This window comes from Canis aureus, chromosome 8, assembly GCF_053574225.1.
Source record: "Canis aureus isolate CA01 chromosome 8, VMU_Caureus_v.1.0, whole genome shotgun sequence".
Classification (NCBI taxonomy): Eukaryota; Metazoa; Chordata; class Mammalia; order Carnivora; family Canidae; genus Canis; species Canis aureus.
The window spans coordinates 60,822,114-60,937,520 of record NC_135618.1 but is presented as its reverse complement, the minus strand read 5'-3'; the positions used below and the strand labels follow the sequence as shown (position 1 = coordinate 60,937,520).

Here is a 115,407-nt window from a genome sequence, read left to right as displayed (position 1 = left end):
GCAGTGTTCTCAGTGCTCTACAGCAGACACTCCATGAACCTCTAAACCAGTCTTTGAGTGCTACTAGTCAAAAAAATTCACAAAAATCAGCCCCTCTAGTTTTCTAGTCAGTGGTTTGGGGAAGTGTTTTCCTTGTGCAATCCCCTCTGGGGATATCTATCTATCTATCTATCTATCTATCTATCTATCTATCTCTATCTCTATCTCCATCTATGTCTCTCTCATCTCTCTTTGCAACCTAGACTCAACCCCTTCACAGTACCTACAATCCATTTCTCCCAAAAACCATGTCTCTGCACCTCCTACCTTCCACAATGTGGCCTCCAGTCTCCCTCTACTTGTGCAGTCTGTTCTGTTAATCCTCAGATCAATTTCCTTGGTATTCAGAATGATTTAATATTTATCTAGCTGTGTTGAAGGGGTGAAGGCAAGCCTCCTACTACTCTAACACCTCAGTCTCTCAACCCTCTAGTGTGTACGTTTGGTTTCAGTTATTGACTTCTTCATTTCTAATTAGTTCTTTTTCATATTTTCTATCTCTATCAATGGCTTCACTGATATTCTCCAGTGAGTATTTTTATGACCATTACTTTAAATTCTTTTTCGGATATATTGATTACCTTCATTTCATTTAGCTCCTTTGCTGTGGTTTTATCTTGTTCTTTCATTTGGGACATATTCCTCTGTCTCTTCATTTTGTCTAACTCTCTGTGTTTGTTATCTATGCATTAGAAAAGTCAGTTAGGGGTCCCTGGGTGGCTCAGCGGTTTAGCACCTGCCTTTGGCTCAGGGCACTATTCTGGAGTCCCGGGATGGAGTTCCACTCAGGTTCCCGGCATGGGGCCTGCTTCGCCCTCCTCCTCTCTCTCTCTCTCTCTCTCTCTCTCTCTCTCTCTCTCTCTCTCTCTCTCCCCCCCCTCCCCCTGTCTATCATAAATAAATAAATAAATCTTTTTAAAAAAAAAAGTCAGCTATATCTTCTGATCTTAAATGTAGTGACCTTATGAAGAAGAGATCCTGTGGTGCCCTGTTCATTAAATCCACAAGCTTCAGAGGTATCTCTTATGTGGATTGTGTGTTCCTAGTGTTGTGGATGAGCCTCATATGCCTCAGTCCACTTGGCTGCAATGGCCCACTTTGCCTGCTGTGGACTGAGTTTGGTCCCTGTGCTATTAAAGAGTTAGTCTAGGGTTGCCATAGACTTAGTTGGGTAGTATCAGCAGTCAGATCAGATGCCTGTCCACAATCCATTTGCTGGGGCTGCAGTGACCTGAACTGTAGGGCTCTTTCCCTGTCTTACCCTCTTGGAGGTTTTCATTGGTAGACAAGGTTAGTAGTCAGATCAGATGCCTTCCACCAGTCCATCTGCTGATATTGCAGATGCACTGATCATCAGGGCACTCTCTCTGGACTGCCAGTTCCAATGTTCAGCTGCTAGGGCTACAGTTGAAATGGTGCAGGTGGGTATCTTTCCTTCTTCCCAAGCCAGGAGACACTTCAGAGTGGCCACCAGTTCCTGACATGACTGATTGCGGAATGAGACATAGCAGGAGCCACTTTGAAGGACCTCCTGTCAACTGGGGTGGGTTGAATGAGACAGATCCAAAGAAGAATGTGGGGGCAGGGCATATGGTATTGTCAAGGTAAATGGAGAGTGTCTGTGCTCATTCCCACATGTGTCTGCCTATTTAGGCTTCAGAGGCAGGCAGAAAAATGGTAACCAGCAGCTTTTTTGTTCTTGGAGAAGTCTACTAAAGATCCCTGCTCCTCCAGCACACATTCAGAGATTAGGAAATAAATCTCCTTCCGTGTATCCCCAGGTACTTTTCAAACTTCTGCTTCTACACTGTATATCAGTGGAGTTGTTACATTGTCTCTTTAAGGACTGGCATTCTGGTTCTTATTTCCCTCTGATCTCCAGAGCCAAATCCACTGATTTTAAAGTACTCAGAAGTAAGCCCCACTGGTTGTTTCAAAAAGAAAGAAAGAAGAAAGAAGAAAAAGAAAGAAAAAAGAAAGAAAGAAAGAAAGAAAGAAAGAAAGAAAGAAAGAAAGAAAGAAAGAAAGAAAGAAAGAAAGAAAGAAAGAAAGAAAGAAAGAAAGAAACTTACAAACTTGAGCCCCACTGGTTTTCAAAGCCAAATGTTGTGGGGACTTGTCTTCCCAGTGAAAGTCCCCTGTGCCTGAGATGCCTGGTATATGGTCTGCTTCTCTCTTTACTGTGTTTGTGACATCCCTCCCATTTGTAATTGGTCTCACTGGGAATTTGTTCTCTGACCCTGTCTCCACCCCTCCCATGCTCTTTGATATAGCTTTCTCTCTATGATTAACTGTGGAAAGTCTGTTCTTCCAGTCTTTGGGTCATTTTCTGGTTTGATTGCCTTGAAGTGACTATTATCTAGGTGTGTCCATGGGATGAAGTAAGTTTAGGATCCTCATATGCCACCATCTTCCCAGAACTCATCAATGGTTATCCTTTAAGGAAGAAATAAACTCACTGGCTCCCAATTGGTGTTTACTGTCAGCATTGGTTTAATAATTCTAATCCTGAGGCAGAATTCATTGATAGAGGTTTGCACACTTTGACTTTATGAGATATTAATGTCCAATATGCTTTCTGATACTGAAGAGACTTTAAAACCTCATATTTTTGAGGGTGAAAATGTCCAATTTGTAGTCAAAGAGACCTTCCACTATGATGATCTGTCCTCTGTATCCATCAATAGTGCTGAGGGGAGGGGACAGAAAACTCCTGAAGGTTATCATGTATCAAAATACATTCAACTTGGGGAACTTTGGTGGTTCAGTGGTTGAGCATCTGCCTTTAGCTCAGGTCATAATCCCAGGGTCCTGGGATCAAGTTCTGCATCAGACTCCTCATAGGGAGCCTGCTTCTCCCTCTGCCTATGTCTCTGCCTCTCTCTCTCTCTCTCTTTCTCTCTCTCTCTCATGAATATACAAAATCTTTTTATTTATTTTTTTAAATAATAAATTTATTTTTTATTGGTGTTCAATTTGCCAACATACAGAATAACACCCAGTGCTCATCCCGTCAAGTGTCCCCCTCAGTGCCCATCACCCATTCACCCCCACTCCCCACCCTCCTCCCCTTCCACCACCCCTAGTTCATTTCCCAGAGTTAGGAGTCTTCATGTTCTGTCTCCCTTTCTGATATTTCCTACCCATTTCTTTTCCCTTCCCTTCTATTCCCTTTCACTATTATTTATATTCCCCAAATGAATGAATCTTTTAAAAAAATCTTTTTTAACATTCAACTTGAGTAGAGTAGAGCCATCATTTTTTGTTTATTTCTGGGGAACTATTGTAAACTCAACATGAGATCTCCAATTGCTTCCAATGGCTCTTACCTGCAGGGGGTCTTGATCTGCATCTATACCTAGAGAATAGGAGGGACTCACCCTAAATAGGATATTCCTGAGGCCTCTACTGGAGCAGGTGGGGCATCAAGGGTGGTAGCAGCAGGTGGGGCTGGTCTGAACTGGTGTTCAGGTTTTAAGGTACAGTATGAGGTAGCCAGTCTTTCTTTTCAGGTGGAGTCTAGCTGCAGTGAGGCCAAGCCACGATTGCTTCTGGGTTATTTTTATCAGAGGTTTGTGGTTATACTGGAACAGTTTTTCTGTTTTTTTAAGTTCCCTCTCTGTCTTAGATCTTTGCCATAGTCTGTACCGGTTGCCAGAGCTTGTGAGTTTCCCCCAGATCAGCAATAGATTGCCCAACATTGTCAAAATATCTTGTCTTATGATGAGGCTCAGCATGGATATCAGTGTCCCATACTAGGTGCTTAGGGTGGACTGACTAGCTTGGCTTTTATTCCTGCAGTGAATGTCACACAATTAGGGCTTTCAAAGACAGAGGCCTAAACAGCCTGTCTCATTCCTAACTCCCTAAGAGTTTGTTGTAACTCCTCCATAGACCTATAGATTTATAGGGTCCTGCATGCTGAGGGACATCCCCTTCATTGAGCCATGTCTCCCTGCAGGCTAGAATAATCCAATTTATAAGGGCATGAATAATTCTAACCCCGTGTATATCAGGCAAGAACTGCTGAAGGGCTGGGTGTGTGTTGATGTTGCTCATTTTCTCTTCCTCCTACCTGCTCAGGTAGAAATGTCAGAGAAATGTCATCACCCACCATATCCCATAGCCACACTAGCCATGCTAGGATACTGTCCCTGGCCTTTTGCTGGTCTTGGAAGCTATATCAATAAGCTCAGAGGGAGTATATTTTGAATGTTTTCTGAACTGGAGGCTCCCCCAATGGCTGGTATTGCTGTTGTTGTGTTTTTGCTTTCCCTCATATTAAGGGTCAAACAGCATAAAGTGTTTCATCATTTCACTGTCAACCACCACAACATAGTGCTCCTCACATTCCTCACTTTCTCGGATATTCCACCTCTTAGCATCCCGATCAGGATTTGTCATGAGCATACCAGCTTGTCCTTTCCTAGCTTTGCAAAGTAGCATGCTAGGATCTCCAACTAATTATCCTATTCTCCCACCTTGTCTGTCAGCCCCTGAGGCCAGCAGAGTAGTGGGCATCTGTCCATCTTTCTCTAACCTCAGTTGTTCTTCCCAACTTATAATGCAAGTTTCAGCCTCTAGTTGGGCACTAATACCCAGCCCACAATAGAAGCCATCCCAATACACAGCCATGTGTTTCCCTTTTCTGCTTCAGTGCACTCTGTGCATTTCCTCAAACAAGAGCATCAGACTGGTCACCATTTAGGGGACATCCTGTATTCATGCAGTGGTCCACAAGCATCCTACATATGGGTCACCCTTCTCCACATAAAGGTCATACCCAACTCCTAAAACCCATTTCTTCAGTTTCCTGGCTGACTAGTACATTGTTGGTTTGCAACCTCAGGAATTCCCAGGGTGAAATTTGAAATGGACCTCCATACAGAAGCCAGAGACTATAAAAAAAGGCAGACCACTCCAGACTGGTTGGTAGCTAATAAGCAATAAGCTTATTGGGTTAATAAGCAAGGGAAATTACATATGAAGCTTGTCTTAGGCAGCTACAAGAAAAGTAGATCTTTATAACTGCCATCCAGAATCTTAAGGTTATATAGAAGCCTTAACTAGGTTCAGGCATACGTGCCATCCAGAAACACTGAATAATATATAGCTCTCTCAAGGCTGTGTCCTTGAAAAAGGCTCTCATTATGGGAATGGTGGGCAGAGTATATATTCCGAGAACAGGGGTGGGGTGAGGAGCCTCTAGTTGCCCGGGTCAACCAATGGTCATGTCCTCTCAGTGACCTCCTCCAACACAGTGCTCTTTTTGCCTTTGGGCACTATTGTCTGAGGATAAAATACCTAGAGCTTTGGCAGCCATCTTGCAATGATGAGAGGACAGTCTAAGACAAAAGCATCACAAAGATGGCTGCATCTTAATGTTATTGTTCAGAGTCTGAATTAACCAACGACTATATCTGTACATCTTGTGTAAAGGCTTTTTATATGACTTTATGCATTTTGATTGTCCCCTGTTACCCGCAGCCAAAAGCAACCTTCCAGTATAGACATTAACCTCAATGATGGTTTTATAAGCTTCTTGGAAATTATATGACTTGCACATACTTTTGCTATAAGAGTAACTTTGATTTATGCCACTCTAGTCTTGTTGTCTTCTCTGTATTTAATGATAAAATGAATTTATTTGGGATGGGAAAGCAATATGTTACAGTCGTTCTAAGAAATTCTTGTTGCCTTATCTGAGAGGTCATTATGCCGTGTTTCAAAATGACACAAAATCTTTGATAGCTTCAAGCCATTATGTGATAAAGTTTCATAATGGATGACAGCCTTAGAAAACAGATATCTGACCAAATAAGATCCAATTTCAATGGTATGATATTTTCTAGATATATTTTATATTTTGGATCAGATTTTTTCTTTTTGTATTTTTTCATTGGAGTTCAATTTGCCAACTTACAGAATAACACCCAGTGCTCATCCCGTCAAGTGCCCCCCTCAGTGCCCGTCACCTGGTCACCCCATTCCCCACCTGCTATTTTGGATCAGATTCACTCATCCCAGCATTTATCCATCCTTACACTAATTGTGCACTGAAATCTCATTCAATATTGATTTTGATGACATTTTTCTAACTTATAACAGTTTACCTTTTTAATTGCAATTTTTATGCTTCAATCAAAACATTTTGAGCCATTGATCCATTTTTGTGATTTAGGTATGTAATACAACATAGTAGCAACTCTGAAAAATGCAAATAAAATGAATGCAAGCAATAATATGCAAAGGAAAAAATAAGTGAAAATAAACTTGTTGCTTTCATTTTACACAAGAGCCCACTGCTGTAGCCCTTGGAGTCCATGGACAACCTTAAGGAATACAACACTAAGGATGGAGCAGGATTTCTATGAAAGTTACCATTTCAAATGTGTGAGATGTATAGGTTTAAAACTTTCTTGCTGTTTTCTTCTCTAAAACTTAGCATTTAGGAGACCACCAGTGATTCATGGAACACATTTTAAGAAACAATATAAACCTAGATTCTCATAACGTCTAATCTGAAGCCCTACTCAAGGCTATTGCATATTTGGTCCTTCTGGAAACTCCAAGGGGGTTTTGAACCCTATGATGGTGAATGGAGGAGAAACTTTTGGGTGGGATTGAAGGGTCATTTTCCAGCTTCCCCTAAAATCACATAATCAACTGCCTCCCCTTTCTGTACTTCTAATTAGAACATCCACATGACCCAAATACCTTGAAGGTAGCAGCAGAAATGAGATCACTCCAGGGCAGGTAATACCCTGCTATGTGTTGACTCCCAGCTCAGTGCCAACCATCACTTTGAGCCTTACGCTAAGATAGGTGACATAATAATAAGAATGACCTTATTGGGGGCAGCAGATCTCTGATATAGGACTTCAAAGTGCCCTCCATCACTAACCATATGCAAACAATGTCACCTTCACTACATCCTAGGATTTGTAAGAAACACCTGTGTACTGGTTCACTCTAGTAACCTTCCAGCTGAGCCCCTTCTTCTTGCCCACCTCCACATCCCCATCAGCTTCCCATCAGTGACAGCTTGAGAATCCGGTGAGTAGATTAAGAAGTCAGATTACCCCAATATAAGGATGTTAACCTCCCCTCCATTTAACTTTCTAGTCATGGCTCCAGGCTTCAGGGCTAGCCAGCATCCACCATGATTAGGACACCATGAGCATCATTGTACAGGACTCACATCCCTAAAAGGCCTTAACATTAGACCTTTCATATATTCCCCACTAAAGGTACATACACATTGGTTTTGTGCAATTTGTTAATACAAACATTTAAAACACACACTTTTGATAATCATGTTTCATTTACTGTATTTGCAACCTCAAAAAATGGAAGTGTCTTGGGCCTTTTGATCTCTGAGAGATGCTAGAGCTAGATGAGCCAAAGTGACATTGGGGCAATACCCCTGCTGGGGTTCTATTCATCCCTCCTAAGCAGCAATGCTGACAAAGGCAGAAATCTAAGTTTACAAATTCCAATCTGTAGACATTTTATTCCCAGTTCAGTCTGGAAAATCTGGACTGAGATTCTTGAGACAAAGAGCTGATACTGCTAGTATTTTACCAGGAATGAGAGAGACAGGGAGATACATGTGTGTGCATTGAAGGCCACTTTCTGGAAATGGAACTGGATTCCTAACATCAAGCTGGAAAGTTCAGATGTTATCCTACAAATTATAGGCAAACACCAAAAATAGATGAGGATTGTGGCTCGTTTAGTACTACATTTTAGAAAGATCATCGGTGGCTAGTGAAGGAAGCGAGTCTAGAGCCTGAGGCTATTGTTCATTTATTTCTTTTTTTTTTAAGATTTTATTTATCTATTTTAGAGAGTGAGTAGGCAAGCAGGGAGGGACAGAGAGAGAGGGAGAGAAAATCCCATGCAGATTCCAAGCCCAGCACAGAGCCCAACATGGGGCTCAATCCCATGACCCTCAGCTGAAACCAAGAGTCAGATGCCTAACCAACTGTGCCACCCAGGTGCCCCTATTCATGTATTTGTAGCTAGAAATCCAAACTAAGTCCACCAAGGGTCATAGTGAGGATCTCATTCTGGGGTTTCAAGTTGCAGCCTTGACAAGACAAATGGCCCTTCCCAGGCAAGGCACTTTGTGTGAACACATTGCTTCCTTCCAGAGAGAGAAAGCAGCCTGACCCTAGCCTCCCTCACATGGAACATTTCTCCCCCTGCAGGCCTGACTTAGATGGGAGTAAGAGGGCCAGGAAACCTCTCAGAGGATAACAGGTCCAATGGACAATAGGGGGTAGATGCTCATTGGGCAACTTGAGGATCTGATGTCCCATTTTCTGGGGCAATCTGTCCGTTTGCTTCTGCCATCATTTCCTTATACTGACGTTTGAAGAAGCCAGCCTGTGGGGAGGAAGGAAAAGAGAATTAGGAAGCCCAGTGGAAGAAGGAAAAGTGGGGCCCTGAGTGGTTCAGTCTGTCAAGTGTCTGCCTTCAGCTCAGGTCATGATCTCAGAGTCCCGGGATCAAGCCCTGCATGGGGCTCCTTGCTCAGTGAGGGGTTTGCTTCTCCCTCACCCTCTGCCATTTCCCGTGCTTGTGCTCTCAGTCGCTATCACTATTTGTCTCTCTCAAATAAATAAATAACATCTTTTTTAAAAAAAGAAGAAGAAGGAAAAGAGAAGGCTGGGGATGGAGAGGGATCACCATTTCTAGAACTCCTACTATGTTCAGGCACTACACTAGAATCTTTAGACACACTGTGTCATTTAGACCTTAAAATGATCTGTGAGCTAGGGGGAATCACCTTCAGAATGAGAAATCAACACTCAGCATGGACTAGGCACTGCCTAGACTCATGGGAAAAATCAGCGGTGATATCAACACCAAATCCAGGCCACTGCTTTTATGTTACAATCTGCTGTGAAGGGAAACATGTCCTGAGGAAAACAAGAATATAGAAGACAGGAAGAAGAGGGTGGAAAAAACAGGGACAGCAATTAAAGGATGCAGGAGAATTAGACATAGAAGAAGGCATGGACGCAGGGGACAATGGGGGACCAGTGATGTCATAGGTGGAAGGGGACCTCTTATACGCAGAGATTTAGCACCTATATCCAAGTTGAGCTCTTTTTTACACTATAGAAAGAATAGTGGTATCAAATTGCTGTGGTGTCAAAAGCAGGATGAAAACATTCACCTTGTACAGGATGGCTGTGATGAGAGCCAACAGCAGCAGTCCTCCCACAGAGCTTCCGACAATAATGGGGATGGGGTTGTAGACCTCATACTTCTCCAGTACCGTCTCCACCTGGAGTGGAGGTGATCTCATCAGAAAGTTTTAGAATTCTTGCTGTCCCAGACTCTTCTTAGGTTCTCCAACCTTTAACTCCCTCCCCTCCTTCCCTTTCTCCAAAGTGTGAGATACAGAAACACTCAAAGGCTTGGGAAAACTCTCCTGCTGATGGACCTTCATCCTTCCTCCCTCCAGGCTTCTGAGCCTCCCACACAGCACCACAGATTTAGCATTAGGAACCCTCTTACCAGCCTGGCTGCTGCCTACCACATAGTCACTACCTGAGCTGTCAAGAATGCCTCTTGTCCTGGAATCTGGGAATACACAGATCTGTTGAATGTGATTTCAGCCACACTCACGACCAATACCTTCTTCTGCAATGTCTGCAAAACAGAGGGACGGAACTGGGGATGTAGCTCTGGGAAAAGGTCCAGAGTTCAATTAAAGTCCTGGTTTGAGAGTGGGCACAGACACATCTGGTCCTGGGGAGAGACTCTGCTGTTGGGCCTACACACCTGGCTGACCCAACCAAAGCTTAGGTTGCCCTTCAGAATGAAGTCAAGTTCCTCCTGGATGCCAAAGGAGGGGAAATCACAGTGGAACCTCATGCAGTCAGCAATGGAGCAGTTCTAGGGACAGAGAAGTAACATCAGGCTAGAGAAAGATGGTTTTAAAGGTAGAAGACATCACTGAGTGATGAGAAGAGCAGCCACACTTGAATTCAAGAAGGCTGTTCAGCAGATAGGCATCTGAATATAATACAGATTTTTTTGAATTAAATTCCTCTGATGTGTGACTTGAAGTGGAACTGACCCAGAGCCCTTCTTACCACCACAGAATTCTTCTGAATGTGGGTCAGGAAGTCAGACTCTGTGTGCACTGTTCTCTCTAAAGAGCACTGAATGGATGGGTTCTAGGAAGACACAGAAAGCAAACATTTCAATGGGGCCATCAGGGATTCATGAGGTAAAGGGCTTGGCTGCACACAGTCAGTGGAGTACCTGGGGGTGGAAGACCTCTAAGTTCGTCCACACAGGCATCCCATTCAGCTCCACAGGCACAGAGAAATTGATGCTGATAGGCAGGTCCCTCTGTCCCAGGTTGTTGACCTGCAAAGACGGCAGTGAGGACAAAGACCATGTCAAATCCCATTTCCCTACATAATCACTGGCTCTCAGCCCCCTGCCACAGCCCCTCTTCTTGAGTCAGCATCACTTACCTGGTATCTATGGTGAGCCTGACTGCTTTTCTCCTGGTCTGAGGCTGAGAAGTTGAGGTACTTAGTGGACTGTTCGTGGCTGGGGAAAAATGAGGCACGGATGTATCTGAAGTTCCATGGGGGCCTCCTAAAGAGGTTCTAGCTAGCAGCATGATAGAATAGGTAGTGAGTGGAGCCTTGAGGTGGCCTGCAAAGAAGTCTATGGCTGATACTGGATAATGGGAGAGTATGTGGAGCAAGGCTGGGCTTCAAGCTGGGTGCAAGCTTCTTGCAGAAGCTCCCGACAGAGGAAACTTCCCAGAGGACTGGACAGGGACTACAGTGAAATGGACCCAGAGCTATGCCATTGACTCACTGGGGAACAGGGGCCAGGCCATCCCTCTCTGTGCTTTAGTTTTCCTTTCAGACTTTCATGGGCACAGAGGATACTAAATGTGCATGTAAGACACAGCAGAGTTTTGGAAAGACTTGGCAGATGCCCAAGTCTCTCCAAATGTCTACTGGACACTACCCCTGTCTGGCCTCCCACAGGCCCTCCCTCCTCTCCTATTTTCTTGGCTTTTCTGGGCATGGGGCTTAGAGGTGAGGGAAGGTCTAACAGGAGATTGTCGGCTGGATCTCAGTGTAACAATTCCTCCTGAGGCATTCTGAGCAGCCTAGCCCTTCACACAGGTGGGTGGTCTCACCTCTGTCCCTTCTTGCTCCACTTCTTAAGTACCTGCCCTTTGCCTGCACAGTCCTAATTCTATACCACTTCTACTCTGAATTCTCATCTGTCCTCTGTGAGGCCCCCCCCCCCAAATGTCCCAACCTCATCTTGCAGGCCTCTCTGAATGTTCTCACCCACTCAGTAGAGTACAGCTGAACTGTAGAGCAACATAAACCTAGATGTAGTGTCCCCTGCCCAGGGATCCTCAGTGCACACTCTAGCAAGCAAGCTCAGAGCATGCACCTGGCTGGGCTACTGAGAGTTCCTGGTGTGGAGGTGTGATTTAGAGTGTGAAACCAGGCAGGAAGAGGATGTCCAATGAGGCACAAGGGCAGAACTAGCACAGGGGAATGTACCCAGACTAAGCCTGGGCTTGTTGTACAGCATGAGTGTTCACATTGCACAAGGGCAGATGGTTACATCTGGATTAGATTATACATAATAGAGGCACAATAAATCTTTGTTGAATGTCAAATGAATTTATAGAAAGCAACCACAGCACTGTGCTTAGAACATAACAAATACTAGGAAGGTATTTACAGAAAGAAAGTGGCTGCTCAAATACATAACTTGACTCCTGAGTTTTATTTTTTTTTGTATATTTTTTATTGGAGTTCGATTTGCCAACATATAGCATAAGACACCTAGTGCTCATCCTGTCAAGTGCACCCCTCAGTGCCCATCACCTAGTCACCCCATCCCCGCGCCCACCTCTCCTTCCACTACCCCTTGTTCGTTCCCCAGAGTTAGGAGTCTCTCATGTGTTGTCACCCTCTCTGATATTTCCCACTCATTTTCTCTCCTTTCCCTTTTAATCCCTTCCACTATTTTTTATATTCCCCAATGAATGAGACCATATAATGTTTGTCCTTCTCCAATTGACTTACTTCACTCAGCATAATACCCTCCAGTTCCATCCATGTAGAAGCAAATGGTGGGTATTCATCATTTCTAATGGCTGAGTAACATCCCACTGCATATATAGACCACAGCTTCTTTATCCATTCATCTGTCAATGGACACCGAGGCTCCTTCCACAGTTTGGCTATTGTGGACATTGCTGCTATAAACATTGGGGTGCAGGTGTCCTGCCATTTCACTGCATCTGTATCTTTGGGGTAAATCCCCAGCAGTGCAATTGCTGACTCCTGAGTTTTAAACACGTCATCTGGTACCCTCCTGGAGCATTTTAAAGTCTTTTCTTTTATCTAGCTTCTCCCTAACACTCAGCCTCTGCAGCAAGCAGGTAATTTCTCCCTATACCTCCCAAAGGGGACTGGGAAAGGAAGGAGTAGCTTTCCTAAAAGTCCTACAGGGTGTAGATCTGTTCCTTATAATGGAGGTCAAGGGCTCCTTTGAGAATGACTGCTGGCTAAGTTCAATGCTATGGGCTCTTCAACATTCAGCTGAGGCCTCCCCTGAAAGGAGTTTCTAGCTTCTCTTAGAAACTCATAATAACCTCAGGGTACAAAACTATGGAGAGGTCCTTGATGAGACTGGGATTCCGCCTTGGGTCAGGATAACCTCACTCCCCAACAAAGCTGTAAAAACCTCAAGACAGGGAAATGTCTCATATCTCTCAGGAAACCCAGGACAATCTTGGTGCTTTTAAGAAAGTCTTCTGAGAACCATAAGTTCTATTAAATGTATGATGTAATGATAATAGTATCACAATTATTATTATTATCATAGGTAGCCCACAATAAACACTTGATACTTGATTAGTAGGTGTTAGCAGTATCACCTACCAATAGAAAGAGTGGTGACAAAACCTGAATTTCCCAGGTGTTCAACTGCTGCAGGGACTGAAAACCTCTCCAAGCCCCATCAGAATGATAGAGAGACTGTGGTATGGTACCTGCTGATCACGGTGTAGATGGCATACTTCACCACGAGCTCCAACTGAAAGGTGCTCTTGCTGGTCCTGGGAGTGTTATTTTCACTGGAGAAAGAGGAGGAGCCTAGTTGGCAAGGACCCCAGAGGAGGAGGTTAGGGGCAGGGAGGTCTAAATACTCCCAGCTCACCTGCTCACATTAGCTGTCAGAAGCAACCGGTCTCCCAGCATGGCCTTGGGAGAGACGTCAAACGTGACTGTGAAGGTGATCTGAGGAAGAGGCAGGAATAAGGGAGGTCACCAAGGAGTGAGACAGGGCAAAGGCAGGGGAGCTGGGGGTGGACAGAAGCAAGGCTGACCTGGGCACCTTCACGGAGGATGAGGTGGTTGATGCTGCAGCGGGTGCTCTGAGTACCCTGGCCCTGGGCTGGGACGCCATCACAGGTCAGGCGTGGGGAGTGTGGCTGTAGCTGGCTCTAGGCAAGGGCAGGTGAAAAAAAGGCAGGTGAGCATTTGTTCATGTTCCAAAAAGACTCCACAAAGTAGTGACAGTTTCCTGGTATCTACCTTAAAATAATGTTTTTTTAAAAAATCCTCAGGCACTTAAAAAAGAAATCCTTAGACACTATCTGGTCAAACTTCTTCCTAATAGAAATGCCAGATTCATTAGAGTTTACCCCCTTTTTATTTATTATTCTTTTTTAAAAAGCTTTTTATTATAGAAAATTTGAAACACACTCAAAAGTAGAGAGAGAGACTAGGTAAGTCAATCCCGCACGTTCCCATCACTCAATTATAATTACCAACATTTTTCGGCTCTTGTTTTATTCAGCTCTTTGCCATTATTTTTTCTGAAAAATTTAAAGCATGTTCTGAATATCATATCATTCTATTCAGAAATACTTCAGTGTATGCCACCAAAATATAAGGGTTTTGTTTTTTGCATTTCTTTATTTTTTAAATTTAAATCCAATTTAGTTAACATATACTGTATTATTAGTTTCAGGAGTAGAATTTAGCGATTCATCAGTTGCATATAACTAACCCAGTGTTCATTACGTCAAGTGACCTCTTTAATACGCATCATCCAACTACCTCATCCCTCTACCCATTTCCCCTCCCCTCAGTTTGTTCCCTATAGTTAAGAGTCTCTTATGGTTTGCCTCCCTCTCTGTTGTCATCTTATTTCATTTTTCCTTCCTTCCCGTATGTTCATCTGTTTTGTTTCTCAAAGTACATATATGAGTGAGATCGTATGGTATTTGTCTTTCTGTGATGTATTTTGCTTAACATAATACTCTCTAGTTCCATTCATGTCATTGCATGAGGCAAGATTTCATTCTTCTTGATGGCTAATATTCCATTGTATATATACACCACATATTCTTTATCCATTCATCTGTTGCTGGACATCTGGGATCTTTCCATATTTTGGCTATTGTGGACATTGCTGCTATAAACATTGGAGTGCAGGTGCCCCTTCAGATCACTATGTTTGTATCCTTTGGATAAATACCTAGTGATGCAATTGCTGGGTTGTAGGGTAATTCTATTTTTAATTTTTTGAGGAACCTCCATACTGTTCTCCACAGTGGCTATACCAATTTGCACACCCACCATCAGTATAAGAGAGTTACCCTTTTTCCACATCCTCACCAACATCTGTTGTTTCCTGAGTTGTTCATTTTAGCCATTCTGACTGGTGTGAGGTGGTATCTCATTGTGGTTCTGATTTGTATTTCCCTGACTCTAGGTGATGTTGAGAATTTTTCATATGTCTATTGGTCATTTGTATGTCTTCTTTGGAGAAATGTCTGTTCAGTGCCCCCCTCAGTGCCCGGCACTGAACAGGCACTTATGAGATGAGCACTGGGTGTTGTTCTGTATGTTGGCAAATTGAACACCAATAAAAAATAAATTTATTATTTAAAAAATGTCTGTTCATATATTCTGCCCATTTCTTAACTGGATTATTTATTTTCTGGGTGTTGAGTTTGATAAATTCTTTATAAATCTTGGATACTAGCCCTTTATCTGATAAATCATTTGCAAATATCTTCTCCCATTCCATAGGTTGCCTTTTAGTTTTGTGGACAAGGTATTTTTTTTAGCATAGCCACAAGACTTAACACATCCAACAAAATTAACAATAACTCAATATCAACTAACATCCATGTCATATTCAGTCTTCTTCAGATTTTCTCCAATAATGTTATTTTACAGCTCATTTTTATTTATTTTTAAAGCTATTTTTAAAATGAATATCCAATGAAAGTCCACATATCGCTTTTGGTTGACAACATCTAGTAGCATATTCAATGATAGGGTGCTCACCCCTCACACAGAGTTTGCCATTCCTAATGCATTAATTCATACATAAGTCAAAATATGCTCCCATTGGGAATAGTCCTAGCCTAAGAAAGACAAAGGAGATCAACCAACCAAATGGAAGATGTAAACCTAGTTTGGACATTGATTCAAATAAACCCGATGTAAAAAAAAAATTGAGACAACTGAGGAAATTAGACTATGTTCCAAATACCAAGGAATCATTCGTTTTATTGAATGTGATACATTTAGGTAATGTAAGAGGTACCCACTGTCTAGAGCTTTAGAGTGAAATAAGGAGGAGTACAAAAACATGATGTCTGGGTTTGTTTTAAAATACTGCTGAAGCAAAGGGGGAAAAACTCAGATGAAATAAATGTGGTAAAATGTTGATAATTGTTCAATCTGGATAAAAAGTTTTGGGGAAGTTTGTTGAAACTACTTTCTATTTTTATTATTAACTATTTTTATTTTTATTAACGTTTCTATTTTTATTAACGTTTAACATTTCATTATAACATTTTTGTTAAACAATCTATTTCTCTTTGACTCCCTGTTGTCCTAGTTCTATCTTCTAAAATAGGGGTTGCCAAATGACAACTCACCACCAATTTTTATAAATAAATTTTTATTGGAAGATAGCTATGCTCATTCATATGCATAATGTCAGTGGATGCTTTCACTCTACAAAAGCAGAGTTGAGTAGATGTAACAGGTACCATGTGACCCACAATGCTGAAATATTTGCTATCTAGTCCTTTATAGAAAATAGGAGAAACAGTAACCGAAGGGTTAACAGGAATAACAAGTGCAACTGCAACATTTTACCCAAATTTTCTTGTTCTCTGAATGCAGCCTGCTACCATGTTTCTGTACATAACAATCTTGCCTGACATCATGATAATAAAATAGTTGATTTAGTGGTTTTTCAGAGTCTTGAGGCCTCATCAAGAAACTGTCCAAAACTGATCAAGACCACTGAATGTCTCTTTGGCCACATGCAAATGCACAACAGATGAACTTTTGACATAGAAGGGCCTGAAACTCTATCTTCATATCATGCTAAGGATGTCATTTTCTGGTCATAGATCACATGGCAGCCTATGTAGAAGCTTCTCACAGTGCAGGTAATAAAATGACTTCAACCCTCCCCTATTTATTAACTTCCTTTATCTGATCCTAAAGTTGTATAGCTCCTCTCCCCTATAACCAGACCCCTTCTTTATTTGCCTTTAAATATCCCTGATTCTCCCTTTCCTTACTCAATGTCTCAATGATTGGCCTGGCTGCATGTTGGGGATATGGACTTGTATTTGGTTACAAATTTGGCAAGCTAGCAAGGAGCTCTTTGCTCCATTCTCCACCCAGTAACAGGAGTTTGGTGATGAGTCCAAGCAGCTGCCCAAGCTCTTTTGTCCTAGAGACCATCTCTGGGATACCATCCCAATTTGGCACCACTGACTTTCCATGTTTAATTTAATTCTTGTGGGAAGAAAACAGCTTTGGTTTGGACAGACATATTTTAGTGCGTATTTTGTGTGTGATAGCATGTGAGCTTCTTTCTTTCCTCCTATTCATTTGCCTCCAAATAGGGAGGTTTGGTTTGGCTTCTAAGCCTCTGTTTCTTGCTTAATTAAGAAAAATTTGTCTAGAGGGATGCCTGGATAGCTCAGTGGTTGAGCATCTGCCTCCAGCTTGGGTTGTGATCCCGGGGTTCTGAGACTGAGTCCCGCATCAGGCTCCCCACTGGGAGCCTGCTTCTCCCTCTGCTTATGTCTCTGCCTCTCTGTGTGTCTGTCATGAATAAATAAATAAAATCTGAATAAATAAATAAATAAATAAATAGGAAAAAGTCTGGCTAGAAAGCCAGTTGGTTCAGTCAGTGAAGCCCCAACTTTTAGGGGAGGAACTAATGCTCACAGAAGTATTCTGGGTTTCATTTGCTGCTGCAGCTTTTGGGACCAATTTTGCATAAAATTGGTCATGTTCTAGTTAGAAAATGGGAAATGACAATTTAATTCTTGCATGCAGCTCTTTGGGCTCTATTCTTCAAAATTGGGTAATATTTAGTTATGAAACTATGAAAAAAAGTTATTTTTTACAACACAGCTTGGCCACAATATTCATTAGACTCTGGAGAAGAATGGCCAATTGATGGATTCATAAATTATAATACCATCTTACAATTAGATTTTTGTAAAAGGGAAGGAAATGGGATGAAATACTTTATGTTTAGTCTTTTATGCTTTTGTATCTGAATAAGCTGGCTCAGAAAAGATGTAAAATTTTACTTCAACAGCACGGTAACACTAAAAACCTCTTGCCTGATGCTAACTGGAAAAAAGAGGGTGATCTATTGATTACTGAATTAAGCCCCAAGGGGGTGCCAGAGTGGCTACCGTTCCCAGCAGCCCCATTCTGAATAACTTGAGCCACAAAGGGACCCTGAACCAGGCCCCCCTACCTTGGGGGCCCAGAGGTTGGAGCAATCTCCCCTTCTCATACCCAACAGGGTATTCAATTTAGTCAGGGAGTCACCCATTCCTGAGGAGGGCAATATCTGCTAAGGCAAGTCCCAGTTGGATGCTTAGATGCTGGAGGACCACCTGCAGGAATGATTTGAGTCCACTCTCTATTTTTTACTTCAAATTTGTTTACTTGGAAAAACAATATGCTTACTTATAGAGATGATCCCAAGAGAATGGAAAATTTGTTCTCTACTCTTGCCTCCCACAACCCCATTTGGACACATGCACAAAATCTCTTAAAGACTCTTCTCACTTCCAAAGAATATTGCATGATGCCAGAAAAGGCTAGAGAAGCTAATCCACTGCATCCTGAAACACCCAATAGTTCCTTAAGAGCTGTTGATATGATGGCCATTGCTACTATGGATCCCAACCAGAATGTCAACACTGGAGACTAAGATTAGCTTGAATACTATCAGGATTATATTTTAGTTGAACTAAGAAAAGGGGTCCCAAAGCAAAGAAGATTAAATAAAAGTCAAGAAGTTAAGCAAAAACTGAATGAGAAGACTTCAGAATTTCTTGAATTTTTTAGACACATCAGAAATACACTGAAACTGATCTGGAAGCACCAGAAAATTTTTAAATGATCAATATGGGGGAGAGGCTGAGTTAAGACAGCCGAGAAGTAAGGACATTGTAAGCTTGTCTCATCTTTCAAACACAACTAGATAGTTATCAAATCATTCTGAACACCCAAGAAATCAATCTAAGGTCTGAGAAAACAAAACTGCAAGTCTGCAAGTAGAAAAGCAACCACCTTCTGGAAGTAGGAGGTTCAGAGAGTTGATTTGGGGGAGATAACTGGGGGGAGGAGAGAGAGCCCTTCTTATGAATACCACAAAGAATTATAAGCAACAGAGCACAAAATCTGAAATTTTAGAAGTCCGCCACCACCACGATTTTGCCTGACTTAAAGATGCTCAGGTGAGGAAGCAGGACAGAGAGCCAGGAGTGGACAGCAAAGTCTGAGGATCCCCTGGGTTACAAGAAGAATGGGTGGCGTGGATGTGCTGCTCTGTTCCCAGGCATAGAAGCTGAGACTCCAACTAAGGACAGGGAGCCTGGGCACTGGCTCTCTTGTTCTGCCTTGACATAAACTCTGAACCACAGGGAAATTGTGCACTTTCCTGACAGGGCCCCGCAAAGGGCAAAAGCCTGGTGAGACCTGACCCCACAGGATTAATGCTGGTCCATGCAGCAAGCATTCCTAAAATTTGGAGTTCTGAAACCCAGTCACATGCCTGAGATAAAACAGCTTAGACATAAGCAGGGTGAAGGCAGGAATCTGAAGGAAGCCAGGGACACAGAGGAATGACTGACAGCTCTTCTGTGAGGGACTCCTGATGAGGGAAACGTAAATTCTCAGCACTAGAGCTAGAAAGCAAGGCGTAGCCATTTTCACCCCCACCCGCAACCCCCACCCGCAACCCCCACCCGCAACCCCCACCCCCATCAGCCCTGAAAGCCTTCAGGGAGCAAAAACAGTGCCACCTAGTGGTATCTGGAGCCCCTTACAGCAAGCCCCACACAGGGAGGCGGAAGCCCATTTCCACTAGGGCAAGACCACTTGAGAATCAGCACAACCGGCCTCTCCCCCCAGAAAACAAGCACAAACAACTCACTCACACAAAGTTTACTGATCATAAAGGGCTGAAAAACTTCAGGTCTAGGTGAAATAGGAACTAGCTTCCTTTTTATTTTTTTATTATTTTTTCAATTCTTTTTATTATCTATTATTATTATTTTCACTTTAATTTTTTAAATTTATTTTATTTTTTTCTTTCTTCCTTTCTTTCGGATCTAGCTTCTTTTATTTTTTTTAAAGATTTTTATTTATTTATTCATAGAGACACAGAGAGAGAGGCAGTCACAGGCAGAGGGAGAAGCGGGCTCCATGCAGGGAGCCCGACGTGGGACTCGATCCTGGATCGAGTGGGACTCGATCACATCCTGGGCCACTGGCAGTGCTAAACCATTGCGCCACCGGGGCTGCCCCGCTGCGCCACCGAGGTTGCCCTGGATCTAGCTTCTTTTAAAAAGCAGACCAAAACACACCCAGAATCTAGTTTTGTTTTTTGGTTTTTTTCTTTTCTATTCTTTCCTTTTCTTTTCTGAAAAAAATGAAAAGACAGAGAAATTTACCCCAAAAAGAAAGAACAGGAAGTAGAACTGACAGCAAGGGATTCAATCAATACAGATACAAGATGTCTGAACTAAAATTTAAAATAACAATTATAAGAATACTAACTGGGCTTGAAAAAAAAAAAGCATAGGAGACACTAGAAAATCCCTTACTGCACAGATAAAAGAATTAAATTTAATCAGGCTGAAATTAAAAATGCTGTAACTGAGATACAAACTCAAATGGATGCCATAGAAACTAGGATGGATGAAGCAGAGGAATGAATCAGTGATATAGAAGATAAAATTATGAAAAATAATGAAGCTGAAAAAAAGAGGGAAAGAAAGGTAGTGGATCACAAAGGCAGACTTAGAGAACTCAGCAACCTATTAAAAGGTAATAATATTCCTATCATAGGAGTTCCAGAAGATAAAGAGAGAGAAAAAGAGGCAGAAGGTTTATTCAAATTGTAAGCTGAAAACCTCCCTTATCTGGGGAAGGACAGACATCAAAATACAAAAAGTACAGAGAATTCCCATTAAATTCAACAGAAGTCAATCATTGCCAAGGCATATCATAGTCAATTTCACAAGACACAGACAAGGAAAGAATCTGGAAAGCAGCAAGGGGGGTGGGGAGTCTTTAACCTACAAGGGGAAGACAGGTCAAGTTGGCAACAGAGCTGCCCATAGAAAGTTGGCATGCCAGAAGAGAGTGGCAGGATATATTCAATGTGTCGAATGGGAAAAATCTACAGCAGGAATACTTTATCCAGCAAGACTGTCATTCAGAATAGAAGGAGAAATAAAGAGTTTCCCAGACAAAAACTAAAGAAGTTTGTGACCACTAACAAGCTCTGCAAGAAATATTAAGGGGGGGACCCATTTTGTGGAGAAAAAAAGACCAAAAGCAACATAGACTAGAAAGGACCAGAGAACATCACCAGAAGCATCCATTCCACGGGTAACACACTGGAACTAAATTCGTCTATTTCAATAATCACTCTGAATATAAATAGACTAAATATTCCAATCAAAAGACATAGTGTATCAGAATGGAGAAAAAAACAAGATCCCTCTACATGCTACCTATGAGAGACTCATTTCAGACCTAAAGACACCTGAAGATTGAAAGTTAAGGGATGGAGGGGCGCCTAGGTGGCTTAGTTGGTTAATTGTCTGCCTTTGGCTCAAGTCATGATCCCAGGGTCTTGGGATCAAGCCCCACACTGGGCTCCCTGCTCAGCGGGGAGCCTGCATTTCCCTCTCCCTCTTTCAGTCCTCTTACTTGTGCTCTTTCCTTCTCCTGCTCTCTCAAATAAATAAATAAAATCTTTTTTTAAAAAAAGAAGAATAAAGTGAGGGCTGGGAGAGCCATCTATCATGCTAAGGAACATCAAAGAAAGCTGTAGTAGTCATACTTATATCAGACAAATTAGATTTGTGTGTATGTGTGGGGTTTTTTTAACTTAAATTCAACTCAGTTAACATATAATATATTATTAGTTTCAGGGGTAGAATTTAGTGATTCATCAGTTGCATATAACACCCAGCGCTCCTTCCATCAGATGTCTTCCTTTTTTTTTTAATTTATTTTTTATTGGTGTTCAATTTACTAACATACAGAATAACCCCCAGTGCCCGTCACCCATTCACTCCCACCCCCCGCCCTTCTCCCCTTCTACCACCCCTAGTTCGTTTCCCAGAGTTAGCAGTCTTTACGTTCTGTCTCCCTTTCTGATATTTCCTGCACATTTCTTCTCCCTTCCCTTATATTCCCTTTCACTATTATTTATATTCCCCAAATGAATGAGAACATATAATGTTTGTCCTTCTCCGACTGACTTACTTCACTCAGCATAATACCCTCCAGTTCCATCCACGTTGAAGCAAATGGTGGGTATTTGTCATTTCTAATAGCTGAGTAATATTCCATTGTATACATAAACCACATCAGATGTCTTCCTTAATGTCCATCACCCAGTTAACCCATCCCCCACCAGCAACCCTCAGTTTGTTTCCTATAGTTAAGAGTCTCTTATGTTTTGCCTCCCTCTCTGTTTTCATCTTACCTTATTTTTCCTTTCCTTCCCCTATGTTCATCAGTTTTGTTTCTTAAATTCCATGTATGAGTGAAATCAAACAGTATTTGTCTTTCTTTAACTGACTTATTTCGCTTAGCATAGAGGGGGTAGATTTTAGGCTGGCTTTCCTGTCTCCTGTTTTGGCTGTCTCTTCAATAAACCCTTTCCTTGCTCCATATTCAATGCTTCAGTGATTGGGTTTGCTGTGCATCAGGCATATAGACTTGGGATTGCTTACCAAAGTATGCAAAGCCCCGATCTAACCAATAAATTCAACTCTTTCTTCTACAGAACAATGTTTAAAATATTGGAAGGTCAAGATATGCTTTCTTTAAAAGAGGATTATTGATATGATGTGGGATACAAAGAAATTTAAGGCAGAGTCCCTTCTCTCTTCACATTAGCAGCCTCATGGGAACTCATTCCTGGTAGTCAGTGTCTCCAAAATGCAATACCCAGAGTTGAACACAATATGAGCCAAGGAAAGCCCCAGAAACACAACCATATCCATCCAACTATGATCAGCTCAGACCTCCTGGCTTACAAGAAGCTGCTAAGCAATGGCAGCACCTGCCTGAGCTTTGAACCCAGCACAGGAGTTTCGACTGATCTCCAGCCATCAGCTACTTTCTTCCCCAGAAAGAAATACCTTGCTCTCTACCACACGTCGATAAGACAGCCCTGGTGGGTAGAAGAAGGTGACTGTGGTTCCATAGGAGTCCTCACCATCATTCCACACCATCACATTCATGTTCAGCTCCAGGGTACTCCCCACCACCAGGGTCTGCAATCTAGGTGTTAGGGGAGAGGACAGGAGATGATTCTGGGACTGGGGCTAGAAATAGTCTGGGGATAAAACAGAGGAAAGGTAGGAGAGAAATGGGGGATAGGGTTTCTGAGCACAGGCTAGAAATGTTAAGGAGAGCCAGAACAAGAGTTCCAGGTTCCAGAAGAGGAGCTGGGGAACCCAGGCAGGTCTAAGGGAATGGTATCTCACCCTGAGAAGTTAAAGGAAATGCCAAGGTCATCCTGGCAGACATGGTCAGTTCCACAATTCTTCTCAAAGGGGAGCTGAGAGGGAAGGCAAAGCAGGGTTTTCCCCAAGATCTGGAGACCACATCCTCCACTCCCTTCTGGAAGATTCCAATACCAGGACTTACAGAGGCTGTGAAGTATCTCTGAGCATCCACAGCCAACATAGGCCGAAGGCTTCCAAAGGAAGGGATAGGCTTGCCCACCAGGGAGAAGTTGAGACGCAAGGTGATGGGGGTGACCGTGTCCTCCACACAGGCCTAGAGGATGGACATTGAAGACAGCAGTGGCTAAGGAATGCATCTTTATAGTCACTAGCTGTGTCCTGTTCCCTCATCTGTAAAATGGGTTAATAATGATACCCAGCTGTGCTCAACTGCTGCAATTCTACTGTGTAGAACCTCTGTTTTGCCGGCTTTCTGCCTTAAACTCCTTCCCCACAGCATCCCACATGGTTCACTCGTTCTATTCAGGATCTTCCCAAAGTTGACCTGATCCAAGAGGTCTCCTAACATTTTCTCTGTTCTCCTCCCTATCTTTTTTCATAGCATTCATCATTACCTGACATCTATTATCTAGGAACTTGATTGTTTTTGGCCTTCTCTCAGAGTTTCCTGTTGGCATGACTGTTTTGTCCCATGCCATATCCCCAGGGCCTAGGACAGAGCCTGTCTCAGAGAAGCAACTCCTAAAAGAATCACAGCACATCATTCCATAGTTTTCTGAAGTAGTAATACTCTCCTAAAATCCAGCTGTGTAGCCTCAGCAGTTGTAGAGGGCCCATCCATTTATTCATTTGCCCACTCACTTACTCATCAGCTAACAAATGTTATGTACCTCCTGCATCCCAGGTCCTGTGCTGGGGCTAAGCCAGAGTGAGAGTCAGAACACACCCTGTTCCTTCCCTGCCCAGGCCACTGCCAGCCTCAGAATCTCTGCCATACCCAAGATTCTGAGGTCCCCTTACCAGGAGGAGCAACTTCACAGTCTCACAGTACTGTCTCAGGCCAAGGACTTGCACACGAGTCAGATTCCGGGTCTTTGTCTCCTCAAAGATGGCACGGGGACTCTGGCGGCCCGGGTCAAGAGTCAGGTCAAAGGTCACAGAGCTTTGGAGGTCACCTGTAGGGGAAAGGAGGGGATGAGGAGGGCTGAGAGAGCCAGAAACTCCCCAGGTGAACAAGGGTCAAGGCAAGAGACAGGTGTCCTGAGCTGAGGGACTCTAAAGGTCAGGATTTCTTGGGTCAAAAAGAAGAGGACTCACCCAGCCGATTCTTGGGACTTTCATAAATATGAAGGCAGACATTGGCATCACCCAGTGCCTTGACAGAGGAAGTCTTTTCCCGACACTCAGATATAGACCTGGCTATCTCTGTAGGTTTGAATTGTATGCTCATCCACACCCTGAGCACAGGTCTGGTCCTATGGGCAGAACACTGAGCTGAGGGCAGGCCCTTGGTCCCAGGAAGACAAACTGAGATAGGAATGAAGAGGCTGGAATCCTGGGCAGACTTAGAATGATCTGGAAATGTCTGAGGAGGACTTTTCTCACCTGAGCAGCAGCACTTGTCTCCGGGCGCCCACAGCCAGGTCCACCAGTCCATCCATGGTAAGGTCCTGACCCCCACTCAGTGACTGCCCAAAATACTGGAGGCTGGGGGAGAGCTGGGAGCCTGAGATCCTCTGAACAGAGAGGAAAAGGCAAGTCAGGTTGATGGAAACAAGTTGGAAATCAGCAACAAAAGGAACAGGAAGGGGCAGCCCCGGTGGCGCAGTGGTTTGGTGCCGCCTGCAGCCTGGGGTGTGATCCTGGAGACCCGGGGTCGAGTTCCGTGTCGGGCTCCCTGCATGGAGCCTGCTTCTCCCTCTCCCTCTGCCTGTGTCTCTGCCTCTCTTTCTGAGTCTACGAATAAATAAATAAAATCTTAAAAAAAAAAAAAGGAATAGGAAGGTAGGAATGAGGGAGACAGAAAGAAGAGGTGAGCAGTGAAAAGATGTCACCAGCAGTACCTATAAAGAGGAGTGGGGTAGGGAAAGATGACCAGAGAAAAGGAAAGATCCCTAAGACATCAATAAAGAAGTTGTGATTGAAAGATTGGCCTGGTGACCTATGTCTCATTCATTCATTCATTCATTCATCTACTTAGACTCAGGTCCAGTTCTGATTCCTCTCATGAACTATGAGGCCTTGGGACAGGATGCGATCTTACTGTGCATCAGTTTCCTCATCCTTCACATGGGGATAATGCCTTAGAGTTTAGCTGTGAGTAGCAAATGAATTAATGCATATAGTTCTGTGAACAGCAAAAGTCACTAGTCGCTGATTATGATGAGTATTACGGCTAGAGAGAACTCAGAGTTCATCCAGCCCCACTTCCCACTTTGCAGACACTGTTCAAGGCTACACCGCCTTTAAGAGGCCAACTCCAGACCTAAAATGAGATCCTCTGACCCCATGCCCAAGACCCCTTTTGCTCCCCAGGGCCATCCTATCTCTTTAGAGGACAAGGAGGGAAAAAGTTGGGATGAGGCATGGCTGTACCCGTAAGAAAATTCTATGCTCTGGAAACTTGCCTCCTCTGTGAGCTCCTTCTCTTTTATTTCAATTGCTCTTAAAATGACCAATTGCTTGGAGAATGTGCCCTTTAAAATCCCTGGGTGCTGCTGAGACTGGCAGACATTAAGCATAGTAACAATAAAATAAAAGAGAAATTTGCCAACTACTAAGGATGTCTAGAAAGGAAGAGGTAGGTAGAGATAGTCCAAACCTGGTCAAGTGGCCTCATGCTCAGGAAAGCTGATCTTACCACCATATCCTCAGGTTGGTATGTAGGCCCAGTGGGGAAAAGGCAAGTCCTTCCCAGTCAAGTAATGTGATGGGATATATCATGGCAGAAAGGAAGAAAATCATGGTGGACCAGCAAATCTGGAAAGGCCTCCTCTTGGAGTCAACCCTTTCTGTTATAACTCAAGTGGTATTTTCAGTTGAGGGTGTTCATAGATATGCAAGAGGAAGTTAAATCAGTTGGTGTAGAATGAATGCAGTTTCTTGACATCAGGTATTATTGTCAACAAAGCCTTTAATTTTCTCCTTAAGCTTCCAAGTTCTTTAGAACTTCTTCAATTGTCAAACTATACTAACAATAGCTGATTATAATAGTGTACCACCTATTATACGCCAGGCACAGATGTATATTTATACTAGGTATATACTCTATATGTACTAACTCACTTAATCATCACAGCAGCAGCCCAGTGAGGTTGGTTCTCTTACTATTACCATTTTACAGATAAGGAAACTGAGCACAGAGAGCTGCGTAATGACGAAGATCATGTAGCTGGGAAGTAACAGTACTGTAGGGATCTCCTTTGATTTTTTTTCTTTTTTCTTTTTTTTAAGATTTATTTATTTATTTATGATAGACATAGAGAGAGAGAGGCAGAGACACAGGCAGAAAGAGAAGCAGGCTCCATGCCGGGAGCCCGACGCGGGACTCGATCCCAGGTCTCCAGGATCGCGCCCTGGGCCAAAGGCAGGCGTTAAACTGCTGAGCCACCCAGGAATCCCCTGACTTTTTTTCTAACAAATTTTTGAGATACAGTTCACATACCATACAATTTATTCTTTTAAAGTGTACACCTCAGGAATGACTGGGTGACTCGGTGATTGAGCGTCTGCCTTTGGCTCAGGTCATGGTACCAGGGTCCTGGAATGGAGTCCCACATCAGGGACTCCCCCACAGGGAACCTGCTTCTCCCTCTGCCAATGTCTCTGCCTCTTTCTCTCTCACCCTGTCTTATCAATGAATGAATAAAATCAGAAAGAAAGAAAGAAGAAAAAAAGAAAGAAAGAAAGAAAGAAAGAAAGAAAGAAAGAAAGAAAGGAAGGAAGGAAGGAAGGAAGGAAGGAAGGAAGAAAGAGGGAGAGAAAGAAAAGAGAAATAAAGAATATAACTCAACAGTTTTAGGATGTTCTCAGAGTTATGCCACCATCACCAAATCAATTTTAGAACATTTTCATCACCCCCCAAAAAAACCCATACCTCTCATCACTCACCCCCATGTCCCTCATTTTCCTGTACCATCACAACCTAACAACCCCTTATCTACTTTCTGTCTGTGTGGATTTACCTATTTACATTCATATACATAGGATCACATATGTGCCCTTTTGTTTCTGGCTTCTTCTACTTAGAATAACGTCTTGTCTTCAAGGCTCATTCATGTTATAGCAAATATTAGTACTTCATTCCTTTCATGGCCAAATAATATTCCATTGTATGGGAATTTATTTACGATAGAATTTATCTGTTCATCAGTTAATGGACATTTGGATTCTTTCCACCTTTGGGGTATTATCAATAATGCTACTATTAACATTCATGTATAATGTTTTATATGGACATAGGTTTTCAATTCTCTTGGGTCACACAATAACTCTGCATATAGCCTTTTGAGGAACTGCCAGATGTATTCCAAAGTAGCCGCAGTATTTTATATTCCCACCATCACAGTCTGAGGGTACCAAATTTTCTACATCCTCACCAACACTTGTTATTATCTGTCTTTTTCATTCTAGCCATCCCAGTGGGTATGAAGTGGTGTCTCGTGGTTTTGATTTGCTGATGACTGATGACTAATGATAGTTAACATCTTTTCACACACATATTGGTCCTTTGTATATCATCTTTAGAGAAATGTCTATTCAGAGTCTTTGCTTACTTTTTAATTGGGGCTTTCTTTAACTTTTACCAAGGGAAGAAAAGAAAGTCTCCCTTTCCAGGGAACCTTCCCCAACTAGACAGACATTTGGCAGGATTGCTGATGGTATAAGGGAATAGTCATATAGCATTTAGGGAAGAGAAAAGGAGAGTAGACAGGGAGACTGAGGCAGCCAGACCTAGACTGGCAACAGGGAGCGAACAAGAGACCAAGCACTGGGTTAGAAGTCAGGAGATTGGAACCTACCTCATCACCATTCATGATCCACTATAAAGCCTTGGACAAGTCAAATCACTGATCTTCTTCTCCTTGCTGCAGATTTCATTTCTAAAGTAGGCATGCTAATGCCTGGGCCTATGTACCTTGTAAAGCCACTGGGAGGTTAAAAGACCTGAGATCTCACTCAAAAATCAAGTCCTCATAAGAGCAGAGAACATACCAATGTGTTCATTTCTAAAATTCCACAGAGTTTGCTTGCTGCCTCCAAGGTGTCAGTATTGGGCAAAGGAAGTCAGATGAGATAAAGGAGAATTTTCTAGGTGGCAGCATAGAACACAGGGAGAAGCAAGGAAGAGGTTGTTGTAACAACAGGACCTGTGACTGGGCCTCACCTGACTGTGGGAGGAGCTGATGCTCGGTCCTGAGGTTCCATGAAATAGGTAGACAGCACCTCGGTTCTCCTGCTCTCCTGGCGCTCCGATGGCCACATCTGTCAGCTTGTCCCCATTCACATCCCCCAGCACTGTCAGGGCCGCCCCAAAACGGCCCCAGGGGTGGCCCTGCTCCCCACGGAGAATGACCTCACACTGCCACTTCACCCTCTGCAGGACAAAACCAGTGTCAGGTCCCAACCGAGGTCATCCCTCTACCCCACACCCAAGGCCCCACTCAGCCCAGACTCATCAGACACTCACCCCCTGGGGCAAGGGGCACACAGACACCTGGCCCCCCTGGGTCGGCTTGTAGTAATGGGGAGCCCCGATGAGGACGAGGTCAGTGTTGCCATCTCTATCCACATCCACTGTGCAGAGGGAGGCCCCAAAGTAGGAGCCAATCTGCAGGGCAGAGCCTGAAGTCACCTTGCCTGCTCCTGCCACAGGTACACCCTCTGGGACAGGTCCCACTTCCCCCCCAGCCACCAGGGCCTTCCTCGATGGGCCCCCAAGGCCCTTCATCTCCTCCCTCTGGGCCCTTAGAGACGCTGCCACCCTCATGTTCTGCTCTGGCTTCCTCGACACCCAACCTGGGTCCCTGAGACTTCAGCCTTCGGCCTCCATTGCTCGGATGCCTGAGTGAAGATAACGACCTTCCCGGTGTGCTGATGGCGGGGGGCCCCCAGGATCAGGCTCTGTACTCCCTTCCAAAAGGCCAGCTCAGCGGAGTAACCTGAGGAGAGCAGGCCTCAGCACAAAGGCTTCCTGCCCACCCCGTGAGCTCCTGCCCCCCAGGCAGCTCATCTCCCACCTGTGCCCCCAACCATGGCCTGTTCTCACCCAGGTAAGAGTCCCTCATGTCCACATTCTCTTGAGACATGTTGATGAAAGTGGGGCTCGTCTTTGGGGGGTACAGGAAGGCACCTCCAGACCAGCTGAAGCTCCCCACAGCCCCCAGAACTGGTCCATCCTGGGAGGAAAGGATTCCAGGGCTGAGCAGGCCTGAGCCAAAAGAAGCCAATGCCTATTCCAAAGCAAGGCCTGCCACAGACTCTGCTCATTATTTGGAATTCTTTTTCCATTCACTTCCTCCCACTCTCCCTCCTCCTACATCAAAGGCCTGAAAGAGGCCCCACTCACAGGTGTGAACACAGCGCTGAAGCCCTCCTGGGACATCTCCATTTCAAAGGAACTACTGCTTATGGTCTGCGTACCTGAGGGAAGGTATTATATACCTGGGTTCCAGAGGGAAAGATAGGCTTTGCCAAGACTGAAAAGGACATTAGAGGATCTAATGTTGGAGATTAATACCCAAAGGGAAGGGTTTGTGCCTATGACATGGGGGTCCAGGTTCAAGAAGCGAAAGTATTTACAGGTGAGGGTTTCTGAAAGGAGTACCTTTATCTGTGACTTACCCTCAATGGCAAAGATCTTCTCTTTCAGTTGGTTTTGAATGTCTCTCAAAGCATCAAAATTCTCCACTTTAAAAATGTACTCATGGGAAGGCTTCGATGCAATGTCATTTAATTCTTTCCAGGACTGCATCTTTTGAAAAGCTGTTCCTACCTGTCTCCAACAAAGGCCAACTCAGTGAAAACAATCATAAATCTAATATGCTTACCACATGCTGGGTGCCAATATCCACCAGTAACCCCACAAGGTCAATATTATTACACTCAGTATACAGATGAGAAAAATGAGGCTCAGACAGCATCAAGGAGTTTAGAGAAAAGGATCAGGGTCCCCGGGCTGGAACACAGCTTTCACCCTGAAGGTAGTCGATGCAGAGAGAGTGTGTGTGTGGCGGGGGGTGTCCTAGAAAGGGAAGTTGCCTTAAGAGGAAGCAAGGGGAGGAAGGGGCGGCAGAGCATGTCCACATCCTACCCCAACTGCATAGCGGATGATACCCGCAGCCTCAGCCATAGGGATGACATCTTCATAACCCAGGCTATCTCCTTTTTTCTGCCCATCGGTAATGACAATGAGGATCTTGGAGGCATCTTTTCGGGCCCCTTTTGAGGCACTGAACAGTTCGTTTCTGTCAAAGAAGAAGAGGATCCAGAGACCTGTGAACAGACCTGCTGCTAGCCTCTGATGCCTTTTGAGAACAAGGAGATGCCCCTTTCTCTCGGAGGCCTTGGTCCCACCCATAGGCTCCTAACTGGATGAGGAGACCACAGGCTGAATTTCAGTCCCAACCTTTCTCTCTCTCATGGAGAAAGATGAGGTCTAAAGGAACACCCAGATGCTCTAGGGAAGGACCACGGAGAAGTCAGGACTCACGTGACTATTCTGATGGCTGTGGCTGTGTGAGTGAGCCCTCCTAGCTGGGATACAGAATCCAACAGGGCTAGCGGGTTTGAGCTGTATGTGAAGACTTCGAAAGTGAAGTGCACCCGGAAATTGTTGGAAAACTGCATCAGGGAGAACTGGGAAAATTGCAGGGGGCTCGGAGCCAAGGCCACTTGACCAGAACCCCAGGCATTCCACCCCCAAACCTCCTACAGGGGGCCCTGCACATTTGCCATCCCTCCCCCAAGGGATACCTGGGTGCTAGGTCTCTGGAACTGGCTCATCACAGCCTTCACGAAATTCAACATCTTGATAAAATCACGGGGGGAGATGCTGCCCGAGCCGTCGATCAGGAACACGATATCCTGCTCTTGCTTCGGACACTCTGGGAAAGAAGGTGGGCCTAGTCCTCCAAGGAACACTCCCAGAGCCCAGGCCCTCAGCCCCTTGGCCATGAGAACTCACTACCCCCTGACCCAGGGGCTTCCCCAGTCCCTGCCTCGAACAGGGCCCTTTGGCCTCCTAAAGTCCTTAAAAAGGCTCTCTCTGTGATCCAGCTGCTCACACCTGTGTACCCAGCCTGGTTTATAAAAAAGTGACAGTTCTTCCAATCCAGAGAGTAAGAAGCTGGGAGCCAGCCCCTCCTTCTTCTACCTGTGGCTGTCTGCGTCCTTCTCCCGAACCCCACTCTACCTCTTCCCCCACACGGCATGATCCGGCAATGAAAGGAGATGGTTCCTGGTCAGAGTCTGTCCTCATTAGTCGGTGCCAAACTGTACTTTCGTTAAATATTTTTAATGTCATCCCTGGCAACAGCCACACACTGGCCCTATTCCATACTCAGCATAAATATGGGCCCCAAGGCCCCTCCTAAGTAAATTCAGAATTGGTCCAAAAAAAAGGAAGTTCTCCCAGTTTGAGAGGAGAGCTCCCAGCTTCCTTTTCTATTCAGAGGTTCCCACCAGGTGTTCTGAAGGGAGCCCAGGTTCCTATGGGTGTAGTCTAGAGTCTGGGAGGTGCTAGAAGAGCACTCAATTCAGTGGCTAGATGTCAGCCTCCCCAGGGGCCTGAATGTAAATGTGAAATCGGGGAGGGGCTTAGGTCTGCCAGGCTGGGTCAGAAAAGCTCACTCTTCTACCTCCTTATCTCTCATTCCATCAACAGTAGGGAAGTCAGGCCCTATGCCTCAATCTGCGCGCGTGCACACACACACATGCACATGTGCACACACATGCACATATATACATATGTACATGCATGCACATATACATATGTGTGCACATGTATATTTGTACACACGTGTTCACATATGCATACACATATACAGAAGCATACTCGTGCATACATATACTTGCATGCAAGTATACATGCAGACACACACGCATGCACACATATATGCTTAGGCACACATATATACATCCATATACATACACACACACATACACTCGCTCAGACTGTTTGCACCCTCATCATCCTTTCCCAGTCTGCTGCACAAACTAATTGGTTATACCCCAAGGTGTATTGGGTGAAAATAAATCCCCTTCTCCCTAAAAATAATAGCTAGCATTAATTGTGCCCTCACCACATGCCAGGCACTGTGCTAAACCGTGGCCGTGGATAATCATCTGTCATTCTCAAGGCTGAGTGTGTCATTGTTCTCATCTGACAGATGAGGAAACTGAGGCTCTGAGAGGGTAAAGTCATAGGAAAGTGGGACGGCAACAGGGCAAGTTGTGAAATCAGTAAGTGACTCCCCAGCGCATATTTGGAACCACTATCCCAACCAGTAAATATTTTTCTCCAGATCGCTCTTTTTTATCCATTCTAGAAAGAGTGTTTCTGGCCCACTGTACTCCAGTCACAAGTGTGTATGCTCCTCAAAGGAGCCAGTAGCCACCAACACTTACCCTGCAGGGCAGCTGGGAGCCTCTGGGCTTGCCAGGAAGGGGAGCCCAGCAGGAAGCAGAACCCAGTCAAGTATATGTTCTCGTTGCATGTATGGTGCACTGTGGGGCCACAGGCCTAGGGACAGAGGCACCTGATGGGAGGGGCTGCTCCTGCTTCCATCCCATCCTCCTATCCCAACACCTTCACCCTCCCCAAGACCCCTAGCCCCACTAGACCCAGGTCCCCATTCCTTCCCTCAAGACAGCTCCACAACCCCCGACAACTCACCAGCAGCTGAGAGGGTTTAGTGGAGGCTGCCAGAGACAGGCCCAGGGACATGTTCACAGCTTCCAAGGGGACTGAGGGGACAGATATGTGCATGGTCACCCTCAAGACAGAGGATGCTTTGTAATATCTGGGCAGGGATCACCTCAACCCTGCAGGACAAGGAGATCTGACAGGTGAAGGGGGCTTTCAGGTCTTGCTGGAGCCCTGGGGGTACAGGAGTATGATGGGTAGGGAGGCCATGAGGCAGTCAGGAAGCTTGTCTAAGGTTACGAGTCTCAGACAAAGCTAGAGCTGGGAAGTGGGTCTTCTGTGCTCCCTGCAGGTCCCCAAAGCATGGGGTCTGGACGTGGATCCCAAGGAGGAGCAGTGACTCACCCTGCAGTTGGATGGGCTCACACTTGCCGGTGCTGTAGTCACACTGGTAGAGGCCACCTGTTTGGTTGGCAGCCTTTATCTCCTGGGGGGCTCCAACTACCACCCTGAGGGAAACAAATAACACTGCAATTAAGAATGTAGACAGTGGAGCCAGACTGCTGCTCAGCAAGTTTGTTCCACCTCTCTAAGCCTCAGTTTTCCCATCTGCAAAGTGGAGATTAACAATAATTTAAGTTCCACATGAGAGGAGTTTTTGTCTGTTTTGTTCTCTAGTGTATGCCTGGCTCCTGAGACATTTAGTAGTAGGTGCTCAATAAATATATGTTGAAAGGTTGATGCCTACCTACCCCTATAAGGTTATTGTGAGGAATAAATCTGCTCACCTAGAAATACAAATCAAAACTATAATGAGATATCACCTCACACCTATCCTAGAATGGCTAAAATCAGCACAAGAAACAACAGCTGTTGATGAGGATGTAGAAAAAAGGAATCCTTGTGCACTGTTGGTGAGAATGCAACTGGTGGGGCCTATGGAAAACAGTATGGAGCTTCCTCTAAAAGTTGAAAATAGGGCAGCCCCGGTGGCTCAGTGATTTAGCGCCGCCTTCGGCCTGGGAGGTGATCCTGGGGTCCTCGGATAGAGTCCCGCGTCGGGCTCCCTGCATGGAGACTGCTTCTCCCTCTGCCTGTGTCTCTGCCTCTCTCCCTCTGTGTGTCCCTCACGAATAAATAAATAAAATCTTTAAATAAAAATAAAAGTTGAAAATAGGGACACCTGAGTGGCTCAGCGGTTGAGCGTCTGCCTTTGGCCCAGGACGTGATCCTGGAGTCCTGGAACTGAGTCCTGAATTGGGCTCCCTGCACAGAGCCTGCTTCTCTTTCTGCCTGGGTCTCTGCCTCTCTCTCTCTGCATCTCTCATGAATAAATAAATAAGATCTTTTTTAAAAAAGTTGAAAATAGAAATACTATATATATATATATATATATATATATATATACTATATATATTCAACAATTGTGCTACTGAGTATTTACCCAAGTTATACAAAAATACTAATTCAAAGGGATACATGCACCCTGGTGTTTATAGCAGCATTATTTACAATAGCCAAGATATGGAAGTGGCCCAAGGGTCCACCAATTGATAAATGGATAAAGAAGATGTAATAGAGATAGAGATGATAGAAATATTATTCAGCCACAAAGAAGAATGAAATCTTGCCATTTGTAATGACATAGATGAAGCTAGAGAGTATTATGCAGAGTGAAATAAGTCAGGGAAAAAGAATACGATATGGCTTCACTTATAAGTGGAATTTAAGAAACAAAGCTAACAAACAAAGGGAAAGAGAGACAAACCAAGAAGAGACTCTTAATTATAGAGAACCAACCAATGGTTACTAGAGGAGAGGAGCACAGGGGGATGGATAAAATACGTGATGGGGATTAAGGAGTGCGTTTGTCATGATGAGTACTAGGAGATGTATGGAATTTTTGAATCATTATATTATACACCTGAAACTAAAATAACACTATATGTTAACTCTACTGGAATTTAAGATAAAATAAAATAATTAAAATAAAACAAAATAGATCAGTGCCCACATAAAGGGTGCTTGACACAGTGCTGGGCGCTTAGTAAGTGCTCAATAAATATTAGTTGTGATTATTGAGATGGCAAGACAGCACCTGCTTTCAGTCTAACTCTTCATATACTAGGAGAATTGCCACACCAGACAGAGGAGAAGAGGGTCATGGGGAAGGACACGACCCTGAGCATGAAGAGAAGTTGATGAGAACCAAAGGCCAGTCACCACCCAGTCCTCACCAAGAGTTGTCATACTGGACCACGCTGTGTCCAAATCCAGCACTCTCCATAAGGAAGCTTTTTGGCTGTTCCGTGTCCAAGTTGAAGCAGAGAGAAGAAGCCAAGGCTGGGGAAGGGGGTGAGAAAAGAAGCTGTGGAGAAGGGTCTTCCTCCTGTTCCATCTCTCCAGCCCCTAGCACTGGCTCCCCCCTTAGGTCCAATGTCCCAGCATCTCCTGGACTTCTGAACTCCCAAGCTCAGGCTTTCCTCTGCCCTCCTGCAGGCAGTCTAGAAATAGTTCTTCGCCCATTGGCCAGTTGGCAAGTTTCAATTCTCCATTTTCATAGAGCAACACACCAGCTTTAAAGACAATCCTTTGCCACCCCACCACTGGGGCTTCTAGGAGGAAGAATCCAGGAAAACTTGGGCCAAAGTGACATTGTGGATAGAGCACAAGTTTGACTTGTTCTGCCCACTTGGGAAATCTCTGGGTTGTTCAGACAACTGGCTCCTTTTCCAGCATCTCTTGAACTCCCCTAAAATTAGTTCTTCAATATCCTGTCCCTCCAAAAACTCCAGAACCGAAACCCTGTGTAATTCCAAGTCCCTCTCCTAAAGTCTGGGTCTAAAACATGTACATCCTCAGCTCTCTGTCTATCTGGACTCCAATCTTCTCATGTCCCTTCACTGGGGCCCATGACTTACCCATCAATAGAAGGAGGGATGTTCTGGTCCTGGTCATGACTAGAAGGTTAGACATGGGGTTCTGAGTTCCTCAGCCACCAAGGGAACAGCTAGACCAAGGTGCAGAGGAAGCAAGTGAACAGAGAGGTGGTCAAGAGGCTAGAAGCAGGGAGGGAAGTTGTCAGAATGACTCAGAGTTGGAGGGCGGAGAATAGGACTAAAATAAACAGAAAAAAGAATTGAGGCAACACACACATGCTGGGTCCAGGAGTCCTTCTTTTTTTTTTTTTTTAAGATCTTATTTATTTATTAGACAGAGACAGAGAGAGAGCATAAGCAGGGGGAGTAGGAGAGGGAGAAGCAGGCTCCCTACTGAGCAGGGAGTGCAATGTGAGGCCTGATCCCAGTACCCTGGGATCATGATTTGAGCCAAAGACAGATGCTTAACCAACTGAGTCACCCAGGTGCCCCTCCAAGAGTCTTTCTAACCAGAGATGTCTTGGCTTGCTTCTTGTGCCTTACCAAACTAGGTTTAGGGGGATGCAAATCCCCTGCCCTGCACCACCTCTCTAAGCTTCTCTACTTGTACTGGCAGAAGATTCCTCTTGACCTTGAAACTTCAGTTCTCCTGGGGAGGGAGGGTGGACAGATGCCATGATAAGGTTGGGCCCTAATGAAGACCCTGATGGGAACCCTCTACTTGAGACCTGGAAATCTTTGGGCTAGGAATCAAGCATCCAGGCCTTAGGAGAACAGAGTAAGTATTCAGTCATTTACTCAACACTCTAATTTGAGGCTGATTGTGTACCTCTCTGTTAGCAAAGAGATAAAACACAAACCACAAGGCCCAGCCCTGGGGTTAGTAGAGAAGGCCAATATGCAAGCAGCAAGATGTTGCTATGAAATAAGAAGCCCACTGACCACAAAGTACCTTACCCAATTTAGAAGGGTGTGGATTTCCGGAAAGGCTTTCTGGAGGGGGACTTGGGCTAAGTCTTGAAGGCAACTAACTATAAAAGAGTACATTTCAGAAAGGGTAACCAAATGTGGAAGACGCATGAAAGTGGAGGGCCTCTTGGGAAACCAGAGAGTGGGAGGTAGGAAGTGGCTAGAGATGAGGTCAGTACCATAGGGGATGGGGAGGAAGGGGAAGCAGGCCCCAGATCTGGAAAGCCCCCTTAAGACATGTTTATTTTATCCTGAGGGCAGAAGGAAGCATTGAATCAAATTGGGAAGACTAAGATCTTAAAATTTACATTTTAGAAAGCAAGAAAGAGGAGCTGCATGGATCATGGTTTCATTGGGAACTAGCCAGAGACAGATCAGTTAGGAGGAAGGTAATATGGTCCTATGGGGTGAGCTAGTGGCTATGGGGATGGACTGGGGGCTGACTGGTCCCTAAGGGGAGGACAGTGGTGATGGTCTCCGAACAATTTGGAGAAAGAGGGATGGTAGGCTAGGATAACTTCGGTTTTTAGAAAACCAAAATTTAGTGTTTAAGAGCTTGGATTCTTTCAATCTTTCTAGGTTCCAGTTTCCTCATCTACAAAAAGAGGGTGATAATAAAGGTACACACCTCCCTGGGCGCATGACTGGCTTAGTCAGTGGAGCATATGAATCCTGATCTTGGGGTCATAAGTTCAAGCCACACGTTGCGTATAGCGATTACTTAAAAATAAAATCTCCATAAAAAGGGGTGCCTAATGGACACAGTCACTTGGGTGGCTGACTCTTGGTTTGGGCTCAGGTCTCATCTCAAGTCTGATTTCAGGGTCATAAGATCAAGCCCCGTATCTGGCTCCATGCTCAGCACTGAATCTGCTTCATATTCTCTCTCCCTCTGTTCATTCTCTCTCTCTCTCTTTCTCTCTCAAATAAATAAATCTTTTTAAAAAAATCTTCAGGGACACCTGGGTGGCTCATTGGTTTAGCATCTGCCCAAGGTCATGATCCCAGGGCCCTAGGATTGAGTCCCATATCAGGCTCTCCACAAGGAGTCTGTTTTTCTCTCTGCCTATGTCTCTGCCTCTGTGTGTGTGTGTCTCTCATGAATAAATAAATAAAATCTTTTTTAAAATCTAAAAAAAAATACATATTTATTGATGCTGGGAAGGTTGAATCAGCAAATGTGAAATGCTGAGAAGAATGTGTAAGAGTTTCTGTTATTAGCTATTATCAATACTATGCTGTGATGATTGTTACGGGTAAGAGGAGACTGAAGGCCTTCAAACAGGAGATGTCCTAGAGGAAGGTTGGGTGGATGGGACTAGTTCTCAGGAGAAAAGTCTGGGTTAGAGATGAGTTTTGGATTCATCAGAAGTGCTGGATGAGATCCTGGTGGAAGTGCGAAGAGGGAAGAGAAAGATGGGTAGAGGAGGGGGAGAAAGCCAGTGTTGGCAGCAAAATATGAGTAAAGGAAAACTGAGAAGAAAGGAGTCTTCAAAGAGGGAGAAAGAAACCCAGCAGGAAAAAAAAAAAAAAAGGCATCCTGGAAGGACTGCCTAGAGAGGAGTTTAAACAGTGTCACAGGCTCCCAGATGCCAAGTTAGGTAAGAAATGAGGAAGTCTCCAGTTCTGACAACAGAAGCTGCCAGGGACCCTAGAGTCAGCTGTGTCAGGGTAACACAGGGAGAGGTGTTGGGAATGGGGAATGTGGGCAGCAGTGACTGGAGATAAGCAGCCCTGAAAAGACCTCAGATACAATATGGCTGGAGAAAAGCCCTGGAATCCTTGGAGATGAAGAAAATTTGAGGGAGAAAGAAACTGTGGCAGAGAAACCCAATAAAGAGAAAGGAGAAGTGACACAGATTCTGAAGAGAATAAAAGACGAACCAGAAATGACTCAAGCCAGAAGATGCCTGTGAGACTGAGAGCTCCCGACAGGGTGAGTGCCAGAGAGGACCCCCAGCCTTCAAAGATACTTTGCATCCTGGCCTTTCCATTGCTTCCTTTCCTCGGGCTTGGGTTCCACCGTTGGTAAGTGAGAGTACACAAGACAAGAATATTGGACAGATAAGACTCCATTTCTTCTTTCAAGCTGCCCAACACACTTCCATGATACTTCAGAGAAAAGCCAAGCAAGGTAAGACATTTCACCTTTAGCACAGATTACTGAAACCATAAAAGTGTAGAACAGGATATATCTTTAATTCAACCCATCCATTTTACAGATGAGGGCAGTGAGGATCTAACACTCACAGCCCCTTTTCATTTCAGTGAATCATGGTGTGACACTTCCAGAAAAAGGATGGCAGCTGAGGGAGATAATATAAGCAAGGAAGGAGTGGACAGCCAAGTTCCCTAATCTCCTCAGCCCCGTGGGGCCATGAGTCAGTCACATCCAGTTCTGTCCATATGTTACCTCTAGGGTGTTCAGAGGGGGAGGCTCTGGGGAAGTTTGGAGGCCAACCAGCTTTTCCCACTGCTGGCATTCCTCACTCAGTACGTTTCTGCTCTGTCCCTGAGCCTAGAGGTGCTGCCTGAAGAAGTTTCTGGCAGGGCAGTGGGGCGAGAGGAGCTGCATCTGATCTGTCACATACTGGGTGAGGGGAACAGCTACTAGAGAAACCAGGACAGAAGCTGCTTTATTTTATTTTATTTTATTTTATTTTATTTTATTTTATTTTATTTTATTATTTTTTTTTTTTTAGAAGCTGCTTTAATTCAGGTTTGATTTGTCTGAACTAAGTAGAACTGAATAATTTGGGGTCTCTTTCCTTGGTGGTTTCTTTTCTGTGGAAAGAGAACAGAAATCTGGTGGGTGGGAACCCTTGTGTTTTTTAGTCCATTTCCACCCCACCTTTACCCATGCCGCCTTAATGGATTTTCCCTAGAGTTTCTGCCCTTCCTCTTACTACATGAAATTGGTCTCACTTCTCTCTCTTTGAGGAGCATTGCCCACCTCACCACCAAATTTTCTCAAAACAGGATTTATTTAATTCTATAGTGTAGAAACACGCATGCATAATCAGGTTCTCAGGAAGAGGCTGCCCTCCAAGAACAATTAACTGGTTCTCCCTGAATTCCCAGAGCCCTAAGCATGGTGTTCTGTTGTGATAGATGATTTGAGAGTGCTAGAAGATTTTAGCCAGTGGTTGGGAAGATTGGGACATGGGAGGGAGAAGCAGGCACAGGGTACTAACATCTTGGTGGCAGAACAAAATATCTGAGGTGATACTAACATATCATTGTACACTTTATGTCTGTTAGCTCACAAAATCTTAACAAGGGGTTGAAGGTGAGGCGCTGCAATTATCCCCATTTTACAGATGCAAAATTGAGGCACAGAGAAATTGAGTCATTTGCCTCAAGTTGCCCAGATAGTACAAGGTAAAGACAGATTTTGGGGCACCAGGGTGGCTAAGTCAGTTAAGTGTCTGCCTTTGGCTTGGGTCATGATCCCAGTGTCCTGGGATGGAGCCTTATGTTGGGCTCTCCACTAAGCAGGGAGTCTGCTTCTTCCTCTCTCTCTCTCTCTCTCTCTCTCTCTCTCTCTCCTCTCTCTTTCTCTCTCTCTCTCTCAAATAAATTTTTTAAACCTCAAAAAAAAAAGGCAGATTTCAAGGCACCAGAATATTTTTTTAATTAATTTATTTTTTATTGGAGTTCAATTTGCCAATATATAGCATACACTCAGTGCTCATCACATCAAGTGCCTCCCTCAGTGCCCTTCACTCAGTCACCCCAACCCCCCACCCACTTCTCTTTCCACTACCCCTTGTTCATTTCCCAGAGTTAGGTGTCTCTCATGTTTTATCAGCCTCACTGATATTTTCACTCATTTTCTCTCCTTTCTCTTTTATTCCCTTTCACTATTTTTTATATTCCTCAAATGAATGAGACCATATAATGTTTGTCCTTCTTTGATTGACTTATTTCACTCAGCATAATACCCTCCAGTTCCATCCATGTTGAAGCAAATGGTGGGTATTTGTCGTTTCTAATGGCTGAGTAATATTCCATTGTGTATATAGACCACATCTTCTTTATCCATTCATCTTTCTTTTTTATTATTAATAATTATATTATTTATTATTTTTTATAAATTTATTTTTAATTGGTGTTCAATTTGCCAACATATAGAATAACACCCAGTGCTCATCCCGCCAAGTGCCCCCCTCAGTACCTGTCACCCAGTCACCCCCACCCCCTGCCCACCTCCCCTTCCACCACCCCTAGTTCGTTTCCCAGAGTTAGGAGTCTTTCATGTTCTCTCTCCCTTTCTGATATTTCCCACGCATTTTTTCTCCTTTCCCCTTTATTCCCTTTCACTATTTTTTATATTCCCCAACGGAATGAGGCCATATAATGTTTGTCCTTCTCCGATTGACTTATTTCACTCAGCATAATACCCTCCAATTCCATCCACATTGAAGCAAATGGTGGGTATTTGTCATTTCTAATGGCTGAGTAATATTCCATTGTATACATAGACCACATCTTCTTTATCCATTCATCTTTCGATGGACACCGAGGCTCCTTCCACAGTTTGGCTATTGTGGACACTGCTGCTAGAAACATCGGGGTGCAGGTGTCCTGGCGTTTCACTGCATCTATATCTTTGGGGTAAATCCTCAGCAGTGCAATTGCTGGGTCGTAGGGCAGGTCTATTTTTAACTCTTTGAGGAACCGCCACACAGTTTTCCAGAGTGGCTGCACCAGTTCACATTCCCACCAACAGTGCAAGAGGGTTCCCCTTTCTCCACATCCTCTCCAACATTTGTTGTTTCTTGTCTTGTTAATGTTCACCATTCTCACTGGTGTGAGGTGGTATCTCATTGTGGTTTTGATTTGTATTTCCCTGATGGCAAGTGATGCAGAGCATTTTCTCATGTGCTTATTGGCCATGTCTACGTCTTCCTCTGTGAAATTTCTGTTTATGTCTTTTGCCCATTTCATGATTGGATTGTTTGCTTCTTTGCTGTTGAGTTTAATAAGATTTTGGATACTAGCCCTTTATCTGATATGTCATTTGCAAATATCTTCTCCCATTCTGTAGGTTTTCTTTTAGTTTTGTTGACTGTTTCTTTTGCTGTGCAGAAGCTTCTTATCTTGATGAAGTCCCAATAGTTCATTTTTGCTTTTGTTTCCCTTGCCTTCATGGACATATCTTGCAAGAAGTTGCTGTGGCCAAGTTCAAAAAGGGTGTTGCCTGTGTTCTTCTCTAGGATTTTGATGTATTCTTGTCTCACGTTTAGATCTTTCATCCATTTTGAGTTTATCTTTGCGTATGGTGTAAGAGAATGGTCTAGTTTCATCCTTCTGCACGTGGCTGTCCAATTTTCCCAGCACCATTTATTGAAGAGACTGTCTTTCTTCCAGTGGATAGTCTTTCCTGCTTTGTCGAATATTAGTTGACCATGGAGTTGAGGGTCCACTTCTGGATCCTCTATTCTGTTCCATTAATCTATGAAGGCACCAGAGTCTTCACCACACTTCTAATGATTCCTCCTCTCTAGCCCACCTGCTGCCTGGGCAGCATTTGTTCATTCAGCCATTCATCCCCCACACAAGAGCTGTTCATGTGACCCAGGCTGTGGGCTGGCTGCTGGGGAAGCAAGACAAGCAGAAAAGTGTACTGGCCCTCAAGTAGATCATACCCTAAAAAGAAAACAATATTCTCATGGATTCAAATCATAAGTTTTACTAGACAGCAGAATTGCTTGAGTGGCTCAGGGAGGAAGTGATTAACTCTGCTTTGATGAATTTAAGAAGGAGATGCTTGGAGGTGAAAAAAAGGCCTTGATACTCCATGGATTTGGATAGGGACCATAGATTTCTTCAATATAGGGACTGACTGGGCAGCTCCGGTGGCGCAGCAGTTTAGCGCCACCTGCAGCCCAGGGCATGATCCTGGAGTTCCGGGATCGAGTCCCATGTCGGGCTCTCTGCATGGAGCCTGCTTCTCCCTCTGCCTCTCTCTCTCTCTCTCTCTCTGCATCTCTATGAATAAATAAATAAAATCTTAAAAAAATATATAGGGACTGACTGTGTCCTTCTAGCCGCTCTAGCCCCACCATTCAGCACAACACCAGACACATAGGAAGCAACCAACGGATACTTGGTACCCACATGAAATTAAAGAATGGCAGAGCTAATCCCAGGCAAGGAAACGAGTTTTTGTACAGAAGATCCAACAGTTCTGATCTCAATCACTTGCAGCTCAGTTATGTGCCTGGGAAATAGCACTTGCTGCTATTTGTTGCTGCAGTTGTTATAAGCTGAGAGCAAGGAACTCCTGGGTGGCTCAGGGGTTGAGTGTCTGCCTTTGGCTCAGGTCGTGATCCCAGGGTCCTCGGATTGAGTTCTGCATCATACTCCCCACAGGGAGCCTGCTTCTCCTCTACTATGTCTCTGTCTCTCCATCTCTCTCTCTCTCTCTCTCTCTCTCTCTCTGTCTCTCATGAATAAATAAATAAAATCTTTAAAAAAAATAGGCTGAGGGCAAGGGTGAAAATGAACAATCAGTCTTCCTTAGTGAAGATAAAAGGTGACACCCTCTCAATGTGAGTCTATTGAGAGTGGATGCTCATTTCTCTGTCTCTCCAAGGATGGCCATTAGGCCTGGAGTAGATACAACAAGGCTAAAACATGTCTGTTGAATATATGGGTAAATGAGTGACAAGAGGATAGATGAGTTTGTATATGGACAAATGAGTAAGTGACTAGGTAAATGGAAAGATGAGTGGATGGGTGGGTAAGTGGGGTAGATGGGTATGTGGAAAAGGAGTCTGCACAGATTTGAAGTTAATGGACCAAGTATTCAGCCCAGAGCATCCTGGGACCTGCTCAACAGTTGTATAAATCAGAAGGTTGCCTCAGAATAAGCAGAAGCAGCCTTTCTAGGAAGCAAACTAACTTGAATTGGAGCAAATTTTTGATACAATAGGGATTTTCTTAGGTTGAGTAAAAGGCTTTAGGAAATAAGTAGAGGAATGTTAGGGAACACAGAAAACATGAACCTGGTAGATGAGGAAAACCCTGGGCAACATTGAATGGAAGAGGAAGGAGCACTGGCTTGGCTCATGTACAGACATGAGCCAACCCCTGGGAGAGTCAAAGTGTTGCCTTTGCTCTAACTCCCACTGCTGGTAAGTGATTTAGCTGAAATGAGAAGAATATAGAAGAACTTAATTTGTACTTAAGTTCTGTGAAACAGAGACAGAAGAGAAAAGTAGATGCAAATACAAGTCACTAGTAAACAGGGGAAAAGAGGAGAAAAGAGAACAGAAACCATGCGGTCAGAGTAAGAGGGGTAGGAGCTGAAGTTTTGATGACTGGCCTTATCTCCTGGGTTTCCCTTGGAAAGAACACTCATACTTTCCATCTGAAGTCTCCACAATGCTACCTCAGTTCCCAGGCTTAGATTCAGCTCACAGAGGTGAGCAGGCAAAGCGGGGCTGGAGTCCAAGCTATAGAAAGTCTGCCTGACCTTGGTCAAGTTCACATAACCTCACTAATCATCAGTAGCCTCTTCTACAAAATGGGAACAATAATACTCGCCTCACTGGGCAGGTGTCAAGAGTTTCATGAGAACTGAATTGACCTTCAGGACAGGACTTATCCAGTTGTGTCTGAACCAGAGTCTGGTTGGCACACTCCTTAAAAATGCATGGAACCTTGAACAATGGGTCCTCAAGCTCCACTTGAGCTGCAATGTGTAGATCAAGATGCCCTTAAACCAGAAAAGATGCCAGCTTTCTGCCTATTCCACTCTGTTTGTAACTCAAAAACAATTCTAAATGAAAAAGTAAGTACAAGAAAGGTCCTCAAAGTTCTGGTTTTCCTTTCAATACTACTTTGATATTTCTTTGGAAAGAATATTATGTCCTTTTCGAAAAAATTCTTCCCTCATTTTTTTGATGCCTTGACTTTAATGGAGCCTTAAACATGGGAATTGTGTGGGTTCTGGCCCAGAACTGCTACCCCGTGTTAATTAAGTATTACCAGTGCCCCTTTTCTTCTCCAAAGTTGTCCTGCCTAAACATACAGTGGGCTGGGATAGGCAGCCTGAGTTTAAGCAACATGGAAAATAACTTGACAGGTGTCATAGACTTCTACCAGGAACTGTGGTGCAAAAGATAACTCCTCTCCCATACACACATATACCTACTTTCCTTTCTAAGTTTGTACAAGATTTAGCATTTGCAAAAAACTGCAAGCCCCCTGTAAAAAGAGAAAAAAGTAAATTTATTTCCAAAATTGCAGAGGGAATAAGCTCCCTTGCTACCACTGCAAGATTAGCATCTGTAATTCATTCATTAGCAAGTATCCATTGAGCACCTGCTCAATACCAGGTATTGTCCCCATGGCAAAGAAACAAACCCAAACATTTTTTCAGATAGTGATAAAAGTTATAAAGAAAACAAAATGAGGGATCCCTGGGTGGCGCAGCGGTTTAGCGCCTGCCTTTGGCCCAGGGCGCGATCCTGGAGACCCGGGATCGAATCCCACGTCGGGCTCCCGGTGCATGGAGCCTGCTTCTCCCTCTGCCTGTGTTGTGTCTCTGCCTCTCTCTCTCTCTGTGACTATCATAAATAAATAAATAATTAAAAAAAAAAAAGAAAACAAAATGATGCAATGGTCTAGAACATTCTTTAAAATAGCCATTGCCTTAGGTCTAGTTTCCTAGAAGCAGAGTCTGAGACGGGAATTTGAGGGCTAATAATTATTGAAGGAGGCTCTCAGGAGAAAGGGATGAGGGAAGGCAGGATGGAGCAGAGAAAAAAGCTAAATGATAATGAGACTGGAATCTAGCTTCAGCTTGATCCCAGAGGGAGCTCTAGAGCAGGAATTGCATCCCAGAATGGGCCCTACTTTGAGGCCAAGGATGATTCGCCAGAGAAGGGGGCAGCTGGGAAACTTTAGCAGCCAACACATTCAACATAGAGAAATAGTTCTTGACCATGTCGAGGAATCTGGGAGCGGCACAGACAGCATCTAGTGATTAGAGAATTATTTAATCTCAATTTCCTTTTAGGGCAAAAAGAAGGAGCAAGGGGTCCTAGGAAGATGAAGTGGGAGCACAGAACAGCAGGCATCTACCATCTTGGAGAGAACATAGGCCAAGGGCAGCTACACCTGGGAGGGGCTGGCCTGGAGATGCCTGTGGGAATTAGAGGAGGGAAAATTCCAGACAGTAGGGGTAAGGCTGGGTCATCAGGCTCAACTTCTGTATCTTGGTCTTGGCTTGGTAGTTGGATTGTTCTCAACAGGCAAATAGCAGAACTTGGCAATCAATGCATTCAGTTTGTGTTTAGTCAGAGAGGCCTGGAACTTCAACGGGCAGCAAGGGATGAGGGCAAATTAGGTGACTGATTTCAACAATTGTTCAAAGTCTGTGCCAAAATGGGAATACCCACAGATAGAGTGGAAAGGAGATCGTTGCTTTTCTTTTTTTTTTTTTTTATCACAGTAAATGGACCAGAGGATTGTGAAAATAAATGAAAACCAACAAAATGCCTATTCAGGCAAAGACTATTTATTCAGAGCTTGCTTTAGCAAGAAAGTCACCTACTAATCACTTCCACCTTGACAGATACTTAAAGGCAAGTGAAGAGGAGTGGATGAACTTTATATAAAAGAGAAGTCTTGGGCAGCCCGGGTGGCTCAACAGTTTAGCGCCACCTTTGGTTGAGGTGGTGATCCTGGAGACCCGGGATGGAGTCCCATGTCAGGCTTCCTGCGTGGAGCCTGCTTCTCCCTCTGCCTGTGTCTCTGCCTCTGTGTGTGCGTGCGTGTGTGTGTGTGTGTGTGTGTGTGTCTCGAATGAATGAATAAATAAAATCTTTTAAAAAAATAAAAATAAAAAAATAAAAGAGAAGTCTTTAGGTGTGCCCTGACTGGAAGCTGTCACAGCTGGAAGCTGTCAGCCTAGGGAAGCTGGTTAAGTAGAAACAAGACAATCTGTGATTGGTTAGGGGAGCATAGTTGGCTTTCTCTGGTTGGCCCTTAGTTGGAGGCAGGGACAAACATTAAGGAAGCTGTCAGTTATTAATCAAGTCCTGGTCATTTTGAGCCAGTTAGTACAGGGGTTATTGTTTGCTAAAGGTGTGACTTCCTACAAGTCTGACTTATAGGTGGCAGGCTGGCTTCTTGGGCTGATTATTGTAGTTAATGGATGGGTTTCTTGGGCTGGTTACTGCAAATTGTGGGTCAGAGTTCTGTTTCTGTGTATGGTCTGTCTATTATTCATTTTGTATATTCATGCTCTCAAGATTTAAAAAACGTGAAGTACTTGTTAAGATGAGTACTGGGTGTTATATGTGATGAATCACTAAATATAAATGAATAAATAAATGGGAATAAAAGAAAGAAATGTGAAGTAGTTACATATAGCCAACTACTATATGGTCCTGAAGAAATGTGTTGTACTACAGAGAAACAGATTTTTGAGAGCTTTGTCTTCTGATGGAAGGCACAAAAAGAACAGGATGCCAGGAAAACCAAGTCTATTCATTCATATATTCAGCAATTGTTTGTTCTAAGTTCTAGATATTGTCCTAGGGGTTCCTGCCCTCTAGGAAGCTAGTGTCCAGGAGAAAAAACACAGGTTACCGACAGCATATGAGAAGTGAAGCTTCTTTTGACTAGGCAGTCAGGAGGATCTAGAGGAAGTGACACTCAAGCTGAGAAGAGTCAAGTGAAGGAAGAGAGGAAGTGAGTTCTGGGCAGAGAATAAAGCATGGACAGAGACAGGGAAGTGAGAGGGAGTATATAGGGGGAACACGGATACATCCTGACCTGTCTCCAAGAGATCATGTTTAGGCCTGACATCCCAGGGTAATTATCAATCACACTCCTTCTCACTTTCAAAAGGGTCCTAGCTGGTCACCCTAAATATGGCACGTTTGAGAAGTATGAGGTTGAGAGGAAAGGGTAGGAGCAGAAGGTGGGCTGCAGAGGTAGGCAGCGATCAGATCACATAGGGCCTTCAAGAGTCACCTTTAATACAATGGGCCTGGCCTCAGAGCAGGAGAGCTATATAGAATGAAGTAAAGAGGCATGTCTTAGCTGTTCATGGTGGGTCTACCCAGCTGCAGCCTCATAATTATCTCACTCCCATTTTTCAAGAAAAGCCAAAATCTGAATTTCTCTCAGAAATCTCTCAACTTTAGGCTGGGGGTTTGGGATAACTGGGTGATGGGCATGAAAGAGGGCACGTGATGTAATGAGAATTGGGTGTTATATACAACTGATGAATTACTGAACTCTATCTCTGAAATTAATAATACACTATATGTTAATTTAAATTAAACTTTTAAAAAAGAAATCACTTTAAAATGTCAGCAACTAATAAAAAACAAAGAAGCAGAACCAAGCAGGCTAAGTAAAATCTGAGGGCTGGATTTGGCCTAAGGGTTGCCAGTTAGAAATCTCTTTTCTAAACTGTCAGAAAGGGGGAAGGATTTTTTTTAATTTAAATTCAATTTGCCAACATTTTACTATATTACACCCAGTGCTCATCCCATCAAGTGCCCTCCTCAGTGCCCGTCACCAGGCTACCCTATCCCCCCATTCACCTCCCCTTCCGCAACCCTTTGTTTGTTTCCCAGGATTAGACATGTTTCATGGTTTGCCTCCCTCTGTAAATTTTCCCACTCAGTTCCCCTCCCTTCCCTTATAATCTCTTTCACTATTTCTTATATTCCACGTATGAGTGAAACCATATGATGATTGTCCTTCGATTGATTTATTTCACTCAGCATAATACCCTCTAGTTCCCTCCACATCGAAGCAAATGGTGGGTATTCGTTTTTTCTGATGGCTGAGTAATATTCCATTGTAGTCATAGATCACATCTTTATCCACTCATTTGTCGAAGAACATCGTGGCTCCTTCCACAGTTTGGCTATTGTGGACATTGTTGCTATGAACATTGGGGTGCAGGTGTCCCGGCGTTTCATTACATCAGTATCTTTGGAGTAAGTACCCAGTAGTGCAATTGCTGGGTTGTAGGGTGGGAAGGGTTTTTTAAAAAGGGTGGGGAGACTGTGAGTTTTCCCTGGGGGAGGAAAATCCATATCATTTGAAAATACATCTCTGGTAATCTTGAGAGTGAGGAAAGAGAAATACCTTCTACGTACCGTTCTTGTGCATCTACGGGGAAACAAGCTAGTTAATTTTTCTATCAGGTCATTTAGCCACCGGGAGGGAAAGAATAAATGGAGGTAATCCCAACTTTGTGCTCTCAGAGGCTGAGGTTAAATCCTGGAGACCCGGCAGCCCCGGTGGTTTAGCGGTTTAGCGCCACCTTCAGCCCAGGGCTGATCCTGGAGACCCGGGATTGAGTCCCGCATCGGGCTCCCTGCATGGAGCCTGCTTCTCCCTCTGCCTGTGTCTCTGCCTCTCTCTGTGTCTCTCATGAATAAATAAAATATTTTAAAAATAAATAAATAAATCCTGGAGACCAAACCAAGTGGGTTCATCAGAAAGTTTCCACAGATGGAGAATGTATAACTGAAATCTGTGACCATCTTGAGGATGGATAGAATGGGACACTCCCAGCCTCCCATTTTGGATGCCAGCCATATCATAAGTCCTGACAAGAAGGAGGGAACTAAAATACAAGGAATTGGACTAGCATCACCATCAGGAAACCTTCAGTCTTTACCACAAGCTTAGTTTCTTGGACCAAGTAGGAAAACAGAACTTTTGAGAAAGTTGTAGTATTACTTATAATACAGGGGTAGCTGCTGCATTGGAGGCTTGGAATACCAGTTTCATAAAGAAAATTAGAGTTTATTTATCTTTCTTATAATAATATGAGATTATTATATAATAATAATATATAATAATATGAGATTATGGAGTTCAGGGCTAATCTGGTAGTTCTACAGAGTTAGAATCCAGATTCGTTTTGTCTCATTCTAGCATTCTTAGATGTTACCCTCATCTGCAAGGTCCAAAATGGTGCACCATGACATTCACATCTCAGCAGGTAAAAAGATGGTAAGGAGAGAGGAAGGACACTTCTCTCAGAGGAGCTGACCCCAAAGTTGTTCACCCTACTCGTATGTCATTAGCCAGAACCACAAGGCCATCATAGCTGCATAGGAAACTGAGAAATGTGCTATTTAACTGGGTGGCTATATTAGTTTTCCATTGTGGCATAACATATCATTCCAAAGCATAGTAGATTGAGATATCAACAATTTATTATATCTTACAGCTCTGGGAAGTTCTTTTGTTGGACTTGCCTGTGGCTGCAGTCATCAAATGGCTGGACTAGACTGGAAGGGCCACGATGGCCTCAGGCATGCAGTTGTGTTGGCTGTCAACTGGGAGCCTTAGTCATCTTCATGTAGCTGCTCATTCTTTTTTTTTTTTTTTTTAAGATTTTATTTCTTCATGAGAAAGAAAGAAGAGAGAGAGAGAGAGAGAGGCAGAGACACAGGCAGAGGGAGAAGCAGGCTCCACGCAGGAAGCCCGACGCGGGACTCAATCCCAAGCCTCCAGGATCACATCCTGGGCTGAAGGCGGCACTAAACTGCTGAGCCACCCGGGCTGCCCAGCTCATTCTCCAATAAGCTAGATGGGTCTCAGGATGGTGGTTCCAGGATTCTGAGAGGGTAAGAGCAGAAGCTGTAGTGCTTCTCGGCCTAGGCTCTGGAACTCCAACACATCCCTTAAGCTACCACATTTTATTGGTCAAAGCAAGCCACAAGACCAGTTCAGATTCCAGGTGGTAGAGACAGGCACCTTCACTTGATGGGAAGAGCAGCAGTGTCCCATTGCAAATGAGTGGGACACAAGGAGACACAATTCACTGAGGGTCATAATTCTAACAATCTTCCATGATGGCCCAGATAAGAATCCTATTACTAAGTATGAAAATTAGGATAGAGACTGAAGGGATTTATTTATTCTGAAGCAAGGGACTCCAAAAAGTAAAAACAAGAGCAGATTTTCCTGGGTTTGGCTGCTTATCGTGAGAGATTTATGGCCCTGTTTATTAGTAACTTTGTGGTCATGCTAGGGTCATGTTTTTGTCACTAGAAATTATTTATTTTCCAACCCATCATAAAGCTCCTATCTGGCTAAATTCAACACAAGCCTCCAATTCAATGATGTAAATGTGGACTCTGAACCCACAGGACCTTAACTGTTCATTCAAAGACAGGTCCCTGCAAATACAGAGGCCCCCTCCTTTCTTGGGTCAGTGAAGGACTTCAGAGATATTAAGATCTTTTATTTTTCAACTTAAGGAAGTAGAAAAACATTTTTAACAGATTTTGAAGTCAGAAGAGGAAATTGTGTAGGATCATCTAAAGATGACATGTGCTGGCACCTCCAAGAATACAAAGGACCATTGTCTCATTAGTCACCCTTTAATGACATCATATCGCACTTTGAGTAAAATTGAAACCCCTCATTCTGGCCTACCAAGCACATATGCCCAAGCTCCTGCCCACTCTTCAGCCCCATCTATGTTGCCCTCTGACTGGAACATTCCTGCCCCTACTTGAGTCAGGGGTTGCCTCCCCTGGGGATACTTCCCACACCTTCCCAAGCAGAATAAGCCCTACATCCTTCCTATCATATGATGCTATCCTGGAACAGATATCCATCTAAGCTATGATTTTCTATATTTTGATCAGCCCCATGAAATTGTCATTTTTGTATAAACATGTTGGCAATTTCATATGGTTCACCTAATATTATAACAGCTAAATAACAGCCACCGTCTCCCTACACCTCCCTTGTGCCTGCCCTTCTGCAGGGCAATTCCTCAAAAGCCATCAGGACATTAAAAGAGAAAAGCTTTAGAACCAGACAGAGCCAGATTTGAATCCCAGCTACATTCTAGTTCTATCTGTATGACCTCAGGCAATTGGGATGATCTCTCTAAGCCTCAGTTTTCTCATAAGAGAAATTCGGGTATTATTAAATGCAAGTGGTGGCTACTTAGCAGGATTGGTGTGAAAATTAGGATGCACATCAAGGCCAGAGTCCTGGTTACTGCACTGGCAAAAGTATGAGAGAATGGGCCCTGAGGGTGCTCCCCTGAGGAGGAAAAGCTACTAAAAACAGCTATCAAAATTTTATCTTTACACACCCTTGGTAGCAAGTGCTGCTGATGCCCTGCCTAGATCCCTTGTGGACCTTGCCAAGGGAACATAGGCTTATCTGTCAGACTTCCAACTAGCAGAACCTGTTATCTCTTTGGCCACCAGAACCCATTCTCTCCTCATTCAGGTGAGGCCAGAAGTGCCAGGGAATTAATGACTCCTCTCCCCACCAAGTGTGTCTGCCAATAACTGTGGAATTGGTGTATAGTTGACTCTTGAACAACATGGATGGGTTTGAACTGCACAGGTCCACTTATATATGGATTTTTTCAATAAATATACATAAAGTACTACAAATGTTATTTTTTCTTCCTTATGATTTTCTTAATAACATTTTCTTTAGCTTACTTTATTATAAGAACACATAATACAATACATATAACATGCAAATTAGATATTGACAGTTTATGTTATCAGTAAGGCTTAACAATTAAGTTCTGGGAGTCAAAAGTCACACATGGATATTCAACTGTGTGAGGAATCAGTGACCCCTAAGCCCCACATTGTTCAAGGGTCAACTGTATACATACTCCAATTCCTTTTGTCTTCAAGAGGGACGATGTTGAGGTTTGCATTCTATCTCCCAGAACTCCCAATGGGTTTAGGCTTCAGGGGCTCACAGTGGTGTCTCTTGAAAATACACTCTTTACTGGATGACTTTCCTTCCCAGCTCACATCTCTCCCCTATTTATTGAGGTCATTCTTAAATAAACAAGAATTCTTTCATTCAAATTTGTATCTTGGGTTTGCTTTTGGGAGAACTCAAACTTCTGAGAATATATCCTATAAATTATTTTTACACATACACAAAATTGCCATATATTCAATTTATTAATTCACCATTGTTTGTTATTGCTAGAGGTTGGAAATAATATATCAAAGGAAACCAGTTAAATACCTTATATCCACCCACACAATGAGATATTATGCAGCTCTAAATAACAGAATGAAAAAATACTTTATGTCTTGATATAAAATATCTGAGCTATATTAATGAATAAAGCAAGATCCAGAACAGCATAAATAATACCTGTTCCATTTGTGCAAAAATGTTTGTGTGTATGTGTTTGCATATGCCTAGAATCTTTGTGGCAGAGACCCCAAAACATAACCTTGACAGCCTCTTAGGAGGGATTTGAATGGCTGGGAACCAGAATGGAAGGGAAACTTCACCACACATGCTTGCACATCTTTTGATTTTTGTACAATGGACAGGTTTATCTCTCTAAAAAATAAAAGTAATATTAAAATAATAAGTAAATGCATAGATAAAGCGAGGTACACCATTGTCCATTGGACCTCTAGTATGGAATGGGTGGACAGGCTCCCGGTAACTGACCAGATCCTGGCTCTACCATAGTTCCTCCATATGGTCTCCATCCAGCTGCACAGGATCCTGTAGGTCTGTGTCCTCGCTCATGAAAGGAAGTCCCTCTTCCTTCAGCAAGAGCATTTTCCTTTATGTTCACTCACAAAAGCTGCCATCATCTCTCAGGAGGTAGGCCCAATGGCACCTTCACCCACAGACAAGGAGGCCCGAACAATTCCGTTCTTCCTGAGAGGTTGTACTGAAAGCACTCATCCCCATGCAAGAGACATCTGAGCCAGCACACAACTCATGCACATGCTTATGCACACACGTGCATAAACATACACACACATGAATGGAAGTCCAAGCTGTTCTTTCCCGAATGAGACACTACCACCTCACTCTCCTAATAGATGAGTCTGTCCAACAGCCTGGGGACCTGTGTGTTGGTCTAACCAAAGTCCTACTTGCTGCAGGAGAGGCCATTCAATGGGGAAGGAGCTGTTATTGGGGCTGGGCAGCACTGGGACCAGCTTCACTCATCATGTCCTTGTACTGCCGCTTGAAGAAGCCGAGCTGTGGAGGCAAAGACAGAAGAGTAAGAGCCACTGAAGCCAGGGAAGTGGTGAAGGCCATGCCAACCAGGAGGGGAGCCAGAGGGACCAAGAAGCACAGAGGACAATGTGGCAGAGCATAAGAGCCCTGGGGAAAACAGGGCAGGGAAAGAGATGGCATTGATGTTAGAGCCAGGAAAGAAAGAAAAGAAAAAAAAGAAAAGAAAAGAAAAGAAGAAAAGAAAAGAAAAGAAAGAGAAGAGAAGAGAAGAGAAGAGAAGAGAAGAGAAGAGAAGAGAAGAGAAGAGAGAGGGAGGGAGGAAGGAAGGAAGGAAGGAAGGAAGGAAGGAAGGAAGGAAGGAAGGAAAGAAAGAAAGAAAGAAAGAAAGAAAGAAAGAAAGAAAGAAAGAAAGAAAGAAAAGAAATAAAACAGAAGGAAAAGAAAAATTAATCCCTTTGTAGTGTCATTCTGTATCAGGGGCCATTCTAAGTGCACTGCCTTATTGGGTTAATACTCAGTTACCTTCACAAAAATGGTATTGATATTCTCCTTTTATAGCTGAAGAAACAGACTCTGTGACTTGGTGGGAGTCAAACCCAATAATGAGCTGCTGAGTAAGAACCAGCAAGGGAGAGGGAAGCAGAGAGGAAAAGGGGATACCTTGTACAGTCCAGCAGTGATGAGGGCCAGGAGCAGCAGGCCCCCCACCGTGCTACCCACTATAAGCGGAATAGGATTGTACACTTCATTTGGCTCCACTTTGGTTTCTGTCTGTGGCAGAGGGAGGAAGGGTACATCAGGGAAGATGACGAACTCCAGATTTCTGGGGGTTCCCCAGTCAGACCTTGTATACCCCTTGCACTCACTGAACCCAATGACTAACCCCTCTTTATGCCCTCATTCTCTCCTCTCCCTTCTCTATCTCTCTCTATCTCTTTACCCAGAGATCTCCACAAGCTCAGCCTCCCCTCCTCCCTCCAATAGTCCCTCTGGGTCAGAGAGAGATACCTGGGCCCTCAGAAATGCCTCCTGTCCTGGAAGCGGGGCAAACTTCGAATTATCAAACAAGACCTCTGCGGTGCTCACAACGTCAAGGTATTTTGCCGAAGTCTATGAGCGAGAAAGGATGAGAGCTAGACCCACAGGCCCCCTGAAGTATCGTGTCTATGCCCAACTGAGCCTTGGCTCTCACATACCTTGATATACCAGTCAAATGAGAGTTTGCCTTGGAGGGTGATATTGACTTTTTCCTGGGTGCCAAAGGACAGGATGTCACACTGGATTCTCTGGCAGACAGCAATAGAGCAGTTCTGGGGAAGGGAGAATGACTAAGCTGGATGCAGAAAATGCCCATGCACCCAGCCCACTCAGTTGACAGATAGTACTGAGCACCAAGGGAACAGTGCTGGGTCTGCACATGGTCCTAAGTTTATTCTCACCACAACTGGAGTCTTCTTAAGCTCCATCAGGAAGTCAGAGAGAAGGGGGGGCCTTTCCTCGGTGTGGCATGTTGTGGAGAGGTTCTAAGGAAAGAGAGACACGTGAGAAGAGAGGGAACTGAGGGCTTGTGGGTCCACCCTCATGGAAACTGAAATGACCTAGGTCCAGAAGGCTCCAAAATGGCTCCAAAACCCAACAGAGGAAACAGAGATTTTAGGAAAGACCAGGACTATGGTGGTAGGAATTGGGTCACTCCCAAACCCAACTAGACTTACCTGGGAAAAGGTGACCTGGGGATTGTCCCACACAGTCACCTGGTTCAGTTTGATAGGGATCCAGAAGACCACACTTATGGGGAGGCTCCTCTGCCCCAGGTTGTTAATCTGCACAGTGGGAGGAGAGTAGTGGATATAGAGCTCTGGCCTTTCTGTTCCCACCAACTAGAACAGCCTCCCCACTCCTGACAGCCCAGTACACCTAAATAAGCCCTCACAGACACAAGTAGCCTGCCTCTTAATGCTTTCTGGGAAGCAGAAGAGTGTAGGGGTTAAACACACATCTGAGAGCCAGACAGGCTGGTACTAGGGAGTGGCTCTTCCACTACTAGTGGTGAGACCATGACCATGTTCTGTTAACCTCTCTGAGCTTCAGTTGCTCCATCTGTGAACTAGAGATAATGATAGTTCCTCCTTCAAAGAGTCATTGTAGTGATAAAATGAGTTAATTATGTATGTGTGTTGAGAGACTCCTAACTCTGGAAAAAGAACAAGGGGTGGTAGAAAGGGAGGTGGGCGGGGGGTGGGGGTGACTAGGTGACAGGCACTGAGGCAGGCACTTGATGGGATGAGCACTGGGTGTTATTCTATATGTTGGCAAATTGAACACCAATAAAAAATAAAAAATAAAAATTATGTATGTGTGTGTGTGTGTGTGTGCGTGCTTGTGTGTGTATAGGGTGAGAGTGAGCTTGAAACAGAGCCCAGTACATAGTAGGCATCCGATGCATATCTCCCATTATTATTTCCCATTATTGTATTCCCATCATATTGATTTCCCTCCCTGGCTTCCTTCTCAGCTACCCACCTCATAATAATGCTCTATAATGTGGCTAGTCTTCTCCGCAGCTGTGAAGTTGAGATATTTGGTGGAGCCCTCATGGCTGATGGAAGAAAGAAGAAAGTACAAGAGGTGTCAGGACATCAGAGGTGTCCTGGGAGGGGGTCTTGGGCTAAGTATGTTAGGGAGTAAACAGGCACATGGGTAATGCCAACCTGAGAGGGTGCCAGTGGGATGGAGTGCAAGAGGCCATGTGTGTCAGACACACAGGATATGCTAGCTTGGGTTGTGCACAGATGTACAATCATGCGCACACATACAAACACCCACAAATACACACCCATGCACACATGTGCTAGACACACACACACAAATACACAATGAGCCATGTCCAGCCCAGTGATAAAGGCAGAGCTAAAGCCCTAGAAGCCAGTACCTGGTGACTACCATGAAGACAGTGTATTTCACAGGCAGCTCCAGTTGGAATTCAGTTTTGTTGGTTCTAGTTGTGTTGTTATCACTAAAGGGAAACAGAGAGCTTTTCTGTATATCTTTTCCACTAAATTATAATCTCTTAAAGGGCAGGAACAACAGCTGTCCTGTCCATCTCTGTCCCACCAGCAGCACTGGGCACAATGCCTGGCATATGGTAGGTGCTCAGTTGGTATTTATGAATGAATGAATGAATGAATGAAGGAATGAGTAAATAAATAAATAAATAAATAAATAAATAAATAAGCTGAAAGGAGAACCATGGATATAGGGCAGTGGTCCACACTGGGCAGGGGGTTGGGCCCTCAAAGTGGGGAAGCTGGACACAGCATACCTGGTCACATTGGCCTTGAGGAGTAGTTTGTTTCCAAAGGAAGCACCAGATGCCACACCAAATGTGATATTAAAAATGACCTGGAGTTAGAGAAAAAAGAGAGTGAAAAGAATAGAAGAAATAGGGCACCTGAGTGGCTCAATAGTTAAGCGTCTGCCTTCAGCTCAGGGCATGATCCCAGGGTCTTGGGATTGAGTTCAGCACTGGGCTCCCTGCTCAATGGGGAGTCTGCTTCTCCCTCTGCCCTTCCCTCCTGCTCATGGTCACTCTCTCTCCCATTCTCTCAAATAAATAAATAAATTCTTAAAAAAAAAAAAAAAAGAAGAAACAGCGCAATATCTATCAACTAAAGAATGGATAAACCTCAGCAGTAAGAGTGAAATAAGTCAACCAGAGAAAGATAATTATCATATGGTTTCACTCATATATGGAATATAAGAAAAGGTGAAAGGCAATATAAGGGAAGGGGGGGAAAGTGAGCAGGGGAAAAAAATAGAGAGGAAGGCAAACCATTAGAGACTCCTAACTCTGAGAAACAAAGGGTTGCAGAAGGGGAGATAGGTGGGGGGGGTGGATAAGGTAACTGGGTGATGGGCATTAAGGAGGGCATGTGATGAGATGAGCACTGGGTGTCATACTATATGCCAACATATAGTATTGGCAAATTGAATTTAAATAAAAAATAATAATAAATAAATAAAATTCAGCAGCAAAGAGAAATTAAATATTGATACATGCTGTAAATATGGATGATCCTTAAAAACATGATCACATACTATATAATCCCATTTATATGAAATGTCAAGAATAGATGAATCTAGATACAAAAAATAGATTAGTGGTTGCTTAGGGCTTGGAGAAATGAAAGAACTGGAGCTAAAGGCTAAAGAGAGCAAGGTTTTTTTCTTGAGGTAATAAAATATTCTAAAATCAATCATGTACAGATGCAATGAAACACCGGGACACCTGCACCCCGATGTTTCTAGCAGCAATGTCCACAATAGCCAAACTGTGGAAGGAGCCTCGGTGTCCATCGAAAGATGAATGGATAAAGAAGATGTGGTTTATGTATACAATGGAATATTACTCAGCCATTAGAAACGACAAATACCCACCATTTGCTTCAACGTGGATGGAACTGGAGGGTATTATGCTGAGTGAAATAAGTCAATCGGAGGACAAACATTATATGGTCTCATTCATTTGGGGAATATAAAAAATAGTGAAAGGGAATAAAAGGGAAAGGAGAAAAAATAAGTGGGAAATATCAGAAAGGGAGAGAGAACATGAAAGACTCCTAACTCTGGGAAACGAACTACGGGTGGTGGAAGGGGAGTTGGTGGGGGGTTTATTGAACACCAATAAAAATAAATTTATAAAAAAAATAATACTTATAAGAAGAATCTGGACCCAAAATAAGAAAGAAAATTAAAGTACATTGAAACTAATGAAAATTAAGAAATATATAAGAATGTACATAACAATTAAAAGTAAGCACTTAATAAAAAGAATTGAAGAAAATAAATGAAAAATAAAGAGAGAACAAAGTAAAAAAATTAATAAATAAAATCAATCACGGTGATGAATGGAAAACTCTGTGAACATACCAAAAGCCATTGAATTGTGTATCTGAAATGGGTGAATTGCATGGTATATGAATTATATCTCAATAAAAATTTTTTTTAAAAAGGAGCTTCTATTTTATTTTTTTGTAATAATAAATTTATGTTTTATTGGTGTTCAATTTGCCAACATATAGAATAACACCCAGTGCTCATCCTGTCAGTGCCCACCTCAGTGCCCACCACCCAGTCACCCCCACCACCTGCCCTCCTCCCCTTCCACCACACCCCTAGTTCATTTCCCAGAAGGAGCTTCTATTTAAAAAAAAAAAAAAAAAAGAATTCAGAAGAAAACAAAAGAGAAACAGAGAGACAGCCCAACCTCTGAGGAATTTGGGAAGATGGGATGGTTTATGCTGCAGCTGCTATACTTCCAGCCCTCGGGCCCATTAGTGGAATCGTCAGACTCACAAGTCAGGCGCCAACGTCGCCATGAGAGCTGCTTCTGGAAGACAAGGGGAACAGAGGTAGTGATGTCAACCACCTCCTGTGGGGACATGGAAAGCAAAGTCAAAGTCTGAGAAGGATTTGGCTACCTGGACCACTGACAGCCTCCGATAGGACAAGCCAGGTGGGTAGAAGAAGGTAACCTGAGTCCTGTAGGAATCCTCACCCTCGTTTCTCACAGTCAGTGTCACATTGAAGTCTTGAGAACTGCCCACCACCAGGGCGTCTAGGCTGTGGAAAGAACAAGCCAGGCCATGAGATGCTGAGGGCTTCTATGTGGCAAGTCTGTCCTGGTAGGAAGGAGCTACCCTTGGAGAGAGAAGACAATGAATGGGGCAGCCACACAAACACCTCTGAAGGAGCTGCTCTGTGCCTAGCTCCCTCAGGGGTCAGGAGAAGAACAGAGTACCAGGTTGTGGTGCAGATTTTCAGGTAGCAGTGAGGAAAAGAAACTCACCCCATAAAACTGAAGGTGATGCTGAGGTCATCATGGCAGATGCTGTCATTGCCACAATTCTGCTCAAAGGGAAACTACAAAAAAAAAAAAATATGATGAAAGGAAAGGAAAGAATGAAATGATGTGAAATGAACCAATAAAATAAAATACTGAAATAAAATTATGTGAAATGAAATAAAATGTGCTTCATTGATTTGACCTCTGGGCCCTTCCATGCCCCTGCAGGATCCCAGCTTGAGGACTCACCAAAGCTGTGAAGAGTCTCTGAGCATCCACAGCCAGCACTGGCTGGAGGTTCTTGAATGAGGGCAAGGATGTCCCCACCAGAGAGTAGTTGAAGTGCAGGATGATGGGGGTCACTGAGTCCTCTACACAATACTGAGAGACAGTAGGGGTTTGAGGGTCTGCCTTCCTCAGGTACCCAAGCCCAACCCATGCCTGGAGGACCCAGGAGTGTGGCCAACCCTTGCTCACCACTAACAGCAGCTTTAGGGCTTCACATTCCTGATTCAGCTTCATGATCCTTGTCTGTCTGCGTGTGCTGTTCTTTGTCTCATCAAAGACAATTCGAGGATGTGAGACACTTGGTTCCAGAGTCAGGTCATATGTGACAACACTCTGAATCTCTCCTGAAGGGGCAGGGCCGCATAGTGATGAGGAGCCCAGCTTTGGAGTCAGACAAGCTATGAGTTTGAGGCCAGCTCTACTGTTTTCCAGCCATATGACTTTGGGCATCTTATCTGACTGACCTTTTTGAGTCTCCATTTCTTATTTTTAAATTGAGAATAATAACTATTCCTTCATACGGTGAAAATTAAATGAAATAGTGTCCATAAAGCACTTAATATAGTGCCTGCCACATAGGAAGTGCTCAATAAATGGTAGCTATTCTGTTACATACTAGAAAATTAAGTATATTTTCCTAGATGCTCTTATTTTTTTCTCTTCGTCTTTGATCTTCAGTAGTTTGTGCCTTGCTATGGTACAATGTATGTTTTATACATTGGTAGAATATACTGTGGTCTGGTTTCCTTTATATTTATCCTGCTTTGATTTGGCAGAGAATCTTGATGTCTTTCATCAGTTTTAGAAACTGTGTACCACTATTTGGTTGCTTCTTTCTTATTCTCTCTCTCTCTTCATTTTGGAATTCCAATTACATGTTTATTAAATTTTTCACCATGTTCCATATGTCTCATGATTTTTCTCTGTATTTTTCATCCTTTTTCCTTTCTGTGTGTTAATCTAAATATTTTCAATTTATTTATGTCCCAGTTCACTAATTCTCTATCTGCTTCTAACCTACTATTAAGCGTATTTATTGAACTCTTAATTTCAGTGTATTTTTCAGTACTACATTTCCATTTCACCCTTTTTATGAATTTATGAATTCCAGTTCTTTTCTGAAGTTCTCCATCACTTCCTCTTTTTTCTTGAAGATATTAACTGAAGTTATTTTTTAAATTCCTAATAATGGGGATCCCTGGGTGGCGCAGCGGTTTGGCACCTGCCTTTGGCCCAGGGCGCGATCCTGGAGACCTGGGATCGAATCCCACGTCGGGCTCCCGGTGCATGGAGCCTGCTTCTCCCTCTGCCTGTGTCTCTGCCTCTCTCTCTCTCTCTCTCTCTGTGTGACTATCATAAATAAATTTTTTTAAAATTTTTAAATAAATAAATTCCTAATAACTCTAATTTCTAAATCACCTATGAGTCTATTTATATTGTTTCTGTTGGTTGCTGGTCTGAATAAAAAGACCAAGTTGCTTACTGATGTCCCTGTCAAATTTCTGTTTTCCCAGCACTGGAGAGCTGAATTTCTGCTCAACTCTTTAGTTTCTATCATCTACTGAATTTCTTAGAGTATTGACCTAGACATACATGGCTTAAGAAGTCAGGCAACAACTTGAGAGGAATGTGTATGTAGGTTTTGGGGCACCTTCTATGCAATTCTCTATTTTCTAACACTTTGCGCTCAGTGTCTAGCCATGCTGGCTACCCCAAACTGACTCCTATCTCCTCAGCCCAGTAAGGTTACTGCTATTAACCTAATTTTATTCCCTCCTCATTTCTCTCTAGTACTATCATTACTATTCCTCCACACCAAAAACAATGCTATTCTTCCAGAAAAAGAGATAAGGAAGAAGTCAAGTTAGTTGTAATAAAATGCATGTCTGAATGTTTTGGGAATTTGTGTTTAGCTTCGTCAACTCAACCTCCCCTTTAAATGAGTTATCTCTTGAGTTCTAAAAAAAATCCTATTTAGTTTACAGGTGTGGGGCCATTGCTTCTCTGGAGAACGGAATGCCACATGCTCACTTTTCAGTGGGGTTTATTGGGCCTCTCCATCCAGCCAAAGAAGTGCCTACTCACTCCAGTCAAGCTTGGAAAAGGCTGTCAGAGCCTGTATGGAAGTTTGTTCTGAACTGCCAGAAGGCTGGGAAGACTAGGCTGGGCCACTCATCAATGTCTCTAGTCATTTAACCCCTTCAGACTTACCTACCCAGACTCACCTTCTCTTAGTCGGTCCCGTGTGTTCTTGCGGACACGGAGGCAAACTCTGACCTCTCCAGCAGTCTGGCCTCTCTCCACCTTTTCCTGACACACAAACACCTTCCTTGCCACTTCCTTGGGTATGAACTCCATGGTCACCTCAAGTCTCAACACAGGCTGAGATCTGTAGAGACACCAGAGGGCCATCAGGGGACTTCAGACAACAAAGCCACTCCTTAAAGGGAATATATTTGGTGTGCTCTAAAAGAAGTTCTCACCTGACCAGCAGCGCATGGCCGTGAGCCCCTATTGCCAGGTCCACTAGTCCATCCATTGTGAGGTCCTGGCCCCCACTCAGTGACTGACCAAAATACTGGAGCTTGGGGGAGATCTGGGAGGCTTCGATTCGCTGAGGGTAAAAAATAAGAGAGAAAGGGAGTGGGGAAGAATAGGAAGTGTGTAACTCAGTTGCCCAGAATGATGCAAGGACAGATTGTCTGGGCTCCACTCAAGTCTCTTCTCCTACAACTTCTCAAGGAATTAGGGCAACTATTCAGCTTTAGACCATAGCCTTGAGATGACACCCAAAGTTTCCATCAATTACCTAAGTTTTCAGAAAAAAAAAAAAAAAACAGTTCTACAGGAAAGAAGTGACATAGCATGCTATTTGACTAGGTGAATATCATTTACATGTTCAAGATAATACAAACACTAAATATTGATCTTACCAAAATTCTCATATAAATATAAGGAGTAGGGCAAGAGGGTGAAAGGTCCGAGGGGGCAAGCTCTCTGAAAGAGAGCTCAGTCCTCACCTCCCATAATGGGAAGTCAATGGTAAAGCAATAATCAAGAAGCAGCAAAATAATCATGTCATTGGAGTATGGAGAATTATTTTCACACAATCAAGTATGGAGAATTATTGAAAAAGTTGCAAGAATGTTCCCTCGAGAGAAGAGATAATGAAGAAGAAGTCACAGTGTGAGTGTGGTGATTGTTATATTTCATAATTATACTTTAAGAATAATTTTGACTCTTTAATATGTGTGCAAGTATAACACTGTAAGAACAAACAAAAAACAAATAAATTAAAAAGAAATTTTAAAAGTGATTTTGTTATGTACTTAATGCCACTGAATTGTATACCTAAAAGTGGTTAAGATAATGAATTTTATGTCGTGCATATTTTATCACAAATTTTCTTAAAAATCACTTTGTTGGGGCGCCTGGGTGGCTCAGTGGTTAAGCGTCTGCCTTTGGCTCAGGTCATGATCCCAGGGTCCTGGAATCAAGTCCCATATCAGATTCCCTGCAGGGAGCCTGCTTCTCCCTCTGCGTATGTCTCTGCCTCTCTCTGTGTGTCTCTCAAGAATAAATAAGTAAGATCTTTTTTAAAAAATGACTTTGTCAATTAAAAGGAAGGATGTGAAAACATGAGCTGCTGGGAATGTGCTATACCTTAATCTAGCTGGTGCTTACTTGGCTCCACAGGTATGTGAAAATTCATCACTTAAGATTTGTGTATTCACCAAATGTACATTATACCTCAAAATTTTTGAGAAAAATTTATGGTACTCTGTTGGGAGGAAGTTTTGTTTTGCAATTAGACATAATATAAAATTAAGTAGTTGGGAGATCCACAGCATGCTTACCTGCTCAAACACTGACCACTCTCATCCCTGATCATAGAGAAAAAGCAAGTAAAAAATACAAACACTAGAACAGGATAGGATAGTAGAACAGTAGAAAAGAACAGTATGTCCTTTTTGCATTATTTTAAGTTTTGGGTCTGAAGTGTATGTGTGTGTGGGTCTGTGTGTGTGTGTATACATAAAAAGCATACTCCCATTTCCCTGTTTTCCTTTGCAGGATGAGTTATGATGCAAATAAGAGCAGAAAACTAGGGTTTTCACTGCATACTTTAGATTGATAAATTCATATAGCATGTCAAGCTTTTGTAATAACATAAAGTAAAACCAGAGCCTTCACATCCCATTTACAGAGAAGCAACAGGTTTCAGTGAAAGAGGCCTAATTATTTTTTTAAGATTTATTTATTTATTTATGATAGACATAGAGAGAGAGGCAGAGACACAGGAGGAGTGAGAAGCAGGCTCCATGCCGGGAGCCCGACCCAGGACTCGATCCCAGGACTCCAGGATCGCGCCCTGGGCCAAAGGCAGGCGCCAAACCGCTGAGCCACTCAGGGATTCCCGAAAGAGGCCTAGTTATAATATTCACACAATAGTGGAAAGAAGCTCCATGATGCAGAGAGAAATAAGACAGTGGTTCTTAGCTCTGGCAGCAACTAACAAGTGTCTTTAAAATACCAGAGTGGGTGTTGTATGTAAGTGATGAATCACTGAGTTCTACTCCTGAAACCAATATTGCATTATATGCTAACTCAATAGAATTTAAATAAAAGGACTGAGTGAGGGGCACTGAGGGGGGCACTTGATGGGATGAGCACTGAGTGTTATACTGTATGTTGGCAAATCGAACTCCAATAAAAAAAATACCAAAAAATAAAATAAATTAAAATTTTTTAAGAAAAAAACTAATAAAGATATAAAATTTTAATAAATTAATAAGTCTAGTAAATCAATAAAACACTGGAGCCTACATGGTATACTATTTATATGAAGTTCTAGAATGGGCAAAACTAATCTATGGTGGAAAATAATCAGAACAAGGATTTCCTCTGGACCAGAGTGAGGTCAGAAATTGACTGGATAGGGGCAGGAGGAAACTTTCTGGAATAGTAATTATGTTCTATAGTTTGATAGGAGTGTGGGTTACACAGGTGTATGCATTTGTCAAAATCATTGAATGGCAAAGGATATGTGCATTTCCTGTCTATAAATGCTATCTTAAATACAATGGTAAGCAAATATTGAATTCCAATTAGTGATATACACACTGAAGTAGTTGGGGCATAATAACTGACTTTGGGATGCATTAAAAAATAAAAAATTTCTACCCATGATGGATGGGTAAAAATAGGACGAACAAAAGGATGGATCTGTGATAACAAATCTAGTCAAATGTTCATTGTAGATTCTAAATGGTAAGTATATGGGTGTTCATTGTACAATTTCTTCAACTTTACTGTAAATTTGAAATTTTTCTAAATAAAATGCTGGAAACTACTGATAGCTGGGGCACCAACCCCAGACCAATTAAATTGGAACCCTTACTAGCAGCCTAAGCATCTGTGTTTTTTAAAACCTTCAAGTGATTTCATTGTGTTGGTAGGATTGAGCCTCTGGCATGAGGCACTTGTCAGGAACAATGTGGGGGCAGAGAGAAAAAAGACATAAGAAAAATGGGCCTTTCCAACTTGGGCCCAACAGAATGGCTCCTGCAAAGAAGGGTAGCAAAAGGAGAAGGGCCGTTCTGCCAGAGAATACACCATCAACATTCACAAACGTATCCATGGAGTGGGTTTCAAGAAGCGTGCCCCTTAGGCACTCAAAGAGATCCAGAAATTTGCCATCAAAGAGATGGGAACTCCAGATGTGCACATTGACACCAGGCTCAACAAAGCTGTCTGGGCCAAAGGAATAAGGAATGTTCCATATCGTATCCACGTGAGGTTGTCCAGAAAACGTAACGAGGATGAAGATTTACCAAACAAGCTCTACACGCTGGTTACCTACATACCTGTCACCACTTTCAAAAATCAACAGACTGTTAAGGTGGATGAGAACTAATCGCTGATTGTCAAATAAAGGTATAAAACTGAAAAAAAAAGACATAAGAAAGATGGGAGGCTGGAAAAAAGCTAGATCCCCAAGGGGGAAAGACCAGATGGCTTCAGCTAGCAGTGGTAGGAGAGAACCCGACTGTGGGAGTCCCTCTGAACAGTGGACTCCATCTAGCAGGTAACAGGGAGGCATTTCAGAAAGGAGACTATCTGTGGTGACCAAGATTTCAAGTGACCAACACAATGGACTACATAATTTGCATGATCCAGACCCCAAAAAATGCAGAACACTTGTTGAAAAATTATGAATTTCAAGGAGCAAGAGCAGGGCATTAAACCAAGTGCAAGTCCTACTTTCAGCACTAAAACCAGGACAGATCTGAGCAAATCAGGACTATCAGTCATTCTACCAAGACTGACTGAGATTCATTTTTTTAAAAAGGTTTTATTTATCTATTCATGAGAGACACAGAGAGAGGGGCAGAGACACAGGCAGAGGGAGAAGCAGTCTCCATGCAGGAACCCTATGTGGGACTCGATCCTGGGTCTCCAGGATCAGGCCCTGAGCTGAAGGCAGATGCTTAACTGCTGAGCCACACAGGTGTCCTGACTAACTGAGATTCAGAAGAAAGAAATGCCTACCTCCCGACACTTCCAGCTGGCCATTTACCACCTCTGAGCCTTAAACTTTTCATCTTTATTTTTTTTTTATTTTTTATCTTTAAAGTAGGGGTTATGACGCTCTATGCATCTTCTATAGTTGTGGTAAGAATTTCTACTAAGTGTGTTATTTCCTTTGAAGGTTCTGAAAAGTAGTACTGGGAAAACTGATCTGGCAGCTGTGGGGATGTTGAATTAGAAAGGGACAATCACAAAAAGGCTACTGTCATGACGGGGACAGTTACCCAACCTCACCTGGCTGTGGGAGGGGCTGATGCCTGGTCCTGAGATTCCATGAAATAGGTAGACAGCACCTCGGTTCTCCTGCTCTCCTGGCGCTCCGATGGCCACGTCTGTCAGCTTGTCCCCATTCACATCCCCCAGCGCTGTCAGGGCCGCCCCAAAACGGCCCCAGGGGTGGCCCTGCTCCCCACGGAGGATGACCTCACACTGCCACTTAGCCCTCTGCAGGACAAAACCAGCATCAGGTCCCAACCCAACCAATTCCCCCACCCCATACCCAGGCCCCACTCAGCCCAGGCTCCAATAGTCACTCACCCCCCGAGGCAAGGGACACACAGACACTTGGCCTCCCCTTGACTGCTCGTAGTAATGGGGGGCCCCAATGAGGACCAAGTCAGAGCTGCCATCTCTATCCATGTCTACTGAGCAGAGGGAGGCCCCAAAGTAGGAGCCAATCTGAAAGAGATGAGTCTGGGATCAATCTCTTGCCACCAAAAGCAAAGTGTAAATGTTTTCTTCCTGTGAGGAAAGATTATACCGGCTGGGGAAAGCACTTGGGAGCAGATGTGATCCTCTGCATGCTTCAAATTCTCATTTGAATGTACTGCCAGCTGGAGGAAAATATTATGGAGTTGATGGGCAGTGGCTGAGGATCTACCCACATTCGTGTTCCAGGGAGATGCTTAATATAGCAAAGAAGAAGTTAAATTTGAAAACTACACAGAAAAGCCTGGAAGAGCATACAGAATAAGTTTGCAATATATTGTAAGTCTTTAGGGAGGTAAAAAATTCAAAGTTGGCAGTCTGGCCAACAAGGAATTGACTGGCTTATATTAAAAATAACTGTTGCTACAGAAATTTTTTTTGCATCTATTGAGAGATACTGTCTACCTCTTAAAATAATTTTTAAAGTATGTTCCCAAAAAACGAAAATATGTTCAATGTCCACATGTAGAATTCATCCACAGGACTCATCCGTTTAGTCATTCATTCATTCATTCATTCATTCAGCCAACAAGAGTTTGCTATTTGCTGAGCATAAGGCTGGGTAGTGGAAACACAGCGCCTTCCAGTGCTCTCCATGGAGCAAGGTGGAGCAGAGGGAAATAGTAACAAACAGGGAGATGTATTTAGCAATTTCAAATTGTGGCAAGATCTAGGAAGGAAAAGTGCAGATGTCAAAACATGACTCACTGGATCTGACTTCTGCCCCCACACACCATTGAAGGAGGCCTCACTCGCTGCCCAAAAAAAGCATTTAAGCTTTAACCTAAAGTCAGTAGGATTTTTTGTCTTTACGTCAAGTTGATCAGGGTATAGTTTACATACAATAAAACTCAGCTTTTTTAGTACAGTTTTTTAAGTTTTAACAACCACATTAAGTCATGTAACCACCACCGATGATCAAGATATAAAAGTTTCATCACTCCCAAAATATTCCCTCATGCCCTGGCTGTAATCGATCTCTTCATATGACCCCTGGCAACTTCTGATCTGTTTTATATCTCTACAGTTTTGCCTTTTCTAGAATGTCATATAAATGGAATTATATAGTATGTAGCCTTTCACGTCTGGCTCCTTTCACCTAGAATAATGCATTTAAGATTAGGTTAGGTTGTTGTGTATATAAGTAGTCCAGTCCTTTTTATTTCCAGTATTTCTGACATTCCATTGTATGGATATACCATAGATTGTCTATTCATTCCCCAGAGGGATCCTTGGATTGTTTTTAATTTTTGGCAATTGTGAATAGAGATACTAGAAACTTTCACACACAGGTTTTCATACGAACATGTTTTTACTTCTCCGAAGTAAATACCTAGAAGCGAGATTGCTGGTATGCTAATTATATATTGAACTGTATAACAAATTGACAAACTGTTTCCAAAGTAGGCATGCCATTTTTCACTCAGACAGCAGCGTATGAGAGTTTTAGTTGTTGCTCATCCTTGTCAGTACTTGATATTGCCAGTTTATTTCCTTGTTAATCATTCTAATATCTGTGTAGCAGTATCTCATAGTGGTTTTAATTTGCCTTTCCTTAATGATTAATGGCATAGAGGATGTTTTCATGTACTCATTTGCTATCCATGTATCTTCTTAAGTGAAGTGTCTGTTAAATATTTAGCTTACTTCTTCATTGAACTGTTTGATTTCTTATTGTTGAGTTTTTGAGTATCCTTTATATATTTTGGATATAAGTCCTTTGTCATCCACATAATTTAAAAAAGAAGGAAAATTTGCAAATATTTTTTCCAATCTGTAGTTTGTCTGTTCATTCTCTTAATATGTCTTTCATAAAGCAGAAACTTTTCATTTTGATGAAGTCCTATTTATCAGTTTTTCCTTTATGGACCTGCTTTTAATGTTACAGCTAAGAACTCTTTGCCTAATACAAGGTCACAGAGATTTTCTCCTATGTTTTCTTCCACAAGTATTATATTTTAGATTTTACGTTTAGCTCCATGATCTACTTTGAGTTAATCTTGATATGGTATAAGATATTGGTAGAGGTTTTGTTTTGTTTTTTACTGTGGATGTCTGATTGTTCCATTGAAGTCTCCATCAAAATGTCTTTGTGCCTTTATTTAAAATCAATTGACTATGTGTGTGTCTGTTCCAGACCTACTCTGTTCCACTGATCTTCATGTCTATCCTTCTGCCAATGTCACACTGTCCTGATTATTTTAACTTTCCAGTAAGTCTTAAAATCAGGCAGTGTATGAATTCTCCACTAAATACTTAATAGTATTTATTGAACTTCTTTCTAAAACTGTTTTGCATATGCTACTTTCTTTGATTTTCCATATAAATCTAAGCATCAACTTCAATTCTACAAAATAAATGTCTGGGATTTTGACTGGGATTGTGTTGAATATATAGATCAGCTGGGGAGAATTGACATCTTAACAATAGTCTTCCAGTCTATGAACACACTATACCTCTCAATTTGTTTAGGGCTTTGATTTCTTTCATTGATTTCATTTGATTTCATTTGATTTCATTTGATTTCATTCATAGCCTTTAGCATACAGAAATCATACACATTTTTTAAATTTATATCTAAGTATTTCATCATCTTTGGTGCTACTGTAAATGGCACTTTTTTCTCTTTTTTTCTCCTTTCTTCCTTTTTTAATTTTTATTTAAATTAAATTTAGTTAACATGTAGTATATTATTAGTTTCAGAGATAGAATTTAGTGATTCACCAATTGCATATGACACCCAGGGCTCATTACATCAAGTGACCTCCTTAACACCCATCACCCAATTCCCCCATCATCCCAACCACCTTGCCTCCAGCAACCTTCAGTTTGTTCCTTATAGTTAAGAGTCTCTTATGGTTTGCCTCCCTCTCTGTTTTTATCGTATTTTATTCTTCCTTCCATTTGCCTATGTTCATCTGTTTCGTTTCTTAAATTCCACATATGAGTGAAATCACATGGTATTTGACTTTCTCTGACTGACTTATTTCACTTAATATAAAACCCTCTAGTTCTACCCATGTTGTTACAAATGGCAAGATTTCATTCTTTTTGATGGCTGAGTAATTTTTCAGTATTTAATTGGCTTTAATTTTTTTTTAAATCCAGAAAAGTAAAAAAAAAAAATCACTGCCAAATCTAAGGTTACAAAAATTCACCTATGTCCTTCTAAGAGGTTTATAGCTTTATTTCTCACATTTGGATTTTTTATCTATTTTGAGTTAATTTTTGTATATTGTGAGCTAGGGTATATCCAGTTGTCCCAGCACCATTTGTTGAAAGATTATTTTTCCCCATTGAATGAACTTGGTACCTTGTCAAAAATCAATTGATTACAGATGTATAGGTTTATTTCTGGACTCTCAGTTCTGTTCCATTTACCTGTAGGCCTATCCTTATGTTGGTACCACACTGTCTTAATTACTGTAGATTGGTAATAAACTTTGAAATTGGAAATTCTTCTTTTTCAAGATTATTTTGACTATTCTTTGTCCCATGCATTTCCATTTGAACTTTAGAATCAGCTTATCCATTTCTCAACACTATTGAACAAGACTTGCATTCCTGGGATAAACAATACCTGGTCATACATAATATCCTATTTATAGATTTAAATTTTCATTAAAAATTGGTTTGTAGTCAACAAAGGATTTTAAACTGAAGATTTATATAAACAGTTTCTCATTTAGAAAGTTCACCCTCCCTCTATGGATTAGATGGAGGCAAAATGAGAGTATGGGAGACCAGCAAGACTACAGTGAGGGCTACAGAAAGATGGTGATGGCCTGGACCAGGCTGATTTCAGTAGAAATGGAGGGAGTGGATAGATTTCAGATGAAACTGTTTCCTACTCTTCTTCCCAGTGTACTCACCCACACTCCCCCCATCCCGATACACACGCTCTGAACTCTGCCTCATGGTCTCTCCCTTGTTTGGCCCTTTATTTCCCCATTCTTCACGTCTCTAGTTCTTCCACCTTAACTGTCACTTTCTCCAGGAAACCTTCCCTAATGCCCTTGTGTGGGTGCCCTTCCCATTTGCTTTCATAACACCCAGACTGTCCCAGTTCAAGTATTTTTCATTCTTGATTATGATTTGTATGTATAATACCTGTGTGTGAGAAAGGAGTTCACCAGCTAACTTTCTCCATGTGATCCTGGACCACACACACAAAAAAGAGAAGTAGCATCATGTCCACGCTTGACTTCCTGGAATTCCCCTACACATTCCCCCCACCTCATACCTGGTATGTATCAGGCACTGATGCCATCAACAGTCAATATGTGTTGATAAAATCTATGAAAAGTCTGTTTGAAGAATTTGAGTAATGGGAAAGAATTATGATAAGATGTTCAAGTATCAGAATTAACTGTTTTCAACTCTTTGAGGAACCTCCACACAGTTTTCCAGAGTGGCTGCACCAGTTCACATTTCCACCAACAGTGTAAGAGGGTTCCCTTTTCTCTGCATCCTCTCCAACATTTGTGGTTTCCTGCCTTGTTAATTTTCCCCATTCTCACTGGTGTGAGGTGGTATCTCATTGTGGTTTTGATTTGTATTTCCCTGATGGCAAGTGATGCAGAGCATTTTCTCATGTGCATGTCGGCCATGTCTATGTCTTCCTCTGTGAGATTTCTCTTCATGTCTTTTGCCCATTTCATGATTGGATTGTTGGTTTCTTTGGTGCCCTATGACCCAGCAATTGCACTGTTGGGGATTTACCCCAAAGATTCAGATGCAATGAAACGCCGGGACACCTGCACCCCGATGTTTATAGCAGCAATGTCCACAATAGCCAAACTGTGGAAGGAGCCTCGGTGTCCATCAAAAGATGAATGGATAAAGAAGATGTGTTTATGTATACAAAGGAATATTACTCAGCCATTAGAAACGACAAATACCCACCATTTGCTTCAACGTGGATGGAACTGGAGGGTATTATGCTAAGTGAAGTAAGTCAATTGGAGAAGGACAAACATTATATGTTCTCATTCATTTGGGGAATATAAATAATAGTGAAAGGGAATATAAGGGAAGGGAGCAGAAATGTGTGGGAAATATCAGAAAGGGAGACAGAACATAAAGACTCCTAACTCTGGGAAACGAACTAGGGGTGGTGGAAGGGGAGGAGGGCGGGGGGTGGGGGTGACTGGGTGACGGGCACTGAGGGGGGCACTTGACAGGATGAGCACTGGGTGTTATTCTGTATGTTGGTAAATTGAACACCAATAAAAAATAAATTTATTAAAAAAAAGAATTAACTGTTTTCAGCCACATATGATGCATTAATTGCTGATCAAAGTGAACCAGTGATGGAAATTAAAGGAATACACACAGAACTACAGGTACAATATTATGGGTGCAGTACTATTTCAGGAATTTGCAAGAATAGTTTGAACTAGAAATTTTTGCCTCTCATACCACATAAAATGCTCCACATAAGATGAAACCACACCTCTTTTGCAGGGGTGATATTCAAAAACTTGAACTACTGGGACTGCTCGGGCACTGACCAAGGGCTTAGCTGGAGTAGGTCTGAAAGCTCCCCTCAGGTGCCCTGTTTGACTTCATAGTTGCTGGATCATGGGGAAGTTCAAAGAGTAGTGGGGAAGGGGCCAGAATGTGGGGGTGAGAGAAGAGGGAAAGCTGCTATTGACAGGCAGACATGGAATTATTTCAATATTTTAATAATTAATATGGTTATACTGGTTAAATACCAGCTCTGTGTAAAGGGAGACTCATACAGAGTTCTGTACAAGTCAAGTATCATTATTTATTGTTGTTAGAAAAGTGAGGGGCACCTGGATAAGCATCCAACTCTGATATCAGCTCAGATCAAGATATCAGGGTCGTGAGATCAAGCCCTGTATTGGGCTCCATGCTGAGCATGGAGCCTGATTAAGAGTCTCTCTCTCTCTCTCTCTCTCTCTCTCTCTCTCTCTCTCTCTCTTTCTCCCTCTGCCCCTGCCCCCACAACCCTCTCACACACTCTCTCTCTCTAAAAAAAGAAAAGTGAGGACACAAATACAAAGCTTATTCTGTGATTTCCCAGCTCAAAACCCTCTGAAAGCTCCTTTTACAAAATTCTGACTCACATGGCACTTGGTGATGCCCATCCAGGAATCTCAGCCCCCAGAATATCTCTGTTTGTGCATTTATGCTCCACATGCTCTGCACTTACCTGGCTGCCCTTGATAATAGCGTTGGTCTCCCAGGTACCAGCATTCTCTTTGAACATCGCCACCATGCCAGTGTGCCGATATCGAGGTGCCCCAAGAACCAGATTTTGTACCCTGCTCCTCAGGATGACTTCAGCAGCATAACCTGAAGATGGTGATCTGAGAAGGTAAGTGTTTTCCTTCACAGACTCTGCCCCCTCTGACAGACCTATCCCTTGAGTAGGGACAATGCAGTAGCCCCATGCTTAGTAGGTTGGGATATCTGGATCCTGCACTATATTTCCCCTTGTTGACATAATTAAATTGAAATTTTGAAATTTCTGTCTTTAAAGTTATTCCAAGGGCCCACAAAATATCCAATGAAATCTATGCTAGTTGAGTTATGCCATACCCTGACCCCTTCTTAGAGTTACTCTGCCCTTTCTACTCACCCAAGTAAGCATCATTCATGTCTGAATCTACCCTGGTCATGTTGATGAAGGTGAATTTATCCTTTGATGCATGAAGAAAGGCTCCTCCAGCCCAGTCAAAGCTCCCCACAGCACCTAGCAAGAGACCATTCTGGGAAACAGAGTAGAACAAGATTGAGCAACCTGCAGCTTCAGTACAATCCTTATCAAAATTCCAATAGCATTTTTCACAGAAATAGAACAAACAATCCTAAAATTTATATGGAGCCACAAAAGATCCCAAATAGCCAAAGCAATTTCGAGAAAGAAGAACAAAGCTAGAGGCATCATGCTTCCTGATTTCAAACTAGATTGCAAAACTACAGTAATCAAAACAGTATGGTATTGACATAAAAGCAGACACACAAATCAATACAGTAGGATATATAGAGAGTCCAGAAATAAACCCATATTTACATAATCAATTAATTTACAACAAAGGAGTCAAAAATATAGAATGGGGAAAGGCAGTATCTCAATAAATAGGATTGGGAAAACTGGAAAGCCACAGGCAAAAGAATGAAACTGATCCACTGTCTCACATCGCTCACAAAAATGGATTCAACACTTGAATATAAGACTAGAAACCATAAAGCTCCGAGAATAAAACATAGATGATAAGAATTTGACATGATCCTAAGCAATGATTTTTCAAATTTGACACCAAAAGCAAAGGCAACAAAAGCAAAAGTAAATAAGTAGGACCGGGCAGCCCTGATGGTGCAGTGGCTTAGCGCCGCCTGCAGCCCAGGGTGTGATCCTGGAGATCCTGGATCGAGTCCCACGTCAGGCTCTCTGCATGGAGCCTGTTTCTCCCTCTGCCTGTTTCTCTGCCTCTCTCTCTCTCTCTCTCTCTCTCTCTCTCTGTCTCTATGAATAAATAAATAAAATCTTTTAAAATAAATAAATAAATAAATAAATAAATAAATAAATAAATAAATAAATAAAACAAGTAGGACTACATCAAACTAAAAGGCTTCTGCACAGCAAAGAAACCATCAACAAAATGAAAAGGCAACCTACAGAAGGGGAGAAAGAATTGGTAAATCATTTATCTGATAAGGGGTTAATATACAAAATATATACAAATATATCTGTATAAATGCAAATATATAGGAATCCTTACTCCTACAATTCAATGACAAAAGAAATCTGATTTTAAAATGGGCAGAAGGCCTTTCTTTCGGCCAGAACCACCATCTTTCAGTAATTCACCAAAATGACCAACGCAAAGGGAAAGAGGAGGGGTACCCGCTATATGTTCTCTAGGCCTTTTAGAAAACATGGAGGTGTTCCTTTGGCCACATACATGCGAATCTATAAGAAAGGTGATATTGTAGACATCAAGGGAAGGCACTGTTCAAAAAGGAATGCCCCACAAATGTTACCATGGCAAAACTGGAGGAGTCTACAATGTTACTCAGCATGCTGTTGGCATTGTTGTAAACAAACAAGTTAAGGGCAAGATTCTTGCCAAGAGAATTAATGTCCACATTGAGCATATTAAACTCCCAAAGAGCCGAGATAGCTTCCTAAAGCATGTGAAGAAAATGATCAGAAAAAGAAGGAAGCCAAAGAGAAAGGTACTTGGGTCCAACTGAAGTGCCAGCCTGCCCCACCCAGAGAAGCACACTTTGTGAGAACCAATGGAAAGGAGCCTGAACTGCTGCAACCCATTCCCTATGAATTCATGGCATGATAAATGTAAAGAAAATAAAAGACCTCAGGATTGTAAAAAATAAATAAAATAAAATAAAATAAAATAAAATAAAATAAAATAAAATAAAAATGGTCAGAAGGGCAGCCCAGGTGGCTCAGTGGTTTAGTGTAGCCTTCAGCCCGGAGTGTGGTCCTGGAGACTCGGGATCGCGAGTCCCGTATAGGGTTCCCTGCGTGGAGCCTGCTTCTCCCTCTGCCTGTGTCTCTGAGTCTCTCTCTCTCTCTCTCTCTCTCTCTGTCTCTGTCTCTCATGAATAAATAAATAAAATCTTTTTAAAAAAGTGAGCAGAAGATCTAAATAGACATTTTTCCAAAAAAGACATGCAGATGGCCAAGAGATACATAAAACAGTGCTCAGCATCACTAGTCATCAGAGAAATGCAAATCAAAATCATGATGAGATGTCACCTCACACCTGTTAGATTGGTTTTCACCAAAAAGAAAAGAAATAACAAGTATTAGATGGGAAACAACACATGTTGGCAAGGATGCAGAGAAAGAAGAACCCTCTTACACTGTAGGTGGGAATGTGAACTGGTGCAGCCACTTTGGAAAACAGTATGGAGATTCCTCAAAAATTAAAAAAAAAAAAACTACCCTACAACCCATCGATTGCACTACTAGGCCTTTACCCAAAGGATACAAACACAGTGCAGTCAAAGGAGCGCATGCACTTCAATGCTTATAGCAGCATTATCTACAATAATCAAATTATGGAAATAATGAACTATGAATGGATAAAGAAGGTGAGATAGATAGATGATAGATAGATAGATGATAGATAGATAGATAGATAGATAGATAGATAGATAGATAGATAATCGGATCTTAGCCAGCCATCAAATATAATGAGATCTTGCCATTTGCAACATGGATGGAGCTAGAGTATATTATATTGAGCAAAATAAGTCAGTCAGAGAAAGACAAATACCATATGATTTCACTCATATGTGGAATTTAAGAAACAAAACAGATGAACATAGAAGGGGGAAAAACAGAGAGGGAAGCAAACCATAAGAGAGTCTTAACTATAGAGAACAACCTGAGGGTTGATGAAGGGAGGTGGGCAGGGAATGGGCTAAATGGATGATGAGTATTAAGGAGGGCACTTGTGATGACCACTGGGTATTATATGTGAGTGATGAATCACTCAATTCTATACCTGAAACCAATATGTTATCATATATGTTAACTAACTAGAATTTAAGCAAAAAGATGAAATAAGGGGATTCCCAGGTGGCTCAGTGGTTTGGAGCCTGCCTTCGGCCCAGGGTGTGATCCTGGAGTCCTGGGATCAAGTCCCACATCGGGCTCCCTGCATGGAGCCTGCTTCTCCCTCTGCCTGTGTCTCTGCCTCTCTCTCTGTGTGTGTCTCTCATGAATAAATAAATAAAATCTTTTTTTAAAAAGTTGAAATAATAAAGAAACAAAACAGATATGTGAAACAAAGAAGCAAACCATAAAACAGACTCTTAACTGAAGGTTGCTGGATGGGAGGTGGGCAGGGGATGGGTTAAATGAGTGATGGGTATTAAGGAGGGCACTTGTTGTGATGAGCACTGTGTGTTGTATGTAAGTGATTCATCACTAACATACAACAAAGTCTAATACTGAAACTAATATTACACTATGTTAACTAACTGGAATCAAATAAAAGCCTTTTAAAAAGAGATAGCAAGGGTTGGCGGGAATGTGGAGAAAAAGGAACACTTGTGCACTGTTGGTGAGAATGTAAACTGACACAGCCACTATGGAAAACAGAATGGAGGATCCTCAAAAATTTTAAAAACAGAATTACTATTGATCCAAAAATCCTACTTCTAGGTATTTATATAAAGGAAATGAAAACACTAACTCAAAAGATATCTGCACCACCATGTTCATGAAGCCTTATTTATAATAGCCAAGATGTTGGGGTACCTGGGTGGCTCAGTCAGTTAAGCATCCAACTCTTGATTTTAGCTCAGGTCATGGTCTTGAGGTTGTGGGATTGAGCCTCATGTCTGGCTCCACGCTAAGCATGGAATCTGCTTGAGATTCTCTCTCTCCCTCTGCCTCTGCCCCTCCCTTAGCTCCCATTCACTCATCTCTCTCTTTCAAAATAAATTCTTTTTTAAAAAATTTTAAAAACTGGGCAGCCTGGGTGGCTCAGAGGTTTAGTGCCACCTTCAGCCCAGGGTGTGATCCTGGAGACCTGGGATGGAGTCCCACATCGGGTTCCCTGCATAGAGCCTGCTTCTCCCTGTGCCTGTGTCTCTGCCTCTCTCTCTCTCTCTGTGTCTCTCATGAATAAATAAATAAAATCTTTTTTTAAAAAATTTAAAAAACAATAGCCAAGATATTGAAATAATGTAAGTGTCCATCAATGTATGAATAGATAAAGAAAATGTGGTATATAATAAAATGGAATATTGTTTGGCCATAAAAAAGAAGGAAATCAAAAAAAAAAAAAAAAGAAGGAAATCCTGCCATTTGTGACAATATGTATGGACCCTGAGGGCATTATACTAAGTGAAATAAGTCAGAGAAATATACATACAGTATGATCTCACTTATATGTGGAATCTAAAAACAAAACAAACCAAATTACATAGATGCAGAGAACACATTGGTGGTTGCCAAAGGCAATGAGTTGGGAGGGCAGGCAAAATGAGTGGTGGTAGCCAAAAGGTGCAAATTTCCAGTTATTAAATTAAAAATTCAGGGATGTAATATACAACGTAGTGAGTATAGTTAATAAAACTGTAACGTATATTTGAAAGTTATCAAGAAAATAAATCTTGTTACCAAGAAGCAGTCGCAAATGGAGGCTATAAAAATGAGAATGAACAAGGCAGAAGAGCAAATCAGTGATATAGAAGATAAAATGATGGAAAATAAGGAAACTGGAAAAAAGAGAGAAAGAAAACTAGTAGATAATGAAGGGAGACTTGGAGAACTCAGCAATTCCATAAAATGAAATGATAACCAGGATAATAGGGGTCCTAGAAGATGAGGAGCAGGAGAGGGGGGCAGTAGGCTTATTTGAACAAATTATAGCTGAGAACTTCCCTAATCTAAGGAAGGAAACATTCAAGTCCAGGAGGCAAAGAGAATTCCCTCAAAATCAATAAAAATAAGTCAACACCTTGACATATAATAGTGAAGTTTGCAGATTTCAGAGATAAAGAGAAAATCCTGAAAGCAGCTTGAGACAAGAGGCCCTTAACCTAAAAGGATAGAAACAGAAGGCTTGCAGCAGACTTGTCTACAGACACCTGGCAGGCTAGAAAGGATTGGCATGATATATTCAATGTGCTAAGTGGGGAAAATATGCAGCCAAGAATACTTTATCCAGCAAGGCTGTCATTCAGAATGGAAGGAGAAATAAAGAGTTCCCAGGACAAACAAAAACTAAAGGAATTTGTGAACAGCAAACTAGAAATATTAAAGGGGATCCTTTGAGTAAAGAGAGAGCCCAATAGTAACAAAGACCAGAAAGGAACAGAAACAATCTACAGAAACAGCAACTTTACAAGTAATACAATGGCACTAAATTCATATCTTTCAATAATTAATATGATGTAAATGGACTAAATGCTCCAATCAAAAGACACAGGGTATCAGATTGGATCTTTTTTAAAGATTTATTTATTTATTCATGAGAGACACAGAGGAAAAGAGGAAGAGACATAGGCAGAGGGAGAAGCAGGCTCCTCACAGGGGGCCCGAGGCAGAACTCAATCCCAGATCCCAGGATCACGCCCTGAGCCGAAGGCAGATGCTCAACCGCTGAGCCAGGCAGGCATCCCAGATTGGATTTTTAAAAAGATTCATCAATATATTGATTACAAAAGACTCATTTTAGACCCAAAGACACCTCCAAATTGAAAGTGGACAAGTGGACATCTATCATGCAAATGGAAGTCAAAAGAAAGCTAGAGTAGCAATCTTTGTATCAGATAAACTAGATTTTAAACCAAAGACTGTAATAAGAGATGGAGAAGGACACTGTTTCATAATAAAAGGGTCTATCCAACAAGAAGATCTAACAATTGTAAATATTTACAAACTGAACTTCAGAGCAGCCAACTATATAAACCAATTAATAACAAAATTAATTGAAACACGTTGATAATAATCAATAATAGTAGGAGATTTTAACACCTCACTCACAGCAATGGACAGATAATCTGAGCAGAAGATAAACAAGGAAACAAGGGCTTTGAATGACCTACTAGACCAGATGGACTTTACAGATATAGTCAGAGCATTTCATCCTAAAGCAGCAAAATACACATTCTTCTGGAGTGCACATGGAACATTCTCCAGAATAGATCACATATTGGGTCACAAATCAGGTCTCAAATGATACAAAAAGACTGAAATTATACCATTCATATTTTCAGACCAGTGTTTTAAAACCTGAAGTCAACAACAAGAAAAACTTTGAAAGGACTACAAATATATGGAGTTTAAAGCGCATCCTACTAAAGAATGAATGGGTGAACCAGGAAATTAAAGAGGAATTTAAAATATACATGGAGGCAAATAAAAATGAAAACACAACAGTTCAGAACTTTTGGGATGCAGTACATAGCAATACAGGTCTTCCTCAAGAAACAAGAAAAGTCTCAAATACACAACCTAACCTTACACCTAAAAGAGCCAAAAAAGAACAGCAAATAAAGCCTACATCCAGTAGAAGAGAAATAATAAAAATTAGAGCAGAAATCAATAGTATAGGGGGAAAAAACAGTAGAACAGATCTATGAGAGGATCCCTGGGTGGCTCAGTAGTTTAACACCTGCCTTCAGCCCAGAGCATGATCCTGGAGTCCCAGGATCGAGTCCTGCATCAGGCTCCCTGCATGGAGCCTGCTTCTCCCTCTGCTTGTGTCTTTGCCTCTCTATCCCTCCCTCTCGCTCTCTCTCTGTGTCTCTCATGAATAAATAAATAAAATCTTTAAAAAAAGAACAGATCCACAAAACTAGGAGCTGGTTCTTTAAAATAATTAGTAAGATTGATAAACCTCTAGCCAAGTTTATCAAAAAGAAAAGAGAAAGGACCCTAATAAATAAAAACATAAATGAAAGAGGAGAGATCACAACCAACATCCCAGAAAGACAAACATAAGAGGATATTATGAGCAATTATACGCCAACAAGTCAGGCAATCTGGAAGAAATGGATGCATTTCTAAAAACATATAAACAGGGATCCCTGGGTGGCGCAGCGGTTTGGCGCCTGCCTTTGGCCCGGGGTGCCATCCTGGAGACCCGGGATCGAGTCCCACGTCGGGCTCCCGGTGCATGGAGCCTGCTTCTCCCTCTGCCTATGTCTCTGCCTCTCTCTCTCTCTCTGTGACTATCATAAATAAATGAAAAAAAATTTTTTAAAAAAGACTAAAACATATAAACTACCTAAACTGAAACAGGAAGAAATAGAAAACCGAACAGATCCATAACCAGCAAAGAAATTGAAGCAGTAATCAAAACTCTCCCAACAAGCAAGAGTCCAGGGCTGAATGACAGCCCAGTAAAATTCTACCAAACATTTAAAGAAGAATTAGCACCTATTCTTCTGAAACTATTTCAAAATGTAGAAATGGAAGGAAAACTTCCAAACTCATTCTATGAGGCCATCATTGATCCCCAAGCCAGACAAAGATTCCACCAAAAAAGGAGAATTACAGACCACTATCTCTGATGAACATGGATGCCAAAATTCTCACCAGGAAACTAGCCAATATGACCCAACAGTACATTAAAAGGATTATTCACCACGACCAACCACCCTACAAGGGTGCTTCAACATCCATAAATCAAACAATGTAATACATCACATTAACAAAAGAAAAGATAAAAACCGTATGATCCTCTCAACTGATACAGAAAAAGTATTTAAAAAAATACAGCATTCTTTCCTGATAAAAACTCTCCACCATGTAGAGATAGAGGGAATATACCTGAGCATCATAAGAGTATATGTGAAAGACCCATAGAAAATATCTTCCTCAACAGGGAAAAACAGAATTTTTCCCCTAAGGTGAGGAACACGACAGGGATGTCCACTCTCATCACTGTTGTTCAACACAGTACTGGAAGTCATAGCCTCAGCAATCAGACAACATAAAGAAATAAAAGGCATCCAAATCAGCAAAGAAGTCAAACTTTCACTCTTCACAGACAACATAATACTCTATGTAGAAAACCCAAAAGACTCCACCAAAAAGTGCTAGAACTGACACAGGAATTCAGTAAAGTCACAAGATGTAAAATCAATGCACAGCAGTCGTTTGCATTTCTGTAGACTAACTATGAGGTAGAAGAAAGAGAAATCAAGGAATCAATCCCCTTTACAATTCCACCAAAAACCGTAAGATACCTAGGAATAAAACTAACCTAAGAGGTAAAGAAAGGCTCTGTACTCTGAAAACCATAGAAAATTATGAAAGAAATTGAGGAAGGCACATAGAAATGGAAAAACATTCCATGCTCCTGAATTGGAAAAAGAAATATTGTTAAAATGTCTATGCAGGCAGCCCCGGTGGCCCAGCAGTTTAGCACCACCTTCAGCCCAGGGTGGGATCCTGGAAACCCAGGATCCAGTCCCATGTCAGGCTCCCTGCATGGAGCCTGCTTCTGCCTCTGCCCCCCGCCCCTCTCTGTGTGTGTCTCATGAATAAACAAATAAATATTTTTTAAAAAAATGTCTATGCTACCCAAAGCAATCTACGTCTTCAACACAATCCCTATCAAACTACCATCAGCATTTTTCATAGAGCTGGAACAAATGATCCTAAAATTTGTATGGAACCAAAAAAGATCCCAAATAGCAAAAGGAATGTTGAAAAAGAAACTGCAGCTGGAGACAATACAATCTGGACTTCAAGCTGTATTACAAAGCCGTAATCATCAAGACAGTAGAGTACTAGCACAAAAATAGACACATAGATCAATGGAACAGAAGAGAGAACTCAGAAATGAATCCTCAACTCTATGGTCAACTAATCTTTGACAAAACAGGAAAGAATATCCAATGGAAAAGAAGAGTCTCCTTGACAAATGGTGTTGAGAAAACTGGACAGCCACATGCAGAAGAATGAAACTAAGTCTTTTTTTTACACCATACACAAAGATAAACTCAAAAATAGATGAAAGACCTAAATGTGAAACACAAATCCATCAAAATCCTAGAGGAGAACACACAGCAACCTCTTTTGACCTTAGCCACAACTTCTTGCTAGAGACGTTTCCAAAGGCAAGAGAAACAAAAGCAAAGATAAACTATTGGGGCTTCATCAAAATGAAAAGCTTTTGCACACAGCAAAGGAAACAGCCAACAAAACTAAAAAGCAATCTACAGAATGGGAGAAGATATTTGCAAATGTCTAATCAGATAAAGGGCTAGTATCCAATATATATAAAGAACTTAACCAAGCTCAATACCAAAAAACAAAAACAAAAAATCTAGTCAAGAAACAGGCAGAAGACATGAATAGACACTTTTTAAAAGACACCCAGATGGCTAACAGGTACATGAAAAAAAAAATGCTCAACATCACTTGGCATTATGAAAAGAGCCCAGATGTCCACCAACAGATGAATGGATAAAGAAGGTAGTGTATTTAAATATATATGATGGAATATGACTCAGCTATCAAAAAGAATGAAATCTTGCCATTTGCAATGACATGGATGGAAGTAAAGGGTATTATGCTAAGCAAAATAAGTCAGTCAGAGAAAGACAAATACCATAAGATTTCACTCATATGTGGGATTTAAGAAACAAAACAGATGAATTCAGGGGAAGGAAAAATAAAATAAGATGAAAACAGAGAGAGGCAAAGCATATGAGACACTGAACTCTAGGAAACAAACTGAGGGTTGCTGAAGCAGAGGTAGGTGGGGCGAAGCGGTAATTATATGATGGGTATTAAGTAGGGCACTTGATGTCATGAGCACTGGGTGTTATATGCAACCAGGAATCACTAAATTCTGCCCCTGAAACTAATAATACAATATATGTTAACTAAATCGAATTTAAATAATTTTTTAAATTTTTTAACTTAAAAAAAGAAAAGAAATCCTAAAGTTTTCATCACAAGAAAAATAAATTTTGTAACATATGTGGTAATGAATATTGATTAGACTTATTGTGGTGATCATTTCACAATATATGCATACAGCAAATCATTATGGTGTATACCTGAAGTATCATTCATATATCCATTATATATCAAGAAAAAAACATAATTAATAGGGAAAAGGGACCACTGCTCCCCATCAAAGGAGTGCTCCCCAACAAGTCCCCATTGCAAATAAGAGCCCCCAAACCCTTACACCTCTTCTCCCACTTCCTCTCACCCAATCCCAATTTAATGAAGGACCACTTACTGAAGTGATGGCAGCACTGAAGCCTTCCTGAGACATCTCATGTTCAAAGGAGCTGCTACTTCCTGTCTGAGTACCTGTAAGGAGGAGAGCTTTCTACATTAAAGAAAGCGGAAGAGCTGGAACTCAAGTACTATGATGACCAAACAAAAGGAGGCTCAGGTGGGAGCTATGTTGAATTAGAAAGCATATACCTCTTTTAAAGAGTTGGTAGCTATTTGGCTCCAACTGCTTTTTGCCAGATAGGAATGCAGTCTAATCTTCCAATTTTTTAAGAGAAATCATAAATCCAGATTGTATATGAAACTCCCCTCAGTTTTTAAATTATTGTAATCAGTAAATATTCATTGAGCACCCACGATGTACCAGGCACTATTCTAGACACTGGAGATACAGCAGTGAATCCAACAGTCAAACATTGGCAACATACCCAAATTCTTGGAAATAAACTGTGTGAGGCCCGACTCCCCTACCCTCCAATTTTCCAGCCTATAGCCAAGGTTTGCAAAGTAAAAATAAAGTCTAGATCTTTTGATTTCAAAGGGAATGACCAAGTGAGACCAAATTTGCTGAGAACTAGAAGAGGAGAGAGTTGAGTTGATGCTGAGAATCAGGATACCAAGAGTTAGGAGGTTCTAGTCTCTAGAGGAGAAATCCATATTCAGGGCTGCCTCTGGACCTGCTGCAGGAATGCAGAACCTTAACTTACTTACCCTCAATTGCAAAGATCTTTTCCTGAAGCTGGTTTTGAATGGTCTTTAGAGCTTCAAAGTTATTCACCCGGAACACATGATCACGAGGAGGCTTGGATGCAATGATGTTAAGCTCTTCACGATTTTTTAGATGGTTGAAAGCATCTCCCACCTGTTACCAAAGAATAGAAGCCAAATTAGACACCATCAGGGGGTAGCAGTGTCACCCAGCAAAGAAAATTCTGCAGGAAAAGAATCTGAAACAATATTTGTCAAATGAGGGAATACACCAGAAGGCCTCTGGGATAGGGCACAGAGCAGTCTGTCAAGGGAGTAATTAGGAGCTGAAGTCCAGCCTTTGGTTCCTTTGCTGTGCCATGCCTCCTGATGTGGGTCTGACCTCTCCCCAGCGTAAAGGGAGCCTTTTCCTCTATATGAAGGGGTTTCCTACCTACCAAGTCATGCACCCATGATGATATCTTTTTCTATGTCATATAAGGTACTGTGGGAGTTGGATTACACTGATGATCCCAACTCTTTACCCCTTCCTAAATCCAAGCCCTTTCCTCCAAAACTTTGCTGTATCCTCTTACTCATGGCAGAGTAATCTGCCCTGCTTATGTCTCTGGGTGCAGCCATGTGTCTTGCTAATATCCATTGATTAGTAGATGTTATCATACACGATGCAGACAGAGGCTTTAAAAAGTACTTGCAACATTTCCATTTGCTCTTTTGTTCCTCTGCCTTCACCATGAAGACATGCCCAGGCTAGCCCATTGGAGGATGACACAGGGATCCGAAGAGCCAAGTCACCCCAGTTATTCCCGCCATTCCGGTCCAGCAAACAGACACAACTGGCAACCCTCAGAAATGGAGAGAGTTCAGCCAAGATTACCAGAGCTGCCAACCAACCTTCAAATGATTACAGATATAAGAGTGAGCCAGTCAAAACCAGAAAAATTGCCCAGATGTACTACAGACTCATTTATTGTTTTAAAGACTGAGTTCTGAAATAATCTGTTACATAGCATCATTGTAACAGCAGTTGCCTGATATAGGCCCATATGGGCTGGCGGTGGCCCTTTGCCCACCCTGGTTTTAGGGATATTTGCAAAGTGAAGGGAGGGTGTATCCAAACAGAAACCCTCTACAGAAGCATCAGCCCAGAGAGCCACATTTCCTACCCCAATGACATAGCGAATGATCCCCTCTCTGTCTGCTTCAGGGATGACATCCTTGTAATCCAAGGGATCACCATACTTTTCTCCATCTGTAATGACAACTAGGATCTTAAGGGCATTCTCCCGGGCTCCACTGCTGCTGTGAAACAGTTCTCTTCTGTCCAGGGAAGAGGAAAGAAAAGTCAAATGTGAATAGACAGAGATCATCTTAATGCTAGGGAGGAAATGTCAAGAGTCACAGACAGATGCAGCCAGGAGGGGTTTGGGATCCCCTGGAATGAACACTGAGATGTGGCTACCACAAGACCCAGAAAGACACAGAAGAAGGGAGAAGAGTGGAAGGAAAGGAAATCTTCACTGCCTTTAAATACTTTTGCATTGATTTATTTTTAACTATTATTCCTTTTAAATTAAAACAAATCTTTAAGCTTAATTGAACCCTTGCAAACCTTTCCTAGTTTGATGCTACAGCTCTCTAGCTCATGCTCCTGCACTTTTGTCCCAACCCTCACCCTCACCTCTACACACACACACACACACACACACACACACACACATCAGACTGAAGTTCCAAAAGAAGATATGGTAACATCTCCTTATTGCTTAAAACATTCAGTGAATCCCCACTAGCTTTTCAGTTGCCTTAAGTGACCTGGCCTCAAATGATCTCTGTAGCCTCCCTCTAGCCTCACCCTCACATATCCCCTTCACTCCTACCTTTACTTACAACTTATATTTCATGAGCACACCATGCAGAGTCCCTCCTCCACACCTTTATTCATGTCCTTTATCCCATCCCTGTCTGTGTTCCCTCTGCATTCTTCAAATCCCAACAAAAAATATCATCTCCTCCCCATCCTAAACAAAGAGCTTACACTACTTTGCGGATTCCTGTGGCAGTGTGTGTCCTCCCCAACAGCTGTTTTATTGACTTCACCAGAAATGATGGCTTAGGATTTTTCTTGAACTCATTGAAGGTAAAATGAATTTGGAAGTCTTCAGAGAACTGCATCAAAGAAAACTGGGAACAGGCATCTGGTATTACACTGGAGAAGATGACCCTCCTCACATTTACCCATCTCCCAGGAGGCCCTAGATAAATATTGAAACATTCCAGTCTCCAAATCCCTCCAAATTCTACACTGTCCCCAATCTTTTTGCCTCACCAGGACAGAGATCTGCCATCAGCTCCCATTTCTAAGTACTAGAACTCAGCCAGAGATTAGATGTGGATTTTATCTCCCACTCCAACCCTTATCAATTAGTTAAAGCTGCCTGCTTCACAGAGCATTGGAAGAAGCTGAGGCTGATTCCAGAGCAGGAAAGAGAATCATGAAAGAAAACCATGATCAATTGGCAATTTGGCAACATCTGCGATAGAAGTAAAAGGGGAAAGTGGCAGCCTGCCTGGTTGCCCTGTATTTGCCAGTCTTGCATGAGCTATTTCCTAACCCATCCATTTGCCCTCACCAAGGTTTTGGAATTCTTGAATTGATCCATCACAGTTGAGACAAACTCCTTCATCCGCTGAAAGTCAGTCGGGTTGATGCTACCAGAGCCATCAATCAAGAAAGCAATATCACTGTCCTGCCGAGGACATTCTTTGGGAACAAAAGAAAGAACATGAACTAATTAAGCACCAGAGACAGGGGTTCATTTTTTGCATGTTAGCTCTTTGCTAAGCAGTAAAAATAAAAGGGAAATAATATGCAACCCATGTTCCAAGTTTAATAAAAATATGGACATAGTCCCAAGATGTCGGCTGCCATGCAGAAGACATTTGCAGAAAATGCCAATTTTACTTTTGAAGATCGACAAAAGATAAACAAATTTTCATGGAATACAAGTAGAATCACAGAGCTGAAGGAAGAAATAGTCGTAAAAAAGAAACAACTACAAAATTTAGAGATGCTTTTAAGGACATCATGCTTGCAGATAGATGACTACTGCTTAATGATACCTTATCAAATTGGTGATGTTTTCATTAGCCAGTCACAAGAATAAACACAAGAAATGTTAGAAGAAACAAAGAAAAATTTTCATGAAGAAACTGATGCCTTAGAATCCAAAGTGGAATCAATTCAGCAGGTGTTAGTATATTTAAAAGTTCAATTATATGCAAAATTTGGGAGCAAAATAAACCTTGAGTCTAAAGAAAGTTAAACATTTTATAATACTTTTTTAAATTTGTTTAATAAATTTGATTATTTAATACTATTTGAAATATGGATGAAGTAATAGAAAATTTTAGTTAATTCTGCCCAAGGAAGTCAGGAAAAGTAGAGATATCAGAATTAACTCTGAGAATGAGAAATAATTTGCCATAAATATAAAGGGAGAAAGAAATTATGGGAAAAAAAGGAATAGCACATATAACAATATGCTGGATGTCCTCCTTCCTTCTGTCCCCAGCCCCAAATCCACCTTCTACCCTCCTCCAATCTGATCTGCAGCCTAGCAAGTCAGCCTACATGGATCACATGTATTTTGGGTTCCTTTGCCTTCTGGTTTCTACTTGGGTTTGCACAATTAGGAGCCTTAACAGAAGATTAGAGACAGGTAGAAGAGTATGATCAGAGTATTTTCCTCTTACTCCTGCCCTGGAAGGTTGCTTTGGGCCAGCTGTGTCTCTCAATGGAAGATCACTGCTCCTCTCAAGGAAGCACACTCCAGAGAACTCTCTCTCTTTCTGAATTCTGGTTACTCTTCCCTCTCCTTGTCCAATCAGCCTAAGAATGGTAACAGCTCTGCTGCTCCTTGCCCTGGATTCCTGGATCATCCACTGTGGCTCCCTAAGACTCTATCAAATAAAATTAGTCCCTTTGTTAATAAATCCTTCTCAAATTATTCTAACTGGGGTGAAGCATTTATTCCAGTCAAAACCCTGACTGATACAAAGGAGATGAACCTAAAATCCTTCCACAGAATTGAGGGACAGAAATGACACTACTAGGATAAATCTGTGTGATGGGAATGGAGATGAGCCTACGTCATTAAGCAAAGGACAGTTGGGAAGGACCTCTCTATCCCAAAAAAGAAGTTTGACTTTATCCCTTAGGCAGTGAATAGCCACTGAAGTTTTCTTAGAAAAGGAAGTGAGATGATTGTTTTCTGTATTTAGAAAGATTGCTGTAGCAATGAAAAGTTTCTAGCCACTCCATTCATGATTGCCAAACATTGGAAACAACCCAAACATCCTTCAATGTGTGATCAGATGAACTTGTGACTGGGACTAGTAAATCTATGCAATGGAATACTATTTAGCAATAAAAAAGGAAAGAACTACTGATATACATAACAACACAGATGAATTGCAAATACCTTATACTAGTGAAAGAAGCCAATCTCAAAGGGTTGTAATTCCATTTACGTAGCTTCTTGAAAGGACAAACTATATTGTGATGAAGAACAGATTAGTAAGTGCCAGGGACTAGGATGGATGGGGAGAAGGCAACTAACTATAAAAAGATAGCATAAAGGACTTTTTAGGGGAGTAATAGAACTATTGCATTCTGTTCATGTTGGATTTTTTATAAGGTTTTATTTTTAAGTAATCTCTACAACCAATGTGGGGCTGGGACTCACAATCTGAAGATCAAGAGTCACATGCTCTTCCAACTGAGCCAGCCAGGCACCCCATGTTCATGTTGGTTTTTTTAATGAAAATCTATATACATATCTTAAAATTCATGGAATTGTACACTAAAAGAATAAAGGCCAATTTTATTGTATGATCTTTGAAAAAGTAAAATTACCCCCCCAAAAAAGTATTAGTTTTTTAAAAACAGATAAGCAGACTCTAACATTTATATGGAAAATATACAAAGAAAATTAACCAGAGAAATCTTTGAAAATCTCAAAGATAGGTTAAATGAAAAGAATCAAATGTGTACAACACGCTATCATTTGTGGCACAAAGTGAAGACTATAAATATGTATATATTTGTGAATATAAGAACGGAAAATGTTTTTTAAAAGAAAAGTATTGAATGCTGAGAGTGAACACTAAAGAGGGGCTAAGAGCTGAAGCCACAGAACTGAATGCAATTGGCCTGGAAGAACACTTGGACAAGAATAGAAGCCGTAACCTAGTACCCCTACACATGCAAGGAAGGCAGAGGGAGACTGCCTGGAGATGAAGTTTACCAGAAGCCCTTGGCAGCAGAAGAAGCAAGAAGAAGGGAAGGGAAGGGAGAGGAAGGAAATAAGGGGGGAAGGGAGGGGAAGAGAGAGGAGGGGAGAAATCTAGGTGTTTGGAGAAGGAAGAGATGATCTGTAAGTCACATCAGAAAAGTCAGTAAACATGAGGACAGAACAGAGATTTGGCATTTAGGAAGTCACAAATGCCATTTGCAAGAGGTTGGAGAGAAGACACATGTCAGAGGGTGAAGAATGGTAATATGGGGGAAATGGAAACAAGAAGAGAGAACTCTTTTGAAAAGTTTAATGATGAAGGAAAGGAGAAACAGCATAAGATGTAGAGGAGACCAGGCAGAGGAAAGGTTATTTTCATTGCTATCAATATTGGTGGTTGATTGCTTTTAAGATATGGGTAAGTGTAAGCATGTTTACATGCAAAGGAGGAAGGAGAAATTTAAGCTCCTGGAGAGAATGAATGATTGAGGATGTGGGCTTCAGGTTGGTGATGTGATAAAGCCTCAAAAGTCCAGATAGAAGAGTGATTCATGGAAAGGTGGACACTCAGGTCTTCCTCTAAAACCAGTGAGACACTGCCAAGGGTGGTACTGTTGCAAAAATTTGAACAAGGAGGAGTAAGCAGATGGAGTTCATCCCTGGCAACCTTGATTTTCTTTATGAAGAAAGAAGGAATGTTATCCATTGAGAGTAAAGTACAAAGAGGCAGAGCTTGAAGGGGAAAAAAACCTATAAATGGAAGATATATCAGCCCTTGGTTCTAGAACCAACTTGAAGCCAAGCAAAAAAGATGGACAACCAGTCGAAGAAATAAATGGTAGAAAGCAGCTTGAGAAAAGATTCAGTCACTCGCTCACTCACTCTCTTTCAATCGACAAATGTTTGGTGAACAAGGATGTGGTAGGCAGCCACCAAGATGGTCTTCAAGATTCTCACCTCCTGGATATAACACCCTTGCACGGTAACCTTCTCTTGAAAGTGAGTTGGAATTTTTGACTCACTTCAAACGAACATAAGATGGCAGAAATAATGTACTATTACTTCTGAGATTAGATTATGAAGACTATGATTTCTTTTTTGGCTGTTTTCTCTCTTTCTCTCTTGCTCTCCTACTCCCTTATGTACTCACTGTAAGGGAGGCCAGCTGCTCTATGGGGAGCAGTTGTGAGCTGCTTTATAGGGAACCCCATGTGAAAAGCAACTGAGAGAAACCTCCAGCCAACAGCCAGTGAAAACTGGGGCCCTCAGTCCAACAATCTTGTAAGTGAGCTTGGAAGTGGATCTTTCCCCAGTCAAGCCTTTGGATGAGCTCCAGTTTAACAAGTTGACTTCAATTTCATGAAAAACCCTGAGAAGAGGCACCCAGCTAAGCCATCCCCAGATTCCTGATTTGCAGAAACTGTGATATAATTAATGTTTATTGGGTTTAGCTACTAAGTTTAAGGGCAATTTATTAAGCAGAAGTAGATATAAGAGCGCAAGGGGGGAATCTCTGGGTGGCTCAGTGGTTTAGCGCCTGCCTTTGGCCTAGGGTGCGATCCTGGAGTCCCAGGATCGAGTTGTGCATCGGGCTCCCAGCATGGAGCCTGCTTCTCCCTCTACCTGTGTCTTTGCCTCTCTCTCTCTCTCTATATATATATATGTCTATCATAAATAAATAAATAAATAAATAAATAAATAAATAAATAAATCTTTAAAAAAGAGAGAGAGAGAGCACAGAGCAGGGATGCTTGGGTGGCTCAGCGGTTGAGCGTCTGCCTTCAGCTCAGGGTGTGATCCTAGAGTTCCGGGATCAAGTCCCGCGTCAGGCTCCCTGCATGGAGTCTGCTTCTCCCTCTGCCTATGTCTCTGCCTCTCTCTCTCTCTCTCTCTGTGTCTCTCATGAATAAATAAATAAAATCTTTTTAAAAATTAAAAAGAGCATAGAGCAATGAACAAGATAGTATCCCTGCTATCATGAAGGCTACATTCCAGAAGAAAGGACAGAAAAGAAACAAGTAAAATATGTATATGAAGATGGTAAAGTATGACAAGATGGTAGAAATGATTATAAGAACCGCTCAAGAAAGGCCTCTTTGAAGAGGTGACATTTGAGCTGAAATGACAATAATGCATTGTCCACTAAGATCTGAGGGAAGAAGATTCCAGGCTGAAGGAACAGTAATTGCAAAGGCCCTGAGGTAAGGACAGCTTGATGTCATTCTTGGAGAAGAAAGGTAGCCAGAGTGCCTAGAGTACAGTGACTGAGGTAGAAGGGATGGGAGACCCTCAGAGGCTATGATCAGGAGACTCAGGTAGTTACTCTAAGGACAATGGTTGGGACATCATCTTACAAAGATAAGTGGCTATAACAAGACCCTTGCATCTCTCCACATCATCTGTGTTGGATCCCAGTTTCCTCCAGCTTCTGCATTTAGACCTCTAAGTCATCCCCCAGGCTGTAAACAGCCCCCACCCCAGTCCTGCCCTCACCCTCACACTGCCCATCTGTATTCCCTCCCAAAGGCCACCTACCTCGGAGCTTCTCTGGGAAACTCTGCGGCGGCTGCCATAGATTGGATCCAAACAGGAAGCATAAGCCATTCACATAGGTGTTCTCCTTACAAGTTTGGTGCACAGTGGGGCCACAGGCCTGGGGGAAGGTTGCAGGTGGGAAATGCTGTTCATGCTTCCTGTCCTTTCACCCGAGCACCTCCAACCTCCACAGACCAAAGCCGCAGCAGCCATGGGCCCCTGACTTCTTCCCTCAGGACACTCCCATGACCCAGGACAACTCACCAGCAGTCGGAAAGGGTTGGTGGCAAATGCCAGAGACAGGCCCAGAGATATGTTCACCGCCTCCAGAGGGACTGAGGAGACATGTATAAATGGTCACCTTCAGGGAGCAAAAAGGGCTCTGAGAAGACAAACATAGGTCACTTTGACTTGGGAGATATGGAGATCCAACAGGTCAAGGAGAGACACAAGTTATAAGAAGGAATATGAAGAGGGTACCTGAGGGTGTCTGATGTAGAATCTGCATACAGCACAGAGGCAGAGAGCTGAACACCTGGACCCCAAACCACAGACCCCCCAGAACAAAAGAAATGCCTGGCAAGTTCAGGTATATGCACAGGTGGAAGCCTAGCCCTGGGTCCCAGGGAGGGGCAGTGACTCACCTTGCATTTGGATGGGCTCACACTTGCCCGTGCTGTAGTCACACTGGTAGAGGCCACCTGTTTGGTTGGCAGCCTTTATCTCCTGGGGGGCTCCAACCACAAACCTGGGAGACCAGGTAGGAACATATCACCACAGGGACAAGAGAAAACTGACATGTGGGGAGAGAAGGAGACCATGGACGTTCTGCCTCCCAGAGGAAAATAAGGAGAGCCAACCCTCACACAAATTTCCCAATTCCCAGAAATAGGAGGAAGGCTCAGCAGAGAAAAAAAATTGGAAAATTTTAAGTCTTGAAAGGGGAAGAGGGTGCGGGACCGGGTACCCCAGAAAAAGTGGGAGTCTAGGCGGAACTAGTTGGGGTCTCCGTCCGCAGGGGCTTCACTATGCCGAAGGTTTCCTTTAAGATCAGCGTGATCTTGAAAGTGTTCCTGAAAGTACACCTCTCACAGCAGTCTTAAAGTTTCCAGCAGAAGAATTTAAAGTTCCTACAGCAACAAGTGCAATTATTACCAATGATGGAATAGGAATAAATCCTGCACAGACTGTTGGAAATGTTTTCCTAAGGCATGGTTCAGAACTTCAAATTATTCCTAGAGATCATGTTGGAAGTTGTTAATATCTGCTGCTTGGAACATAGGATGACCTTTCCAAATATTGGTATTGTTGTAAAACTGAAATCAGGCATTTAAAACTATGAAAACACTAGTAGCTGATGAAATAATGAAGGGTGGCTCTGTCCCTTCTTGTTATTCACACTCTTCCTGTGAAGAAGGAATGTTTATGCACAAAGGGTACCATCTCCACAGAAGATCATAGTCTGTCGTTGCTACCTCACAACACATAACAGGTATTTCATTTGGGGTCACTTTGGGGTCAATGGATTATCTAGCTGTGTTTTGTAAGTGGTGGATGCTTCTGATAACTCTTTCTGAGAATATTTGGGAAATTAAAGTTTACCAAATCTTCTATGTGTCTGAGTTAAAAATTTATAAAAGGACCATAGGACATACATGGCTTGATTGCATCTGACTTGGAGACTTTAAAAAAGTTTAATTCCTAATTGTATATTGTTTATGATAAAGGACATAGACATAGAAATGAATAGTTATCTATCTCAGCTTTTTATCATTTAGGTTTTGTTTAAGTTTCAAACATATCCGAGACCCCAAAATGGAATTTTTTGATCTAGCCCTGTGTGTAAAATTGATATCCCACACCAAAGAGTTTTAACTATGATCTTGCAGAATACAGTAGTTGGTAGGAACTGAGAATAAAGTAGAAGCATTCTTTGCTGAGTTATGTATACTTTATCAGTCTCTTAATACTACTTTTAAAACAGGAATCTTCAAGAAATCCTTCTTATTGAGGGTAATATTTCTCAATAGCATTCAGGAAGAGAGTATTGGAAAGATCTCAATTCACAACAGAGCTCTAGAAAATTGCTAATTCTGGTTTTTATGCTTACTAAAGACCCAACATTTAAGGAGGTGTTAAGTTTAGTCACCGATATGAATAAGAAGTCAGGAAAGGGATCCTGGAAAAGCCCCAGTGACTGTTTTTTTAATAAGGAGGAAGGAAACAAAAGACAGTGAAGGAGAAAAGAAAGTGTCACAGAAAATGCCAACTGGATTGGCAAAAGCACAGAGAGTGTGTTGTGCAGAACCAAGAGGGAAAGAAAATATCTGACATTGTCAGAAGGCCCAGAAGGGCAATTGGAGAAAGCAAAGTGTAGACTTTGTCAACACACAGACTTCAGAATTCCCCTTATGATAATATAAAGAATGATATGTGTAAGGGAAGATTTTATTTGCCCTTACAGAGGAAATCAATATCTATGCAAATCTTGAAAGATGAAAGGAAGGCTCATAGTAATCCTGAACAAGTGCTGGGCCTGCTATAGTCTAGATGGTGAGCTCCCTGGAGGCAGACTCTGTGTCTTTCTTGCTCTTTCTAGACCTGGAAATGTAGTAGGCTTTCAATAGTACTTGCTGAATTATTCATGAATAAAGTATCTACCAGTTTTTTTTAAAGATTTATTGATTTATTGATTTACTTATTTATTCAGAGAGGAGAGAGAGAGAGGCAGAGACACAGGCAGAGGGAGAAGCTGGCCCCATGCAGGGAGCCCAACGTGGGACTCAATCCCGGGTCTCCAGGATCACGCCCTGGGCTGCAGGCGGCGCTAAACCGCTGAGCCACCCCGGCTGCCCTGTAAGACCAGTTTTTATCTAAATGTGTTTCAGTTACCTTCCCTGTCAAAGGCCATAGGTTCATTGAGAAAAAAAATATGAAAGGAAATGCAACAGGGTCAGCATCTCAAGGGTAACACTGATAGTTAAGTTTAAGAAATTAACCAGATACTGTCATATATTTGACAGATGAACAGTAAAATTCTGAATTGTAAAGGTAGAAAGGTATGCTGCTAATATTTGGGAAGTTTTTAATTTTTCTAAACAAAACTGATGCTTAAATGTAGGAATACCCATTACCTGAATTTTTAATTTAAATTAGATTTCCCTTCATCCTGTGTCTACAACAAAATCTGCCTGCTTTGTTACATAAGTTGTGATGTCCTGTGCCATAAAGTAATTTCTTTAGTTTTAAAAATTTTGTTGTAGTTAAGTCCCTTAAATTACAAACAATTTCCTAAAGAACTGGACATTTTGTTATTAAGTAATTGTGATCTGTAAGTTCTTTGTGCAGAATGTTTTGAAATATATTTGCTTAAATACATTATTGGTACATAATATCTATAAAAATACATTTTGTCATTGTGTGAAAAAAAAAAAGAAGAGCTTCTCTAAGAATTACACAAAACTGCCTTTTCACTGCCATCCTGGTTGCATGTGGTTGACTGTGATCGCTATGTCTTCTCACAAGACTTTCAGAATCAAGCAATTCCTGGCCAAGAAACAAAAGCAGAATCGTCCCATTCCCCAGTGGATTCGGATGAAAACTGGTAATAAGGGGATCCCTGGGTGGCGCAGCAGTTTAGCGCCTGTCTTTGGCCCGGGGCATGATCCTGGAGGCCCAGGATCGAATCCCACGTCGGGCTCCCTGCATGCAGCCTGCTTCTCCCTCTGCCTGTTTCTCTGCCTCTCTCTCTCTCTCTGTGTGTGTGTGACTATCATAAATAAATAAAAATTTAAGAAAAAAGAAAACTGGTAATAAAATCAGGTACAACTCCAAGAGGAGGCACTGGAGAAGAACCAAGCTGGGTCTATGAGGAAGCACTGCACATCATGAAATAGCAAACATAACTGGCACACATATTTAGGCCGCATGGAGATCACATGTTCCTATCCTATCAATATGGAAACATCCTTCCTACCTGGCCAATAGACCTGTCTTATCAAGGAAATGATTTTCTCTGTTACTATGTCTCTATACCAGTAGGTTTCAGCTGAGCTGCTGCTGTGTCCTGATTTGTGAAGTACTGAATTCCCCCTCCTGTCAAATCTCACATAGCACTGTCTGATAGAACTTTCTGCAGTGATAGAAATGGCCCTTGACAACCAAGTATTTAAAGCATCCTAGGGGATGCCTGTGTGGCTCTGTCTGCTAAGCGTCTGCCTTTGGCTCAGGTCTTGACAGGGAGTCAGCATGTCTCCCCCTCTCTGCCCCTCCCTCTGCTCTTGTGCTCTCTCTCAAATAAATAAAATCTTAAAAAAAAAAAAGAATTACACAAAACCAAGAAGTCATTTAAAGATTGTTGAATCCTGGGGATCCCTGGGAGGCTCAGCAGTTTGGCGCCTGCCTTTGGCCCAGGGCCCGATCTTCGAGTCCCGGGATCGAGTCCCACGTTGGGGTCCCGGCATGGAGCCTGCTTCTCCCTCCTCCTGTGTCTCTGCCTCTCTCTCTCTCTCTCTCTCTCTCTCTATCATGAATAAATAAATAAATAAATCTTTAAAAAAAATAAAAATTGTTGAATCCCATGGAAACTAATGAAAATTAAGATACAACCGTTTAAAATCTTTGGGATACAGCAAAGGCAGTCCTAAGAGGGAAATACATCACAATACAAGCATCCCTCAAAAAATTGGAAAAAACTCAAATACACAAGCTAACCTCACACCCAAAAGGAACTGGAGAAATAACAGCAGATAAAACTTACACTCAGCGGAAGAGAGTTAATAAAGATTTGAGCAGAACTCAATGAAATAGAGACCAGAAGAACTGTAGAACAGATCAACAAAACCAGGAGTTGGTTCTTTGAAAGAATTATTAAGATAGATAAAACATTAGCCAGCCTTATTAAAAACAAAAGAGAAAAGACTCAAATTAATAAAATCACGAATGAAAAAGGAGAGATCACAACCAATACCAAGGAAATACAAACGATTTTTATTTTTTTTAATATTTTTTTTAATTTTTTTATTTATTTATGATAGTCACAGAGAGAGAGAGAGGCAGAGACACAGGCAGAGGGAGAAGCAGGCTCCATGCACCGGGAGCCCGATGTGGGAATCGATCCCGGGTCTCCAGGATCGCGCCCTGGGCCAAAGGCAGGCGCCAAACCGCTGCGCCACCCAGGGATCCCACAAACGATTTTTAAAATGTATTATGAGCAGCTATACACCAATAAACTAGGCAATCTAGGAGAAATGGACGCATTTCTGGAAAACCACAAACTACCAAAACTGGAACAGGAAGAAATAGAAAACCTGAACAGGCCAATAACTGGGAGGAAATTGAAGCAGTCATCAAAAACCTCCCAAGACACAAAAGTCCAGATCCAAATGGCTTCCCAGGGAAATTCTATCAAACATTTTTTTCTTTTATTTATTTATTCATGATAGACACAGAGAGAGAGAAAGAAGCAGAGACACAGGCAGAGGGAGAAGAGCAGGCTCCACGCTGGGAGCCCGACGCGGGACTCGATCCCGGGACTCCAGGATCGCACCCTGGGCCAAAGGCAGGCACTAAACCGCTGAGCCACCCAGAGATCCCCAGAATTCTATCAAACATTTAAAGAAAAAACATAAATAAATAAATAAATAAATAAATAAATAAATAAATAAATAAAACAATACCTATTCTGTTAAAGCTGTCCCGAAAGATAGAAAGGGACAGAATACTTCCAAACTTGTTCTATGAGGCCAGCATCACCTTAATTCCAAAACCAAAGACCCCACCAAAAAGAATTATAGACCAATATCCCTGATGAAAACAGATGCAAAAATTCTCAAAAAGATACTAGCCAATAGAATCCAACAGTACTTTAAGAAGATTTTTCACCATGACCAAGTGGGATTTATCCCTGGGATGCAAAGTTGGTTCAACACTCGTAAAACAATCAACATGATAGATCACATCAACAAGAGAAAAAAACCAGAACTATATGATCCTCTCAATAGATGCAGAGAAAGCATTTGACAAAATACAGCATCCATTCCTGATCAAAACTCCTCAGAGTGTAGGGATAGAGGTAACATTCCTCAGCATCTTAAAAGCCATCTACGAAGAACTCACAGCAGATATCATTCTCAATGGGGAAATACTGAGAGCCTTTCCCCTAAGATCAGGAACAAGACAGGGATGTCCACTCTCACCACTGTATTCAACATAGTACTGGAAGTCCTAGCCTCAGCAATCAGACAACAAAAAGAAATAAAAGGCTTTCTAATAGGCAAAGAAGTCAAACTCTCCCTCTTCCCAGATGACACAATACTGTACATAGAAAAAACAAAAGACTCCACCCCAAGATTGCTAGAACTCATACAGCCGTTCAGCAATGTGGCAGGATACAAAATCAATGCCCAGAAGTCAGTGGCATTTCTATACACTAACAATGAGACTGAAGAAAGAGAAATTAAGGAGTCAATCCCATTTACAATTGCACCCAAAAGCATCAGATACCTAGGAATAAACCTAACCAAAGAGGTAAAAGATCTATACCCTAAAAACTACAGAACACTTCTGAAAGAAATTGAGGAAGACACATAGAGATGGAAAAATATTCCATGTTCATGGATTAGAAGAATTAATATTGTGAAAATGTATATGCTACCCAGGGCAATTTACACATTCAATGCAATCCCTATCAAAATACCATGCACTTTCTTCACAGAGTTGGAACAAATAATCTTAAGATTTGTGTGGAATCAGAAAAGACCCCGAATAGCCAGGGGAATTTTAAAAAAGAAAACCATATCTGGGGGCATCACAATGCCAGATTTCAAGTTGTACTACAGACTGTGATCATCAAGACAGTGTGGTAGTGGCACAAAAACAGACACATAGATCAATGGAACAGAATAGAGAACCCAGAAATGGGCCCTCCGCTCTACGGTCAACTAATATTTGACAAAGCAGGAAAGACTATCCACTGGAAAAAGGACAGACTCTTTAATAAATGGTGCTGGGAAAATTGGACATCCACATGCAGAAGAATGAAACTGGACCATTCTCTTATACCAGACATGAAGATAAACTCAAAATGGATGAAAGATCTAAATGTGAGACAAGAATCCATCAAAATCCTAGAGAAGAACACAGGCTACATCCTTTTTGAACTTGGCCACAGCAACTTCTTGCAAGATACATCCACGAAGGCAAAAGAAACAAAAGCAAAAATGAACTATTGGGACTTCATCAAGATAAGAAGCTTTTGCACAGCAAAGGATACAGTCAACAAAACTAAAAGACAACCTACAGAATGGGAGAAGATATTTGCAAATGACGTATCAGATAAAGGGCTAGTATCCAAGACCTATAAAGAACTTATTAAACTCAATAGCAAAGAAACAAACAATCCAATCATGAAATGGGCAAAAGACATGAGGAGAAATCTCACAGAGGAAGACATAGACATGGCCAACATGCACATGAGAAAATGCTCTGCATCACTTGCCATCAGGGAAATACAAATCAAACCACAATGAGATACCACCTCACACCAGTGAGAATGGGGAAAATTAACAAGACAGGAAACAACAAATGTTGGAGAGGATGTGGAGAAAGGGGAACCCTCTTGCACTGTTGGTGGGAATGTGAACTGGTGCAGCCACTCTGGAAAACTGTGTGGAGGTTCCTCAAAGAGTTAAAAATAGACCTGCCCTACGACCCAGCAATCGCACCGCTGGGGATTTACCCCAAAGATTCAGATGCAATGAAACGCCGGGACACCTGCACCCCAATGTTTATAGCAGCAATGTCCACTATAGCCAAACTGTGGAAGGAGCCTGGTGTCCATCGACAGATGAGTGGATAAAGAAGATGTGGGGGCAGCCCCCGTGGCGCAGCGGTTTAGCGCCGCCTGCAGCCTGAGGTGTGATCCTGGAGACCCAGGATCAAGTCCCGCGTTGGGCTCCCTGCATGGAGCCTGCTTCTCCCTCTGCCGGTGTCTCTGCCTCTCTCTCTCTCTCTCTCTCTCTCTCTCTCTCTGTGTGTGTGTGTGTGTGTGTGTGTGTGTCTCTATGAATAAATAAATAAAATCTTTGAAAAAAAAAAGAAGATGTGGTCTATGTATACAGTGGAATATTACTCAGCCATTAGAAACGAGCCATTTGCCTCAACGTGGACGGGAACTGGAGGGTATTATGCTGAACGAAGGAAGTCCATCGGAAAAGGACAAATGTTATACGGTCTCATTCATTTGAGGAATATAAAAAATAGTGAAAGGGATTAAAGGGGAAAGGAGAGAAAATGAGTGGGAAATATCAGTGAGGGTGATAGAACATGAGAGACACCTAACTCTGGGAAACGAACAAGGGGTAGTGGAAGGGGAGGTGGGCGGGGGTTTGGGATGAGTGGGTGATGGGCACTGAGGGGGCACTTGGCGGGATGAGCACTGGGTGTTATGCTATATGTTGGCAAATTTAACTCCAATAAAACATTTTTTTAAATAAATAAATAAAGGGGAAAGGAGAGAAAATGAGTGGGAAATATCAGAGAGGGAGACAGAACATGAGAGACACCTAACTCTGGGAAACAAACAAGGGGTAGTGGAAAGGGAGGTGGGCGGGGAGACAGGGTGACTGGGTGACGGGTACTTAGGGGGGCACTTGACGGGATGAGCACTGGGTGTTATACTATATGTTGGCAGGTTAAACTCAAATAAAAAAATATACAGGAAAAAAAGAGCATATTCATTAAAAAATAAATATATATATAAATTGTTGAATCCTATATAGGGTTTTTTTTTTAAGATTTATTTATTTATTTATTCATGATAGACATAGAGGGAGAGAGAGAGAAAGAGAGAGGCAGATACACAGGCGGAGGGAGAAGCAGGCTCCATGCAGGGAGCCCCACACGGGACTCCATCCCAGGGCTCCAGGATCGTGTCCTGGGCCAAAGGCAGGCACCAAATCACTGAGCCACCCAGGGAGCCCCCTGAATCCTATATTGTATACCTTAAATTAATATAACACTGTATATTAACTATACTGAAGTTAATTTTTTAGTGAATGAATTCAACCACAGTTATTTTAAATAAATTTCTGTATGTACTATCAGGGAAATGCAAATCAAAACCATAATGAACTATCACCTTACACCTGTCAGCATGGCTAAAATAAAAATAAAATTAAATTAAAAAAAAAAAAAAACACGAGAAACAACTGGTGTTGAAAGGGGAACTCTCTTGCACTGTTGGTAGGAATGCAAACTGGTGCAGCCACTCTGGAAAACACATGGAGTTTCCTCAAAGGTTGAAAATAGAACTATCCTATGATCCAGCAATTGCATTACTGGGTATTGCAGTATACGATACAAAAATACTAATTCAAAGGGATACATGCGCCCCAATGTTTATACCAGCATTATCTACAATAGCCAAATTATGGAAAGAGCTCACACGTCCATTGACAGATGAATGGGTAAAGAAGATGTGGTATATCGGGGTGCACGGCTGGCTCAGTTAGTAGAGTGTGTGACTTTTTTTTTAATTTTTTATTTATTTATGATAGTCACACGGGGGGGGGGGCAGAGACACAGGCAGAGGGAGAAGCAGGCTCCATGCACCGGGAGCCCGACGTGGGATTCGATCCCGGGTCTCCAGGATCACGCCTTGGGCCAAAGGCAGGCGCCAAACCGCTGCGCCACCCAGGGATCCCGAGTGTGTGACTCTTGATCTTGCGATTGTGAGTTTGGGCCCCACATTGAGTGTAGAGATTACTTACGAAAAAAATCTTTTTAAAAAATAAGTTAGGGGGGATCCCTGGCTGGCTCAGCAGTTTAGCACCTGCCTTCGGCCCAGGGTGTAATCCTGGAGTCCGGGGATCGAGTCCCACAATCAGGCTCCCTGCATGGAGCCTGCTTCTCCCTCTGCCTGTGTCTCTGCCTCTCTCTTTCTCTGTGTCTTTCGTGAATAAATAAATAAAAGCTTTTTTAAAAAAATAAAAATAAATAAAAATAAAAAAGTTATGATATATATATACACACACACACACACACACAATGGAATATTACTCGACCATAAAAAAGAATGAAATCATGCCATTTGCAATGACATGGATAGAGCTAGAGAGTATTATGCTAAACTAAACGAAATAAGTCAATTAGAGAAAGACAAATACCATATGATTTTGCTCATATGTGGAATTTAAGAAACCAAGCAAACAAGTAAAGGGACAAAAAAAGGAAAGAGAAGCAAACCAAGAGATAAATTCTTAACTACAGAGAACAAACTGTTGGTGACCAAAAGGGAGAGGAGCAGGGGATGAATTAAATCAATGATGGGGATTAAGGAGTGCACTCGTGATGAGCACTGGGTATTGTATGGAAGTGTTGAATCACTATATTGTACACCTAAAACTAATATAACACAGTATATTAACCACCTGGAATTACATTTTAAAACTTTAGAAATTTTGGGATGCCTAGGTGGCTCAATGGTTGAGTGTTTGCCTTTGGCTCAGGTCATGATCCCGAATCCTGGGATTAAGTCCCGCATCAGGCTCCCCACAGTGAGCCCGCTTCTCCCTCTGCCTATGTCTCTGCCTCTCTCTGTGTGTATATCATGAATAAATAAATTGAAATCTTTATTTAAAAACTTAAAAATTGGGATCCCTGGGTGGCGCAGCGGTTTGGCGCCTGCCTTTGGCCCAAGGCGCGATCCTGGGGACCCGGGATCGAATCCCATGTCGGGCTCCCAGTGCATGGAGCCTGCTTCTCCCTCTGCCTATGTCTCTGCCTCTCTCTCTCACTGTGTGCCTATCATAAATAAAAAATAAAAAAAACTTAAAAAAAAAACTTAAAAATTTTTTTCTGTATGTGCAAATGGCCAATAGACATGAGAAAATACTCAACATCACTTGGCATCAGGAAAATACAGATCAAAACCACAATGAGATATCAGGTTGCACCAGTAAGAATGGCTGAAATTAACAAGTCAGGAAACAACAAATGCTGGTGAGGATGTGGAGAAACGGGAACCCTCTTACACTGTTGGTGGGAATGTGAACTGGGGCAGCCACTCTGGAAAACAGTATGGAGATTCCTCAAAAAGTTCAAAATAGAATGACCCTACAACACAGCAAGTGCACTGCCCAATATTTACCCAAAGGATACAAACAGTGATTCGAAAGAGGACGTGCACCCCAACGTTTATACCAGCAATGCCCACAATAGCCAAACTGTGGAGGAAGCCCAGATGTCCAGCAAAAACAGATGAATGGATAAAGAAGATGTGAGATTTATATTATATATATATATAATAAATGTTATATATATATATATAATGGAATATTACTCATCCATCAAAAAGGATGAAACCTTACCATTTACATTGATGTGGATAAACTAGAGGGTATTATGCTAAGCAAAATAAGTCAATCGGATAAAAACAATTATCATATGGTTTCACTCATATGTGGAATATAAGAAATGGTGCAGAGGATCATAGGAGAAGAGAAGGAGAATCTAATGGGAAGAAATCAGAGAAAGAGACAAACCATGAGAGACTCGTAACTATAGGAAACAAATTGAAGATTGCTGGAGGGAAGGTGGGCAAAAGGATGGGGTGGGATCCCTGGGTGGCGCAGCGGTTTGGCACCTGCCTTTGGCCCAGGGCACGATCCTGGAGACCCGGGATCGAATCCCACATCGGGCTCCCGGTGCTTGGAGCCTGCTTCTCCCTCTGCCTGTGTCTCTGCCTCTCTCTCTCTCTCTCTGTGACTATCATAAATAAATAAAAAATAAAAAATAAAAAAAAAGGATGGGGTAACTGGGTGACAGGCATTAAGGAGGGCACGTGATGTGATGAGCACTGGGTGTTATATGCAACTGATGCATCATTGAACTCTACATCTGAAACTAATGATGTACTATATGTTGGTTAATTGAATTCAAATTTTTTTAATTCTAAATGTGATAAACTACCACAAGCAAAGTCCAAGGACAAACAATAAACTGGGTAGAGGGAGATTAGCAACTCATGCTACAGACTACTTTCCTCAATATAGTCAGAGCTCCTGCAAACCAATAAGAAAAAAAACAACAACAACAGAAAAATGGGCAACAATTAGAAACGACAAATACCCACCATTTGCTTCGACGTGGAGGGACCTGGAGGGTATTATGCTGAGTGAAATAAGTCAATCGGAAAAGGACAAACATTATATGGTCTCATTAATTTGGGGGCTATAAAAAACAGTGAAAGGGAATAAAGAGGAAAGGAGAGAAAATGAGTGAAAATATCAGTGAGAGTGACAAAACATGAGAGACACCTAACTCTGGGAAATGAACAAGGGGTAGTGGAAGGGGAGGTGGGCGGGGGTTTGGGGTGAGTGGGTGATGGGCACTGAGGGGGGCACTTGGCGGGATGAGCACTGGGTGTTATGCTATATGTTGGCAAATTGAACTCCAATAAAAAAATTTTTTTAAAGAAAAATGAGCAACAGATAAGAAAAAGGTGTTCACAGAAAAGGAAATACATCTCTCATTTTAAAAAATAAATTCATGTGCTGTCACCCTGATATTTCCCACTCATTTTCTCTCCTTTCCCCTTTAATCCCTTTCACTATTTTTTATATTCCCCAAATGAACGAAACCATATCATGTTTGTCCTTCTCCAATTGATTTATTTTGCGCAGCATAGTACCCTCCAGTTCCATCCACTTTGAAGTAAATGGTGGGTATTCATCGTTTCTAATGGCTGAGCACTGAGGGGGGGCACTTGACAGGATGAGCACTGGGTGTTATACTATATGTTGGCAAATCAAACTCCAATTAAAAAATACAAAATAATAATAATAATAAATATAATTTAAAACTAAATTGAAAAAAAATAAAAAATAAAAAATAAAAATAAATTGAGATACCATATCTCACCTACCCAATTTGCAAAGATCAGTAAGTTTGATGACATATTGGGTTGGCAAATGGGTAGGGAAGTAGGCATTACCATAAATTTCTGGTGTGAGTGTAAATTGTTGCCACCTCTGTAGAGGGTAATCTGGAAAAATCTTAGCATTATACATGCATATGTACCCTTTGATCCAGGAATCCTAGTTCTAGGAATTTACTTCCAAACATATTTGCACATGTGCAAAATGACAGCATTTTTCACATCACAAAAGTTTGGAAACAATCTAATGTCTAAAAAAAAATCTAATGTCTATTAAGATAATATTTAAATGTAATATTGATGTAAATTATAATAGGTCCAAATAATAGAATATCCAAGTATAAAAAAGAATGAGTAAGATAAATAAATCTTTTTTAAAAAATGGGGCTCCTGGGTGGCACAGTGGGTTAAGCATCTGACTCTTGGTTCCAGCTCCGGCCTTAATCTCAGGGTCATGAGATCAAGCCCCGTGTAGGGCTCTGCACTCCACACAGTGTCTGTTTGAGATTCTGTCTCCCTCTCCCTCTGCTCCTCTACTCTGCACTTGTGCACACGCTCTCTCTCAAATAAATAAATAAATAAATCTTTTTTAAAATGAGTAAGGTCTTTATGCATTTATCTGGTAAAATAACCAAGCCCTATTAAGAAAAAAAAAAAAAAGGCAAAGTTCAGTATAGAGCAGAGGCCAGCAAACTTTTTTTGGAAAGATAATATTATTTTCATAAATATTACTTCATATAGCTAAATATTTTAGGCTTTGCAGGCCATATACTTTCTTCTGAAGCCTCTTGACTCTACCATTGTAGCTCCAAAGCAGCCATTAATAATGAATGGCAAGTTGGGATGAGGGTTGTGTTAATAAAATTGATTTACAAAAGTAGGCAGCAGGCTGCAGTTTAAGTATAACGTGCTACAAATTGTGTGTGGGATCAGGGTTAGGGAAATATGGAGGCACACACAGCATAGAATCTCTTTGGAGAACCTACAAGAAATCATTTACCAGGGACCTTCCTGAGTAGGGAGGGAAGTGGGAAAGGGAGTGTGTGCTGAGGAGACTTTTAACTATTGCATTCTATCTTTTGGATTTAGAACTCTGTATTACCTTTCAAAAAATAAATCAAGAAAATAACCAAGGAAATGGTGATTTTTTTTCAGGTATATATGTTTTAAAGAGAAAAAGTATAAAACAGAGACCTCCATCTGTGGTCCTTACCGGGATCCCTCAAGCTGGACCACGCTGTGCCCGAAGCCCCTTGCATTCTCTTGGAAGATCTCTGCATTTTTAGTGTCCAGGTTGAACCCATCACATAGTAAGACCAAGGCTAAAGGGAGGAGAAAGGGTGAGGGTCAGGTGGAGATAAGGAGATAAGAAAGCAGCTTGCCCTCCTGCTCCATGCATCTACCTGCTGAAATTCACCCCAACCCAGCATGGAGATGTCTGCCTCCCAGGTCTAGCTCTGCGAGCCTGAGGCAGAGATTGGCATTGTTCTTATAAAGGTCCAGATAGTAAATATTTTAGGTTTTGTAGTCCAAGAAGCAAACAGTGTATATTAGACAAATGGAATTCCTTGGGAAAGATAATGTCATTTCACTGGGATTCAGAGTTAACATACCCTATCATGAATCAATTATAAATGCTCATCTGAGGGGCGCCTAAGTGGCTTAAGTCCATTGAGCAACTAACTCTTGATCTCAACTCAGGTCTTGATCTCAGGGTTTTGAGTTCAAGTCCTGCATTGAGCTCAATGCTTGGTGTGGAGCCTATTTTTTTTTAATTTAAAATAAAAATAAATAAATGCTCATCTAAGACCTATGCCTCACAGTCGTACAAAAACAGGTGGGAGGAATCCTCCCTGAATGCCCACAGGCCATAATTTGCTGACTCCTGGCCTAAGGACCACAAATGTGATATGGGGTATATCCATATCCACCCAATCTCTGAGTTCCACCCTATACTCCTACCCTGCTAAAAATCAAATTCCTAAAGACTCTTAATTAGGCAATTTCTTCCCTACGCAACTCTCAGTACTTTTTTCCCTTCTTTGGTTCATTCCCCACAAAGCACAGCCATAAAACGAAATAACTTTTAATCATTTGGTCAGTCATTCAACAAATATTTACACTTTGGTTCTTGGAAAATAGAACTGTAGGCAAAGTGAAGGTAGTAAGATATAATCCAAGAAGAAACACTCAGACTCCAATATGTATTATGCACCCCTGGGCATATCATTCCACCTCTCTGTGGCCTCAGTTTCCTATAAAGTGAAAAGGCCAGCCAAATCCCATTGTATAGTCTATGAATTTAATTATTCATCCAAGCTTCTGTGGGCATTTCATCTTGGTCTAATTCTATTCTCTGCTTCTTGAATCCCTTATTCTTCCCCAAATCCCCCTTGGTCTTCCCCCAGTCTAACACCTAGACATTCTGTGCCCTGTCTTTCCACTCAGACTCAAAGATCTCCTCCTCCTCACCCTGAGCCCCCCCTCCCAAGTCCCTAGTGTACCTGTTAACAGAAGGACTCTGTGAGTCATAGCTGGAGGGAGCAGGAACTGTGGGGTTGCACGCACCACTGAGCCACTTCAAGGAAGCCACCAAAGATAGGAAGGACAGAAAAGAAGAAGTTAGAGGCTGTTTAACATTCAAAGGAAGAGGGCGGGGGTTCAGCGAGCACACAAGCCCCGTTTGACCTTTTTCTTGGGGCTACAAACAGCCTGTGCTCCCTTCCTAACTAGATTCCTCACCCAAGATCATTGTCCATAGGTGTTCTTTTTTTGCCCATTTGCATCTAGGGTTATCCAAGCATTATGAAAAACAAGCTGAATAGACTTAGGGCTTGCCTCCTGGAATTTGCGTATAAATATTAATACAAACCAAGCATGTGTGGGAGATCACACTGTTTCTCCCTGAAAGCATACTTTGCAGAATGTCTTTCCCTTCTGCCCAAGGAAACAGGAGTACCCTTCAGCTGGTTCTTTTGTCCTCCTTCCATAGGACAATTCAAGTATAGAGAAACCCAGTGCTTTTTTAATATTATTTTACTCTTTTAAAAAAGCCTCAAAAACCCTTTGTCCAGAAATTTTTACTTTCAGAAATTTATCCTAAGAAATAGTTGAGAAATACAGTCAAGATGTTTGTACAGCTTGTTCACTGTAGCATTGTTTTTATAATGAAAAGCTAGAACAATTTGAATACCCAAACAACAGGGGATGGTTGTGTCTCACTCTGTGATATATCTCTACATTTCACGACTACTCACTTCTAAATCTGTTTTCAAAGACACAGGATCATAGTTTCATGTATTAACCTTCAAAACAAAACAGCCAGTTATTTTAGCAATAGTAGAAATTGCAATTTGGGACTTACAAGCTATGACAAAACCAAAGGCAAATCCCAAAAACGAGGGACAGGAAAGCTCTTTTACAGAGGAAAAGAGGGAGTTGGGAGGGGCTGTTACACACAAGAAGTCTATTGAAGTAAACTGAAAGTTCAAAGCCTAGTGGCTTCTCATTACTGTGTTGGGATAGTCTCTCATTGGCAGGATCTTGGCAAGGAGAAAATCTACCTCCTGCTGGAGGAAAAAAATATAAAGTATAGATGTCTACCTGTTGTGAATGCAAGTCTCTTTCTGTTGAGGTCTGCAATTGACCCTGAGCAATAGGGTAGGAAAGCTCCCGTTTCTGGCCTCCTGACTCTATTTTTTTTTTAAGTTTTTTATTTATTTATTTTTTTTTTTTTTTTTTTTTTATGAGAGACACAGAGAGAGGGGCAGAGACACAGGCAGAGGGAGAAGCAGGCTCCATGCCGGGAGCCCGACGCCGGACTCCATTCAGGGACTCCAGGATGCGCGCCCTGGGCCAAAGGCAGGCGCCAAACCGCTGAACCACCCAAGGATCCCCCTGACTCCATTTTAAATGAGGTTTCCTTTATCCAGTCACACATGAAATACATCGAACACCAAACTATACCTTGTATGTGACTGATAATGTAATTCCCCAAGCCAAAGATTTTTTCACTCTAACACATTTTCTTTTGCCCCTAATCTTACCTTCTTAACAACCAGAGCAAATAAATGTCTGTTCTCTGAAAAAAAATCCATAAAATTCTATACATTTTTAATAAAATTCCTTATTTAAAAATATGTGTGTGTAAGAAAACCAAAATGTTAATAGTGATTATCTCTGGATGGTTGGATTGTGGGTTTGTTCTAGTCATTTATTGCTGCATAACAAACCACTCCAAATCTTAGTGACTTATTGTCTCATGGTCCCATGGATTGTCCAGCTTCAGCAGTTTTCACTAAGAGGATCTCACATGGTCAGTCAGAACATGACTAAGGCTAGAGTCATCCAGGGCTCAGTTGCGCTAGATTTTCAAAATTGGCCACTCAGATGGCAGCCAGTTGGTGCAGGTAGGGGCTCAGTTGGGACTGTCAACTGAAGTTTCTCCATATGGTCTCTCTAGATTCCTTGGGCTTCTTACAGCATAGTAATTAGATTTCAGGACTAAGTGTTCTAAGAAACAATAATCAAAAGTATCCACTCTCATAAGATTCCAATTTGGACACTGCCCAAAGGGTCTCCTCCACCATATTCTATTGGCCAAGCAGTCACAGAGTTCATCCACATTCAAGAAGAGGGGATGTAGATTCCACTTCTCAGTGGGAGCTGTGTCAAAGAATTGTGGCCTATTTTAATTGGCCACAGAGGGATCCCTGGGTGGCGCAGCGGTTTGGCGCCTGCCTTTGGCCCAGGGCGCGATCCTGGAGACCCGGGATCGAATCCCACGTCGGGCTCCCGGTGCATGGAGCCTGCTTCTCCCTCTGCCTGTGTCTCTGCCTCTCTCTCTCTGTGTGTGTGACTATCATAAATAAATAAAGAAAAAAATATTTAAAAAAAAATTAATTGGCCACAGAGGGGATCCCTGGGTGGCTCAGTGGTTTAGCAGCTGCCTTTGGCCTGGGGCATGATTCTGGAGACCCAGGATCAAGTCCCGCATTGGGCTTCCTGCGTGGAGCCTGCTTCTCCCTCTGCCCGTGTCTGTGCCTCTGTCTCTCATGAATAAATAAATAAAATCTTTAAAAATAATAATAATAATTGGCCACAGGATGATTTTAATTTTCTTCTATTTTTTTGTATTTAAAACTCCTACACAAAAAAAAAGAATGACTTTTAGGGACGCCTGGGTGGCTCAGCGGTTGAGTGTCTGCCTTCAGCTCAGGGCGTGATCCCATGGTCCTGGGATCAAGTCCCACATCCCATGGTCCTGGGATCAAGTCCCCGCAGGGAGTCTGTTTTTCCCTCTGCCTATGTCTCTGCCTATCTCTCTGTGTCTCTCATGAATAAATAAATAAAATATTTTTTAAAAGAATGACTTTTATAATCAAAAAGAAAAGAAAAACACTAGTAAATTATTTAAAACAACAAAGTGCCTATACATGCTAGCAGGCAAAGGACCTGAGGAAAGAGAAACAAAGCCATAGACCCTAGTAGAAGGATACTAATCAGGGTGTGGAGGCATAATTTCATGAATACGCGTGGTTTCTTTTGGCAAGGGCTTTCACACTCTGACCACCACAGGAAGTTGCTATAGATCAGATATCGGTGCCCATTTTTGCCCTGAACAGTGGCCAAGGGCCCACTATCTATAAAGACATCGGTAAAATAGCTATCCAATCCACAGAGCCTTTCTCATTTATTCAGCAATGAATATGCACCTTACCAGGTGACCACAAGTGGGCACCTGTCCATAGGTTCTCAGCCATTCCCTCCCATCCATTCTCCAGCCCTACTCTTTTTTTTTTTTTTTAAGATTTTATTTATTCATTCATGAGAGACACAGAGACATAAGCAGAAGGAGAAGCAGGCTCCCCACAGGATGCCTGACGTGGGACTCGATCCCAGGGTCCCAGGATCACAACCTGAGCCAAAGGCAGATGCTTAACCACTGGGCCACTCAGGTGTCCACCCCACTTTGATAAAATCTTAGCTTGAGTTCTCCCTGTAAATGAACCCTGAGACAAGGATCCAAGTGCAAGTAATCTAGCTTCCTAGAGGGCAGGAACCCCTAGGACAATATCTAGAACTCAGAACAAACAATTGCTGAATATATGTGTTTGGTAAATGAATGAATAGACTTGGTTTTCCTGGCGTCCTGTTCTTTTTGTGCCTTCCATCAGAAGACAGAGCTCTCAAAAATCTGTTTCTCTGTAGTACAACACATTTCTTCAGGACCATATAGTAGTTGGCTATATGTAACTACTTCACATTTCTTTCTTTTTTTTCCATTTATTTATTTATTTGTATTTAGTGATTCATCACATATAACACCCAGTACTCATCCTAACAAGTACTTCACGTCTTCTAAATCTTGAGAGCATGAATAAAATGAATAGATAGACCATACATAGAAACAGAACTCTGACCCACAATCTGCAGTAACCAGTCCAAGAAACCCATCCATTAACTACAATAATCAGCCCAAGAAGCCAGCCTGTCACCTATAAGTCAGACTTGTAGGAAGTCACACACCTTTAGCAACTGGTCCAGGAAGCCAAACATTTAGTGTTGCCAGATTTAGCAAATAAAAACACAGAACAACAATTACATCTAGGGTGGCTCAGTGGTGGAGCATCTGCCTTTGGCTCAGGGCATGATCATGGGGTCCTGGGATCGAGTCCTGCATCAGGCTTCCTTGCAAGGAGCCTGCTTCTCCCTCTACCTGGGTCTCTGCCTCTCTTTGTGTGTCTCTCATGAATAAATAAATAAAATCTAAAGAAAAAAAAAAAAGAAAGAACGATGGCAGAGTAGGGAGGGCCAGGAATCCTTTCTCCTACCTAGACAGTGATTATACTGGCAGAACCTGTCTGATGTGACTATACAGGAACTCTGGAGTCTATTCGAAGACTTAAGTCTAATTTCAGTCTATTTCAGTTGCTAGTACTGCAGCAGCTGTGGATCCCCCACCTCCCATGGGTGACAGGAAGCTGTGCTTATGTTCCAGGAGCAGCTTGCATGCAGCTTGCAGGGGTGTTCTGATTGCTGATTGCAGCTTCTGATCCTCAGACATAGGCAGGCAATCATGTTGGACCTCCCCACATTTATGCAAACCCCTCCATCAGTTGCAAGCTGAAGCAACTTCCAGGAGATTTAGTTCCTTTTTCTCCTCCATTTTTCTCTTTTTCTCCTTTTGGGAGCCAGCCATTTAAGAACTAGGATAACCAAAAGCAACTGCTATAGGAAACAGTTTAGAAAGTCACTATAAATATGCTAAGAAGACCTTAATACCTCTAGCTGATCCCTGGCACAGAGATAGCCTATAACAATGTGAGAGAGAGAGAGAGAGAGAGAGAGAGAGAGAACCCTGGGGAAGGTGAGAGAATCTGATTTCCAGAGTTACTATATTGTTAGAAAGTATGGCCCATTCAAAGGAAAAAAACAGGGGCACCTGTGTGGCTCAGTGGTTGAGCTTCTTCTGTCTTTGACTTGGGTCATGCCAGAGTCCTGAGATTGAGTCCCACATCAGGCTCCCCAAGGGGAGCCTGCTTCTCTTTCTGCCCATGTCTCTGCCTCTGTGTGTGTGTGTGTATCTTTTGTGAATAAATAAAATATTTTTAAAAAAGAAAAAAAACAGAAACTATTCCAGAGAAAGACCAGATTGTAGACCTACTAGACAATGACTTTAAAACAAATGTCTTAAAGTTGTTCAAATAACTAAAGGAAAATATAAAGAAAGTAAAGGAAAAATATATGAAGAAATATCAATAAAAAGAAAATCTAAATAAATAAATAAATAACCTAGGGATGCCTGGGTGGCTCAGCGGTTGGGCATCTGCCTTTGGCTCAGGATGTGATCCCAGGGTCCTGGGATAAAGTCCCACTTCAGGCTCCCTGCATGGAGCCTGATTCTCCCTCTGCTTATGTCTCTGCCTCTCTCTATGTGTCTCTCATGAATAAATAAATAAAATTTTAAAATAAAATAAGACTTATTTTTAAAAAGGAAAGTAAAAAGAGCTAGCCTGACCTGTATAATACCATTAAGAAGACCAATATAAACATTGTGGGGGTGCCAAAAGAAGAGTGTCAGAGAGATTATTTGAAGAAATAATGACTGAAAAATTCTCAACTTTTTTGAAGGACATGAGTGTATATATATATATTATAAAAGTTCAATAAATTCCAAATAGAATGAATTCAAAGAGATCCATACAAAACATATAATCAAACTGTCAAAAGCCAAAGACAAGAGAGTCTGAAAAAAAAAAAAAGAAAAGAAAAGTTAATCATCACATAGAAGGGATCTTAAATAAGATTTCAGCAGATTCCTCATCAAAAACTTTGAAGAGGGGGATCCCTGGGTGGCTCAGCAGTTTAGCACCTGCCTTCCACCCAGGGCACTATCCGGGAGTCCTGGGATCGAGTTCCACGTCGGGCTCCCGGTATGGAGCCTGCTTCTCCCTCTGCCTGTGTCTCTGCCTCTCTCTCTCTCTCTCTCTCTCTCTATGTCTATCATGAATAAATAAAATCTTTAAAAAAAAAAAACTTTGGAGGGGGATGCCTGGGTGGCTCAGCGGTTGGGCATCTGCCTTTGGCTCAGGGCATGATCCCAGATTCCTGGGATCAAGTCCCATGTCAGGTTCCTTGCATGGAGCCTGCTTCTCCTCCCTCTGCCTGTGTCTCTGCCTCTCTTTCTGTCTTTCGTGAGTAAATAAAATCTTAAAAAAAAAAAAAACTTTGGAGGGCAGAAGGCAATGGTCTGATATATTCAAAGTACTGAAAGAAAAAAAAACTGTAAGCCAAGAATTTTATATCCTGCAAAATTGTCCTTTAAAAGTGAAGGAGAAATCAAGACATTCCCAGGTAAACAAAAGCTGAAGGAGCTCATTACCACTAAATCTACCCTGAAAGAAATACTAAAGGGACTCCTGCAGTTTGAAATCAAAGGACACTAGACAACTACCTGAAGTCATATGAAGAAATAAAGATTTCAGTAAATGTAAATACATGCAATTATAATCACTGGTGTTATTGTAACAATGAATGATGTGTAACTCCTTTTTTTTCTACATGGTTTAAGGGATTAATACACTTTGTAAACTATTAATCTAAAACCTAGCATTATAGCTTTGTTATGTGTGTCACATTTTGTTTCCTGCATAATTTAAGAAACTAATGCATATTTTTAAACAATTATTAGTCTATGTTTTGGGTCACACAATGTATAAAGATGTAATTTTGTGACATAAGTAAGCAAAATGTCATGTGGGTGGAGCTGTATGGGAACAGAGTATATTATTGAAGTAAAGCTATAAATTCAAATTAAAAAGTTATAACTTAAGGATGTTAAATGCAATCCCCTTGGTAACCAAAAGAAAATAACTACAATATACAGGGATCCCTGGGTGGCGCAGCGGTTTAGCGCCTGCCTTTGGCCCGGGGCGCGATCCTGGAGACCCGGGATCGAATCCCACGTCAGGCTCCCGGTGCATGGAGCCTGCTTCTCCCTCTGCCTGTGTCTCTGCCTCTCTCTCTCTCTCACTGTGTGCCTATCATAAATAAATAAAAATAAAAAAAATAAAAAAAATAAAAAACTACAATATACACAAATGGAAATGAGAATGGAATTAAAATGTTTCACTGCAAAAAAAAATCAACTAAACACAAGAAAAGTAATGCAGGAAGTGAAGGATATAAAAGTTTCAAGACATAAAGAAAACAAATAGCAACATGACAGAAGTAAATCCCTCTTTATCAGTAATTACTTCAAATGTAAATGGATTACCCCTTTACAAAAGACAAGGATTGGCAGAATGGATTTAAAAAACATAATCCAACTACATGCTGTGTGCTCTCCATAAGAGACTCACTTTGATACAAAGACATAAACAATTGAAAGTAAGAAGATGGAAAAAGATACTTGTAAATAATAACCAGAAAAGAGCACAGGTAGCT

At 42.1% G+C, this 115,407-nt stretch overlaps 2 protein-coding genes, 1 long non-coding RNA gene and 1 pseudogene across 5 annotated transcripts; 2 read left to right on the top strand and 2 right to left on the bottom strand.

The window, feature by feature from the left end:
- Nucleotides 1-7,831: 7,831 nt before the first annotated feature.
- On the bottom strand, nt 7,832-36,072 carry ITGAX (integrin subunit alpha X). The gene is made up of 30 exons (XM_077907417.1): nt 35,915-36,072; nt 35,231-35,336; nt 33,399-33,502; nt 33,024-33,094; nt 32,756-32,870; nt 31,103-31,233; nt 30,840-30,985; nt 30,441-30,594; nt 29,972-30,122; nt 29,697-29,770; nt 29,397-29,526; nt 29,147-29,289; nt 28,818-28,958; nt 28,515-28,724; nt 24,734-24,864; nt 24,446-24,603; nt 24,149-24,303; nt 23,310-23,441; nt 23,147-23,220; nt 22,799-22,940; nt 13,445-13,561; nt 13,276-13,355; nt 13,109-13,192; nt 10,542-10,620; nt 10,324-10,431; nt 10,152-10,235; nt 9,838-9,951; nt 9,604-9,705; nt 9,227-9,337; nt 7,832-8,430 (listed from the first exon to the last, which is right to left on the bottom strand). The coding sequence occupies exons 1-30, from the start codon at nt 35,967-35,969 to the stop codon at nt 8,332-8,334; spliced, it is 3,501 nt and encodes a 1,166-aa protein (XP_077763543.1). The 5' UTR covers nt 35,970-36,072; the 3' UTR covers nt 7,832-8,331.
- Nucleotides 36,073-38,457: 2,385 nt separating this feature from the next.
- LOC144319399 (uncharacterized) lies at nt 38,458-53,030 on the top strand. Its single transcript, XR_013385216.1, has 2 exons — nt 38,458-38,975; nt 50,230-53,030. It is a non-coding gene; the product is annotated as an uncharacterized LOC144319399 (long non-coding RNA).
- ITGAM (integrin subunit alpha M) lies at nt 52,776-108,116 on the bottom strand. Of its 3 annotated transcripts, XM_077907414.1 has the most exons (30): nt 107,964-108,116; nt 106,673-106,781; nt 93,167-93,270; nt 92,787-92,857; nt 92,523-92,640; nt 87,324-87,454; nt 86,729-86,874; nt 85,857-86,010; nt 84,694-84,844; nt 83,984-84,057; nt 73,870-73,999; nt 73,441-73,583; nt 67,089-67,229; nt 66,786-66,995; nt 62,444-62,574; nt 62,186-62,349; nt 60,150-60,304; nt 59,922-60,053; nt 59,676-59,749; nt 59,308-59,449; nt 59,094-59,216; nt 57,150-57,229; nt 56,760-56,843; nt 56,351-56,426; nt 55,543-55,650; nt 55,267-55,350; nt 55,024-55,137; nt 54,836-54,937; nt 54,488-54,598; nt 52,776-53,848 (listed from the first exon to the last, which is right to left on the bottom strand). In XM_077907414.1, exons 1-30 carry the CDS (start codon nt 107,989-107,991, stop codon nt 53,777-53,779), a joined length of 3,462 nt encoding a protein of 1,153 aa, XP_077763540.1. In that variant the 5' UTR covers nt 107,992-108,116; the 3' UTR covers nt 52,776-53,776. The 3 variants fall into 3 exon arrangements, with proteins under 3 accessions (XP_077763540.1, XP_077763541.1, XP_077763542.1); XM_077907415.1 differs by lacking the exon at nt 54,488-54,598; XM_077907416.1 differs by lacking the exons at nt 54,488-54,598; nt 54,836-54,937.
- On the top strand, nt 87,585-88,278 carry LOC144319398 (prefoldin subunit 4 pseudogene; annotated as a pseudogene).
- Nucleotides 108,117-115,407: the final 7,291 nt, after the last annotated feature.

Coding starts and splice junctions, on each gene's coding strand:
- ITGAX (XM_077907417.1), bottom strand. CDS start 35,969: ATGTCTAACCTTCTAGTCATGACCAGGACCAGAACATCCCTCCTTCTA. Junction 9,338..9,603: donor AGGCATTCTTGACAGCTCAG/GTAGTGACTATG, acceptor CCTCCACTCCAG/GTGGAGACGGTACTGGAGAA. Junction 8,431..9,226: donor TCACAGCCATCCTGTACAAG/GTGAATGTTTTC, acceptor TCCTCCCCACAG/GCTGGCTTCTTCAAACGTCA.
- ITGAM (XM_077907414.1), bottom strand. CDS start 107,991: ATGACTCACAGAGTCCTTCTGTTAACAG. Junction 73,584..73,869: donor CATGAATGATGCTTACTTGG/GTGAGTAGAAAG, acceptor CACCATCTTCAG/GTTATGCTGCTGAAGTCATC. Junction 54,599..54,835: donor AGGCATTTCTGAGGGCCCAG/GTATCTCTCTCT, acceptor CCTCTGCCACAG/ACAGAAACCAAAGTGGAGCC.